At 49.7% G+C, this 144,179-nt stretch overlaps 1 protein-coding gene across 1 annotated transcript; it reads left to right on the top strand.

The window, feature by feature from the left end:
• Window positions 1–10,124: 10,124 nt before the first annotated feature.
• On the top strand, window positions 10,125–83,793 carry LOC141164419 (uncharacterized). The gene is made up of 7 exons (XM_073649619.1): window positions 10,125–10,205; window positions 11,551–11,700; window positions 11,800–11,979; window positions 12,063–12,186; window positions 12,270–12,367; window positions 12,565–12,655; window positions 79,486–83,793. Exons 2-7 carry the CDS (start codon window positions 11,623–11,625, stop codon window positions 80,937–80,939), a joined length of 2,025 nt encoding a protein of 674 aa, XP_073505720.1. The 5' UTR covers window positions 10,125–10,205; window positions 11,551–11,622; the 3' UTR covers window positions 80,940–83,793.
• The last annotated feature ends 60,386 nt before the right edge of the window (window positions 83,794–144,179 follow it).

The following is a 144,179-nucleotide window of genomic DNA, read 5'->3' on the forward strand; positions in this document are numbered from 1 at the left end:
AGAAAGGACTCAGTTCAGACACGGGAGCTGATACCGCAAGGCAGGAGACATACAGGACTCAGTTCAGACACGGAAACTGATACAAAAAGCAGGAGACAAGAGACGGGACCTGGCACCTTCAGAGTGCAAGCACACACTGAAGGAAACACTATGCTCAGGCAGGGATAGAAGGGAGCTGCTGAGCTATATACCAAGTGACAGACAGCAATAGGCTGAGGACGCACAAGGGGTGTGACCCACAGCAGGTACAAAAGGCAGGAAGTGATCGGGCGCCGCCCTTAAGCAGCAGAAACAGACACAAACAGGCAGCATGGAGGGAAGCCAGAGAGACATTCTGGACAGGAGATCAAGTGCGCCCTCTTGCACAGTGGGAGATGGACCACCATGCAAGGACGCCGCCAGGTATGTTACAGTATGCAATAGCAATTGAAGCTCTTGCGGCAGTAATTAGTAAAATGTCTGAGATTTAATGGATTTACTCTTATACCTAGGGGATGCTCGGGGGTCTCTGGAGAGCACGATGGCGACTACCTCTAGCAGACTTATCCTTCCAAAGAAGGACTAGTGAGCACTCATTACGGGTGGCAGAATGATCATTCTGGAAAACAGGAAAGGATTTTTGCAATTAGAGCAGTCAGATTGTGGAACACCTTACCACAAGACATACAGGTGCTTCTCACTAAAATAGAATATCATCAAAAAGTTAATTTATTTCAGTTCTTTAATACAAAAAGTGAAACTCATATATTATATAGAGTCATTACAAACAGAGTGATCTATTTCAAGTGTTTATTTCTGTTAATCTTGATTATTATGGCTTACAGCCAATGAAAACACAAAAGTCATTATCTCAGTAAATTTGAATAATTAACAAAAAACACCTGCAAAGGCTTCCTAAGCTTTTTAAAAAAAGGTCCCTTAGTCTGTTTCAGTAGGCTCCACAATCATGGGGAAGACTGCTGACTTGACAGATGTCCAGAAGGCAGTCATTGACACACACTGTTACGGATCCGGGTGGTGGAACCTCTGTGCTGCGGTGCAAGGAGGGACCAGAGGGGCGTAACTAGCTATCAACTTGGACCGACCAAGGCCGTACGGTGGCTCAATTGACTCCGTGACCAGGGAGGGACCGAGCAGAGGGACCAGGTGCTACTCTGGGGACCGACCTTGTATGAGAGCAGGTGACTCCCACGGGTCAGAAGGCAGGAACTGACCGGTACAGCAGATGAGCACGGCAGGCAGACGGACTGGCAGGCACGGCAGGTAACAGGCAGGAGCCTCCAGGTAGGCTGGCTGGCAGGCATGGCAGGTAACAGGCAGGAGCCTCCAGGTAGGCAGGCTGGTAGGCACGGCAGGTAACAGGCAGGTGCTTCTAGGTAAGCGGGCTGACAGGCACGGCAGTTAACAGGCAGGAGCCTCCAGGTAGGCTGGCTGGCAGGCACGGCAGGTGCTTCCAGGTAAGCAGGCGGGCAGAGCCCATAGACAGACTGGCAGTAGGCAGACTGTCGGGCTGGAGACTGGCGGACTGGACTAGTAGTCCGGATGGCGGACTGGACTTGTAGTCCGGATGGCGGGCTGGACTAGTAGTCCGGATGGCAGGCTGGACTTGTAGTCCGGATGGCGGGCTGGACTTGTAGTCCGGATAGCGGACTGGACTTGTAGTCTGGCTGGCGGGCTGGACTTGTAGTCTGGCTGGCGGGCTGGACTTGTAGTCTGGCTGGCGGGCTGGACTTGTAGTCTGGCTGGCGGGCTGGACTGGTAGTCAGGCTAGCAGAGGGACCTGAGGGATGAAGCAGAGTATCACACACAAAGCTACAACCTTGCACGGGCACCTCCATATTGGAGGAGGTGCCTTCTATAGGGGAAGTCCTCCGGCCATTTATCAGGGGACTTTTTAGGACGGCGCGTGCGGCCCCTTTAAGAGGGAGGGAGCGCGCGTGCCCTAAGCACAAGGTCAGGGAAGCTGCGTGCACCAGCAGCAGCTGCAGGGAGGCCAGAAGACGCCGGAGCAGGACCGTGGTGGAAAGGGGGACGGCGTCTCTGCCGCGCAGGAGGCAGAGACGCCGCTGCTACACACTCCACAAGGAGGGTAGGCCACAAAAGGTCATTGCTAAAGAAGCAAGTGCTGTATCCAAGCATATTAATGGAAGGTTGAGTGGAAGGAAAAAGTGTGGTAGGAAAAGGTGCACAAGCACCTGGGATAACCGCAGCCTTGAAAGGATTGTTGATAAAAGGCCATTCAAAAATTTGGGGGAGATTCCCAAGGAGTGGACTGCTGCTGGAGTCATTGCTTCAAGACTCACCACACACAGACGTATCAAGGACATGGGCTACAAGTGTCGCATTCCATGTGTCAAGCCACTCATGACCAATAGACAACGCCAGAAGCATCTTACCTGGGCCAAGAAGAAAAAGACCTGGACTGTTGCTCAGTGGTCCAAGGTGTTGTTTTCAGATGAAAGTAAATCTTGCATTTAATTTGGAAATCAAGGTCCCAGAGTCTGGAGGAAGAGTGGAGAGGCACACAATCCAAGCTGCTTGAGGTCTAGTGTGAAGTTTCCACAATCAGTGATGGTTTGGGGAGCCATGTCATCTGCTTGTGTAGGTCCACTGTGTTTTATCAAGACCAAAGTCAGCACAACCATCTACCAGGAAATTTTAGAGCACTTTATGCTTCCCTCTGACGACAAGCTTTTTTTGAGATGGGAATTTCATTCTCCAGCAGGACTTGGCACCTGTCCACACTGCCAAAAGTACCAATATCTGGTTTAAAAGCAACAGTATCCCTGTGCTTGATTGGCATCAAACTCGCCTGACCTTAACCCCATAGAGAATTTATGGGGTATTGTCAAGAGGAAGATGAGAGACACCAGACCCAACAATGCAGACGAGCTGAAGGCTGCTATCAAAGCCACCTGGGCTTCCATAACACCTCGGCAGTGCCACAGGCTGATCGCCTCCGTGCCACGCCGCATTGATGCAGTAAATGATGCAAAAGGAGCCCCGACCAAGTATTGAGTGAATTTACTGAACATACATTTCAGTAGGCATTTCGGATTTTAAAAACATTTTTCAAGCTGGTGTTATAAAGTATTCTAATTTACTGAGATAATGACTTTTGTGTTTTCATTGGCGGTAAGCCATAATCATCAACATTAACAGAAATAAACACTTGAAATAGGGATCGCTCCTGCCAAACAAACCTGATCGCCTTCTATGAGGAGGTGAGCTCACAGCTGGACCGGGGAGAGTCAGTGGATGTTGTATACCTTGACTTCTCCAAAGTGTTTGATACCGTGCCACACAAAAGGTTGGTATATAAAATGAGAATGCTTGGTCTGGGGGATAATGTGTGCAAGTGGGTAAATAGCTGGCTGAGTGATAGAAAGCAGAGGGTGGTTATCAATGGAGTAAGCTCAGGGTGTGTCAGGGTTACTAGCGGGGTGCGTCAAGGGTCTGCCTTGGGCCCTATACTATTTAATATATTTATTAATGATCTAGTGGAAGGGTTGCATAGCAAAATAGCAATATTTGTGACGCGCCCCCTGGGCCGCGTGGGTAACCCGGAACCGGGCCTTTTGTGGATGCTGGGGGTTGTAGTCACCGTGGCGGCGACCCGGTCCTGTGGCTCAGGGTGGTCAAACCAGTGGCAGTCTATTTATGTGGTTTTTATGGTTTAATGTCTGACTACGCCACCCGTGGATTGTGGTCAGGATGAACCGCCGCTGCAGGGCAGACCGCTGAGGCTGGTGTTGTGGGTGCAGCAGAGTGTAGTACAACTCCCCACGGGAGGAGTATAGCCTCAGGGCAGTTTTGGGGTGATGATGGTGGTTGTGGTGCGGGGCGTCCCAGTACTAGTAGTGCTGACGCGGTGAGAAAGCACAGAGACAAGGTGTTGCAGTTCAGGTTCTTTACTCACAGTTCTCATCCAGGTCACTTGTGCACAGGTAGGACCGCCTGAGCCGTGCTACGTCCGCCAGGCTGGGGGCTTGATCAACCCCCAGGCAATTCCGGAGTGTTGCACAGGACTCCCTTCTATCCTTTCGTCAGCCGTGCCCCACCAGTGACACTACTTCTGTCCAGCTGCCTCGGGTCTTCTCCTGGGAGGACTGGGTGTCCACTTCCCTGACCCTATGTGGTGTGCCTTCCTAGTAGGTGTAGTGAGGGGTCGCACCAGTAAATGATCACGACCACCGGTTCTTGGTTAAGGATTAGTCACCTCCACCAACTTGGGATCCGGTACCCTGTTCTGCCAACCCGTCACCCGTAATCTCCTGGGTCCTTAGGGTTCCTTCTGCCTTCATGTTTCTGGGCCCTTCTACACTTTGGGTACTTCTCTTTCTTTGCTGTTCCTTTCCGTTTCTGTTCTTTTCTGTTTCTGTTCCTTCCTTCTGGCCCCGGCCTTCACCCTAGGCCTGCCTCGTGGAGCTGGGCCCAGACTGAGCCACAGCTCCCTGTCAGCCCTCTCTGGCTGAACTTCTCCTCTCTCTGCACTGTACTCAACTCAACCCAGAACTAAGATGGTGCCCACCTTATATACCTTCCCCTAGTGTATGAGCCCAGGTGACTTGCAACCAATGGGCTCCTACCCATGCCCAGAAACCGTCCCCTCCTGCTCCTACATCACTGGGTTTTCCTCCCCCCTCCCCACTCCAGCCAGGGACATGATCTGTCGTGCCTGCATTACTGTACTAATGGGAGCACCGTTGAGTTGTCCCCCGGAGGTGGGGTGTGTGTGATGCATGCAGCTAACTGAGTCCCGGTCCACACTCTATCCTTACCCGGGAGTGGAATATCACACCTCTGGTTGAGGTGCAATACCTCTGGAGCGACTGAACCCTCGGGGCGCTACATTTGCAGATGATACTAAACTTTGTAAAGTAGTTAATACAGATGAGGATAGGGCACAGCTACAGGAGGATTTAGATAAATTGGGGAGTTGGGCCAAAAAATGGCAAATGGGGTTCAATGCCGATAAATGTAAGGTCATGCACATGGGAAAGAAAAACAGCAGTCACCCATACATATTAAATGGGAAACCGTTGGGGAAATCTGACATGGAGAAGGACCTGGGCGTCTTGGTTAATAGCAAATTAAATTGGAGTGCCCAGTGTCAGGCAGCAGCTGCGAAGGCAAATAGAGTCATGGCATGCATCAGAAGAGGAATAGGGACATATGATGAGAACATTGTTCTTCCTCTGTATAAAGTGCTGGTAAGGCCGCACTTAGAATATTGTGCACAGTTCTGGGCTCCGGTGCTCAGGAAAGACATATTGGAGCTAGAGAGGGTACAAAGGAGGGCGACTAAGGTAATAAAGGGAATGGAGGGACTAGTATACCCAGAGAGGTTGTCAAAATTAGGCCTATTTACGTTGGAAAAGAGAAGGCTTAGGGGAGACCTCATAAACATGTATAAATACATCAGGGGGCAGTACAGAGATCTCTCCCATGACCTGTTTATACCAAGGATGGTGACAAAGACGAGGGGGCACACTATGCGTCTGGAGGAAAGGAGGTTCCTGCACCAGCATAGAAGGGGATTCTTTATGGTCAGAGCCGTGAGACTCTGGAACTCTCTGGGAGAGGAAGTGGTGATGTCCAACTCACTTAATGAGTTCAAGAGAGGGCTGGACGCCTTTCTTGAGAAAAATAAAATTACATCTTATTCTTAGTGATAGTTAATTAATCCAGGGATTTAATCTGACTGCCAGATTGGAGTCGGGAAGTGAATTTTTCCTCAATGATGGCCTATACCGCATGGGGTTTTTTTGCATTCCCCTGGATCAACGCTGTGGAATAGCTGCAGTGCACAAGAAATAGGCTGAACTGCATGGACGCTTGTCTTTTTTCGGCCTTATAAACTATGTAACTATGTTTGTAATGACTCTATATAATATGAGTTTCACTTTTCGTATTGAAGAACTGAAATAAATTAACTTTTTGATGATATTCTAATTTAGTGAGAAGCACCTGTAGTAATAGCAGACACACTAATAACAACTGTCAAAAAAGAGCTGGATGACAAGTAAACAACCTGGAGAGTGTCTCAGCATTAGGTAACCCTGACAAAGGAACAAAATGAGCCTGTTTACTAAATCGGTCAACCACCACTCAAGTAACAGTCTTCCCAACAGACAGAGGCAAATTTGTGATGAAATCCATGGACAGATGAGTCCACTGTCTTTCTGGAATTGGCAATGGAGCCAATTACAGGCCGGCCAGTTATGACAGACTTTAGTGTGTGCACAAACTTAACAAGCGGATACAAAATCTTTAATAGCATTATTCATAGACGGCCACCAAAAAAGTCTAGTAATAACTTTGCGCATAGCTGTGATGCCAGCAGGGCCGGAGCCACCACCCGGCGCACCCGGGCAAGTGTCGGTGCCCTGAACAAAGAGGGGGGCCTACTGGCCGTCTGGGACAACACTGCTTCCTGGTATCAGCTCTGCGTAGCATTTATAATAGAGTTGCTCCTGTTAGGGGATGATGTCACTCGAAGGGTCGGGGCCTACTCCAGTTCAGTGTGGAAGCAAAACCAGAAAGCAGCGTGTTGCTGCTGGAGATAAGGTGATGCTTCGCTACACAAGATCCTAAGAGGACTGAGGAGCTGTATAATGGGTCAGTGTGGAGACAGCAATTATGTATTTCAGCTTTGTATATATAGGTCTAAGTGTAAATGGTCTGACACTGTGATTTGGGGGCATAAAAACTGGATCAAGTTACTACATGGGGGGTTGCATGTCGTTTGTCTTGCACAGGGAATGGGCAGAAGCACTGTTCTGCAGGTTGTGGGAGCTTGCATAAGTAAAGGGGTGATGTTGGGGGTCTTGCACAGGGAAGGGGTGAAGAATGCATGTGCAGCATGTTGCGGGGGCTTGGACAGGGAATGGGGTGATGCATGCATGGTGCTGCATGTTCTGGGGCCTTTCACAAGGAAGGGGTTGTCCATTACTAGGACTGGCGCCGTTCTCGCAGTATCGGCACTCGCGGTCCTGGGGGTCCCATGCGGTTGTTGTGACACGTGACCCCGGTGCCCAATCACCGTCCCCACCTTCGAATGAATCGAACATGAAGGGGAAATCAGAGATCAGCAGCAGCCCGGTCTTCCTTTTCATCTTCGGTTTGTCCGAAGGTCGGGACAGTGACGGTGATTGGGCACCGGGGTCATGTGTCACAACAACTGCACAAGAACCCCGACACCGCGAGTGCCGATACTGCAGGAACGGAGCCAGCACAGGAGGTGAGTATAAGCTTTATTATTTTATCAGGGCCAAGCGTGGGGTATGAGAAGGGGTTGTACTAGTAGTGGACATCCCTTTAATGTAGCAAGTTGTGGGTCTTGCACAGGGAAGAGGGGTGATGTTGTATGTCATTGGTCTTGCACATGGAATGTGCTGATGCTTCATGCACAGGACTGTATGTTGTGGGGGCTTGCACAGTGAAGGAGGTGATGCATGCATGGCACAGCATGTTGTGGGGGAGTGATGTTGCGTGTTGGGGGTTTGCATATGTATGTGGGTGATGTTGAGGGTCTAGCACAGGTAAGGGGGTGATGCATGCATGTGCTGCATGTTCTGGGGGCTTGCACAGGGAATGGGTTAATGTTGCATGTTGGGGCCGTGCATATGTAAGAGCGTGATGTTGCATTTTATTCCTCTTGCACATGGAATTTGACTGATGCTGCGTGCATATGGCTGAATGTTAGGGGGCTTACACAGTGAAGGGGTGCATCTTGAATAGTGGTATGAGTTAAAGGGGCCCACAAAGACTCTTTCGCCCAGGACCCACAAAAACCTGGAGCTTGCCCTGGACCCCATGAAATTCCTGCACCAGACGCAATATTAGGTACATAACTACAAATAATTTGGACCCAGAAGTGATGGAAGGAGCCAACAACTGGACTTTAGGGATTTTAGCTTCCAACTCCAAGGATTCCACAGAATCCACAATGCCTATAGGTAGAATGGAGGATGTAGGTTCTAGAGGAGAAACACGGACAAGTTCCTGGTGAGAATCCAAATCATGAGAAAAAATTATATATCGTCAAGGTAAATCACAAAAAATATCCCAATGTAATCAGAGAAAATATATTCATAAAGTTATGAAATCCAGTTGGTGCGTTGGAGAATCCAAATGGCAGGATGAGATTATCGAATAAACCCTCAGATGATAAAAACGCTGTTTTCCACTTATCACCTTTCTTGGTGAAAATCAAATTGTAAAAAGACCCTCTAAGGCCAAGGTTAGAAAACCATTTATCCCCCAAAGGCTGATTATAGTCACGGCTCCGCTCCGTACACACGTGGCTCCGCTCCATACACCTTGTACACACACGGCTCCATACACACGTGGCTCCTCTCTTTAGACCTTGTACACACACGGCTCCGCTCCATAAGTCTTGTACTCAAACACGGCTCCATACACACGTGGCTCCGCTCTTTAGACCTTGTACACGCCCGGCTCCCCTCTGTACACCTTGTACACACATGGACGTGCTCTGTAAATGGCTTATACACAAGGCTCCGCTCCATACAACTCGTATACATACGCTCCGCTCCGTACACCTCGTACACATACGGCTCCGCTCTGTACACCTCGTACACGCACAGCTCTGCTCTTTACACCTCGTACACGCACGGCTCCGCTCCGTACACTTTGTACACACATGGATCCACTCTGTAAATGGCTTATACACACGGCTCCGCTTCGTACACGCACGGCTCTGCTCTTTACACCTCGTACACGCATGGATCCGCTCTGTAAATGGCTTATACACACGGCTCCGTTCTGTACACATCGTACACACGCAGCTCCGCTCCGTACACCTCGTACACACACGGCTCCGCTCCGTACACCTCGTACACACACGGCTCCGCTCCGTACACCTCGTACACACACGGCTCCGCTCCGTACACCTCGTACACACTCGGCTCCGCTCCGTACACCTCGTACACACTCGGCTCCGCTCCGTACACCTCGTACACACTCGGCTCCGCTCCGTACACCTCGTACACACTCGGCTCCGCTCCGTACACCTCGTACACACTCGGCTCCGCTCCGTACACCTCGTACACACTCGGCTCCGCTCCGTACACCTCGTACACACTCGGCTCTGCTCCGTACACCTCGTACACACTCGGCTCTGCTCCGTACACCTCGTACACACTCGGCTCTGCTCCGTACACACTCGGCTCTGCTCCGTACACCTCGTACACACGCGGCTCGGCTCCGTACACCTCGTACACACGCGGCTCTGCTCCGTACACACTCGACTCTGCTCCGTACACCTCGTACACACGCGGCTTCGCTCCGTACACCTCGTACACATGCGGCTCTGCTCTGTACACACTCGGCTCTGCTCCGTACACCTCGTACACACGCGGCTCGGCTCCGTACACCTCGTACACACGCGGCTCTGCTCCGTACACACTTGGCTCTGCTCCGTACACCTCGTACACACGCGGCTCGGCTCCGTACACACGCGGCTCTGCTCCGTACACCTCGTACACACGCGGCTCGGCTCCGTACACACTTGGCTCTGCTCCGTACACCTCGTACACACGCGGCTCGGCTCCGTACACACGCGGCTCTGCTCCGTACACCTCGTACACATGCGGCTCTGCTCCGTACACACTTGGCTCTGCTCCGTACACCTCGTACACACGCGGCTCTGCTCCGTACACCTCGTACACACGCGGCTCTGCTCCGTACACACTTGGCTCTGCTCCGTACACCTCGTACACACGCGGCTCTGCTCCGTACACCTCGTACACACGCGGCTCGGCTCCGTACACACGCGGCTCTGCTCCGTACACCTCGTACACACGCGGCTCGGCTCCGTACACACGCGGCTCTGCTCCGTACACCTCGTACACACGCGGCTCGGCTCCGTACACCTCGTACACACGCGGCTCGGCTCCGTACACACGCGGCTCTGCTCCGTACACCTCGTACACACGCGGCTCGGCTCCGTACACCTCGTACACACGCGGCTCGGCTACATCCACACTGTAAACCCCTCCTGACCCCACACATAAACTTCAGCTCATCCAGCACCATGACAACCAGCACAGCAGAGTCCTGCATCCACTGAGGCCCCTGATCATGTGACCCCTGACTCCTCCCCTCCTGTGACCTCATCACAGGTCCTGTGCGCACAGAGCAGCCATATACTGTATGTGGTGGCGGCTCTGCAGGTGGAGGTATGTGGAGACCCCATTACTGGCGCATTAACACTAGATATATATTGCACAGGGGATATCGCAGCCGATTCCCACACAAATAATACTGGAAACGCAGAATTAGAAATGATTATTTCTCGGTAGTTTCTATAGGACTTAATACATTCCTGATTCTGGAGAGTAATATAAATACTGCAGAAAACAGAGGAATAAAGTTCAGAGAAGAAGCTTCATAGAAATACATTGACGTTACAGACGTCATTTAACCCTTTGGGAGAAAGTGATTCCAGGGAGTAAATCCAGAACTCGTCTCTGTAGAAGTTTACTGCGTTGTGAATCCGCTGCGGTCGCCTCTAACACCAACCATCGGAGATCAGAGCTTTTATCACCAGCTCCGAGGAATGTCTGGCCGCGGTGATCTCACCAAACCTCTGCTCTTCTTCATTCTTTTTCTTGCGGTGGCCGCAGGGGATTTGATCCTAGATCCATAGAGCCGAATAGAGGAGCCATATTCCTTAAGTCTGATTGTAATTAATCGTGACGTTGTACAATGTCCACTTTACCACAGAAGCACTTTACCGAGTAAATCACACCAGAACTGTACAGGTAAAAAAAACACCAATATCCAAAGGTGTCCCTTTTAATTGGTGGGAAAACTATCACCTTTAATAATCCTCAAACAGTTCTGACATGACAAACATGGAAAAGTGCCCCTGTATGGATATGAAAGAAAGTCTGTTTAGACACTTTAGCTTCATAGCATCAGCTCTAATCACATGGTTAGATAGTGATTTACCCTTAAGATACACAAATTGTGGAGTTGTTATGTTTAGGGTTTTTTTGTGAAGGAATCATGTATTCCTCTCATAGTACAGTGCCCCTTTCTTAGCCCCCACGCACAGTATAATGTTCCCCCAGTACCGCCATCCACCAATTTTATTTTTTTTTGGGTGTTTTTCATGTAATACATGGAAACCTATACGAAAATGCTAAAAAAATCTGATATCCAGAGAAAAAAAATATACTGTATATAGAGAATTTGGCATTAAATATCTCTTGTCTTTGAGTTCTTATAAACAAACTTTTCTAAATGCCTCAAACTTCTGTGTATGAATCAGACTTGAGATCCAGTATGATAGAAGATTACAGTCCAGTGAAGACTGGAAACATTCATATAGACAGACGGTGGTGATGTAGTCAGTGACAGATTCTGGCCAAATATGTTTCTAGAGCCGTAGTAGAAGATGAAGATGTTATCCTCATCATGAAGTAGTTAATCTACTGATACGTTTCCCTTATTATCTCCAGTAATTGTATTATTACACAGGATTTATATAATGTTACATCGGCTCATCTTCTCATTCAGGTCTCTACAATATTGGATCCTCTCAGTGAACATCTTCTATATAAGCATTTTTTTCTGATTTACCCATCAAGGATGGATATGGACAGGGATAAGATGGCAGAGAAAATATTACACCTTACCTTAGAGATCCTTTTCCGGCTTACTGGAGAGGTAAGAGAAGACGTTACATTACATCATTCTTATCTATGAGAATAACAGATGGACAGAACCGGAGAGGTGAGATTTATTAATGAGTCTCTCCATAACTAGGATTACACAGTAGTGAAGAAGACCTCTAGTGAGCGCTGTCAGGCCCCTGTGTCTGAGGAATGGGGAAGACCCCTGAACCCAATCACGAGGCCCCCACCTCACCCCCTGATACATGAGGACATCAATAACCAGAAGATCATAGAACTCACCTACAAGATGATTGAGCTGCTGACTGGAGAGGTGACACTGCTGGGAATGCTGGGACATTATACAGTAACGCTATGAAGGGATCGGGAGAATAACGGTATCATTGTATGTGTCAGGTTCCTATAAGGTGTCAGGGTGTCGCTGTCTATTTTTCCATGGAGGAGTGGGAGTATTTAGAAGGACACAAAGATCTGTACAAGGACGTCATGATTGAGGTTCCGCAGCCCCTCACATCACCAGGTAATAGACAGGACTAAATACGCATGGCCTATAATTATCTGTATGTAAAGAATGAATTTAGTCCCTGTATGTGTTTCCTCCAGATCTATCCAGTAAGAAGACAACACCAGAGAGATGTCCACGTTCTCTTCTTCCACAGGATTGTAAACAAGAAAATCCCAGTGTTCCTCAGGATCATCAGGTAGATGGAGAGAAGATATCATGAGATCTCCCTATAATGTGTAAACGGCTGTGAAGGTCTTGTGTTCAGTCTTGTTTTATCCACCAGTATTATATGTTTCATACTTCTGTAATCAGAACGGTGGAGATGGCGGGATTAGAGCTCATCACAGATGTGATTTCTCCATCTGTCTGTGACTTTTACAATATTTGTTTCAGGGTGAATATCTGACCCATATTGATACTACAGAGACATATGTGATGGGTGATGAGCGGTGTAAAGAGGAGATTCTTACATATGACTACCTAGGTGAGTAGTAACTTTCTCAGTCACCAGCTGTGGCTTCTTTATCGGTGGTGTAGTGGGGCCGTATCACAATCATGTGATCACCATTTTGCTGCTAGACCACAACATTCTTCTTGACCCAAAATTGTTCAAATTACTTAGGGAGTTGAAAGCCCTTTTCTAGAGAACTTACAACCTGGAAGATCCACCTACCCCTTGGTATTAGAAGATGCTGACCATTATCTGCCCAGGTCCATTTGATCATTTCAATAGATATGTTATTGTCTATACACAGTTTTTGACTACAGTAGTTGGTGCCCAAAATACTCTGATTTAACCACTTCCTGCAGCCAGTTTTGTGTTTCTAATCTGGGCCCATTTTTCAAATCTGGTGTGTGTCACTTTATGTGGTGATAAATTTGGAATTCTTCACAAAGGATAATAGGACAAATCTGACAATACCCTATATACGGTTGTACACGATGTCTGGCACATGACAGGTTAAGAAGGAAAGCTATCTGAATGCAGATCTTGCTGGAATAGTTTGCAGAGACAATGTATTGGGGCACTGTTTGTAGAAGCTCAAAAGATGGCTATTACGAACAGGCTTGGTGCTATCTACTCTGTTTTCCAGATCCCAGGGATTGACTTGCTCATCACCCTTTAACACCTTCATGACCTTGGACATATCCATACGTCCAGGTTGGTAAATACTTACCGACATTGGACGTTTGGATATGTCCAGGTGATCTGACAGCTGACACCCAACACTCAGGGCACCGCTCCCGGGACTTCAAACCCTGAAATGCTGCGATTGACACCATTACACCATTTAGAAGACAGGCAGAAGGAGGGAACACCCTCTGCCCTCTGATCGACGCCCCCGCAACAACGCCATGATGAATCTATGTCGTCATAGCAACATCCGGGTCACCAAAATTAGCAAACTTCTTACATCATGCTCAGAGCAAGTTTGTCTGTGAGTGCAGGCTGACAGTTTGTAAAGCATAGTAATGCTCCTTCATTCCTATGCATTTTAAGCGATCAGACTGCAAATAGTGGAAGTCCCATAGTGCGATGAAGTAAAAAAGGTAAAAACAATTGTTAAAAAAAGAAAATCACATACTAAATCACATGAACTAAAACCATTAAGATTCTTCCAGTATGTTATTTGTTGAGAGGAGTTAAGTCCATAGTAAAAGGGAGTGGTTAGAGACATTCAGATATATCACCACCTGGACCTAACGAAAGGGCAGATTATCTTGACCCCAAGTGCCAAGGAGAAGATGTCCTTCTCTACTCCTGATGGGTGCTTTCAGTACACCAGGATGCCGTTTGGTCTGCAGGGAGCCCCAGCTACCTTCTAGAAGGCCATGGACCGGATCCTAGTCTCTCATAAGAAGTACGCCGCAGCTTACCTGGATGACATCGTAATATTCAGCATAGATTGGGGAAGTCATTTATAGAAGATCCAGGCGGTACTGGATGTGCTAGGGAAAGCAGGGTTTACGATAAACCCAAAGAAGTGCGCCATCGGAAAGGAAGAGGCAAAATACTTGTGGTACATTTTTGGAAGGGGCGAAATAAAGCCGCAAGTAAAGAAGGTGGAGGCTATCCAAAACTGCCCGCAACCGAACTCCAAGAAGCAAGTTTGTTTGTTTCTGGGAATTGTGGGGTAATATTGGCGATTTATCCCACATTTTGCTATGATAGCCACCCCCCTGACTGATCTTCTTAAGGGCACAAAGACATTGATGGCCAAGTGGTCCCCTGAAGCTTAGATGGCATTCCAGGAGTTGAAGCTCGCCCTATGTAAGCAGCCAGTCTTAGCACCTGACTTCACTAAGGAGTTCGTGGTTCAGACTGATGCCTCTGAGATTGGTTTGGGGGCTGTGTTGTCCCAGGAAATAGATGGGGGGAACATCCAGTCCTATTCCTAAGTAGGAAACTCTCCTCCTGTGAAAATAACTATGCCATCGTAGAGAAGGAGTGCTTGGCCATCAAATGGGCAATTTAGACGCTAAGATACAATCTGTTAGGCCGAAAATTCATGCTAGTGTCAGTCCATGCACCCCTGAGATGGATGAGGGAAAAGAAGGGGAACAATGCCCGGGTAACTAGGTGATTTCTAGCGCTCCAAGACTTTAATTTTCATGTAGAGCACAGGCCCTGGAAACTACATGGAAATGCAAATGCTCTGTCCAGACTTCCCTGTTTAGCTAGTGAAGGTGCCAAAAACCCCAGCTTTGGGCATGGGAGGGAGATATGTGACCAAGTCACTGGTAAAGTGCTGGAGGGGAGATATATTTCCGTGAGGCTGTTAGCCTCATTGAACTAAAACCATTAAGTTTCCTCCAGCGTATTATTTGTTGAGAGGGGTTAAGCCCATAGTAAAAGGGAGTGTTTTTTTGTGAATGGGCATTGTGAAGGGTGGGAGGCCATTCACCATATTTCCGCCTCAGTTTATGGTCTGGGGGTGTTTAAATACTTTGCCAGCTGAGGCATTCAGAGTTCAATGTCTGGGAAAGCTAGCTCCAGAAGGTAGCTTGAGTTTGTTTGTTTCTGAACCATATAGAGTTGCTGAACTCTCAGCAGGTGTTTCCATTTTTGCTTTGTTCTTCCTGTTTTGCCCAGCGGGCTGTGTTTATTTTCATGGACTAACTGTTGTTTTTTGCAACACTATAATAAACCAACAAAAGTTTTAAAGAGACAGCGTGCCCGAGTCTATCTCTGTGCTCTGTGAGTGAGAGATCGACCACAATATATATATATATATATATATATATATATATATATATATATATATATATATATACAGTACAGACCAAAAGTTTGGACACACCTTCTCATTTAAAGATTTTTCTGTATTTTCATGACTATGAAAATTGTACATTCACACTGAAGGCATCAAAACTATGAATTAACACATGTGGAATTATATACTTAGCAAAAAAGTGTGAAACAACTGAAAATATGTCTATTCTAGGTTCTTCAAAGTAGCCACCTTTTGTTTTGATGACTGTTTTGTACACTTTTGGCATTCTCTTGATGAGCTTCAAGAGGTAGTCACCAGAAATGGTCTTCCAACAATCTTGAAGGAGTTCCCAGAGATGCTTAGCTCTTGTTGGCCCTTTTGCCTTCACTCTGCGGTCCAGCACACCCCAAACCATCTCGATTGGGTTCAGGTCTGGTGACTGTGGAGGCTAGGTCATCTGGCGTAGCACCCCATCACTCTCCCTCTTTGTCAAATAGCCCTTACACAGCCTGGAGGTGTGTTTGGGGGTCACTGTCCTGTTGAAAAATAAATGATGGTCCAACTAAACGCAAACCGGATGGAATAGCATGCCGCTGCAAGATGCTGTGGTAGCCATGCTGGTTCAGTATGCCTTCAATTTTGAATAAATCCCCAACAGTATCACCAGCAAAGCACCCCCACACCATCACACCTCCTCCTCCATGCTTCACTGTGGGAACCAGGCATGTAGAGTCCATCCGTTCACCTTTTCTGCGTCGCACAAAGACACGGTGGTTGGAACCAAAGATCTCAAATTTGGACTCATCAGACCAAAGCACAGATTTCCACTGGTCTAATGTCCATTCCTTGTGTTCTTTAGCCCAAACAAGTCTCTTCTGCTTGTTGCCTGTCCTTAGCAGTGGTTTCCTAGCAGCTATTTTACCATGAAGGCCTGCTGCACAAAGTCTCCTCTTAACAGTTGTTGGAGAAATGTGTCTGCTGCTAGAACTCTGTGTGGCATTGACCTGGTCTCTAATCTGAGCTGCTGTTAACCTGCGATTTCTGAGGCTGGTGACTCGGATAAACTTATCCTCAGAAGCAGAGGTGACTCTTGGTCTTCCTTTTCTGGGGCGGTCCTCATGTGAGCCAGTTTCTTTGTAGCGCTTGATGGTTTTTGCAACTGCACTTGGGGACACTTTGAAAGTTTTCCCAATTTTTCGGACTGACTGACCTTCATTTCTTAAAGTAATGATGGCCACTCTTTTTTCTTTACTTAGTTGCTTTTTTCTTGCCATAATACCAATTCTAACAGTCTATTCAGTAGGACTATCATCTGTGTATCCACCTGACTTCTGCACAACACAACTGATGGTCCCAACGCCATTTAAAAGGCAAGAAATCCCACTTATTAAACCTGACAGGGCACACCTGTGAAGTGAAAAACATTTCCGGTGACTACCTCTTGAAGCTCATCAAGAGAATGCCAAGAGTGTGCAAAGCAGTCATCAAAGCAAAAGGTGGCTACTTTGAAGAACCTAGAATATAAGACATATTTTCAGTTGTGTCACACTTTTTTGTTAAGTATATAATTCCACATGTGTTAATTCATAGTTTAGATGCCTTCAGTGTGAATGTACAATTTTCATAGTCATGAAAATACAGAAAAATCTTTAAATGAGAAGGTGTGTCCAAACTTTTGGTCTGTACTGTGTATATATATATATATATATATATATATATATATATATATATATATATACATACATGTGCTTCTCACAAAATTAGAATATCATCAAAAATTTAATTTATTTCAGTTCTTCAATACAAAAAGTTACAATATTATATAGAGTCATTGCAAACAGAGTGATCTATTTCAAGTGTTTATTTCTGTTAATGTTGATGAATATGGCTTACAGCCAATGAAAACACAAAAGTCATTATCTCAGTAAATTAGAATAATTAACAAAAAAAACACGTGCAAAGGCTTCCTACGCATTTAAAAACGTCACTTAGTCTGTTTCAGTAGGCTCCACAATCATGGGAAAGATTGCTGACTTGACAGATGTCCAGAAGGCCGTCATTGGCACACTCCACAAGGAGGGTAAGCCCCAAAAGGTCTGGCTGTTCACAGGGTGCTGTATCCAAGCATATTAATGAAAAGTTGAGTGGAAGGAAAAAGTGTAGTAGAAAAAGGTACACAAGCAACCGGGATAACCGCAGCCTTTAAGAAAAGGCCATTCAAATATTTGGGGGAGATTCACAAGGAGTGGACTGCTGCTCGAGTCATTGCTTCAAGAGCCACCACACACAGACGTATCAAGGACATGGGCTACAAGTGTCGCATTCCTTGTGTCAAGCCACTCATGACCAATAGACAACGCCAGAAGCATCTTACCTGGGCCAAGAAGAAAAAGACATGGACTGTTGCTCAGTGGTCCAAGGTGTTGTTTCCAGATGAAAGTAAATTTTGCATTTAATTTGGAAATCAAGGTCCCAGAGTCTGGAGGAAGAGTGGAGAGGCCACAATCCAATCTGCTGGAGGTCTAGTGTGAAGCTTCCACAATCACTGATAGTGTGGGGAGCCATGTCATCTGCTGGTGTAGGTCCACTGTGTTTTATCAAGACCAAAGTCAGCGCAGCCGTCTACCAGGAAATTTTAGAGCACTTCATGCTTCCCTCTGCCGACAAGCTTTGTGGAGATGGAAATTTCATTCTCCAGCAGGACTTGGCACCTGCCCAAACTGGTTACTAATTGAGGACCTAATAAGCTCAAAATAATAATGTTCACTAATTACTCGGGTTTACTGACTGTGGTGAACAACAATATTAAAATTTAGCTTTTATTCTGACATTAAAAATGTATCTTTTAATCGTCCACAGTGCTTATAATCAGTCTATCCACTCTACTCCCTATAACAGGAACGGAGCAGATACTAATATTATTAAAAATCTATACAGCGCAGACCCTAATGTGAGATTTCATATGTATGATTGCACTTTGCCCACACACTACAAGAAAGCTATCTATGGAGTGTTCAGTTCAATTTTTTTTTTTTTTACACCAGTAGGTTTTAATATCACAGTGCATCAGAGACCACGAGACTCCTACAGAGAACATACACTATCCTGTTTCCAGTGACCAATCTCATTGCACTCATTCAAAGGCAGTTCATAGATTGATATGATCATATATTCAGCCTGACTGCCTTATTTATTTCACCTCGACGCGTTTCACTTATCGCTTTTCATAAGCACATCAGGAGGTTTTTAATAATAGCTACTGCGAGCTGTACTGCTTTGTTTAGAACGCAGCACAGAAGCTAATCCTTCCGGCTATGATGCGAGCCGCAGCCGGCGGCACGAACGCCGAGCTTAAAAAAACTGACTCCGCCTACCTCCCTGACGCACCCGCACCGCGGCCAACCACTCGCGTTCTCTCTTCAGACCAATATGATGTGGCCATGTCAGCCATGCGTGTCTCCACATCAGCGGCATCACGGCAGTCTCCTAGATACAAAACGCTACACAGACCCTAACATCACTGGGTAAGCTCTCTCCCCGCAATACAGGAAGCCTTTTCTCTACCACGTTCCCTAAAATCAATGATACAGGTTCAAAAATACTATTCCCATTACTCATACCCCTGCAAATGCATTCAAATATCTATTTTATGTCGCTCCAAGCAAAATTAATTGTATATATCCCTTATCATGTTTCATATCAAATTTTATTCCATATACTACAGAACAAAAATAGTTCACAAGAGCTATAACAATATAAAAATAATAAATACAAGGATTATTCCATATGTTTAGATTGATTAGGGCGGAAGTAAATCCAGTCTATTCCAACTACTACAGAATAAACAATATTCCAAATTTTTAGATGCTTTCCTTACAATAGATAGAGTCAATAAATGATAAATCAAGTCAAATAAATGGAGTAAAAGAGATTTTTTTCATTTAAGCCCAAAGGGGCCACTGTTCTTAGCCTGAACATCCATTGAGCCGCTTTCCTGAGTAACTTACTATCCAAATCTCCACCTCTCTGAGATGGTCTTATTTTCTCGATTCCTTGAAATTTAATAGCCTTGACATCACCATTATGCCCTTCACATACATGTCTGGAGATAGGTGTATCTTCTTTCCTTCTAACATCACCCACATGCTCTAAAATGTGTCTTCTAAATTGTCTCCCGGTCTTACCTACATAGCTTTTTGCACATTTACATTTAGCCAAATACACAATTCCTCCCGTTAGGCAGTTAATAAACTCCCTATTCGTATATGTTATTCCTGTTGTATCACTTGTAAACGAACTGCTCCTTTCCACAAAATCACATGCCTTACAAGATCCACATCTGTATGTACCAACCACCCTTGAACGATTCAGCCATGTTGAGTCAGTCTTCAGGTTGTAGATGACTATGCACCAGTCGATCTTTGATATTACGCCCTCTTCTGTACATGACTGATGCTTTATTTGTTACTAAATCTCTTATATCTGGATCCATCTTAAGGATGTTCCAATATGTGTTTAGATTATCCATTACCTCTTTTGACCCATGGTCATTCATCCCTATTAAACGTATATTTTCCTCACTCTCCGTCTTCGATCATGGTGTTAGGTGATGATACACAGATGTTACTATATTCTTCGGGTAACGACGTCATCTAAATCTTTCTCCCAAATCATTGGCTCCCCTCACAAAATCATGAAATGACGAGCAATTTCTCCTTAATCTTAAGAATTGCCCTTTCAGGATCCCACGTTTCAAAGATAAAGGATGGTGGCTGTTCCATTCCAAAAAGTTGTTGGTCGCTGTGGTCTTTCTAAAAAGGTCAGTTATCAAGTAACTGTGATGAACCTGTAGCCGCCATCTTGGTAATGATAAATCATATCCAGGGATGGCCACACTTCAGCAGCCCCCACCCTTGGGACCTTCTGTTAAAACGTCAACTAGATAGTTTCCCCCCATCCAGGCTCCTGTAAGATAAGAAGCCTACTTAACACTTGAATGCTAGGAGCTTCAAAGACTTCGAGAGGAAACACAGCCAGCAGGGGGGGGTGCTTCGTCTATCTGTACCTGACCATTTGTCCCATAGGACTAGTTTCTTTGTCTGTCACAAGCATGGAGGCATAAGATATAGAAACATGAATAGTACACGCATGTTGCGTGGGATGGGCCAATAAAAAAATATCACGGCGTCCCGGAGCCATTGCGCACACAAGCCTCCGCGGTAGACGTTTGTACGTGCTCTGGAAGCCAAGATATAGCGCGGAGCCATTCCTGAGGACCGTATGGTATCATAATTGATATCAAAAGGTCGGTTACGGCGGCCCGAATCCATGGGAACCCCTGGGGGTATCATGAGACCATCCCAGAAGAAGTTATTGGGTTCCATAGAATTTGGGCTTCTGATCGAAGTTAGACCTGAGGGTGGAGACTGAGCCAGCTGACCTCACCAGCAGTGGGCGGGACGGGGCAGGTAAGATAGCAGGACAGACAAGAGACAAGTCAGTTTTTGACCCAAGAGTGGTGTGCTGAACATCTGAGCACCAGCTGAGGCCACCAAGGGGAGGAGCAGTTTGACCATGCGGTGGTAGGCCTCAGCCTGTAACAAAGAACCGTGCCTGCGACCGCAGAATCCTCTCCCTGCGTCACAAGAAAATCAAGAAACCGGTAACTGATATGCTGTGGTGATTCTGTGTGTTGTATTCCATTGTTGTATAGTTTAGCCTGACCTTATACCTGTGTATATTTAGTTGTATATCGTGTATCTAGTGTATTATTATAATCAATTACCTCAAGTAATTGTGGGCCTGCCTTTTATTCTGCATAACGAACGCACGTCCGTGTGAGCTCGGCTCAAGCCAAAACGCTACCCAGGGTTGGTTCCTGACCCGATATAGGCCCATTCACGGACTGGGCGTATATCTAAAATAGGGACTGGTGGCAGCATACCAACTGGGAATTGGGGAAGGCTGGTAGTGACGGTCGGAGGTTCAGATATATATATTCCTGGCGCGGCCAAGGAAGATATATATACCGCCCTCACTACAGAGGGCCCCGATACCCAGTAGGTTACAGGACAGTCTCCCTGGCGACCGCTTATCCTAGGTGCAGTTCCTTGACTGACCTGAGGCTAAGAGGGCGCTAGCGAGTTGTGCTGTGTAGTGACGTTACGGTTTAGTGACGTTGAAGGGATAACACACTACCGTGTTCCCTGCGCTGGTTGCAGCTTCCTGGCACTACTTTCTCTAGGTGCAGTACCTTGACTGACCTGAGAGGTAAGGGGGCGCCAGAGAGCTGCACCCACCGGCCGGCTTTCATCACATTGGTGGCAGAGCGGTGGGATTGCAGAATAATAGTGTTGTGGGACCCCTACTCCCAGGCACTAAAGACTGCCAGTGGTAACTTCCACTGCTGGAGTCTTAAGGTCAGCCCAACGTTAGACGGTCAGGCTAAAAGTATAACAAGGTGTGTGCAAACTCAGGGTTGCAGCGGTGTCGGTTACCAAGATGGCAGACGGCACCAGGAGCAAGACCCTGCAGGAGGCTAATGCTACGGTCCGTGTGGCAGGAGGGGAGGACATTGTTACTCATGGCGAGGAGGAGTCCAGCCCGGGCACCTCAGGGAGCCAGTCCCCAGTATACGGTCCCGCAGTGGGCTGCCCACCACCTACCCAGCCCAGCCTGTCCAGATCACAAGCCCTTTTACAAGCGGCTATGGCAAGTCTCCAGTCTCATGGCGATGCCGTCTACAAAACCCTCCTGGCAGCATCAGAGAAGGCAGCGGAGGAGGAGCGCGAAGCTGCGGAGCGCCGGGAGGCTGCGGAGCGTGCAGAGCGGGCTGCAGAGCGCCGGGAGGCTGCGGAGCGTGCAGAGCGGGCTGCAGAGCGCCGGGAGGCTGCGGAGCGTGCAGAGCGAGCTGCGGAGCGCCAGCACCAACTGGACCTGGCCCAGCGGGGGCTTCCGCTAGAGCAACCAACCCATCAGGAGACCAAGTCGTCCAAAGTCCGAGCTGAGGACTTCCCTCTACTGGAGAAGGATGGGGACCTGGACTCCTTTCTGGTGGCATTTGAACGGACCTGTCTTCAGCACCATCTGGCCCGGGATCAGTGGGCCAGATACCTGACCCCCCGTTTGAGGGGTAAGTCCCTGGATGCCTTGGGGGACTTACCTGCCGGGGAGGTACAGAACTACGACTGCATCAAGCGGGCCCTGATCCGGCAGTACAACCTCACTCCCGAGTCGTACCGCCAGAAGTTCCGGAGCCTGCTGCGTGGCCCCAAGGACACCTGGACCGATCATATGCGGGCGCTGTTGAGAGCCGCAGAGCACTGGACCTCGGGTCTAGCGCTTACTACCCGCCAGGAGGTCCAGGAACTGTTCGTCACGGAGCAGTTCTTGTGGAACTGCCCAGAGGACCTCCGACAGTTCCTCCGTGACCGAAAACCAACAGGGGCTTCTGCTACAGCCGCCCTGGCAGACGAGTATGCCAATAACAGGGCGCCTGAGCTGAAGAAGTCTGCCAGCAGCACCTGGAGAGGGGGTAAGCCCAGTCATGCCCCTGTTTCCCCGGCCCCTAGAACACAAGGGGTGTATCCCCCTGTTGCCCTCTCCAGGCAAGGACCAGACGTAAGACGTTGTCATCTATGCAACAAACCAGGACACTTTAGGGCTGAGTGTCCCCAGCGCCAAAAGACCCCATCCCAGTCCCAGAGAGCGCCCAATGTTTTGTGTGTGGGAGGGGGTGGTGGTAGGTCCCTGGACAACATCCAACCCGTCACCATAGGCCGTTCTGCGGTCATGGGACTGCGGGACACGGGCGCTGAACGAACACTGGTACGGCCTGAGGTGGTGTCCCCCCAGGACTTGGTACCAGGAAAGACTCTTTCCGTCTCCGGGGTTGGAGGCGTGGAGCCGGCACTTCCCGTTGCCATGGTGTATTTGGACTGGGGTGCCGGAAGGGGGATGCGGGAGGTGGGAGTAACGCCAAATATTCCCGCAAATGTTTTATTAGGGACCGACTTGGGGCGTCTAGTATCGCAGTATGTACCCTCTGAACCCCCAAGTTCGGCCCCCCAAGAGTGTATTGATTTGTCTGCTGCTAATGCCAACCATGTTGTATGTAGTGTGTGTCCTGCTGAGGAGGAGGGAGTGAAACCTGAGGGTAACACCTGCACAGACACAACACAAACAGGGTTAGTGAAAGCAGGTGGGGAGTGTGGGGATGCCCGCAGAGGTGCTCAGCCGGCGTGCCGTGACCTCTTGTCCTCCGGTGAGGGAGGGGGCGGGCAGGATTCTGTAGAGGGAAGCTCAGGGATGGAGAGGGGGGCAGCTACCGGCAGTGTAGGGCTCCCAGGGGTATCCAGGCTGCTGAGTATAGGCCCACTGCAGGGGGAGGAACAGGCCATGGGAGGTGGGGGTGTCCCAAGAGAGGAGCCGCCAGGTAAGACCCCAGGGCAGGAGTTCCCCACATCCGAGATGTCCAAAGGCCTAGGAAGCCTGCCTGATCGGGCGGCTTGGTCAGAAACAGAGGGGAAGCAGGCACTACCCACGGTCACAGCGGTCATAGCCGCTGTCACCAGGAGTGGGAGCGCCGGAGCCCAAGGAGCCTTGCAGAGGTCCGACGGCTTCCCCACTTCTGACCAAGTGTCTGCCGGGTCAGACAGCGGCCAGGTGACATGCCCGGAGGGGCTGACGGAGGATGTGGCAGTTTCGTCGATTCTGGCCACATCAAGTCAGGAATTTCAGGCTGCGTTGGAAGCAGACGACAGCCTGAAAGCTCTCAAGGAACAGGCGGCACAGCCTCCCATGGAGTCAGACTGCGAGCGGGTGGTCTGGGACCAGGGACGGCTGTACCGGGTAACGGTCCAGCAGGGTTCACCGGAGGCGTGGCCCAGGGACCGACAGTTAGTGGTACCCTATCCGTTCAGGGCGGAATTGTTGCGGATCGCACACGAGATTCCGATGGCCGGACACCTAGGGATCGCTAAAACCAAGGCCAGGATAGCTCAGCATTTCTACTGGCCTGGGATGGGAGCCGCGGTGGGTGCCTACTGCCGTTCGTGTGACACCTGTCAGAGGGTGGGGAAGGCGGGGCCGCGCCCCAAAGCCCCACTGGTAACTCTGCCAATCATCGAAGAGCCTTTCTCGAGGGTCGCTGTGGATCTTATTGGACCTCTGTCCACTCCCAGCCACTCCGGGAAATGCTTCATACTCACGGTAGTGGACTATGCCACCCGGTACCCGGAAGCGGTAGCTTTGTCGTCCATTCGGGCCGACAAGGTGGCTACCGCCTTACTGGAGATCTTCTCCAGAGTGGGTTTCCCCCAAGAAATGCTCACCGACCGAGGGACCCAGTTCATGTCGCGGCTGATGGAGTCCCTCTGTAAGCAAATGCAGGTGCAACATCTGGTGGCCAGCCCGTATCACCCACAGACTAATGGCCTGTGTGAGCGGTTCAATGGCACCTTAAAGCAGATGCTTAAGATGTTGGTCGACTCCCACGGGAGAGACTGGGAGCGTTACCTCCCACACCTCCTATTTGCTTACCGGGAGGTTCCGCAGGCCTCAACGGGGTTCTCCCCCTTTGAGCTCCTGTACGGGCGACGGGTACGGGGCCCCCTGGCTCTGGTGAAGGAAGCATGGGAAGGGGATTTGGCCACCCCCGAGGTGTCGGTCATCGAGTATGTCGTGCGCCACCGGGACAGGATGATGGCCTTGGCAAAGCTGGTGCAGGACAATATGGCCCAGGCCCAGGCCGACCAGAAGCGGTGGTACGACCAGAATGCTTGTGAGAGGACCTACCAGGTGGGTCAAAAGGTGTGGGTACTGGTCCCCGTACCACAGAACAAGCTTCAGGCAGCCTGGGAAGGTCCCTACTTCGTGCACCAGAAACTCAATGCCGTCACCTATCTGGTCACCCTGGATCACGCCCGTGGAAGGAGGAAGGCCTTCCACGTGAACATGATGAAGGCTCATCATGAGCGGGAAGCGACTGCCCACCCAGTGTGCAACCTTCCCGAGGAAGGAGAGGTAGAAACCCTCCTGGATCTGCTCACCCAAGCCAAGGCGGGTGGGTCCATCGAGGATGTGGGGGTTGGCCACCAGCTCACGGAGGACCAACGGTCCCAGCTGGGGACCACCCTGCACCCCTTCCGGGGGCTGTTCAGCAGCCTGCCCGGAAGGACTGAGATGGCTGTCCACGACGTGGACACTGGCGATCACCCGCCGATCCGGCGTTCAGCATATCGGGTCTCTTTCGAGGTGCAGGGAAACATGCGCCAAGAGATAGACGAGATGCTGAAGCTGGGGGTGATCCAGGCATCCAGCAGCGCGTGGGCCTCGCCTGTAGTCCTCGTACCAAAGAAGGACCGAACTACACGGTTCTGCGTGGACTACCGGGGGCTCAACGCTGTAACGGCCACCGATGCGTTCCCCATACCACGCATCGATGACCTGCTCGATCGGATGGCCGGGGCTAAGTACCTGACCATCATGGATCTGAGCCGGGGGTACTGGCAGATTCCTCTGACCCCCGCGGCAAGGGAACGCTCTGCCTTTATCACCCCTTTTGGACTGTACGAGTCCACAGTGATGCCATTCGGCATGAAGAATGCCCCTGCCACTTTTCAGCGGATGGTCAATACGCTGCTTGAGGGACTTGAAGGGTACGCGGCTGCGTACTTGGACGATATTGCAGTCTTCAGTCCCACTTGGGAGGATCACCTAGAGCACCTGCGGCAGGTGCTCGGTCGGATCCACCGGGCAGGCTTGACCATCAAGCCGGAAAAGTGCCAGCTGGGCATGAGTGAGGTCCTCTACCTGGGTCACCGGGTAGGCGGGGGGGTTCTGAAGCCAGAACCGGGGAAAGTGGATGCCATCGCATCCTGGCCCACTCCTAGGACCAAAAAGCAGGTGATGTCCTTCTTGGGGACCGCCGGGTACTATAGGAGGTTCGTCCCACACTATAGCACCCTGGCCAAGCCCCTGACGGACCTCACCAAGAAGAAGCTGCCCGTCGCAGTCGACTGGACAGTCGCCTGCGAGACAGCTTTCGGGGCACTCAAGGCCGCCCTAAGTAGCTCCCCTGTACTGCAAGCTGCCGACTTCGACCGGCCGTTTGTGGTACAGACCGACGCCAGTGACTTTGGCCTCGGTGCTGTGCTAAGTCAGGTCAACACGACAGGCCAGGAACATCCTGTCTTGTACCTGAGCAGGAAGCTACTGCCCCGGGAGGTGGCTTACTCCACGGTGGAAAAAGAATGCCTGGCAATTGTATGGGCCCTGCAGCGTCTGCAGCCCTACTTGTACGGGAGCCATTTCACCGTGGAGACGGACCACAACCCCCTCAGCTGGTTACACACGGTCTCTGGGTCGAATGGCAGGTTGCTACGCTGGAGCCTCGCTCTCCAGCAGTACCACTTCTCCATTCGCCACAGAAGAGGCCGTGACCACGGTAACGCTGACGGGTTATCCCGGCAAGGGGAGGGTGCAGAAGGACGCACGGGGGAACACAGGAATGTGCTACCCCCTCGCGCCCTCGTATAGGGGGAGGTGTGATGAACCTGTAGCCGCCATCTTGGTAATGATAAATCATATCCAGGGATGGCCACACTTCAGCAGCCCCCACCCTTGGGACCTTCTGTTAAAACGTCAACTAGATAGTTTCCCCCCATCCAGGCTCCTGTAAGATAAGAAGCCTACTTAACACTTGAATGCTAGGAGCTTCAAAGACTTCGAGAGGAAACACAGCCAGCAGGGGGGGGTGCTTCGTCTATCTGTACCTGACCATTTGTCCCATAGGACTAGTTTCTTTGTCTGTCACAAGCATGGAGGCATAAGATATAGAAACATGAATAGTACACGCATGTTGCGTGGGATGGGCCAATAAAAAAATATCACGGCGTCCCGGAGCCATTGCGCACACAAGCCTCCGCGGTAGACGTTTGTACGTGCTCTGGAAGCCAAGATATAGCGCGGAGCCATTCCTGAGGACCGTATGGTATCATAATTGATATCAAAAGGTCGGTTACGGCGGCCCGAATCCATGGGAACCCCTGGGGGTATCATGAGACCATCCCAGAAGAAGTTATTGGGTTCCATAGAATTTGGGCTTCTGATCGAAGTTAGACCTGAGGGTGGAGACTGAGCCAGCTGACCTCACCAGCAGTGGGCGGGACGGGGCAGGTAAGATAGCAGGACAGACAAGAGACAAGTCAGTTTTTGACCCAAGAGTGGTGTGCTGAACATCTGAGCACCAGCTGAGGCCACCAAGGGGAGGAGCAGTTTGACCATGCGGTGGTAGGCCTCAGCCTGTAACAAAGAACCGTGCCTGCGACCGCAGAATCCTCTCCCTGCGTCACAAGAAAATCAAGAAACCGGTAACTGATATGCTGTGGTGATTCTGTGTGTTGTATTCCATTGTTGTATAGTTTAGCCTGACCTTATACCTGTGTATATTTAGTTGTATATCGTGTATCTAGTGTATTATTATAATCAATTACCTCAAGTAATTGTGGGCCTGCCTTTTATTCTGCATAACGAACGCACGTCCGTGTGAGCTCGGCTCAAGCCAAAACGCTACCCAGGGTTGGTTCCTGACCCGATATAGGCCCATTCACGGACTGGGCGTATATCTAAAATAGGGACTGGTGGCAGCATACCAACTGGGGATTGGGGAAGGCTGGTAGTGACGGTCGGAGGTTCAGATATATATATTCCTGGCGCGGCCAAGGAAGATATATATACCGCCCTCACTACAGAGGGCCCCGATACCCAGTAGGTTACAGGACAGTCTCCCTGGCGACCGCTTATCCTAGGTGCAGTTCCTTGACTGACCTGAGGCTAAGAGGGCGCTAGCGAGTTGTGCTGTGTAGTGACGTTACGGTTTAGTGACGTTGAAGGGATAACACACTACCGTGTTCCCTGCGCTGGTTGCAGCTTCCTGGCACTACTTTCTCTAGGTGCAGTACCTTGACTGACCTGAGAGGTAAGGGGGCGCCAGAGAGCTGCACCCACCGGCCGGCTTTCATCACAGTAACCTTCTGCATCCTTCATGATAACAATATCCAGAAAGGATATACGGTGTTCATGTATAGAGGATGTTAGTCTAAGCCCCACCTCATTATTATTCAAGGCCGAGACAAATTTTTCAAACTGTCCCATTGTTCCAGTCCACAGAATGAGGATATCGTCTATAAACCTTACCCAAAGGGATATTTTAGACGTCCATTCTTTCTGACATTCTGTGAAGACTAGAACCTTCTCCCACCATCCCAGGAATAAATTTGCATATGTGGGAGCACAAGGGCTCCCCATAGCTGTACCCCTGAGCTGGTGGAAGTAACGCCCATAAAACAGGAAGTAGTTTCTCATTCATACAAATTTGATCAAGTCCATCACCAGTGCATTATGACGCCTAAGATGTACCCCCCTTGTGTTTAGAAAGTACTCCACAGCCCTACAGCCCGCCTCATGCGGGATAGAGCTATAAAGCGCCTCAACATCTAAACTCGCAAGATATACCCCTTTATCCACTTGTATGTCCTCTAGTTTCCTTAGGACGTCCATCGTGTCACGGACATAGAAAGGGAACGCGGTAACAAAAAGTCTCAGAACCACATCAACATAGGTACTGATTCACTGCGTCAAATTTCCTATGCCCGACACAATAGGACGTCCTTTTAGGGGGCTGCACCCTTTATGCACCTTTGGTAGGCTATAAAATGTCGCGACTTGGGGGGGGGGGGCATTTTGGTCTCAGAGAGGAAAACTCATTTTTATCAATTAGGTTCTCATCCAGGGCTTTTAATAATATCATCTCTAATTCTCTAAGATACTGTTTAGTTGGGTCTTGTTTTAATACCTCATAACCTTCATGATCCAATAGTAGATTTTGACACATATGGTTATATTGCAATCTATCCAAGATTACAATATTTCCTCCTTTATCAGAAGGTTTTATTACTATCGTGTCATCACATTCCAGGCTCAGAAGGGCTTATAATTCCTGAGTCGTCAAATTATTTCTTATTTTGTCTATTTTGATATCTCTAAGGGCCTCCGTGACCAGCCCCTCAAATATATCTATGTGGCTACACTCAAAAACTGGTGGAGTCTTTGTGCTTTTACTCTTTAAATTTGTAAAGGTCTCTGGAATTGCTCCACTATTATTAGTATTATTTCCTCCAATTGCAATTAACTTAATCCCATCCTCTCTCAAAGCTCTCCTATCTAGCCCCTCCTTCACTTCATGTAGAAGACACAATTCCACAATTTAAAAGACGCATTTTAGAGCATGTGGGGGATGTTAGAAGGAAAGAAGATACACCTATCTCCAAACATGTATGGGAAAGGCATAATGTTGATGTCAAGGCTATTAAATTTCAAGGAATTGAGAAAATAAGACCATCTCAGAGAGGTGGAGATTTGGATAGTAAGTTACTCAGGAAAGAGGCTCAATGGATGTTCAGGCTAAGAACAGTGGCCCCTTTGGGCTTAAATGAAAAAATCTCTTTTACTCCATTTATTTGACTTGATTTATTTATTGACTCTATCTATTATAAGGAAAGCATCTAAAAATTTGGAATATTGTTTATTCTGTAGTAGTTGGAATAGACTGGATTTACTTCCACCCTAAACAATCTAAATATATGGAATAATCCTTGTATTTATTATTTTTATATTGTTATAGCTCTTGTGAACTATTTTTGATCTGTAGTATATGGAATAAAATTTGATATGAAACATAAGGGATATATACAATTAATTTTGCTTGGAGCGACATAAAATAGATATTTGAATGTATTTGCAGGGGTATGAGTAATGGGAATAGTATTTTTGAACCTGTATCATTGATTTTAGGGAACGTAGTAGAGAAAAGGTTTCCTGTATTGCGGGGAGAGAGTGTGGCGCCCCTGAGGGTTCAGTCGCCACAGGGGTACTGCACCTCAGCTTGAAGTGTGGTATCTCCTCTTCCAGGTAAGGATGGAGCACTTCTCGGGACCCTACTTCACCATTCAACATTACACCACTCCAGTCCTGAAGGGGGCCTAAATGCACCAGGGTGCTGCCCCGGCCGGGATATAGGAGATGGGGGGGGACCAAAGTTAGGGGGAACCATGTAGTGGGTGAGGGTGGAGAACACACTTTTAGGTTACACTTGCTAATTCATATTTAATCTACGGCCATCTTAGGTTCAAGGTCTTTGATTGTGATCTTCATCGCAGATTGTGGCCTTCTGCTAGAACCTGCAGCCTATTGAAGATACACGGTCCTCGTTCTCTGGCCTTGAGACGAGGAGCGGGTCAGAGTTAACCACTGCCTCTACCCGGTCAAGGTCCCTACCTAAGAAGGCCTGGAGGGGAGTAGAGGAGACAAGCTCCACAGGCAAAAGGATCCCAGGGGGATGCGGACGGAGCGGCACACGCCACCTGTATTTCTTACTCTGGCCTAGTCAGAGGGATTCCTGCTGCAAGACGGGTGCCGATATCTGACTTTGTTACTTCACGTTTCAGTCAGAAAAGCCCGGAGGCTTAGTGGATCCCAGGAGGGATACGGACAGAGCGGCATATGCCACCTGTACCTCTCTACCTGTGTTTATCCAGTGGGAGCCGGCCTTACACCTAGTTCTAACCACACATACAGTCAGGAGAAGACTTAGTGGGAGAACTCACCAAGGAGAGGAACACACACCAGAGGGGTCTCGTCAGGTGCTCCTGATCTACCTGGAAAGTGCTGGACCCCCTTCCTAGTGGCCGCAGTAAGCCGCAAGGAGCAGAGGGAAGCTTTGCGGCTAAAGTACATCTGAATGTGAGTAAAAACCCTGGATGACTTCACACCCCTCTTCAGCCTGTTATTTCCTGCTCGGCACTGCACCCAACATTCCTTTATCACCCTGCCCTGAGGCCTGCTCCGCCTGCGGGGAGCCGTCCCATCTAAGCTGCCCCTTTAACACCGGCCTCAGTGGACTGAAGCAGCGCTGGTGTCCATCACTGGAAACCGTAGGTGGCGTAGTCGGAAAATACCACTCAACCCTGAAAGCCCGTTAAAAATCTTTTATGTGACCGCCCTGGGCACGGGCTGGGTCCGGGCCACGACTGCAACCCCCGAGACACCTACACTGATCCGGCTCCGAGTAACCCCATTTCTCAGGGAGGGCCTCACAAGAGCTTACCCAGTGATGTTAGGGTTAAAACCTCGAGCACTTCTCTGTCGCGTTTTGTATCTAGGAGACTGCCGTGATGCCGCTGACGTGGAGACACGCATGGCTGACGTGGCCACATCGTATTGGTCTGAAGAGAGACCGCGAGTGGTTGGCCGCTGTGCGGGTGCGTCAGGGAGGTAGGCGGAGTCAGTTTTTTTAAGCTCGCAATCGTGCCGCCGGCTGCGGCTCGCATCATAGCCGGAAGGATTAGCTTCTGTGCTGCGTTCTAAACAAAGCAGTACAGCTCGCAGTAGCTATTATTAAAAACCTCCTGATGTGCTTATGAAAAGCGATAAGTGAAACGCGTCGAGGTGAAATAAATAAGGCAGTCAGGCTGAATATATGATCATATCAATCTATGAACTGCCTTTGAATGAGTGCAATGAGATTGGTCACTGGAAACAGGATAGTGTATGTTCTCTGTAGGAGTGTCGTGGTCTCTGATGCACTGTGATATTAAAACCTACTGGTGTATATGTGCTAAATGGTATAGTGCAGTGACTTTGAGCCTTAGTGATGATTGAATAGTAAAATCCCCATACTCTGAATAAAAGGAGGGGTATTGAGGGACATGCTATAGAGAATAGTTAATTGAGGAATATAGTAAAAAATTGAACTGAACACTCCATAGATAGCTTTCTTGTAGTGTGTGGGCAAAGTGCAATGATACATATGAAATCTCACACTAGGGTCTGCGCTGTGTATAGTTTTAAATAATATTAGTATCTGCTCCGTTCCTGTTATAGGGAATAGAGTGGATAGACTGATTATAAGCACGGTGGACGATTTAAAAGATACATTTTTAATGTCAGAATAAAAGTTAAATTTTAATATTGTTGTTCAGCACAGTCTGTACACCTGACCACACTGTCAAAAGTACCAATACCTGGTTTAAAAAAACAATATCACTGTACTCGCCTGGCCTTAACCCCATTCTCTATGGGGTATTGTCAAGTGGAAGATGAGAGACACCGGACCCAACAATGCTGACGAGCTGAAGGCTGCTATCAAAGCAACCTGGGCTTCCATAACACCTCAGCAGTGCCACAGGCTGATCGCCGCCATGCCACAGCAAATTGATGCAGTAATTGATGCAAAAGGAGCCCGACCAAGTATTGAGTGCATTTACTGAACATACATTTCAGTAGGACAACATTTCGGATTTTAAAATAATTTTTCAAGCTGTTATAAAGTATTCTAATTTACTGAGATAATGACTTTTGTGTTTTCATTGGCTGTGAGCCATAATCATCAACATTAACAGAAATAAACACTTGAAATAGATCACTCTGTTTGCAATAACTCTATATAATATATGAGTTTCATTTTTTTGTATTGAAGAACTGAAATAAATTAACTTTTTGATTATCTAATTTTGTGAGAAGCACCTGCGTGTGTGTATATGTGTGTGTGTGTGTATATACATTAGTGAAGGAAATAATTATTTGATCCCTTGCTGTTTTTGAAAGTTACCCACTGACGAAGACATGAACAGTCTATAATTTTTAGGGTAGGTTAATTTTAACATTGAGAGATAGAATATCCCCCCCAAAAAATCAAGAAAATCACATTGTATAAATTAGATAATTTTTTTGCATTTTGCAGTGAGAAATAAGTATTTGATTCCTCTGGCAAACAACACTTAATACTTGGTGGCAAAAGCCTTGTTGGCAAGCACAGCAGTCAGACGTTTTTTGTAGTTGATGGTGAGGGTTGCGCACATGTCAGGAGGAATTTTGGTCCACTCCTCTTTGCAGATCATCTCTAAATCATATTTTGAGGCTGTCGCTTGGTAACTCGGAGCTCAACTCCCTCCATAAGTTTTCTATGGGATTAAGGTCTGGAGACTGGGTAGGCCACTCCATGACCTTATTGTGCTTATTTTTCAGCCACGCCTTCTAATGCTTATAATGCAAAATTTGGGGCTAAAAAACATTTTTGTGGGGAAAAATGTGATTTTTCTGTGAAGACCTTGGGGGTTCAAGGTGTTCACCATACTTATAGATAAGTTCCCTGAGGGGTCTAAGTTCCAGAATGGTGTCGCTTGTGGGGGGTTTCCACTGTTAAGGCACATCAGGGGCCGTTCAAACGCGACATGGCATTTGCTAATTATTCCAGCAAATTTTACATTCAAAAAGTCAAATGGTGCTCCTTCTCTTTCGAGCCCTGCCGTGTGCCCAAACAGTGGTTTTCTTCCACATATTGGGTATGGGCGTTGTGAGGGCACAGCTTCTAATCTTAATTAACCAGACGTCTAAATTTGTTAGCCCAGGAGAACTACACTATTATGTTTGTGTTGACTTTGAATTTACGTGTTTTTCTTTCTTCGGGTGGAACAAGAAACATGGACTTTTGTCATAAGTCTGAATGTTGACTTCTCTTGGTCTTTGAACAATGAATGTTTGTTAAATATGTTGATTAACCATTGTGTGGACCCTGTGGCTTGTTGACTCGCAGAGGAGTATAAATTATGCAAATTGATTAAATGCTCAAACAATGAGACATGAGCCCTGCACCTTTCCCCCCTGACCTGTGAATGATGATCTGAGCCACATATGTATATACAGTATAAAAAGGGATTTCTATCATGCTGCTGGCAATATCAGAGAGACTCTTCAGGACAGCAGCTTGATAGCATGGCTCCATCCAGAGGGACACCGATTTGGATTCTACAGGATGCCAGCCTAAGGGAACACTGCCCTGGCTGGAAGGATACAGATCTGCTCCATTGACCATCACTGACCCTATGGAGACGTTTGAGGAAACCAGGATTGTGACCATCCGGTCACCGGGTCCCATTTATATGTTCTGAGATGCCAGGTTGGGACCAGGGCTGTGGAATTGGAGTCGGAGCCCGTTTTGATGGAGTCAGAGTCTGTATAAATTGGACCGACTCCTAAAATATATCATAAATTGGGTACAGTAGTTCAGTGCAGTTTGTGAGGAATATTTTTTCATAAGAATTTGGGAAAGTTATGAATTGTCCTATAAATGTCTGTCCTATTCCTGATATAAGGGTCTAGACTTTTAGCTGAGATAAATCTGTGCTACAGTAAATTTATCACTTAAACATGAGCCATGTATGAGGAGTCGGAGTTGGGGTCGGTGTCATGGAAATTGAGGAGTCGGAGGTTTGGCTTACCGACTCCACAGCCCAGGTTGGGACCATCCGATCACCTGGATCCATGGTTACACCGGGAAAAATCCAGGTTGGGACCATCCAGTCACTTGGATTCATGGATATGTTCGGACAAAGCCAGTGTGAGGTCTTCGGGTCTCCTGGCCACGTACCTCAATGGACTGTCAGCTTCCTTTTTGTGGGTGCCCGCCAAAAGCGGGGGTCCACTGGTTGAGGTATTTGGCCCTGGAAGTCCCAAAGTCGCAATTGCTCTATTCCCAGCAGGCCAGCAAAAGGGTGAGACTGCGTAATTTTGCACCATCTTGGGTATTTGCTGGGACTGTTCTATATGTTATTGTCTGTTTTGTGGTTCAATAAAGTATTGCCACACTGTTTAACCCTTTCCCTGTGTTGTCTGAGTAGTATTATGCCCACGGAAGACCCCGTGTCTCCACAGGCGTGCTCAGGAGAAAATGCACAACAAATTTTGGGGTCCATTTTCTCCTGTTACCCTTGTGAAAATAAAAAACTTGGTCTAAATATACATTTTTGTGGAAAAAAAGGTAAATGTGCATTTTTTCATTCCACATTCCTTTAATTCCTGTGAAGTTAATAAACTTCTTGAATGTAATTTTGAGCACTTTGAGGGTTGCAGTTTTTAGAATGTTGTCACTTCTGGGTATTTTCTGTCATATAGACCCTTCAAAGTCACTTCAAATGTGATGTGGTCCCTAAAAAAAATGGTTTTGTAAGTTTTGCTGGAAAGATGAGAAATCGCTGGTTAACTTTTAACCCTTTTAACTTCCTAACAAAAAAAAATTGTGCTAATGTAAAATAGACATATGGGAAATTCTGTTTATTAACTATAACTGTGATTTAAGGGCATAAAAATTAAAAGTTTGATAATTGCAAAATTTTCAGAATTGACGCCAAATTTCCATTTTTTTTAACAAATAAACACAAGTCATATTGAAGAAATTTTACCACTATCATGGAGTACAAGCTACATAAAAAAATCTCAGAATCAGTGCGATCCGTTGAAGCGTTTCAGAGTTATTACCTCATAAAGTGACACTTGTTAGAATTGCAAAATTTGGCCTGGTAATAAAGGTGAAAACAGGTTTGGGGGTGAAGGGGTTAACCCCTATACGTGTATCTGGATACAGAAACCCATAGGCTTGGGCCTCGGTGTTACCTGTGATCTGTGGAATGACATAGCAAGAAGAATAGTCAGGTAGCCGGGTCAGAACCAGGAGGGCCTAGAAAATACAAAATCAGAAGACACAAGAGTAGTCCTTAAACAGGCCAGGATCACAACAGGAAACAAATACACAAGCCGGGAGCTGAGCACAGAAGACTGAACCAGAGGAGAACAAGGCTGCATCTGCCAGCTTCCTGCAATATGCTTCAAGCTTTAGTGGGGTGTGGTGCTTTCCAATTGGCTGAAGCAGGGAGCAGATTACTTCAGCTGGACAGCACACACCCCCATACTGCCAGACTGGATGGTATTACAGGTCTCAGGCACCCTAATCGTAGTGGCTGAACAGAGACTGTGCCGCCCAGAGCTTCTGGTTCCGACGTCTTCTTCATCACCAGCATCACCTGTAGAATGAATAAGGCGGCTCCTGGTGACAGAATCAGATGTCGCAGGAGCAGGTTCCAGAGGAGATGGGACACACAATTTGCACAAGCCCTAATATAACAAAATGGCAGAAAACCAGAGCAGTAGAAATCCCCATAAAGTGACTCAATTTTAGAAATTATAACCACCAGTGAATTAATCTATATTAGTAGTGACTATTTTGACTCCACAGACGCTTTCTATAATTAGCACGCAGTGGATGTTGGAGAGTGAAAATTGCACATTTGGCGTTTTATTACCCAACACACAGTGCCCAGATTGTGCTGCAGGAGACACACGCACTTCAAATTAAGTGGGTTCTTCTCACTACAGTAATGCCTGTTACGGGTCCGGGTGGTGGAACCTCTGTGCCGTGGTGCAAGGAGGGACCCAGAGGGGCGTGACTGAGTATCAACCCGGACCGACCCTGGTCGTACGGCGGCTAACGACTCCGTGACCAGGGAGGGACCGAGCAGAGGGACCAGGTGCTACTCTGGGGATGACCTTGTAAGAGAGCAGGTGGCTCCCACGGGTCAGCAGACTTTGACTGACCGGTATAACGGATGAACACAACAGGCAGGCAGAAGTGTCTGGATAGTTGACGGGTGGTCACGGCACGTGACGGCAGAGCAGGTTGTAGTCTCTAGGTAACAGACAGGTGGTCACGGCAAGTAACAGCAGGAGCCTCCAGGTAGGCTATCAGGTAACAGGCAGGAAACAGGCGAGTGCTCCCAGGTGAGCGGGCTAGCAGGCACGGCAGGTAACGGGCAGGTAACAGGCGAGTGCTCCCAGGTGAGCGGGCTAGCAGGCATGGCAGGTAGCAGGCAGGTAACTGGCAGGTGCTTCCTGGTAAGCACGCGGACTTGCCCATAGACAGACTGGCGGGTAGAACGGAAGGCAGACTGTCGGGCTGGAGAGTAGTCAGACTGGCGGACTGGAAAAGTAGTCAGGCTGGCAACAGGACCTGAGGGCTGAAGCAGAGGTAAGTATACTGTGCATCAACTTTGCTCGGGCACCTCCATTTTGGAGGAGGTGCCTTATATATGGGAGTACCCTCGGCTATTGGCCGGGGACTCCTTAGGACGGCGCGCGCGGCCCCTTTAAGAGAGAGGGAGCACGCACGCACGCCCTAAGCACAGTGCCCAGGAAGCTGCGCACGCCGGCCGCAGCAGGAAGTGGAGCGCAGGAGGATGCCGCGTGGGGAGCGGGGAGGTGAGAGGGACGGCGTCTCTGCCTGGCAGGAGGCAGAGACGCCGATGCTACAGTACCGCCCCTTTACGCCCCCTCTTTTTCAGGCCAGAAGGAAATTTTTCAAGGAGAAGCGGGGCATGGATGTTCTCCCTGGGTTCCCAAGTTCTCTCCTCTGGGCCAAACCCCTTCCAATCCACCAGAAAAAAGGTTTTTCCTCTTACCCTTTTGGTAGCCAGAATATTCTCTACCTCAAAAACGTCCTCAGCAGAAACCGGAGCAGGGGAAGAACCTGGATTGTTGGAAAAATAGTTAAAGACAACTGGTTTGAGGAGAGATACGTGGAAGGAGTTGGGAATCCGTAAGGTGGCTGGGAGTTTTAACTTGTAGGCCACTGGATTGATTTGCTTAAGGACTTCAAATGGACCGATGAACCGAGGGCCCAACTTGTAAGAGGGTATTTTGAGCCGAACATGTTTGGAGGAGAGCCAAACCTTGTCTCACGGACGGAATTGAGGCGGATCCAGACGTCTCTTGTCAGCATGTCTCTTCATCCGCTCGGAGGACTGAAGAAGTGCAGACCTAGTACTCTCCCAAATGGTGGAAAATTCGCTGACCAGAGACTCCGCGGCAGGGTTGTCCACAGAAGCGGAGACGGGAAACGGAATCCGGGGATGTTGACCATAGACTATGAAGAACAGAGACTTGGAAGATGATTCGCTCTCATGGTTGTTGTAGGAGAATTCGGCCCATGGCAGGAGATCCACCCAATCAGAATGGTGAGCGTTAACAAAGTGCCGGAGGTAGCTGGTAAGGATCTGGTTGATCCGCTCCACTTGACCATTGGACTGTGGATGATAAGCGGAGGAGAAATCCAGGGTGACATCCAGCAGCTTACACGTAGCTCTCCAGAAACGTGAGGTGAACTGAACCCCTCGATCCGACACGATGTGGAGGGGTAGGCCATGGAGACGGAAGATGTGAAGGAAGAAGTCCTTAGCTAGCACTGATGCAGACGGGAGACCAGGCAGAGGGATGAAGTGAGCCATTTTAGAAAAGCAGTCTGCGACCACCCAAATGACTGTACAACCGGCCGAGACAGGGAGATCTGTAATAAAGTCCATAGCAATGTGTTGCCACGGGGCATCAGGTACGGGAAGAGGCAGAAGATGACCGGCTGGTAGATGTCTGGGAACTTTGTTGCAGGCACAAAATGAACAGGCTGAGACGAAGTCTACCACATCCTTGCACAGGGTAGGCCACCAGTAATGCCGGGTGATGAGCAGGAAGGTTTTCTTTTGGCCGGCATGGCCGGCTAGTTTAGAAGAATGACCCCAGCGAAGAACCTTCTCACGATCTGGTACTGCTACAAACGTCTTACCGGCTGGAAGACGAGTCAGATCCAAGGGGGCTACATTCATCACTTTGGAGGGGTCGATGATGTGCATTCGCTCCTCCTCTTGATCGGAGGACAGGAAGGATCGGGACAAGGCGTCGGCTTTGACATTCTTGTCCGCCGGGCGGAAATGTATCATGAAGTCGAAGCGGGCGAAGAACAAAGACCACCTGGCCTGGCGCGGGTTGAGTCTTTGGGCATTCTGGAGATATGCCAGGTTTTTGTGATCCGTATAGATGATCACTGGGTATAGAGCCACTTCAAGCAGGTAACGCCACTCCTCCAGTGCCAATTAAACGGCTAACAGTTCTCGGTCTCCTATAGAGTAGTTGCGCTCAGAGGAGGAGAAGAGTTTGGAGAAGAAGTCTCAGGTTACCATTCTCCCGGAAGAAGAGTTTTGGGTGAGCACCGCTCCGGCTCCGGAGGAGGAAGCATCAACCTCCAGGTAGAACTGTTTGTTGCTATCCGGACGGTGCAGCACTGGGGCAGAGGAGAAGGCTTGCTTTAAGGAAAGGAAGGCCTCCTCAGCTTCGGGCGACCATTCCTTGGTATTTGCTCCCTTACGGGTGAGCGCAGATATGGGAGCAGTCCGAGAAGAGAAGTGTGGGATGAAGAGACGATAGTAGTTGGCGAAGCCCAGGAATCGCTGAATCGCCTTCAACCCCTCCGGACGGGGCCACTTTAGGACAGCAGAGAGCTTCTCAGGATCCATTCGTAGGCCTGTGTGGGAGATAACATAGCCCAGGAATGGAAGAGAGGTCTGCTCGAAGAGGCACTTCTCCTATTTTGCATAGAGTTGGTTCTGCCTGAGCCTAAGCAGGACCTGACGAACATCCCTCCGGTGTGTGGGAAGATCCGGAGAGAAGACCAAGATATCGTCCAGGTATACCACCACGCAGGAGTAAAGAAGATCACAGAAGATGTCGTTGGAAGACAGCGGGAGCACTGCAGAGACCGAAGGGCATCACACGGTACTCATAGTGACCGTCCCGGGTATTGAATGCCGTCTTCCACTCATCTTCTTGACGGATTCGGACCAGGTTATACGCTCCACGAAGATCCAGCTTGGAAAAGATCCTGGCGCCCTTAAGGCGATCAAACAACTCGGAGATGAGCGGCAGGGGATATTTGTTTTTTACCGTGATTTGATTGAGTCATCTATAATCAATACAGGGGCGTAGCGAACCATCCTTCTTCTTGACAAAGAAGAACCCGGCTCCAGCCGGGGAGGTAGATTTTCAGATGAATCCCCTAGCCAGATTCTCCTCAATGTACTCAGACATGGCTCGGGTTTCGGCCGCCGACAACGGGTAAATACGCCCATGGGGTGGAGTGGCGCCAGGTACCAGGTACATCGGGCAATCATATGGCCTATGAGGTGGCAGTGTCTCTGCTTCCTTTTTACTGAAGACATCCGCGTAGGACCAGTAAGGAGCCGGTAGACCGGGTAAATTAGCTGGGGTAGGTGGTGAACGAGTCGGGCGAACCGGAATCAGGCAGGTCCTATGGCAGTCCTGCCCCCACCGGAGTACTTCACCGGATTGCCAGTTCAGCACGGGTTCATGTGTCTGGAGCCAGGGTAGACCTAGCAATAGGGAGTCAGAGAGTCCGGACAGCACATGGAAGGAAATTTTCTCTGAGTGCAGCATTCCCACCTGCAGGTTTAGGGGCTCAGTGACGAGCAGGATTCACCGGAAGGAGTCTTCCATCCACGGAAGCGACGGACAATGGTTCAGCCAGAGGTTTGGTGGGAATACGGTATCTCTCTACCAGGGACTGGGAAATGAGGTTTCCAGCAGCTCCAGAATCCAGATGAGCAATTTCTAGGAGACGGTTCTCTCCCCAGGAGATAGAGACAGACAAAGTCAGGGATGGAGAGGGCTTACTTTTGCCTAGGACGACCTCTCCGAGCGGTCCTAGACACTGAAGTTTCCCGGCCTCTCCGGGCAGGAACGGATCAGGTGCTCTTTACTGCCACAATAGAAACAGCTCCCCTCGGCTCGACGTGACTCTTGGCGAGATTTGACCATCTTAGTCTGGTCTATCTGCATGGGTTCGGGCGAGTACGCCCGGGGAGTGACTGGTTGAGAGGCAGGTCTCTGGAAAGTAGGAGCAAGGCGAGGGAACTTTCTCTCCCGAGTGGTGTCTTTGGTGCTTTCTTGGAACCGGATGTCAATCCGGGTAGCGAGTGACACCAGGTCATCCAGGGTGGTAGGAATGTCCCGACCGGAAAGACCCTCCCAGAAGACGGACACCAGAGCCTCGTTATCCCAGGCAAGCTCAGAAGCGAGGGTACGGAACCGTATGGCATATTGGCCCACAGTGAGACTCCCTTGGCGGAGACGTAGCAGAGAGGAGGCAGAAGAGGATTTTCGCCCTGGTTCATCGAAGACTTTCCGGAAAGCAGCGAGGAAAGAAGACAGGTCGGACACCAGGGGATCCCCTCTCTCCCACAGGGGATTTAGCCATGCCAGTGCTTCCCCAGTGAGATGGGACATGATGAATGCCACTTTGGCCCGGTAGGAGATGAACTGATGTACCAAAAGTTCAAAGTGCATGGTGCACTGGTTTATGAAACCTCGAGCTAAGGCGGGGTCGCCACCAAAACGAGGAGGTGCAGAAAGCCGGGGACCGGGGCTGGATGCCATGGTATTGGTGGGCAGCGGCGCTGCCGGAGCGGGAGTCGTACGACTCGAGGTGGACGCAGGAGGAACAGGCAGTGTGTCCAGGCGGGAGTTGACACTCCGCAGGAAGTTCAGGATGGTTTCCTGTTGGGATCTCTGACGGGACATCTCCTGGTATAGGTCAGAGAGCGAGGGAGCTTGGGTGCCACCGGGTTCCATGGCCCGAGCAAACTGTTACGGGTCCGGGTGGTGGAACCTCTGTGCCGTGGTGCAAGGAGGGACCCAGAGGGGCGTGACTAAGTATCAACCCGGACCGACCCTGGTCGTACGGCTTCTAACGACTCCATGACCAGGGAGGGACCAAGCAGAGTGACCAGGTGCTACTCTGGGGACGACCTTGTAAGAGAGCAGGTGGCTCCCACGGGTCAGCAGACTGGGACTGACCGGTATAGCGCATGGACACAACAGGCAGGCAGAAGTGTCTGGATAGTTGACGGGTGGTCACGGCACGTGACGGCAGAGCAGGTTGTAGTCTCTAAGTAACAGACAGGTGGTCACGGCAAGTGACAGCAAGAGCCTCCAGGTAGGCTATCAGGTAACAGGCAGGAAACAGGCGAGTGCTCCCAGGTGAGCGGGCTACCAGGCATGGCAGGTAGCTGGCAGGTAACGGGCAGGAACAGGCAGGTAACAGGCGAGTGCTCCCAGGTGAGCGGGCTAGCAGGCACGGCAGGTAGCAGGCAGGTAACTGGCAGGTGCTTCCTGGTAAGCAGGCGGACTTGCCCATAGACAGACTGGCGGGTAGAACGGAAGGCAGACTGTCGGGCTGGAGAGTAGTCAGACTGGCGGACTGGAAAAGTAGTCAGGCTGGCAACAGGACCTGAGGGCTGAAGCAGAGGTAAGTATACTGTGCATCAACTTTGCTCGGACACCTCCATTTTGGAGGAGGTGCCTTATATATGGGAGGACCCTCGGCTATTGGCCGGGGACTCCTTAGGACGGTGCGCGCGTCCCCTTTAAGATAGAGGGAGCGCCCGCGTGCGCGCCCTAAGCACAGTGCCCGGGAAGCTGTGCGCGCCGGCCGCAGCAGGAAGAGGAGCGCAGGAGGACGCCGCGCGGGGAGGTGAGAGGGACGGCGTCTCTGCCTGACAGGAGGCAGAGACGCCGATGCTACAATGCCAAATACATGGATGCTAAATGTGGTTTGGGCACACTGCAAGGCTCAGACGCGAGGGGGAGATTAGACTTTGGGAGAGCGGATATTGCTGGATTGGTTTTTGGAAGCCATGTTGCTTTTCATGAGCCTTTGAGCCACTAATAATGTGTAAACCTGTTTTTCCATTGACAGATGATGGACCTGAGTGGTAGAGATGACCAAATGTTTCAATATTCTATTCAAATTACGATCGCCAAATTTGCAATATTCCCCAATTTATTCGTCGAATATTCGTCAAACGTTACCAAACACCATAGGATTCAATAGGGGGGGCAAAAAAAATGCATACACAACACCTGAAAATGGGCACAAAAGCTCCCAAAACACATCAAATTAGGGGTAGACACCTGGAAAGTGCCATCAATTGACCCAGAGTACAAGTACTATAATTATTATTACTATTACAGCGACATTTATTCCGTGGCGCTTTACATGTGAAAAGGAGTCACCGACTGGTACAAGAGGAGATAGGACCCTGCCTGCGAGGGCGCACAAACAATCTACAAGGGATGGGTGAGGATACAGTAGGTCAGGGTACAGATAGTCGCGCAGCGGTATGCTGGAGCGAGGGTTACCGCAGATTGTACGCTTGTCACAAGAAGTTGGTCTCCAGCTCACTTTTCAAGGTTTGCACAGTAGGCGACAGTCTGATGTGTTGGGGTACAGAGTTACACAGTAGCGGAGATACACAGGACATTTTGTATGCGATCGTGACAAGAAGAGATAAGAGGGAAGTAGAGAAGGAGATCTTGGAATCATGGGAAGTTGCGTGCAGGTAACTAGTACAGGGAGACTAGGTCACACATGTATGCATGTATGAAGGAGACAGGTTTTCGATGGCTTGGTATACCAAAGATAGGCATTTCAACTGGAGTCTCTGGGCAACAGGGTGCCAGCGCAGGGATTGACAGAGGGGAGAAGCCTCGGAATAGCGGGGTGACAGGTGGATTAATCAGCCAGCACAGTTTAGGATAGATTGGAGGAGTGCAAGAGTGGTAGAAGGGAGGCCACAGAGCAGGAGCTTGTAGTAGTCGAGGCGGCAGATGATGATGGCATGCACTGGTGTTTTTCTACATTCATGGTTGAGGAATGTGCGTGAATGAGATGGTGGACAGATGATGCATTCTGTTTTATCCATGTTAATTTTTACAAATCTAGCGGAGAAGAAATATGAAATACAGGACACACATTGTGGGATTCTGGTTAGTAAGGAGGTGATATCAGGTCCAGAGAGGTAAATCTGTGTGTCATCAGCAGCCAGGTGGTACTGAAAGCCGTGAGACCATGAGCTGTCCCAGGCCGAAGATGTAGATGGAGAAGAGCCTGGGTCCTACAACTGAACCTTAGGGGACACCGACACATAAGGGGTGAGATGAGGAGGAGGTGGTGTGTGAGTGGGAGACACTGAATGTCCTGTCGATTAGGTATGAAAAAATCCAAGACAGGGCCAAGTCTGTGATGCCGAGAGATGAGAATCTGTACTAAGAGGGCATGGTCTACTGTGTCGAAGGCAGATGACAGGTCTAGGAGGAGGAAGACAGTAGTCTGGCTTGGATTTGGCAGTTAGCAGGTCGTTGGTGACTTTAGTCAGGGCAGTTTCAGTGGAATGGTGAGGTCGGAAGCCTGATTGTAAGCGGTCAAAGAGAGAGCAGGTGGAGATGTGGGAGGACAGTTCAAAATAGATGTGTTGATCCAGTAGTTTGGAGGCATAGGATGGGTCAAGAGAGGGCTATTTGAGGATGGGTGTGATCGAGGTATGTTTGATTCATGAGGGGAAGATGCCAGTTGTTAGTGACAGGTAGAAGAGGAGGGTTAGGCTTGGGATGAAGACTGTGGTACTGTTTGGAATGAGGTGGGATGGTATTAGGTCAAGTTCATAGGTGGTGAGATGTGATTTGGAGAGTAAACATGATCTTCCGTGATGGCGGAGAAGCTGGTTTTGGAGGAGGAGAGTTGAGTCGTTATGAGAGAGAAGGGGCTGTTGGGACTTTAAGCAAAAGCGTTGCCCTATGTTGTCAATCTTCTGCTTGAAGAATGAGGCTAAGGTTGCGTGCCCACTATGCATTTTTTAAGCGTTTCTGCAGCGGCAATTCCGCCGTGGAAACGCTTAAAAAACACTTGGTAGAAGGTCTGCAATGGTCCCCAATGATAATCCGCATGTGCTGTGCACATGCTGCGGAAATTTCCTCTGCGGATTATCATTCTGGAAAACTCCGCAGCACGTCCATTAATTTTGCGGAAACGCGGCGTAATTGCCTCCATTGACTTGCATTGAATGGCATAATATCCGCATGAGTACATGTACACATGCGGATATTAGGCGATTCAATGCGCGGATGGTACCCGGGTCTGGTCTAGAGGAGACTCTCCTCCAGACCCGGGTACCATAGTACCTGTAGTTAAAAAGGAATTAAAATTAAAAAAAACATTATACTCACCTTTTGATGGCCCTCGGTCTCCTGTACGGTGCATCCGGTGTCTTCAGCGGCTCGCGGTGGTGTAAAAGGATCTTCCATGACGTTATTTTGTCATGTGACAGGTCACGCGACCGCCGAAGTCAGCGGTTTTGTGACCTGTCACATGACTAAATTACGTCATGGAAGGTCCTTTTACACCACTGCGAGCCGTCGAAGACACTGGAGAAGGAGACCGGGGGCCATTGAAAGGTGAGTATAATGTTTTTGTTTATTTTTCACCATTTTATTCTTTTTTTTACTATTGATGCTGCAATTGCAGCATCGTAACTTGGCCACACTATATAAATCCATGCCGGTTGCATGGATTTATATAGTGTGACCAGATTGTCAAACACTTTTCCAAGTGATGCTAACTAAAATCACTTGGAAAAGCACTTTGCAACCCGCATGCGGAAATGCATGCAAAAACGCTTCTTAAACACTTCTACCTGGCAGGAAAAACGCATGTAAAATCTGCATGTGTTTTTCCTGCCAGGGAGATGCAGAAAAAATCCAGAGCATTTCTGCTTCGTGGCCAGTTAGCCTAAGTCTTCAGCTGAGATGAGAGGGAGGGGGAGCTGGTGGCCAGAAGAGGGACTTGAAAGCAGCTGTTGAAGGTTGTGAGATACGTATGATATGAGAGATGAGAAGTAGGTATGTTTTGCTGCAGTGAGCAATTGTGCAGCATTTTGAAAACTTCTGTTATTGGACTCCACTCCCTTTCTTGGCAGTCGCAAAGCGGTATGCCTTGTAGATGAGGGGCAGGAAGAACATGTGCTCCAGCAGATGACAAGTGCTGCATCAAGTGACCTCTGCTCCTCTTCCTCCACCTTAACATCACACACAGTACAGTCCTCAGAGGTGCCCCCCCCATTACCCTTGTTTTCACCCACGTCACAACTGTCCAACCGGTCAACTGACTGTGGGGAAGCACAGATGGGCGAGACAGTAGAGCTGTTCACACATTCTATTCCAGAGCATCAGAGGTCTGATCCAAAGCTTCACAGACTCAAGAGGGAGAAAGCATGTGTAGCGATGTCCAAATTTTTTTTCAGTTGATCCGGGCCCGTACGAAGTAGGGTCTGAGAAGAATTCAAACCCTTGTCACCAGACGTTAACCCCTGAGGGTGGGCATGGACAATAAGACAAAAGGGGTTGGAGAGCTAAACTACTAAACAGCTAGGGTTGGAGAACTAAACCACTACACACCAGGGGGTGGAGAACTAAACTACTAAACATTAAGGTGTCACTAGACAGAAAGTGTTGGAGTCCCCTAGGCTTGCGGTACAAACCTCTGTATTTAACACTTCCTCCAGTGCTTCTGCATCCTCCACCTCCTCTAGGACCTCCACCTGCGCCCTCAACCTCTGCCTTTATGAGACATACGTTCCAACAGTGCAGAGAGAATCCCCCCCACCTCCATACTGCGCAGCCAGGTCTCCGTTCAATCAGGCCGTGTTAAAATTGATATGCTTTGGAGGTCGCAGTCATACTGCTGAAGAGTTGTGGACAGCTCTCCATGCCGAGTCTGAGCAATGGCTGTCTCCACAGAACCTGAAGCAAGGGAAGGTCGTGTACGATAACTGTGCAAACCCGGTGGCGGCCCTACGCTGGGGCAACCTCAGACACGTGCCTTGCATGACTCGCATCCTCAACCAGATGGTACAGCAATTTCTCCGTCACTATCCTGACCTGGATTCGCTACTGCAGAAACCATGGTCTCTGCGCGCTCACTTAAAACTATAAAAATGGGCAGTATCTTTAGTATAAAAGCAAGACTACTAGACAACGAGCAAACTTCTTCATGATGATAGAGGCCACCATCTCCTTAGCTTGCTGGTATTTTTCTGTGGGAGTGAGCTTGTGTCCAACCTGCCAGAAATATCCAGTGAATGGCATGCCACGGTTTGGTTTAAGCACCAAGTACCAGAAGCAAAGCCATCCACAATTTCTGTACCTCAGGAATTTTATTTGGTAGATTGGCTGAGCAAACATTAGTTTCTCACAAAGGAGCTGAAGACACTGAGTGGCAGTAGGTGCAAGTTTCTCCAGCATGACCTGTTTGTTATTGTTAGATGTCAGTGAGAGAACATAACTGGGCTTTGCCAAGGTGCCATATTGCATCTTAAGTCTTATAGACCCTGCACTTGCGGCCTTACATTCTACAGGATGGTGAGGAAGGAGACAGTAGGTTTTGGAGTTGCATTAGCTCCGGTGGTGTTGAGGTGAGGTGGCAGTGAGGCAATGGCAGGCTGTAGGCTATCTTGAAGAGATGGATTTTCAGGTTGTGTCTGAAGGATCCGAATGTGGTGGCTAATCGGACGTGTTGAGGCACAGAATTCCAGAGGATGGGGATATTTGGTAGAAGTATTGGAGGTGATTGGGTGAGGAACAAATAAGTGTGGAGAGAAGGAGGTCTTGGGAGGACCGAATATTACGTAAGGGAATATATCGGGAGATTAGTTCAGAGATGTACGGAGAAGAAAGGTTATGGATGGCTTTGTACGTCAGTGTTAGTAGTTTGAACTGGATACTCTGGCCAATTGGGAGCCAGTGAAGGGTTCTTATAGATTGCAATCTTATGGATTGCTGGAGCCAGTCCACAGTTAAAAAGCAGCCATAGAGTGTCCGGGAACCTTCCCACACACTTTTCTTAGCCAGGGATGCTTCTCGGCAGGGTTGGATGGGCCCACCAGAGAATCCACCGGTGGGCCCTGGCTTCTCCATGAGGAGAGTTCATAGCGCAAACCTTTCAGGTTGTGATGATGATGAGGCCATCCATTTCCTTAGTTTTCTGTTACTTGGAATGCAAGCGCAAGTATGCAGCTAGCCAGCCACCCACAGGCCGCAATACTAAACTGCCACATTTCTGGACAGCTGCTTGCACTTGAAATGTGGAGGCAGAAGCTTTTCACAACCTCATGGCGGAGGCCGGGTCTCCATACTCGTTCCCCAGCTGCAACTATTTCTCACGGTGTCGTCCCCACCTCCCACAAGCACGAGTCCCAGAACATTACCCGTGCCCTCCCCAGTGCACTTAGTGGGAAGGACCGCCTAACCACAAACACGTGAACAAGTGAATGTGGCCAGTGATGGTATGGAGCCAGTCCACAGTAAAAAAAAACAGTCATAGAGTGTCCGGGAACCTTCCCACACATTTTTCTTAGCCAGGGATGCTTCTCGGCAGGGAAGAGTTAATAGCGCAAACCTTGCAGCTGCTATTGGGCTCTTCAGCGGGGGAGAAAGGTGGTCCCTCAGAATCAAATCCTCTGGTGGGCCCAATGTTCTTCAGACTGACACTGCTTCTCGGTGAGAGTTGTATTTTACCACAGCAATATTCTTGAGCTCGGTGAAAGGATTGGCATAGAGGGAAACCGTATCTACTCCGGCTGTCATTTCTCCCAGGAAGCAATGGCAGCCCGTCCAACATCAGCTCACACTTCTCGGTGATACTTAGTCACAGACAAAGATCTTTCTTTACGCCTTGAATTTAATCTCTACAGAGTAGGACAATGGCCTGATCTGCAATTCATTTTGAGAAATAACGTGCATAAGTAAAGCCACCGTTTAGGCCACTGAAGGTTATTAACCCCTTTCTAGCCTATGACGTACTAATATGTATCTGCGCCCTGGGACTTAAGAGCCTGATACGTATTAGTACGTCTCAGCGATCTCGCCCACACACAGGCTGTGCGGGCGCGATCACTGCCGAGTGTCAGCTGATTGTCAAAGCTGACACCCAGTAGTATGTACAAGGAGTGGTCCCGCACCGTTCCCTGCACATTAACCCTCGAAATTGATCGCAGCATTGCGGGAGGAAGGGGGGAGGTAAGCGCGATACTTACCTCCTCTCCGGCGTCCAGCGGCGACTGAGTCCGGTCCCGGATGTTGTCATGGTGATCTGATGTCATCATGACAACATACGGGTCACCAGGATGCAGGAAGTTACTTTGGTCATGCGTAGTGCACGACCAAAGTAACTACTCCTTGTGCAGTGCTGACAGGCTACATAGCACAGGGATGGTGCTGCATTCCTGTGCTATACAACCGATCAGGCTATCTGCAAAAAGTGAAAGTCTCATAGTGGGACAATGTGTAAAAGTAATAAAAATGTCAGAAAGTAAAAAAAAAAAAAAAAAAATTGTAAAAATTAAAATAATCAAAGAAAATGAAAATATATTGTAACCATAAATAAATAAAACAATAAAAGTACACATATTTGGCATCGCTGCGTCCGGAACGACCTGACCTATAAAACTGTCTTACTAGTTAATTCCTTTAGTGAACACGGTAAAAAAAATAAAATAAAAAACAAAGCAAAAAACGATACTTTATCATCATACCGCCAAACAAAAAATGGAATAAAACGCAAACAAAAAAACGAATGTAAATAGAAATGGTACCGCTGAAAACGTCATCTTGACCCGCAAAAAACAAGCTGCCATACAGCTCCAACGGCCGATAAATAAAAAAGTTATTGCTCTCAGAATAAAGCGATGCAAAAACAATTCTTTTTTCTATAAAATAGTTTTTATTGTGTAAAAGCGCCAAACCATAAACAAAATATATAAATGTGGTACCGCTATAAACGTACTGACCCAAAGAATAAAGCTGCTGCTGCTGGGCTAGGTTTAGGGTTGGGCTAGGGTTAGGGTTGGGCTAGGGTTAGGGTAGGGTTAGGGTTGGGCTAGGGTTAGGGTTGGGCTAGGGATAGGGTTGGGCTAGGATTAGGGTTGAGCTAGGGTTAGTGTTGGGCTAAGGTTAGGGTTGGGGTTGTATTAGGGTTGGGGTTAGGGTTGTGTTGGGGTTGGGATTTTTTCAGAACTAAAGAAAAAAAATGACGACCATATGGCGACTAGTGTTAAGCGCAAGTGCTCGCTACTTGAGTTTGCATTGGGTGCTCGGGTATGCACCGAGTATAGCGGGTGCTCGAGTGACATGCTCGAGTCTCCGCCCCATATGTTTTGCAGCTGTTATACAGCCAAAAAAACCTCACAGGGTTTGCCTGCCATGCATGAGCGATCCCCGCATGTATTTTTTTGGGTGTCTAATAACCGTGAAACATGCAGGCGGGACTCGAGCATGTCACTTGAGCACTCGTGATACTTGGTGCATACCCGAGTACCCGATGCAAACTCAAGTAGCGAGCACTTGCACTCAAGACTAATGACAACTTATTCAATATGATGACCTAATGTTATCAAATTCTGTGTCGTACCTCTGGGTTCAAAATGTTCACTATACACCTTGATAAAATCCTTGAGGGGTGTAGTTTCCAAAATAGAGTCACTTGTGGGGGGTTTCCACTGTTTAGGCACATCAGGGGCTCCCCAAACGCAACATGGCCTCAGCTAATTATTCAAGCAAATTTTAAATTCAACAGTGGTTTTCCCCCACATATGGGGTATCTGCGTGCTCAGGAGGAATTGCACAACAAATTTTGGGGTCCATTTTTTAATGATACCCTTGCGAAAATAAAAAAATTTGAGTCTAAAGTAACATTTTTGTGAAAAAAAATGTTAATTTTTTTCTTCCACATTCCAAAAATGCCTGTGAAGCACCTGAAGGGTTAATAAACTTCTTGAATGTGGTTTTGAGCACCTTGAGGGGTGCAGTTTTTAGAATGGTGTCACTATTGGCTATTTTCTGTCATAAAGGCCCCTCAAAGTCACTTCAAATGTGATGTGGTCCCTAAAAAAATGGTTTTGTAAATTTTGTTGTAAAAATTAGAAATCGCTGGTCAACTTTTAACCCTTATAGCTCCTAACCAAAAATAATTTGGGTTCCAAAATTGTGTTGATGTAAAGTAGACATGTGGGAAATGTTATTTATTGACTGTTTAGTGTGACATACAGTACAGACCAAAAGTTTGGACACACCTTCTCATTTAAAGATTTTTCTGTATTTTCATGACTTTGAAAATTGTACATTCACACTGAAGGCATCAAAACTATGAATTAACACATGTGGAATTATATACTTAACAAAAAAGTGTGAAACAACTGAAGGAATGTTGTGAAGAATGGGCACTCGTTTTTCTTTACTTAGCTGCCTTTTTCTTGCCATAATACAAATTCTAGTCTATTCAGTAGGACTATCAGCTGTGTTTCCACCAGACTTCTTCACAACACAACTGATGGTCCCAACCCCATTTATAAGGCAAGAAATCCACTTATTAAACCTGACAGGGCACACCTGTGAAGTGAAAACCATTTCCGGTAACTACCTCTTGAAGCTCATCAAGAGAATGCCAAGAGTGTGCAAAGCAGTCATCAAAGCAAAAGGTGGCTACTTTGAAGAACCTAGAATATAAGACATATTTTCAGTTGTTTCACACTTTTTTGTTAAGTATATAATTCCACATGTGTTAATTCATAGTTTTGATGCCTTCAGTGTGAATGTACAATTTTCAAAGTCATGAAAATACAGAAAAATCTTTAAATGAGAAGGTGTGTCCAAACTTTTGGTCTGTACTGTATCTCTCTGATTTAAGGGCTTTAAAATTCAAAGTTTGAAATTTGCCAAATTTTTAACATTTTCGCCAAATTTCCGTTTTTTTCACAAATAAACGCAAGTGATTTTACCATTATCATGAAGTACAATATGTCACGAAAAAATCTCAGAATCATTGGGATCCATTGAAGGGTTCCAGAGTTCTTGCCTCATAAAGTTACAGAGGTCAGAATTCTAAAAATTGGCCTGGTCATTAACGTGCAAACCACCTTTGGGGGTAAAGGGGTTAAGCGAAACTCATACTGCTTTCCCACAGACTGAAAGAGAGGTATCAAGACTTCCAAGACAGCCAAGAGTTCCCTGTCCTCCACAAGAGGATGACTGTCCATGTTCTCATCCTCATCCTCCTCTTCATTATCATCCAATTCGCATTGAGATGAGGCTGGGCTGCATAGTTCCTTGCTCCGCCTTCAATGCCTCCTCTTTAACTGTGAGCACCGAGCGCTTCAGTAGACAGAGAAGTGGGATGGTGATGCTAATTATGGCGTTACCGCCACTCACCATCTTGGTGGAGTCCTCAAAGTTTTTGAGGACGGCACAGACGTCAGATATCCATGCCCACTCATCAGTTCTTATGTGCGGAGGCTGACCTGAATGTCCATGGGCGTGTTGAAGCTGGTACTCAACAACTGCTGTCTGCTGCTCACAAATCCTTCCCAACATCTGCAACGTTGATTTCCAACATGTGGTGACATCACACAACAGTCAGTGAGCTGGAAACTGCATATGCTGCTGAAGCACTGCCAGGGTGGCAGAAGCTATAGCTGACTTTTTGAAATGGGCACACATGCGTTGTACTTTCACAAGCTGCTCTGGCGGATCTGGGTAGGTTTTGAGAAACCGCTGAACCACTAAGTTGAGCACATTTAGTGGAGAACAATGTCAGCACTGAAAATTAAAAGATGAAATATAGCCTGCTTTATATACCATGGTACTAAGAAAACCAATTTTGATTATATCTTGTGTACCCCTGTGACAAAAATATCTGCACCAATTAATTAATTTCACTAGAGTAGAACTAGTATAATGGTGACCGAAAACTCTTCCACTACAGGCAAACCCAATAGACGGAGATCCAATCAGGATTTCTCACATTTCCAAAAATTTGTGACAGACACTAGTAAAGTGGCATCAACTTCAGTACAGTAGAAATTGTAGAATTAGGAACGACACGTCTTCTCCTAAAGCCTAACCAGTAGATGGAGACTCAATCAGAAGTGTTTACATTTCCCTATATTAGGGCCTAACACCACCAAAGTGTCATCAATTTCACCAGAGTAGAAGTAGTTTAATGGAGACAGAAACCTGTTCCACTACAGCCAAGCCCAATAGATGGAGGACCAATCAGGATTCTCCACATTTCCAAAAATTAGTGGCAGACACCAGCAAAGTGTCATTAATTTCACTAGAGTTTAACTAGTGTAATGGGGATCGACACCGCTTCCACTACAGCCAACCCAGCAAATGGAGACACAATCAGAACTGTTCACATTTAAAAAAAATTAGGGCCTATTCCACCATTTACTACAGATTGGAGATGGTGGCGTTCAACCTCTTAGCTTTGTCATGAGCATGAGTAAACAATCTTTTACATGACCACAACTGCGGGACCGATGGCTGGCTGCAGTGCTGAGAGAGGGCAGAGTACAGTGAAACAGACAAACTGCTAGACCGTGACTGAGTTGCAGGCAAAGATGTTACGATGGATTGAGAAACATATGGTGTGCTCAGTGAAACAAACACAGCAGGCATGTCAGCTTCTGTTACAGCTGACGGGCTCTCACTCAGCCTGACTGTAGTGAGTATACAACCATAGGTTCTGCGGTCAGAGACCTGCTGACTATGCTTGGCACTGTAATAGAGGAGGAGGAAGAAGAAGCAGATGCGTTTGATGGGGCGGCTGATGGTTGTTTATTGAAAACCAATTTTGAGTTAATCATGTTTGTGTACCCCTTTGTGGAGAACAAGATCTGCACCAAATAATTAATTTTACTTCAGTATAACTATACAAATAGATAGAGACCAAAACCTCTTCCACTACGACCAACCCAGGAGATGGAGACCTAACCAGGAGTGTTCACATTTCCCTAAATTAGGGCTTAACACCAACAAAGTGGCATCAATTTAACTAGAGTAGAAGTAGTTTAATGGAAACAAAAACCTGTTCCACTACAGCCAAATCCAATAGATGGAGACCCAATCAGGATTCTCCACATTTCCAAAAATTATTGGCAGACACCAGCAAAGTGGCATTAATTTCACTACAGTACAAATTGTAGAATTAGGAACCAAAACCTCTTCCACTACAGCCAACCTAGCAGATGGAGACTCAATCAGGAGTGCACCATCCTCTCCAGTCGTTCACCACGTGTCAGACTTGTACTCTGTTGTGCAGTCCAGAAGCTGGTGAAAGGACTCACAGAAATTGCTTCTTCCACATACACTTCTGCTGCTGTTAATATTTTGGCGTTTACAAATTGACGTGCCGGAGGTTGGAAATGTAGTGCTCCGATGAACTCTGTGTGCCTTACTGCTGTCTTGGGAAAAACCTATCTTAAGGTTGTGTAAAAGCGATACTACAGCATTCGCGGGTCCCTTTCAATGGCGACAAGCATCTGGCAAAATTTACTCTTATAACGAGGATCTAACAGAGTGGCAACCCAGTCGTCAGCACTATTTTGAATCTTAACTATATGGGGATCATGTTGCAAATAGTGCAGCAAGAAAGCACTCATATGTCGGCCTCTTTCGTGAGGTTCAAGCCCATGCTGTGTTGGTGGCTGGGTAATTCTGATGCTTGTTTCCTCTGTCCCCTCCCGCCAAACAAGAACAGAGAGGGGATGACCATCCTTTTCACGTTCTAACTGTTGCTCACTAGTGTTGAGCGAACATGCTCGACACTGCTCGGTACTCGCCCGAGCATCACGCTACTCGGGATGTTCGGCGAGCACCGAGCATTTCCGGGTTACTCGGGTGGGAGCTCGGGTCTCCGCCCTGCATGTTTGGCGCTCTTTACAGAGCCAATGAACATGCAGGGATTGCCAGCCAGTCACTGTAATGCCGCAGCCATGTTGTTTGTGGGCATTACAGTGATTGGCTGGCCGCACAGCGTCACCTCGAGTATTTAAAACCAGGCGCCGCCATCTTGGACACAGTCGCTCCGGATCAGACAGTGTAGGGACAGCGCTGCTGATTTAGGGAGAGATATATCCTGCAAAATAGTTAGTGTAGGGTCTGTAAAGGCTGCCAGATCAAACAAACAGTCCTTCTCAGGACTAATATCCATCCCAGGTATATCAGGCAGGCAGGCAGGCTGTATAGGAGACGCAGTGGTTATACCAGCAAACGCTGCATTACAGTCCTGTGTGCTGCTCCTGTTGCTGAAATTGCTGGACTTAGCTCCAGGTCCCGGGGGCCAGGAAAAATCCTTTTTTTTTTATCTAAATCCTCTTTTTTTATCTAAATCCTCTTTTTTTTTTTTTCCTCCTTCACAATGTACAAATACCCATCTTATTAACCTTTTGGTGTCCCCCCCCCCCCCAAAAAAAAAGTGTGCCTCTGATTTTTCAGACACAAATATATCTGTTGAAAATAGTCTGGTGTAGGCCAGAGAGACAGAAGTGTGCTTTTGCTGTTCCACGGTAAAAAATCTCTATTATCCTGCTTTTTGCATTTTTGCTGTAAAAAAAAAAATAATAATAGTGTCTCCCTGATTTTTCAGACACAAATATATCTGTTGAAAATAGTCTGGTGTAGGCCCGAGAAATACAAGTGTGGTTTTGCAGTTCCACGGTACAAACCTCTGTATTATCCACATTTGGGCCATTTGTATCTAAAAAAAACAGTTTGAGTGTGTCGCTCACTGTTCAGCCGCAAATATATATATATATTCAAAAAAGTCTGGTATACACCAGTAAATTATAACTGTGGTTTTGCTGTTCCACGGTAAAACATCTCTATTATCCTGCTTTTGGCATTTTTTGCCGTAAAAAATAAATAGTGTCTCCTGATTGTTCAGACACAAATATATCTGTTGAAAATAGTCTGGTGTAGGCCCGAGAAATACAAGTGTGGCTTTGCAGTTTCACGGTTCAAACCTCTGTATTATCCACTTTTGGGCCATTTGTATCTAAAAAATACAGTTTGAGTGTGTCGCTCACTGTTCAGCCGCAAATATATATATATTCAAAAAAGTCTGGTATACACCAGTAAATTATAACTGTGGTTTTGCTGTTCCACAGTAAAACATCTCTATTATCCTGCTTTTGGCATTTTTTGCCGTAAAAAATAAATAGTGTCTCCTGATTGTTCAGACACAAATATATCTGTTGAAAATAGTCTGGTGTAGGCCTGAGAAATACAAGTGTGGCTTTGCAGTTTCACGGTTCAAACCTCTGTATTATCCACTTTTGGGCCATTTGTATCTAAAAAAACAGTTTGAGTGTGTCGCTCACTGTTAAGCCGCAAATATCTCTATTTAAAAAAGTGTGGTATACCCCAGTAAACAATAACTGTGGTTTTCCTCTTCCACGGTTCTAATCTACTCTTTATTACCCTTTTTCCATTGATAGTGCAAGTGTAAGCTATTTTACTTCATTTACAATGGGCAAGGCGCGTGGCAAGGGACGTGGAAGTGGACGTTCTGGTGATGGTTCGTGCAGAGGACGGGGCCGTGGCCAAGGTGAAAATGTGCCACAACCAGCAGCCACATCTTCTCGCTCCCACTTCTTGACCGAATTACTAGGGAAGCTCAGAACAACACCAGTATTGAGAACTGATCAGTGTGAACAGGTTATTAATTGGATAGCAGACAATACTTCCAGTTACCTGGGCACCACCACCTCGGGTCTGTCTTCCACACGGTCAACTCTTAGTAGCCGTGAGTCTCGACCGCATACTCCTCCTCACCCTGATGCTCCTTCCTCCCACCATGCCGAGTGTCGTCAGACAGCAAGTGATCCCACACTTGGACACTCTGAAGAGCTGTTCACTGGTCCATTTCCATATTTGGGCCCCTCGCCTGATACGCTTGAAGTGGTGCAAGAAGAGATCCCATGTTGCGATGCCCAAATATTTGAACAGCCACGGCCACAGGAAGTCGACGTTGGCAATCTGTCACAAGAGGTGGACGATGACGAGACACAATTGCCAGGAAGTGAGGAGGAGGATCGTGGTGCGCAAGTGGAAGAGGAGGAGGTGGTGGATGATCTAGTAACTGACCCAACGTGGAAGGAGGACATGCAGAGTGAGGCCAGCAGCACAAAGGGGGAGGGAGGCAGAGTACCCCAACAGGCAGGAAGAAGCAGTGTGGTGGCCGCAGACAGAAGGCAGGCAACCGTTCCCTGTAATACCAACACGAGGGACGTTGCCAGTACAAGCGGTAGGTCTTCCAGAGTCTGGAATTTTTTTAAAGACTCTGCTGATAACCCCAAAAAGGCCATATGTTCCACCTGCCATGCCAGCATCAGCAGGGGTGACAAAACTACCAGCCTGACCACCACCAGCATGATCAGGCACATGGCAGCAAAGCACCCGACTTTGTGGGGCGAAACCCAGGGTCCACGACCAGTGTCAGCGGGTGTCACCACTGCTTCTTCCACTGTTGTAAGTGCAATAGAACCCCCTGTTGTGTGTGCAAGGCAATCCCCTGTCCATACTGCATGTAAATATGCCCCCTCCTCTCAGTCTTCACTTGTTATGGCAGTTTCTCAAGAAACAGCATCAACGTCCACGTCCCACCGCAGCATTCAATTGTCCATATCCCAGACCTTTGAACGAAAGCGGAAATTCGCAGCTAACGCCCCACAGGCCACAGTCCTAAATTCGCACATTTCATGACTGCTTGCATTGGAAATGCTGCCTTTTAGGCTGGTGGAGACGGAATCCTTCCGCAATCTTATGGCGGTGGCCGTCCCTCGGTACTCGGTCCCCAGCCGACACTATTTTGCCCGGTGTGCCATCCCCACACTACACAAGCACGTGTCCCAAAGCATCTGCCGTGCCCTCAACAACGCAGTTACTGGGAGAGTCCACCTGACAACGGACACGTGGACAAGTGCTTGTGGCCAGGGACGGTACATCTCTCTGACGGCACACTGGGTAAACATAGTGGAAGCCGGGACCCAGTCGGACCTTGGGACGGAACACATCCTCCCCACACCGAGGATTGCGGGCCCTATGTCAGTCAGAGTTGCCCCCACAGTGTACAGCTCCTGCGCATCCTCCTCCTCCTCCTCCTCATGTTCAGCCTCCATCTCAGATATCACCACATCAGTTACAAGCTGAAAGCATTGCAGTACTGCCTCCGCCAAGCAGCAACAGGCTGTGCTGAAACTCATAAGCTTAGGTGATAAACCTCACACTGCTTGTGAGTTGTGGACAGCTGTGAAAGAGCAGGCAGATCTGTGGCTGAGACCGCTGAACCTACATCCCGGCATGGTCGTGTGTGACAATGGCCGTAACCTGGTGGCGGCTCTCAGGCGAGGTGAGATCACACACGTACCATGCCTGGCTCATGTGCTTAACCTCGTGGTTCAGCAGTTTCTTAAATCGTTCCCCGAGTTGCCAGATCTGCTCGTGAAAGTACGCCGCCTGTCAGCTCATTTTCGCAAGTCGGCTACAGCTTCCGCCGCCCTTGCTGTGTTGCAGCAGCGTTTGCAGCTTCCGGCACACCGACTGGTGTGTGATGTCCCCACACGTTGGAACTCTACCCTCCACATGTTGCAAAGGATTTGTGAGCAGAAGAGAGCAGTTGTGGAGTACCAGCTGCAACAAGGCCGTCGATATTCAGGTCAGACTCCACACATAAGACCTCAGGAGTGGACCTGGATGTCTGACATATGTACCATCCTGACAAACTTTGAGGAGGCCACCAAGATGGTGAGTGGCGATGACGCCATCATTAGTGTCAGCATCCCACTTGTCTGTCTTTTGCAACGCTCTCTACAGAGAATTAAAGAGGAGGCATTGCAGCCAGACTATGATGAGATGGATCAAGAAGCCGTAGCGGGCGATTACACACAGCCCAGCCTCATCTCATCCCAACGTGCATTGGGGGACAATGAGGGAGAGGAGGAGGAGGAAGAACATGAGCTGCTATCATGCGTTGTAGACGGTAGTACCTGTACAAGTGTCATACCGTCGGTTCAGCGTGGGTGGCCTGAGGACAGGGGGGAGGAGGAGAGCATGGCCAGTCGTCATCTTGGTGAGGACACGGAAATCTTGCCCGTTACCAGTCTGGCACGCATGGCTGACTTTATGTTACGCTGCCTTAACCATAACCCTCGCGTTGTCAAAATGTTGGGTGACAGTCATTACTGGTTGGTGACACTTGTAGACCCCCGCTACAAGGAGAACTTTCACTCTCTTATTCCTGAGGTGGAGAGGTCTACAAAAATGGGGCAATACCAGAAGGCCCTTGCTGCAGAACTCTTAAAAAAATTCCCATCTGAACACGCTAGCGGCAGAGGTCACAGTTCGTTGCCCAACCATGGCGTACAGGCGAGAGAGATGCAACTCCAATCCAGCAGAGGCAGGGGAACACTGTCAACGTTCTGGGACAGTTTTCTGACACCCGCCCAGCTTACAGGCCCTGAGGCGCGGGGTACTCTCACAAGGAGTGGAAAGTTTCAAAAGATGGTGAGGGAGTACCTTGCCGATCGTACCAGCGTCCTCCGTGATTACTCTGTGCCTTTTAATTATTGGGTATCCAAGCTGGACACTTGGAATGAACTCGCTCTGTACGCCTTGGAGGTCCTGGCCTGCCCTGCTTCTAGCGTGTTATCGGAGCGTGTTTTTAGTGCCACTGGGGGAATTATAACTGATAAGCGCACTCGCCTGTCAACTGACAATGCTGACAAGCTGACACTTATCAAAATGAACAAGGGCTGTATTGGGCCTGACTTCTCATCACCACCAAATGACAGCAGAGTAACATAAAGTCAAATCCACTGTGTTATTTCGGGAGGTGTATTCACATGCACCGCTTCACACCCACACATGGGTATACGCTTCCTCGTTTCGGCTGTTTAATCTTCTTCTCCTTATCCTCAGCCTCCACCACCACTATACCACCAGGGTGCCAGCATTGCAAGTTCCTCCGTCCTAATTTTTGGCAGCTTTTGCTGGGAAAGCATAAGCAAATACTATGGGAGACCCACTCCCCAATAATGGGACTTATGTTTGTAATATGCTGTACTGCATGGCTCTTGTAAGGGGCATTGCAAGTTGCTCCGTCCTAATTTTTGGCAGCTTTTGCTGGGAAAGCATAAGCAAATACTATGGGAGACCCACTCCCCAATAATGGGACTTATGTTTGTAATATGCTGTACTGCATGGCTCTTGTAAGGGGCATTGCAAGTTGCTCCGTCCTAATTTTTGGCAGCTTTTGCTGGGAAAGCATAAGCAAATACTATGGGAGACCCACTCCCCAATAATGGGACTTATGTTTGTAATATGCTGTACTGCATGGCTCTTGTAAGGGGCATTGGAAGTTGCTTCGTCCTAATTTTTGGCAGCTTTTGCTTGCAAGGCATAAGCAAATACTATGGGAGACCCACTCCCCAATAATGGGACTTATGTTTGTAATATGCTGTACTGCATGGCTCTTGTAAGGGGCATTGCAAGTTGCTCCGTCCTAATTTTTGGCAGCTTTTGCTGGGAAAGCATAAGCAAATACTATGGGAGACCCACTCCCCAATAATGGGACTTATGTTTGTAATATGCTGTACTGCATGGCTCTTGTAAGGGGCATTGCAAGTTGCTCCGTCCTAATTTTTGGCAGCTTTTGCTGGGAAAGCATAAGCAAATACTATGGGAGACCCACTCCCCAATAATGGGACTTATGTTTGTAATATGCTGTACTGCATGGCTCTTGTAAGGGGCATTGGAAGTTGCTTCGTCCTAATTTTTGGCAGCTTTTGCTTGCAAGGCATAAGCAAATACTATGGGACACCCACTCCCCAATAATGGGACTTATGTTTGTAATATGCTGTACTGCATGGCTCTTGTAAGGGGCATTGCAAGTTGCTCCGTCCTAATTTTTGGCAGCTTTTGCTGGGAAAGCATAAGCAAATACTATGGGAGACCCACTCCCCAATAATGGGACTTATGTTTGTAATATGCTGTACTGCATGGCTCTTGTAAGGGGCATTGCAAGTTGCTCCGTCCTAATTTTTGGCAGCTTTTGCTTGCAAGGCATAAGCAAATACTATGGGACACCCACTCCCCAATAATGGGACTTATGTTTGTAATATGCTGTACTGCATGTGACGCGCCCCCTGGGCCGTGTGTACACGTGTGTGGGATACCCGGTGCCGGGTCTCTGGGGTCTCTAGTCTCCGTGGCGGTGACCCGGTCCCGTGGCTCAGGCTGGTCAAACCAGTGGCAGTCTTTCTTAGGTTTTGAGGTTAATTGTCCGACAGCGCCACCCGTGGATTGCGGTCAGGGAGTACCACCGCTGCGAGGCAGACCGCTGAGGCTGGTGTTGTGTGCGCAGCATAGAATGGGATAACTCCCCTCGGGAGGAGTATAGCCTCAGGGCAGTGAGTGTGGATGATGGGGGTGATGGTGCACGAGCGCAGCTGGAACTACTCAGAGTCTTTGCAGTGCAGTTCAGGGTCTTTACTGATGATTATAAGGTAGACCCTCCCGGGAGTACTGGCTAGCATAAGAGGCCTGGTCAGTCTGTGAGCAAGCAGGAGTTCCCCTGGCCAGGTGGAGTTGTAGGCCTCCCCGTCTGTCTGCACTCTTCCTGGCTACCTTGCTGTAAGCGGGTAGAAATAGCCCACGTCCCTGAGTGTACCGTGTAGTGCTCACCCGTATGGCTGGTGACTTGGGGCCTTCTGTTAGCCTCCGCTCCACGACGGCGGTGCTGGTCCCTTGCTTGTGAATGAGCCTCCGGGCTTCTATGGCCAGAGGACCTGAAATCCCCTGCCGGCTGGTTTCTGCTGCTGGATATATAAGTCCTCACAGCTTCGGACTCCTGTGTCCGGTTCCTATTGTCTTCTGCCAGGGCGAGCTCTGCTCAGCTTCCAGCCCCTGGTCTTTAGCTCCTAGCTCCTACAGAGCTCCTTGCTGTTACTTTCCCTTGCTCTCACTCTGACTCTGACTGTTCTCTGACTCACTCAACCCCGCCCCAGATCCAGTTTATAAGGGCAGAATTCTCCCCTCCCAGGACTGGGGCAGGAGGATGTTGCATGTTTAAGGGATCCTGACCAGGAAACCTCCCACTTGCTCTCCGACGTAATATCTCTATTACTGTGGTGACCAGACCCCTGGGGTGCCACACATGGCTCTTGTAAGGGGCATTGCAGTTCCTCATAATTTTTGGAAAGCCTTCCATTCACTGCTTAGGCCAACAGTGCACGGGAGACCCAGTTGCTATAAATCGAAAAAAAGGTTTAGTTAACGCCCTCTGACCTCCATGTCATTTCCAAGGGGCATTGGAGTGGCTCGAAATTTTTGGTAGGCACTGCACTCACTGCACTCACTGTATGCCCTATAACTGTGTAGCCGAACCGCTCCTTTTGTTACAGAAACATATCCTACAAGACATATCTGGTTGACTGGCCTGATATTGATGTGAATGGTCCCTGTTCCTCCTGCTCTTTCTCCTTTGCCACCACCTCATCCATCATTTATCACCTGAAGCTTTGTTTTAACGGGAGTCATAGAACTGGGATAGTAGCAGGAAAACATCCATCAATCATCGGAGGAGGTAGGATATGCGCCAAAACGCGGACCACCTCAGGCCTAGCCGCTACTACATACATGCGCTTGCATTCCAAGAAAACAAAGCAGATGCTAACTTCTATCATCATCATCATGCTCCTCACCTAGGCACTCTCAACTCCCCTGATGGAGAAGCCAGGGCCCTCCGGAGGAGTCTGGTTCTCTGGTGGGCTCGTCCAATGCTGCCCTAAAGCAGGCCAGGCTAAGAAAAGTGTGGGGGAAGGTGACAGGAGAAATCAGGGCGGCTGGGGACCGAGTATGGACACCTGGCCGCCACCTGGCGGCTGGGGACCGAGCGTGGACACCCGGCCGCCGGGCGGCTGGGGACCGAGTATGGATAACTCGCTGCCGAAGCGGCCATGAGGTAGTGGCCAGCTTCGGCCTCCTCCAAACTAAAAGGCCCCATTTCAAGTGAAAGCTAGCAGTATGGTATTGCAGCCTGCGGGTGGGTGGGTGGTTGGCTGCATATTTTCGCTTGCATTGCAAGGAATGGGGGAGGTACAATTGAACACTGCCCTGGGACAAGGACTTGCACGGGGATAGTTGCAAGTCTGCATTTTCTGATGCGGCAAGGATCACTTCTGATGGGCACACTTTTAGACAGTGACCTGGGGGTCAGAGATGCTTCCAGGGTTCTTTCCCATGCTGATCCCTTGTCTTTTCAGCACTGTATGCATGTGTCACACAGCACATGGCCAGATAAGGTTGTAAAATGTTAAAATGACATTTCCCGGTGAATGCATTTGTCACGGTTGAAAGCAATACAAACGTGCAAAAACGCATAAAAAATGCTACTTGTGAACATAGCCCAAGGTGTGGAGGAGTATTTTTGTTTTTGGTTATTTATTTTACCTTATACACAAGTCTTTACCCTGGAAAGGATGTTCCTTAACCCCTTTCCGACCTGGTCAGTAATAGTACGCACCAGGTCGGGAAGGCCGGTTCAGCGGGGGCTCCGGCGGTGAGCCCGCACTGAAGCGAGCACATGTCAGCTGATTATTGGAATCGCAATCCACCCGTGGCTGTTAACATGTTAAATCTCTGACAGTGGCATTTAACTCGCGCTTCCGGGAGTCCTAAGCCCCGCCCATCAGTGACCCCGTCACGTGATCGCGGGTCACCAATGGGTGGGCATGACAACTCAGGGTCTGCAGCAGACGCCTGTGGTTGTCATGTCTCAATTGCTATGAGCACCATCTATCAATATAATAGAAGAATTAATACAATCAGTAAACGGCGTAACGAGAAAAAAATTTTAAACGCCAGAATTAAGTTTTTTTGGTCGCTACAACTTTCCACAAAATGGTATCAATAAAAACGTCAGCCCGGCACGCAAAAAATAAGCCCTCACCTGGCCCCAGATCCCGAAAAATGGAGAAGCTAAAGGTCTCGGAAAATGGCGTCATTTTTTTTGTTTTATTTAGCAAGCTTTGGATTTTTTTTTCACCACTTAAATAAAAAAGAACCTATACATGTTTGGTGTCTATGAACTCGCAACGACCTGGAAAATAATGATGGCAGGTCAGTTTTAGCAATTTGTGAACGTGGTAAAAAAAGGACCCAAAAAAAAACGGTGGAATTGCATTTTTTTTTGCAGTTTCACTGCACTTGGAATTTTTTTCCCATTTTCCAGCACACGATATGGTAAAACCAGTGATGGTGTTTAAAAGTACAACTCGTCCCGCAAAAAATAAGCCCTCACATGGCCATATTAAACGAAAATTAAAAAAGTTCTGGCTCTGGGAAGAAGGGGAGCAAAAAAGGAAAACACAAAAACAGAAAGACCTATGGTCGTTAAGGGGTTAACATATTTCACAGGAAAGCACTTTCACTTTCGTTTTTGAACGTTTTATTGTGAGCCTGTAAAAGTGGCTTAATACCTCTGACCACGTTGTTGACAGCAGTGACCTGGGGGTCAGAAATGCTTCCTGGGGCGATCCCCATGCTGTCCCCATGTCATTTGAGCACTGTCACTATCGTTTTGGGCACTTTTTAGGCTTTCTACAGACTGCCGGGGGAGCCGCCGCAAAAATGTTCGGGTCTCCCATAGACTAACATTGGGCTCGTTGCTCGGGTCGAGCACCCGAGTATCACAGTGAGCTCGGCCCGAGCTTCGAGCACCCGAGCATTTTAGTGCTCGCTCAACACTATTGCTCACCCATCACCTCTTCCTCTTCCATTTGTTCCTCACCTTAACTAACACCTTCACTAACAGTTTTTCTGGTATCGCCAACCCCCCTCGTTCGCTGTGAATCACCCTCCCTTGGCACCCTGAGATGTCCCCTAGTGTATGACGTTAGTAACAGAAGAAAGTATTTTTTTAGTGTGGATGAGGCCTGTACAACATAAGAGATATTCTCCAAACAAATTCAAACTGAGATATCCCCTGCTGTATAACATTATTAATCGAAGAAAGTATTTTTTGACTGTGGAGGAGGCCTGTATAACATAGAATATATGCTCCAAGATATTTCAAACTCAGATCTAGCCTGCTGTATCATGTTAGTCACAGTAAAAAATAGATTTATTTACTCTGCATAAGCTCTGCATACAGTTGAATTTCACCGCCACTAAAGGACTAGGTTGCTTATAGCAGAGTGTAACACGTCTGCAACACAAAAAAATCTTTGGTGAACTGGCTAGCAACAGAAAAAAACAATTTTTTTTACTTTGAAAACAGCTGAATTTCACCGCCACTAAAAGCACTAGGTGGCTTATAGCAGGGTGTAACACGACTGCGACACAAAAAAATCTTTGGTGGACTGTGGCTAGCAACAGAAAAAATCTTTTTTTTTTTACTCTGAAAACAGCTGAATTTCACCCACCAAAAAAATGACAAACTGGGCTAACACAGCTTGCACTATCACATTAGCACATGAAAAAAAAAGTTTTTTGTGTTCAGCACTCAGAAGCTCTGCACTGACAAGCTCTGCAGATGAAATTCAAGCCCACAAAATCAAAAAGTGACCTACAAGGGCTTGCTTGCTTTATCAAATTAGCAAGTGCAAAGATAGATTAAAGGTCTGCATGGAACACAGACAGTACAACCGGTGCACAACACTGTTCTATGCCATAGGCCCTGGTCTTTCTGTCAGAATCTCAGTAATTGCACAAAAACCAAAAAAAAGGGCTGCGAGGTCAATTGAACAGGTACACAGCACAGGACTTTATCAACACTATCTGACTTCCACAGAAGTGCCCATCTATCTAGCTAATATCTCTCATTGCACAGGAGAGAGCACACTGAGTAGCGTCTATCACCATCAGTGACATGCATAAAATGGCGCTGAGGGAACATGGCCGGTTTTTATATGAAGAGGTCATGTGATTTCAGCAGCCAATTGCAGAAGCCCTTGTGTCTGGGACACTGTGGATGCTTCCTGCGCTCTGATTGGCTAGCCACGCTTTCCTGACTTAAACTTACCGATTACAGGAAAAAAAAATAGCTCGCCGCTGATCTGACCTGTTCTGCGCTATCACCAGCCCCCCACTCATCTGCCACGTCTGCCCTATCATCATACACAAGCACTATGCTAGCAAACTGTAAAAAACGCTGTAGTTGCCCCGCAATCACGTAACCACGGAAATTCGCCAAACTTCATTGATTTTCTCGAATTTAACAAATTTTGCTCGCCTTTCTGATCACGAATCCGAAAGTGCCACATTCGCATCGAACTTAAGTTTGCAGATTGGATTTCGAACATATTCGCTCATCACTACTGAGTGAGGATTGTTTTTTGCAAGACGAATACGAGTTTTTATTGGTATTATTTTCGCCTGCATAACATTGTTTGATAGCTTTTTATTCAATACTAGATGGTGGCCCGATTCTAATGCATCGGGTATTCTAGAATATGCATGTGTAGCACCCTGAGGATTCGGCTGCTACAGGGGTATTGCACCTCAACCCAGAGGTGTGATATTCCACTCCCGGGTAAGGATGGAGTGTGGACCTGAGCTCGGTAGGCTGCATGCACTACACACATCCCATTTCCGAGGAGCAGGCCGACGGTACTCCCACTTAGAAATGTGCAGGTACGACCGAGTCTGTTCCTGGCTGGAGTGGGAGGGGGGTGGTACATCCCAAGTAGTGTAGGGGCAGATAGGGGGAGCAGCCTGGGTAAAGATAGGAGCTCATTGGGTGCTGGTCACCTGAGCTCACACATAGAGGGAGTATATAAGGTGGGCACCATCTAAGATCAGGGTCAGTCTGTCAGAGTCAGTAAGAAGCAGAGGTCCAGATGAGCCTGCAGAGAGAGAGTGGAGCAGAGAAGGAAAGACCCAGAGAGGGAAAAAGAAAGGACTCTGAGAACCCAAATTCAATCACCGGGTGAAGAGTCAGCAATAGGGTACCGGATCCCAAACTGGTGGGGGCAAAAGCACACCCTAGCCAGAGACCGGAGGCCGTGGGCAGCGTCTGCCACGGCCACCCACCACATCCACCCCGAAGGCAAACCACGTGGAGGGTCAGGGAACCCAAGGCCAAGGGTCTCCCAACAGAAGGCCCGAGGGAGCTGGACCTAGGTGGATCACTAGTGGGGACGGCCAGAGGAAAGGACAGAAGGAGAGCTCAGGGTCACGCTCCGGACTTGTTTGGGGGTTGGCTGAATCCAGGACCTGGTGGACGCAGCACGGCTCGGGTGGTCACTGAAGGCCGGAGTGACCGGAACATCTGCAGTAAGTAAACACCCTGAACTGCACAACCCGACTCTGTCTTTAATTATATCTACGCTGCACCACCACAACCCCCATCCTCTGCACCTGACCCCCTGAGGCCATACCCCTCCCGTTGGGGGTTATACTATCTAAAGCTGCACCAACACCATCAGCCTCAGCGGACCCTGCTGCAGCGGCGGCCGTAGTGACCGCAATCCAACGGGTGGCGTAGTCGACATAACGAACTTTGTAACATCTGTAGGACTGCCACATACTCTGAGCTTGACACCCTGGGCACGGACCGGGTCACAGCCACTCGGAGACTACAACCCCCATCTGATCCGGCTCCGGGTATTCCCCTAAAGAATATGGCCCAGGGGGCGCGTCAACTTTGGCGTAGTCGGCAGGATTACGTGCCCGCAACACCCGGGTACTGCGTGCCTGAAGAAAAGTGCAAGTTTACCTCAAAAAGAAGTCTCCTGCCGGTTCCGGAGGGTCCCCGCCATCGGACTCCATCACAGATCGATTCCCGCCGGTTGTCCGCCATTAACAGCGTTTTCCCGCCATCTGCAGAGTTTCCCGCCACTGGGAGACGATTCCCGCCATTTCCAAAGGTTTCCCGCCTTGGAAGAGCGGACGCCATTATGGGCGTGCCAGAGGGTGGCAAGAGGCCACCTCCCATCGTGGGCCAGGACCGAAAATGGCGCCAAAAGTGGAAACCGCCCCCACCAACAGAGACTGTGATGCTAGAGGTGTCTGTCAGCGTGAAAGAACTGCCCCTGGAGCTGACAATCACCAAGTGGCCCCGGGACCGCCCTCGAAGTGGGAGGACTGAGGAGAAGAGAGCAAAGATGGGTGTCGCTTGGAGCAGTCTGGAGAGAGCGCACCCGGAGGCAAGAAGCCTGGAGAAGGGTATCGGAGGAGCTTACCCGGAGATGGCGAGAAAGCAGAGCAGCACCGGCCCGTTGGCCAGGAGCCTGCTGGAGACAACGGAAGGAGAGCAGAGCAGCACCGACCCGTTGGTCAGGAGCCTGCTAGAAGCAACGACCCCACTAGGCTTAGTGGAGGTCCTGGCACAGCTCCCCCGAGATCGGGAGTGTGCACAGACTGCGCTGGAGGGCCTCGCACGGAGGATGGCCCGGGTACAGCGAGAGACGTTGGCGGAGTGGAGCCGTGAGATGGCCCAGCAGACAAGAACCCGTCCGCGGAGCACGCCACCCGAGACGAGGAGACAGACCGCCTCTGAGGATGGCGCAGGAGGACTCAAGGCCGGAGACGGCGCCGAGAAGGGAGCCGAACGAAAGGAGGCAGGTAAAGGGGACGTCTCTACCCCAAACCGGGAAACCGCGTACCTGCCCCAGCTCCCCGTCGCAGAGCCCGAAGTACCCCCTGCCGTGCCCGTAACCGCAACGTCACCGCCACAGACTAGGCCTCAACCGGAAGCCGCAGCCGCGACCCCTGTGACGTCACACGCCTCGTCCCCGAGCGTGACCAAGCAGGAAGTACCACCAGCCTGGTCGCAAGGCCTAGTACCCCCGGGCGCCGCAATACCAACAGCGCCCCCTACCTCCGCGGAGCCACTGGCCTGGTCGCAGGGCCAAGTAGCCCAGGGCGCCGCCGTCCTTACGGTGCCCTTCACTTTCCAGGTGCCCCAGGCCTGGCCGCAAGGCCTGGGCAACCCGGGCGCCACCACCACCGCGCCCATAAAACCAAGAGTGCCGCATCTGGGAGAAGATCTGTTCGCCCAACATACGTGCCCGGATGGGCAGCCCTTTATATGGCCACCGGAGTTTCACCATCCCCGACTCCGGAAAGAGAGACCCCTAGATGAACCCCTGATCCCGGCTCCAAAGCCCGTAAAGAGGATCTCGCCCCCGCTAGCAGAAGCGCAGTTTGAGTGGGACCCCACCGGAGAAGACCTCATGGGCTTCACTCAGGAGACCCGGGCAGCTGCAGCGGAGTGTGCAGAGTGCTGCCGGCAACAGCTCGAGGTCTTTGAGAGGGAGCGGAGAGAGAGGCGGGTCCGGGAACAACAAGCCCAAATAAAGAGCGCGGAGCAGAAGAGCCGGGCCAGGAGGAGTCCCCGTGCAGCTCATGGTCCCCCTTCCACCGGGACTGTGATCAAGTTTAATATGCAGCACGGGTGGGGCTTCATCCGAGATCACCGCACCCCAGGCGACGTCTTCGTGACAAGAAGAGACGTTGAGTCCCACCTACCAGAGGGACACAGAGGTCGTGACCTTTACATCGGGGACGAGGTCACCTTCACCCGGCACAAGTGTGCCAAAGGACCCTACGCCCTCCATGTGCATCGCCTGACGGAGGAAGAGCTGCGGTGTGAGGAGGAAGAACAAGAGGACCCGGACGGGTCTGAAGCTAAAGGTAACCACAAAGAAAGAGCAGGAGGACGTCGTCGTTGAGTACGGCAGAGTAGAAGCTGTACATAGTTGCCCGTAGGGGTACCAAAGAAACTGTTACTTAGTTAAAATATAGTCCCCGTTGGGACCAGCAAGTGTGAACTGTTTACCCGTTTATCCCTTAAAGCCCACTGACCGAGGACTGAGAGCGGTCATTCCTCCCTTATACCTGGCCGAGGACTGAGAGCGGCCATATCCCCTGTATATAGTTGCGCGTCCTAAAGCGCCCCCTACTGGTTTTACAGGAAAGCCACGAGTTTTTCAAGAAAAGACTGTCGCACTTTACCCGGTCACACGTTGCACAGTGACCGGAGGAGGAGCAGAGGCGACGAGAATGTTATTTATATGAAAAGTTTTCTGATATATATATGATATTTTATATTGTTGTTTATATGAAAAAAATTGTATGTTTTGTGGTGTTTTGTTCTTACAGCCCGAGGACGTGCTGTGATTTACCAGGGGGGAATGTAGCACCCTGAGGATTCGGCTGCTACAGGGGTATTGCACCTCAACCCAGAGGTGTGATATTCCACTCCCGGGTAAGGATGGAGTGTGGACCTGAGCTCGGTAGGCTGCATGCACTACACACATCCCATTTCCGAGGAGCAGGCCGACGGTACTCCCACTTAGAAATGTGCAGGTACGACCGAGTCTGTTCCTGGCTGGAGTGGGAGGGGGGTGGTACATCCCAAGTAGTGTAGGGGCAGATAGGGGGAGCAGCCTGGGTAAAGATAGGAGCTCATTGGGTGCTGGTCACCTGAGCTCACACATAGAGGGAGTATATAAGGTGGGCACCATCTAAGATCAGGGTCAGTCTGTCAGAGTCAGTAAGAAGCAGAGGTCCAGATGAGCCTGCAGAGAGAGAGTGGAGCAGAGAAGGAAAGACCCAGAGAGGGAAAAAGAAAGGACTCTGAGAACCCAAATTCAATCACCGGGTGAAGAGTCGGCAATAGGGTACCGGATCCCAAACTGGTGGGGGCAAAAGCACACCCTAGCCAGAGACCGGAGGCCGTGGGCAGCGTCTGCCACGGCCACCCACCACATCCACCCCGAAGGCAAACCACGTGGAGGGTCAGGGAACCCAAGGCCAAGGGTCTCCCAACAGAAGGCCCGAGGGAGCTGGACCTAGGTGGATCACTAGTGGGGACGGCCAGAGGAAAGGACAGAAGGAGAGCTCAGGGTCACGCTCCGGACTTGTTTGGGGGTTGGCTGAATCCAGGACCTGGTGGACGCAGCACGGCTCGGGTGGTCACTGAAGGCCGGAGTGACCGGAACATCTGCAGTAAGTAAACACCCTGAACTGCACAACCCGACTCTGTCTTTAATTATATCTACGCTGCACCACCACAACCCCCATCCTCTGCACCTGACCCCCTGAGGCCATACCCCTCCCGTTGGGGGTTATACTATCTAAAGCTGCACCAACACCATCAGCCTCAGCGGACCCTGCTGCAGCGGCGGCCGTAGTGACCGCAATCCAACGGGTGGCGTAGTCGACATAACGAACTTTGTAACATCTGTAGGACTGCCACATACTCTGAGCTTGACACCCTGGGCACGGACCGGGTCACAGCCACTCGGAGACTACAACCCCCATCTGATCCGGCTCCGGGTATTCCCCTAAAGAATATGGCCCAGGGGGCGCGTCACATGCGGCCGACCGGGCGCGACTAAGCAGCGAAGCAGTGTTTAAATGGGTTGTGCACTACTTTAAATTAACTTCACAATGTATCCCCTAGGTGGCCCTAATGAATTTTGTCATTACGTCATGTTGTGAATACTGCTTGTGACAACATCGCTGACGACGCACAGCCAGCACGTAATTGTCCCGCCTGCAGCCGGATCTTGCTTCGGTTTACATCACGACTATTTGCGGCTGCAGCCAGGGGTCTGCTGTTTCGCGCACCACAGTGAATGACGGGCTCTGGGCGGGGTTATCCCTCATCGTGTCACATCCAGCATCCACAGCACGGTCTGTCAATGTGGTTTGTATGGCTCCGTCATTCCTCTAATCCTGGTTTGCATGGCTGACTTATTTTGGATTGTACGCCTTCCTCATCTTAGCTTGTATGGCCTGCTTATCCTGGTTTTGTATGACCTACTCATTCCACCATCTCCACAGCACAGTTAAAAAACTAAACCCTAATCCTCACCTTGTTTCCTTTCTCTGCTCCAGCGCTGTCTGTCCTGTGTTCAGCAGCTCCTCGCAGGATGTGAGGCACAGCACGCGCTCTCAGATACTGCCGTGATTAGCTGCTGTCTGTAGATTCGCTGCTTTCCACGCCGGGAGTAAGTGCGTGGAGAGGCACAAATCTGCATTCACTTTAGTAGCACATGCTGCAGATGTCGCTATGAAGATTTAACAATAATACAATAAATACACAAAATAATACTTTATTAACTATTATTGGTTATAGAACTTAATACAACTGAACAAAATTATTAAACAGATGATCGAAATATATAAACTATTCCATGAATATCTAACAATATTTTAAAATAAATCATCGGACAAAAGAAGTACGACTCTAGAATATATTTCTTAACAATATCAACCTAAAATATTTTTGTACACGACATTTTTGGTGAATACTTTTGGACTATCTCTAAGCAACTTTCCTTGTAAATGGGTATCCAAAACTTGCACCTTGACATTGGATCTCATTTTAACTCTTGAAAATGCAACATAGAGTTGTCCATGACCAAAAACGGGCTCCGGTAAATATATGCCAACACGGTGTAGAGTTTGACCTTGTGACTTGTTTATTGTCATGGCAAATGCTGGTTTTACTGGAAACTGTCGACGTCGAAGCCTAAATGGAAGACCGGTGTCTGAAGGACATAAATCAGTGCGTGGAATGAACACTTCGTCTCCTTTTGCAGATCCACTGATCACTCTTGATTGAATTATGTGGGAATGGAGTCCAGTGACAATAAGGCGAGTTCCATTACATAGACCATTTCTTGTATTTAGATTCCGCACCAACATTACGATTGATCCAACTTTAAGTTGTAGTCTGTGGGACGGCATTCCTGATGGCGTAACACTATTTAAAAATTCAACTGGATAATGCTCTCGTTCATCTTCATTGTCGACATCCACCGAATCATCACTTTTGTACAATTTATACTCTCCAGGCATTCTATCCATCACACGGGAATTTAGCAGAGCTACGTCATCGTTCTTGGGACAGAGAATTGCATAGGAAGAGGCCCTTTCAACACTGCTTTGGTCGTTCACATCAATTTCAACACGTCCAAAAACATCACTTACGATGCAGTCAGTGCACAGCATGTCTTCTGGTATTTCAATAATGTCTTCTCCAAGGTTATATTCATTGGTAAGTTCACCATTACCAAGTTTAAAAGCCAGTTGCTGTACTCTGGGTCAGAAGATCGCATGTTGTTAATTAGTTGGAGTTTATTAAACTCTTTCCAAAGGTCAGATATTTTTAAGGTGGACTCGATAATATTTGTTCTTGTTCCATTTGGTACAACTGGAAGGCATTGCCTAAAATCTCCGCCAAGGACAAAAACTTTACCTCCAAAAGGAATTTCATTTTTTTCTGCAATATTTGTAGTCATAACTTCACACAGAAGTCTGTCAATTAAGCTCAAAGCATATTTGGGCGCCATGGTGCACTCATCAAGTATCAAAAGATTTGCACTGTTTAACTGTTTTCCTGCAAATGTGTCTTGTTTGATTCTGGAAATGGAGATTTCATTGACTGGAACTGGTATCCCAAAGAGTGAATGCATAGTGCGACCTCCTCTTAAAAGGTTTGCTGCAATACCTGTTGTAGCCGATGGCAATACGACTTTTCCCAACCCTCTAACTTGATGCATTAAAACTTCATAGAGGTATGTTTTACCACTGCCTCTAGGACCGTCAATAAAGAAACATTTTGGCGTTGGATCAGCTTGGTTTTCTACAGCTCTCACAATAGTGTCATATGCAATCCGTTGTTGTTGATTTAAGGAGTTTTTCTTCTCTGTTGCCAACAATAATTCATAAGCTTCGTCATACTCTTGAATTTGTGCAACTTGACTTGCAGGCTGTGGCAAATTAAAGTCTGAAAACGTTTTTCCATGCAGTAGTAGGACATTTTGGACATCTTGCATGGCATAAGATTCGCAATTTTGACAATTTCCACTTTTGTTGTGAAGACGTAAGCAGTAATCTTCAATTATATGTTCTTTGAAATTTGTCCAAAGTTGAGCCGGATTTGTAGGCGGTCCAAAGACACAAATGTAGGCAAACAATTCACGAAGTTTCTTAGGCATATGTAGGGTAACTGCGTCTTCTAAAGTAAGTGTCCACATAGTATCATCCAATAAAGTCCTAAAGCCAAAGCTGCAGCTTTAAATGTATCGTGCAATACTCCATTAACTGTTTTCAAATCTTCGTAACTTCTAGCTCCTTTGACATGCAGTAGTAACAGCCGAAGGCAATATCTTTCTTGATACTTGACACTAACAGTATACATGCGGCCAATTATTCTGCTAAGTCCTCGTTGTCTTGGCTTCCAAGTTTTATTCCAAACGTAATGCTCTGGAATCTCTCAATACAAATACTGCCTTGTGTTTTCGTCACGTTGGTTCAGCAAAAACCATTCCATTAATGTTGACATTGTGCTTAAATTTTTTGAGACATCTTCGACTTGAGCATTTTCAAATAAATAAAGTTGCTGTTGATTTGGTAAATGAATAGCTAAACGTATAATGGCATGGGACTGTGAATGCATTGGAAACGCAAATATTCTCCAAGCAGCTTCTGGAGCACTGACATATCTTGATTAAACAAACCGTGATGATTCATCGTGATTGACTGTTTTCTGTTGTATTTCAACGTTAGCTTTGTCATGCCCCTTGTAGATGCACTTGAAAAGATATTTAACACTTTTTATTGAAGCGCAGATTTCAACGTTGATGTGACAGTTGTAGCGTTTTAATAAGTAGGGGTTGTATGGAACTATCCATGAGTTATTTATAATCTTTTTGTTGTGTACAATGTTATCAATCAGTTGTCACCGGTAGGATGGGTAGCCATCCAAATCTTTAACAGTGTGCTGTTTCAACTGCTTTGGAAACCCTTTTGTACACTTTCCGTTTTCCATGCATCAACTTTTTGGATTTGCTACACCGCATGGGCCATGAACCATATTACAGATTACAATATTATACAATTCAGGATACTTTTCTTGGTTAGGAATTTCAACCCACACTATGTTGTCAATTTCGTCCTCCGTTCAAAACTTGGAATCCGCGTCTAAAATAATTAGTATATGTGCATGTGGGAGACCTCGTTTCTGAAACTCTATGACGTGTACCATTGCTACGACTGTTCCAAAAAGCCCATTTTTGATGTCTTTAAAAGGTTGCTGAGTTTTAGTCGAAATACACGTGCAACTAAGTCCGGCCTGTGTTCAACTTGCTGCCAGGGTTGTAGATTTTCGGTAATTTCCGGCCATTTCGGATTACAGGTCATTGTTAAAAAAAAATGTCAGGTCTTCCATACTTTGTTACTATTGCCATTGCATCTTGATAACGCTGTTGCATGTTGCGGGGGCTACCTTCAAAGGACGACGGGAGAATTACTGTTTTTCCAATTGGAATTCCTTTTTGAATGGATTGTTTTTGCAAATGTTCTTAAAGAACGCAGTAGTCTTCAACTTTAAGTTGTTTTTGGTTCATTCGTATGAAATTGAGCCGATTAGCTTCAATTTTAACGTATGCGTCGACTAAGTACTGTTGTGTCAGTTTCCCACCGTTTAAAATAGGATTGAAGTAATTTCGGACAGACAAAAGAAAACTGTAGTACTGTAGTTGTGCAATTCTTCTTGAAGTTCTTTGCTGGTGTAAGTTTTAATGCCACCCTTGATCACCGCTTGGAAAGAATAGCGGATACAGAAGAGCATCAAGGTTGCTGTGCAAAATGCTAATACGTTGTGTTTTAGGAACGAAAGGGTTGTTTTTGTCTGGCTTAAGATGGACTAATATATCTCTTTGAAAAGGAGGCTCTCCATCATCGTTTTGAAAAACAACTGCGACCTCACTTACACGTGGTTTGTTGTAACATCGGGGATCTTGTTGACGTTCTTGTTTAATGGCCATGATAATAGAAGGCATTTCCGTCCCATTTTGTATAGCTCTCTGTTCCTCCTCAGCTTTGACGTCTTTTAGCATGCGATATGCAGCAGCAAATGGGCTGATTGTTTGTAAATGTACGGCAATTAGGTTCATCAGTTCTGCATTACACTTTTCATTTTCTTTTAGGTTCATCCTTTGTTCTATAGCCTCATTTGGATCAAAGATGTATAATTGTGCAAATTTTGGTGGTTGTCCTAGTTCTGGGTGAAGTGTTCCAGTGCGGTGGTAGATTTGGCCATGAATTTTAAAACAATACGGTCCGAATCCAGGGGGCGGTGCAATGTTGGCACCAAATTAAGCAAACGCATGAGAACTGTTGATACTTCTGATATTTTGCATAAAATTTCTACTGTGTTCATGCGTTCCTTTCATCAACTGCTCACACAGATCTGAGTAGTGACATCTTGGTAGCATCACTTTTCCTTTTTGGCAGCATTGAGTAAACTGATTGTCAGATGGTTTTTCCTCGATGAAATTCAGAGAGTCGCATTTAGAACAAACTACATTCATCTTCCCACAGTAGTGTTGAATAATTATAGTTTCATTGACTGTTACGTAACGTGCAAGTTGTTGAATGTTCTGCTGGGTTTGCCTTAGTTGGTAGAGCATTCGTTTTTGATAAATTTGTCGATCGTGTTGTTTTCGGTTTGCCCTGGATTCTGGAGATTCATTCAGCCGACATTGTCTATGGGATTCCGCATCGTGTTCCTGTCTAGCCGCAGTGTGTTGCGGTGTTTCCCGTTCCCGACTTTGTCTGTGAGATTCCGCATCGCATCCTGGGCTTGTCTGGCGGCAGTGTGTTGTGGTGTCTCCTGTTTCCGACGTCTGTGAGATTCCGCATCCTGGGCTTTTTCTGGCGGCAGTGTGTTGTGGTGTCTTCTGTTTCGACGTTGTCTGTGAGATTCCGCATCCTGGGCTTGTCTGGCGCCAGTGTGTTGTGGTGTCTCTTGTTCCCGACGTTGTCTGTGAGATTCCACATCCTGGGCTTGTCTGCCGGCAGTGTGTCGTGGTGTCTCCTGTTGCCGAATTTTTCTGTGAGCTTCCGCATCCTGGGCTTGTCTGGCGGCAGTGTGTCGTGGTGTCTCCTGCTTCCGAAGTTTTCTGTGAGCTTCCGCATCCTGGGCTTGTCTGCCGGCAGTGTGTTGTGGTGTCTCCTGTTCCCGGCGTTTTTGGTGAGATTCCGCATCCTGGGCTTGTCTGGCGGCAGTGTTGCGGTGTCTCCTGTTCCTGGCGTTTTTGGTGAGATTCCGCATCCTTGCCTTGTCTGGCGGCAGTGTGTTGCGGTGTCTCCTGTTCCCGACGTTTTTGTTGAGATTCCACATTGTGGGCTTGTCTGGCAGCAGTGTGTTGCGGTGTCTCCTTTTTCCGGCGTTTTTGTTGAGATTCCGCATCCTGGGCTTGTCTGGCGGCAGTGTGTTGCGGTGTCTCCTGTTCCCGGCATTTTTGGTGAGCTTCCGCATCCTGGGCTTGTCTGGCGGCAGTGTGTTGCGGTGTCTCCTGTTCCCGGCGTTTTTGTTGAGCTTCCGCATCCTGGGCTTGTCTGGCGGCAGTGTGTTGCGGTGTCTCCTGTTCCCGGCGTTTTTGGTGAGATTCCGCATCCTGGGCTTGTCTGGCGGCAGTGTGTTGCGGTGTCTCCTGTTCCCGGCGTTTTTGTTGAGCTTCCGCATCCTGGGCTTGTCTGGCGGCAGTGTGTTGCGGTGTCTCCTGTTCCCGGCGTTTTTGTTGAGATTCTGCATCCTGGGCTTGTCTGGCGGCAGTGTGTTGCGGTGTCTCCTGTTCCCGGCATTTTTGTTGAGATTCTGCATCCTGGGCTTGTCTGGCGGCAGTGTGTTGCGGTGTCTCCTGTTCCCAGCGTTTTTGGTGAGATTCCGCATCCAGGGCTTGTCTGGCGGCAGTGTGTTGTGGTGTCTGTTGCTCTCGACGTTGTCGTTTTCTTGCTGCTTCTGCTGCTTTTCTGTCTTCCTCCGTGGCGTATTTTCGCTTACGACCCATTATAAAACAGGAAGCGTAAAGAAGTATCTCTTCAGCGCACTGTCACTGGCAGAACGTGTTCAGTAAACCTGACTGAAGTCCCTCGCACCGTGTGACTGAGGTCCCTCGCACCGTGTGACTGAGGTCCCTCGCACCGTGTGACTGAGGTCCCTCGCACCGTGTGACTGAGGTCCCTCGCACCGTGTGACTGAGGTCCCTCGCACCGTGTGACTGAGGTCCCTCGCACCGTGTGACTGAGGTCCCTCGCACCGTGTGACTGAAGTCCCTCGCACCGTGTGACTGAAGTCCCTCGCACCGTGTGACTGAAGTCCCTCGCACCGTGTGACTGAAGTCCCTCGCACCGTGTGACTGAAGTCCCTCGCACCGTGTGACTGAAGTCCCTCGCACCGTGTGACTGAAGTCCCTCGCACCGTGTGACTGAAGTCCCTCGCACCGTGTGACTGAAGTCCCTCGCACCGTGTGACTGAAGTCCCTCGCACCGTGTGACTGAAGTCCCTCGCACCGTGTGACTGAAGTCCCTCGCACCGTGTGACTGAAGTCCCTCGCACCGTGTGACTGAAGTCCCTCGCACCGTGTGACTGAAGTCCCTCGCACCGTGTGACTGAAGTCCCTCGCACCGTGTGACTGAAGTCCCTCGCACCGTGTGACTGAAGTCCCTCGCACCGTGTGACAGAGAAAACCTGCTCAGTACGTTATGAGCAGTTGGTGAGTCACATGACCACATGGGCAGAGTTAGCCCTGCTATCTCCCAAAGGTGGCGTACTTATTTGAAATCCTGCGGTAATTGGCCGGAGATCGTGTTTAAATTTGGCGCGAAAATATGTGATTGCTCGCGGGCGGCGTCCGCGACCAATCATAGAAGCGGGTTTTAAATCTCGCGCAAATATCGCTGATTGGTCGCGGGCGGGCAGCTACCGCGACCAATCAGCACAGCAGTGTTTAAATGTGGCGCCAAGATCGGTGATTGGTCCCAGCCGCTGTTTAAATGTTGCGGTAAAATCGCTGATTGGTCGCAGGCAGCTTCCGCGACCAATCAGCACAGCAGTGTTTAAATGTGGCGCCCAAATAGGTGATTGGTCGCGGGCAGCGGCCGTGACCAATCAGCACATCGTATTGGTGAGGACCGGGGAGCGGAATCGTATTGGTGAGGACCGGGGAGCGCCGCTGCTTGAGCGGCTACTCACAGCAGAAGTATCCCAACCCGCAGCGCCGCTCCCCGGTCCTCCCTTGACACCCTAGCCGCATGGAGGTCAGCGCCGTTGCCTGTGCGGCTACTTCCGATGCGAGAAGCTGGGAGATGAGCGGCTGTCCGCAGCAAAAGTATCCCGACCCGCAGCGCCGCTCCCCAGTCCTCCCTTGACACCCTAGCCGCATGGAGGTCAGCGGCGCCGCCGGTCGGGGTCCTTCTGCTGCTAGCGGCCGGGAGATGAGCGCCTCGCGCCGGTCATCTCCCGGCTGCATCGCCGCTGAGCTCCGTCCCGCAGATGAGCCGCTAACGGCCGCCATCTTTTTCTGAAATCCCGCGTCGTTGATTGGCCGCGGCCGGACCAATCAGCGACGCGGGATTTCCTGGACAGACAGACAGACGGGATAAGACGATTATATATATAGATTTGGGAGGCAGAATGAACAGACAGTTGAACACCCTGCTCTACTAGTTCATGCTATGAGGCTTTCTATTAGACTGTGAACTGTCATCGTCTTGGTTAATAATTAATTTATTTTTACATAACTTGCCATTTTTATGGACAGTTTAGGTAGAAATGTTCAAAAATATAAAATTCAAGGATATTTTATTTAAAAATAATAATTTGTTTTCTTCTTGGCAGATGACTGTACCAGGAGATTAGAGGGACAGCTGACGTCTTCAATTTTCAAATCAGATGAGCTTGAGATCCCACAGGATACAATTGAAATGAATGCCATTACTCCAGATATACTATCATCCCTTCCCCGCAAAGATCTATTATCTGATCCTTTGAAACAGGTCCTGTCTTCTCATTCATTACAGACTACTAAGGAAAATCAAAGTCACAAAATAACCATTAAAAAGCGAATTGCTCCTAAAGCCAAAAAGCCATTTTCACATTCAGAATATAGAAATCGTTTACCCCTCGAAAAGTCTTTTCTTAAACATCAAAAAATTCACACAGCGAAGAATAGATTTTCTTGTTCTAAGTGTGGAAGATGTTTTAACCAGAAATCAGCTTTTATCAGACATCAGAGAACTCACTCAGAGGAGAAGCCATTTTCATGTTCAGAATGTGGGAAATGTTTTGTGAAGAATAGATCTCTTCTCAGTCACCAGAGAACCCACACAGGGGAGAAGCCTTTTTCATGTTCAGAATGTGGGAAATGTTTTAAGTGGAAAACAAATCTTGATAGCCACCAGAGAATCCACAGAAGAGAGAAGCCATTTTCGTGTTCAGAATGTGAGAAATCTTTTACAGAGAAAACAAATCTCATCACACATCAGAGAACTCACACAGGGGAGAAGCCATTTTCATGTTCAGAATGTGGGAAATGTTTTGCAAAGAAATCAACTCTTAATACACATCAGAGAACTCACACAGGGGAGAAGCCTTTTCCATGTTCAGAATGTGGAAAATGTTTTAACCAGAAATCAGATTTTTTTAAGCACCTGAGAACCCACACAGAGGAGAAACCTTTTTCATGTTCAGATTGTGGGAAATGTTTTGTACAGAAATCAACTCTTAATACACATCAGAGAACTCACACAGGGGAGAAGCCCTTTTCATGTTCAGAATGTGGGAAATGTTTTAACCAGAAATCAGATTTTGTTAAGCACCAGAGAATCCACACAGGGGAGAAGCCCTTTTCATGTTCAGAATGTGAGAAATGTTTTAACCAGAAATCAGATTTTGTTAAGCACCAAAGAACCCACACAGGGGAGAAGCCGTTTTCATGTTCAGATTGTGGGAAAGGTTTTGTACAGAAATCACATCTTAATACACATCAGAGAACTCACACAGGGGAGAAGCCTTTTTCATGTTCAGAATGTGGGAAATATTTTACACGCAAATCAACTCTTAATACACATCAGAAAAGTCACACAGGGGAGAAGGCTTTTTCATGTTTAGAATGTGGAAAATATTTTACAAGGAAATCATCTCTTAAGAAACATCAGAGAAGTCACACAGGAAATAAGCCTTTTGCATGTTCAAAATGTGGGAAATGTTTTAACCAGAAAGCGCATCTTGATAACCACCGGAGAACCCACACAGGGGAGAATGCCGCAATTACAGCCAACTGGTTACTATAGATTAGAAAGGCCTTAGCTGCACAACTAAAAACACCACCTCGGACCTAACTCCCTAATAGGCAGTTGAGGAGTTTCTCGTACCACCTGAGGAACCAGAGGGGAGGCCGCAACACACTGTCAACAACGGGAAAGACAAGTGTGAAGTAAGACATGAAAAACCCTGAGTGAGAAACTAAAATACATTCATATAAGGCAAAGAAGGCAAGCTAATGAGAACCAAAAATAAAAAAGGAGCAAATATAACTTCCCAGAAACTTAGCAGTGATAGAAAGAAAAGGTACTGGGAGAGAAAGCAAACAGACTAGGAGGATTGTTTCACCTTTGTGGTGAAACTTACAAAATTCATCCTCACCCACAATTATTTGAATTTGATAACAACATATATCTGCAGGAGACTTTTACAGCAATGGGATGTAAAATGGCTCCGCAGTACGCACATCTTTTCATGGCCAAGCTTGAAAGTGACTTCTTGTCCTCATGTCCCATCAGGCCTCTTGCCTACTACCGTTACATTGACGGAATCTGAGCAACAGCTTAAGATGTTCCATAAACACTTTAATCAATTTCATCCCACCATCAACTTAAAACTCAACTACTCACTCTTGTACTGAAATTAACTTTTTGGACACATTCATTAAGCTACATAATAATGAAATAGAGATGTCCCTGACCCGCTACATGGGTTAGTTTCCATCAAAAACACATAAAAAACTATTGTTTACAGCCAAGCCATCAGATACAATCGGATATGTTCCAACTCTATGGACAGAAACAAACACCTTGTGGCCTCAGAAAGACCTTTTTGAACGAGGGCTACCATAAAAGAACAATTGAAAACCAGATTGCAAGAGCAATCAGAATATCAAGGAATCCTCTCCTACATTTCAAAACTAAACAAGAAAGCAACCTGGTGCCTCTAGTAGTCACCTACAATCCAAATCTGGAGGTGCTAAGGGGAGCTGCATGGAAATTACAACCTTTATTACAAAAAGATGCCCAATTACAATCTATATTTCCAGATCCCCCACTCCTGTGATTTACGCAGCCACCAAATCTAAGAAGCATCATTGCCAGAAGCTCCCTGTCCTCTCCAACAGCTACAGGAACCTTTCCCTGCAATCAGAAAAAATGTAAAACCTGTTCATTTATAATGACCATGGACAAGATAAAGATTCCCAACTCACATCAGGGTCACAAGATCCCAGGTACTTTCAGCTGCATCACATCTAATGTAGTGTACGTAATTATATGTACCAAATGTCCAGGTAGGGGTCTGTATTTAGAGGAGACAGGGCAAAAACTTAAAACAAGGATGAATTCTTATCCCCACACAATAAAAGAAAAAAGAATAGATCTACCTGTGCCCAAACATTTTTTTTTATCCCTGATCATAGCATCATGGACATCAATTTACTTGTACTAAAAGGTAACTTCAAGTCTCAGAGAGACAGAAAAATGTGGAATTACAAACTTTTCACAATCTTTAACACACTCAGAGAACAGGAATTAATGTGTTGCATGGATTTATGTCTTTCTACATCAACTAAGGAATGTGCTCCTCAGACGGTTTGGGGGCATCACAATCATGGAACAGACCTCAATCACAGGACAATAAAACTTTCACACTCCTTATCTGTGAACTGTTCCAATATTCACGGCCACAAATGCTTCTCCCTCTCCCATACTAATAGTTCTGCTTCACTGCTTCACTTCACTTGTCTTATCTATTGTATTATTCCTGTGCCCTGTGACTCTTATATGTGACACTTTAGATTTTGTGTTATACTATGTCAGATGAAGAGACCTGAGTAGTCTCGAAAGCTTACAATTTGTTACCATCTTTTCCGTTAGACAAAGATATCAACCACTGAAGACTCTCAAATTTTAATATTTTTCTCCAAACAGCAATTTTAAGATCTCTCCACAGATGTTCTATGGGATTTAGATCCGGACTCCTTGCTGGTCACTTCAGAACTCTCCAGCACTTTTTGTTTACATCCATTTCTGGGTGCTTCTTGAAGTATGTTTGGGGTCATTGTCATGCTGGAAGACCCATAACCTAGAATGCAAACCAGCTTTCCGACACTAGGCACTACATTGATACCCAAAATGCTTTGGTAATCTTCAGATTTCATGATGCCTTGCACACAGTCAAGGCACCCAATGCCAGAAAGCAGCAAAACAACTCCAAAACATCTTTGAACCTCCACCATATTTTACTGTAGTTAATGTGTTATTTTATTTGTAGGCTTCATTCTGTTTAAACAGCAGAATGATGTGCTTTACCAAAAATCTCTATATTGGTCTCATCTGTCCACAAGATGCTTCCCCAGAAGGATTTTAGCTTACTCATGGTACATTTTGGCAAACTGTATCTTTTTTATGCCTCTGTATCAGCAGTGCGGTCTTCCTGGGTTTCCTTCCATAGCGTTTCATTTAATTCAAATGTTGACGGATAGTTCACGCTGGCACTGATACACCCTGAGCATTCAAGACAGCTTGAATTTCTTTGGAACTTTAGTGAGGCTGCTTATCCACCATCTGGACTATCCTGCGTTGCAACCTTTTGTCAGTTTTTCTCTTCTGTCAACATCCAAGGAGATTAGCTACAGTGCTATGGGTTGTAAATGTAATGATTATGTTGTGCACCACGGACAAAGGAACATCCAGATCGCTGGAGAGATGGACTTGTAACCTTGAAATTGTTGATATTTTTCAACACCCCAATTTTGACAAGGTGCCAACAATTTTGTCCGGCCCATTTTTGTGTGAAATTATGTTCACTTTGCCTTTTTTTCTGTTTTCTTGTGTTGTTCCAATACACATAAAGGAAATAAACATGTGTATAACAAAACATGTGCAATTGTAACCCTCTTTGTTTGTCACCCAGTCATGGCTTTCCAGCCAGGTTTCCGTAATGCCCAACACATCATAATCTGTGGCTGACATAAGAGTCTCTAATTCATTCATTTTCTTTGCAAGACTTTTTGCATTTGCCAGCAGATGTTTAATACTATTAGCACATTTATTCTCCTACTCGCCTCCTTACTTTCCTTGAATGTCCCAGCCCCCTGAATCTTCATTGACCCCTACTGTCTCGCTCTGTCTAGTCTATCCCCTTATTTGCACAACTAACCTCCATCCCCCCAGATCCTAGTTTAAAAGTTCTTCCATCTATTTTACCATTTTTCCCGCAGCACAGCTGCACCCTCCCAGTTGAGGTGCAGCCTGTACCTATCATAGAGCCTGTAGCCAACAGAGAAGTCGGCCCAGTTCTCCATAAACCCAAACCCTTTTTCCTGCCACTTATTTATCTCCTTAAGCTCCCGCTAACTTTCTAGTGATGCTACTGGAATTGGCAGTATTTCTGAAAACACTACCTTGGAGGTCATGTACTTCAGCTTCTCTCCTAATTCCCTGTGATCATTTTTAAAGACCTTCCACATTCCTCTAACTTTGTCATTAGTACCTATGTGTACCATGACTGCTGGGTTTTCCCCAGCCCCATCCAATAATCTGTCTATCTGATTATATGAAGATCCCCCGAATTAACTTGGGAGTTATTGTAAAGACCACAATTTTTCCACTTAACGATATTTTAGCCCTTTCACAGACTTTGCATTTCTAGACATACTCTTCAATATCCTTAAGAATATTCTGCTACCAAAAGGACCTAGAAAGAGATCTCCAAGTGGCAGACGAACCCACATGCCCAGCTAAAATATAATCATGTACTTCATTAAGAAAATCTACGTGTAAAGAGGGCGGTACATAAAGTTTGCTTATAGGTAAACCTTCTTGAGCACTGTCCTGAGCATCCTGAATGTGCTGCCTGAGATCTTCCCTCACCCCGCTGTGATTGGAGAGGTGGATGGCCATATATGACCCTTAGACTGACTCTTCTAAATATAGTTTTTCAAGGCCACCCTCCCTGGAAGAGGTTAAACAAACAATATTTCGGCATTTTAGCTCCTGGTATGAAGTTGATAGCACAATCATATGCCACCATATAGTAGATGTCCGGTAACTGGTAATAATTACCTCATGTGTGTGGTCTATTTGTTTCCAAGCAGAGAAAATCACACGTTACATTCCACATATAAAACTGTAGAAAAGGCGGCGCGGGGTAATTGTGCCAGTAGTGAGGAGTAAATAATGCTGGAAATGTCACTGACTAAGGAGAAATTTCCATGTAGTATCTTCACTCCAGATATCACTGTACAGGAGCCGCACAGTTCACACTGTGCATTCACTGAGGCCCCTGATCATGTGACCCCTGACTCCTCCTCTCCTGTGACCTCATCACAGGTCCGGTGCGCACAGAACAACCTTACAGTGGGTACAGAAAATATTCAGACCCCTTTAAATTTTTCACTCTTTGTTTCATTGCAGCCATTTAGTAAATTCTAAAAAGTTCATTTTTTTTCTCATTAATGTCCACTCTGCACCCCATCTTGACTGAAAAAAAACAGAAATGTAGAAATCTTTGCAAATTTATTAAAAAAGAAAAACTGAAATATCACATGGTCATAAGTATTCAGACCCTTTGCTCAGTATTGAGTAGAAGCCCCCTTTTGAGCTAGTACAGCCATGAGTCTTCTTGGGAATGATGCAACAAGTTTTTCACACCTGGATTTGGGGATCTTCTGCCATTCTTCATTGCAGATCCTCTCCAGTTCCGTCAGGTTGGATGGTAAACGTTGGTGGACAACCATTTTCAGGTCTCTCCAGAGATGGTCAATTGGATTTAGGTCAGGGCTCTGGCTGGGCCAGTCAAGAATGGTCACAGAGTCGTTCAGAAGCCACTCCTTTGTTATTTTAGCTGTGTGCTTAGGATCATTGTCTTGTTGGAAGGTGAACCTTCGGCCAATTCTGAGGTCCAGAGCACTCTGGAAGAGGTTTTCATCCAGGATATCTCTGTACTTGGCTGCATTCATGTTTCCTTCAATTGCAACCAGTCGTCCTGTCCTGCAGCTGAAAAACACCCCCATAGCATGATGCTGCCACCACCATGTTTCACTGTTGGGATTGTATTGGGCAGGCAATGAGCAGTACTTGGTTTTCTCCACACATGCCGCTTAGAATTATCACCAAAAAGTTCTGTCTTCGTCTCATCAGACCAGAGAATCTTATTTCTCATAGTCTGGGAGTCCTTCATGTGATTTTGAGCAAACTCCAAGCGGGCTTTCATATGTCTTGCACTGAGGAGAGGCTTCCGTCGGGCCACTCTGCAATAAAGGCCCAACTGGTGGAGGGCTGCAGTGATAGTTGACTTTGTGGAACTTTCTCCCACCTCCCTACTGCATCTCTGGAGCTCAGCCACGGTGATCTTGGGGTTCTTCTTTACCTCTCTCACCAAGGCTCTTCTCCCCCGATTCCTCAGTTTGGCTGGACGGTCAGGTCTATGAAGACTTCTGGTGGTCCCAAACTTCTTCCATTTAAGGATTATGGAGGCCACTGTGCTCTTAGGAACCTTGAGTACTGCAGAAATTCTTTTGTAACCTTGGCCAGATCTGTGCCTTGCCAAAATTCTGTCTCTGAGCACCTTGGGCATTTCCTTTGAGCTCATGATTCTCATTTGGTCTGACATGCACTGTGAGCTGTGAGGTCTTATACAGACAGGTGTGTGCCTTTCCAAATCAAGTCCTATCAGTTTAATTAAACACAGCTGGACTCCAATGAAGGAGTAGAATCATCTCAATGAGGATCACAAGGAAATGGACAGCATGTGACTTAAATATGAGTGTCTGAGCAAAGGGTCTGAATACTTATGACCATGTGATATTTCAGTTTTTCTTTTTTAATAAATTTGCAAAAATTTCTATATTTCTGTTTTTTTTCCAGTCAAGATGGGGTGCAGAGTGTACATTAATGAGAAAAAAATTAACTTTTTAGAATTTACCAAATGGCTGCAATGAAACAAAGAGTGAAAAATTTAAAGGGGTCTGAATACTTTCCATACCCACTGTATATGTGGTGTGTGACTCTGCAGGTGGAGGTATGTGGAGATCCCCCATTACTGAGCGCAGGGGACATTAACCCCTTCAGCACTGAGACTCTTTTGGGGTCTCTGTGTGGTGTGAACAGTGACGTAATAGTTGTGGACAGAATGCGGCTTAGCTGGTTCCCATCTACATTAGATTCATTCAAACAACTGCAGGATGAAAGGACAAAAGCCCAAAGAAGTTCTCACCTAATGCCATTACTTCTCCTCTAATTCCAGCACAATAATGGAGATATAATTGATGACATTCAGGGGATTTGCAGGAATATGTCGCTGATACTTGCTGGATCTATTGCTTTCTGGACTGGTTCCTCCTGTAAGTTCTATTAACCCTTTCTCCACAGAGCTTGTTTTTTCACCTTCCTGACCAGCATCACTTTATTTGGTATTAACTCTGGAGCTTCAGCTGATCCCAGTGATCCTGAGATTGATTTTTCTTGACAAATTGTTCTTCATGTTTTTTTTAAGACCCTGTGTCTGTGAATTCGCATATACTGTATCTTCAATAAAATGTCGCCCGATAGCATGGTATGGGCACGCACTGACTTCAGTGCCTTTTTATTGAAGTAATGTACTACAACGTCAACATAGCAGTGCGCACGCATTGGCCATAAGGATAGTGGTGTTGGGTTGTGGATGCGCACTGCTATTTTGTAGTACATTACGCGCATACTTTGCTATCCGGCGCCATTTTATTCAAGACACTATATATGCGAATTCGCAGACACATGGTCTTCAAAAAATGGCGCTGGATAGCGTAGTATGCACATACACATACCCCCATAGCCTCCCCTTGTCCAGCAGGAGACCCCCATCGCCTCCTAGTGTCCAGCAGGAGACCCCCACAGCCTCCCCGTGTCCTGCAGGAGACCCCTACAGCCTCCCCGTGTCCATCAGGAGACTCCCCCCATAGCTTCCCCACGTCCAGCAGGAAACCCCCATAGCCTCCTCACTTCCAGACGTAGACCCACATAGCCTCCCCACGTCCAGAAGTAGACCCCCATAGCCTTCCCACGTCCAGCAGGAGACCACCATAGCCTTCCCATGTCCAGCCAAACATCCCATACACATGAAAAAAAAGAACACAACATACTCACTTCAGTCCCATTCCCTCGGCGCTCTGCCTATGCTCCTGTCTCCAGTGCGCTGACTCTCCATGTACACAGCTGACCCGATGAAATGACGTCATCGTGTCAGCTGTTTCACATGCTGATTGGTGGAGGAAGAGGCCAGAGGCCCCTACTCCACCGATGGAGACAGCGGGTGTGGGACAATACGGTGCGGCTTGAGTTAAGTATTTTAAAAAAATGGCGCTGGAGTCAGCGTGTGCTCATACCGCACTATTTGGTGCCAGTTTGTTGAAGACACTTTGCAAATTTGTCTTCAACAAAATGGCGACGAAGATCGTGCTATGCATAGGCGCTGACTCCGGTGCCAAACTCCTCCTTCAGCCTCGTCCTACTCCTGGTCTGGATGTGTTCTTCTGTGTCCTGCCACACTGCACAGTGTGCATGCGAAGTCGATAGAGGCTTTGGACAGAAGGACACGACCCTAGTTATATTATAGATTAACTAAATCAAGAAATAATTGCCAAAGAAATATAGAAATATATTTTGTGTAGATAATACCTCATTATGTATCTTAATACTCTCATAATTAAACTTATTTGTATTATTTCACATAAAAACCGTTTTTTTTTCCTACCATACCATACTTCATGAGTTCTCACATTCAATCATCCATTACACATATCACATTATTGTTACATTATATTCTCTCTAAGCAGCTGCTCATACGCTCATCTGTCACAGATTTATGTTCAAACCATACATTCCACATACGAAGGTATGAATACATATATATTAACCCAAATTATTGTATCCTAATTATTAATGCGCATTGTAAACAATTACATTTAATAACTTAATATTCTTTTAAATATTCCCCAAATACAGATAACATAAGACTTTTACTTCATGAACCAGTCTATAGATACAGGACACATGAGATAAATGGCATGGGTTGTAACTATAATTGGTGCAACAGTTGCAACTGTATCCGAACCCTGTAACTTAGGAGGCCTAAAGAATTCCTTAGACTTGCAAAAGTTGAAGTCTCTTAGAAATTTTTCACTGGGGTCTACAAGCTTTCAGTTTCACAACTGCCTTGTTATTAGCCCAAAGTTCAAATGTCACATGCTGCGGTTGTCAAACATGTCATGCTGTAATGTTACCTTACTATGCAAAAAATAACTCCGCAAACAGACACAAACTTAATTTAGACGCAATAACACGAGATGCCGAATTTAAGAATCCAAATTTGTCTACAAAAGTTTTTATCATTTGTTGTGATTTGACATTTTCAATGAGCGTTCTGTACAACCGCTCAAATATGGACATGAATGTAAACGTACATTCTTTCTGACCAATCCTTAATTTTCAAAGAATATCAATGTCTGGACAACTGTCCTTGGTTGCACACTAGATCATATGTCTCAGTCTGTCCGTATCATTTACCAAATCATGTGACTCGTTATCACAAGACATTTTTAAAGTTTGGCGTCTGGAAAAAGTTACAGGAAGCCACATTTTAAACAACTGATTCTTCTCCTCATTGGTTAAATCAAGCTTATTAGCCAAGCTCTCGAATATCTTAGATTTTCTACACACTTGGATTTTGTTATTAAATGCAGGAATGATTTTGCAGAATTTTAACAAATTTTTCCTAACTTTTAATTTGGAGTTGGGCCTCTGTGGCTCCTAAGTTGCCTTCTATTTTTAGTGGCCTTTGTACGTCAGTTCCGTCTACGTCACCTTCGCATGTCTCCTTCCTGTCTTTTCCTATGTCACCGGTCACAAGGTCACTTTCAGACACGTGTCTCACATCTTGTTCACTTTCCACATTACAGTCAAAATCATTAACATCATTAGTATCATTTGACATTATTTTTACACAATCATTTTTGGATTTCTCTGACACAAACTTGTGAAATACGTCAACCAAATGTAAAAAAAAATTTCAATTTCTCTTTTTCTCTATTAGAGGACACCAGCTTAGAATCTAACTTTATGTTTTTAATTTCACATTCTGCAAGTAAGCTGAGGCATAAAACGTCTAAATTAGACTCGCATGAATCTTAGTCTACTTTGCTTTGAAAAAGAATTACCGTATTTATCAGACTATAAGACGCACCGGACCATAAGATGCACCCAGGTTTTAGATGTGGAAAATAGGGGGGAAAAACTTTTGCAGCAAAAAAATGTGGTAAAATATTTTAAAACATAAATAACATCCATTAACATTAACAGCAGCATTAACATCCATTATTATTAATGACTTTAAACTTTGTAATGTGGTTGCCTTGAGAACTATAACTCCTAGCATGTCCTGCTGCTCCTATGGTATGCTAGGAGTTTTAGTTCACCACACTTTTGGCATGTAGTTGCCCCGAGGAGAACTATAACTCCAGATCATGCGCTGCAATGACTTACAAAGAGGCAGGGCCGGAGCAATACAGAACAGCACAACGCGCAGTTGTCCCCCCGGCTTTGCCTCTTTGTAACGTCACTGCAGCGCGTGATCTAGATGGGAGACTGCTCATTTCCTCCTGTCTAGAGCGGCCTTATGAATTCATGGCGGCGCCGACAGTCCTGCTGCCGCCGCTCCCTGCTGTGTGACCCCGCTCCCTGCCGTGTGACGCCACTCTTCAGTGAGCATTCGGACTATAAGATGCATCCCCCCTTTTCCTCCCAAATTTGAGGGAAAAAAAGTGTGCCTTATTGTTAAAAAAAAAATGGTCATTTTTTCCATTTCTCTTACCTTGAAATATCTCAGCTTGTAGTTCCTTAGTTAGACTACTTTGGGCTCTGGTCATCAGCATGTCTGTGATGGTGTGATATGGTATGTGGGTACCATTTTGTGTATATTTATATTTTACTGATTTTCATCGTGTTCTCTTGTTGCTCTGTGTCCTTCTAATGTTGACTTCTCTTGTAGGATGAGTTGATATTTGTTAATTGATGAATAGCTGTTATTTATCATCTGATATCTGCTCCCACGCCTTATTACACTGTTATCAGTGCACAGGGTCAGTGAATAATGCTGCTTGCTAATATGCTAATGACATATTGAACCAACTTGTTGATTTTGTAAAGCAATGGAAGGACCAACAATGGGACCTTCCCCCCCTGACCTGTGAATGACTTTTAAATATCACAGCCAAGAGAGACAAGCGGGAGATTCTGTGTGGGACAATGACATGAGGACACCATGTCAGAGAGAATGGGAGAAACCTGGATGACTTTGAGAATGCTGCTGGAAGGAATATATATGGAGAAACATATGGACTATTTTATCCTCTGTCTGCTGGATTGTTGGACTCTCATCTCCTGGGACATTTATCCTGTTACCGGACTACATTTGTATTTCTGGACAATATTATCCTCTGTTTGGTGGATTGTATATGGACATTTCAGTTTTGCCTATAATAAAGGTCTTGGAATTGTTCAATCTTCTCTTGCTATGTTGATTGTGTGATGTTGGAGAAGGACCCCGTGACAACGTCGATCTTCAGCAGTTCTGGTACTTGTAGTACGTCTGCTACTTGTCAATCCATCTGGTACGTCTTAGTCCTCACTCGTCTGTAGATTTTATCTCATCCTTGTGACTTAAAGTAATTAATGTAGTAGAATTCCTGAGACTTGGACAAGAGGTGTTTAGTAAAGCTCTCCTCTCCCGTGTGCAAGGGAAAGTAAATCCACACAAAACAGCACAAAAATCAGGGTTGGCTGACTCACCATTGTTAAATATACTTATTTTGTATATTTATTTATACAGGACTTCTTACCAGGTGCGATACTCCAAAGAAAATATTATGATGTTTCTTATAAAAAAAAATTAAAAAAGGGTTTATTGGATTGTCCACCAAAAAGAATCATTGCAGCAAAACATAAAATAGGTGAAGTAGTTACAAAGATATTGCCCATTACTAGCTTACTAGATGGTGGCCCGATTCTAATGCATCGGGTATTCTAGAATATGTATGCGGCCGACCCGGCGCAATCAGCAGAGCGGTGTTTAAATTTGGCGCCAAAATCGCTGATTGGTCGAGGCTGGCAATCGTGACCAATCACCAAAGAAGTGTGAAAATTTGGCGGCTATATTGCAGATTGGTCACGGCCGGCGGTCGCGACTAATCAGCAGAGCGGGGTTTAAATTTGGCGCCAATAATGCTGATTGGTCACGGGCAGCGAACGCGACCAATCAGCAGAGCGGGGTTTAAATTTGGCGCCAATAATGGTGATTGGTCACGGCCGCGACCAATCAGCAGAGCGGTTTTTAAATTTGGCGCCAATAATGCTGATTATTTGCGACCGGTAACCGCGACCAATCAGCAGAGCGGTGTTTAAATTTGGCGCCAATAATGCTGATTGGTTGCGGCCGACAGTCGCAACCAATCAGCAGAGCGTTATTTAAATTTGGCGCCAATAATGATGATTGGTCATGGCCGCGACCAATCAGCAGAGCGGTTTTTAAATTTGGCGCCAATAATGCTGATTATTTGCGACCGGTAACCGCGACCAATCAGCAGAACGGTGTTTAAATTTGGCGCCAATATCGCTGCTTGGTCGCAGCCGGCTACCGCCACCAATCAGCGAAGCGGTGTTTAAATTTGGCGCCAATATCGCTGATTGGTCACGGCCGGTGGTTGGGACTAATCAGCAGAGCGGGGTTTAAATTTGGCGCCAAAATCGCTGATTGGTCGCGCTCGGCGGTCACGACCAATCAGCAGAGCGGGGTTTAAATTTGGCGCCAATACTGCTGATTTGTTGCGGTTGCTGGCCGCGACCAATCAGCAGAGCGTTGTTTAAATTTGGCGCCAAAATCGCTGATTGGTCGCGACCGCCGTGCACGACCAATTAGCAGAGCGGGGTTTAAATTTGGCGCCGAAATCGCTGATTGGTCGCGGCTGGCGTCCGCGCCCAATCAGCACAGAAGTGTTTAAATGTGTTGGCAAGATTGCTGATTGGTCGCGGACGCTGCCTGAGACCAATCAGCACAGCAGTGTTTAAATGTGGCGCCAAGATCGTTGATTGGTCGCGGCTGCTATTTAAATGTGGCACCCAAATCGGTGATTGGTCGGGGGAGATGAGCGACTGCTCGCAGCAGAAGTATCCCGACCCGCAGCGCCGCTCCCCGGTCCTCCCTTCTGCATGGAGGTCAGCGGCGTCGGCGGTCGAGGTCCTTCTGCTGCTACCGGCCGGGAGATGAGCGCCTCGCGCCGGTCATCTCCCGGCTGCATCTCCGTCCCGCAGATGAGCCGCTAACGGCCGCCATCTTTTTTCAGAAATCCCGCTGCGCTGATTGGTCGCTGCCGGACCAAAGAGCGACGCGGGAGTTCCAGGACAGACGGGATAACACGATTATAAATATAGATTAGTTGAAGTTCATCCATCTTTTCCTGGGATCCTGAATGGTAGCTGGCGTCTGTGTTGAGTGTAGCGCCGGCGTCCCTGCCCTCTGTTAGGCAGGGACGCTGTTCCCCTCACCTCTCTGCTCCGTGCCCGGCGTCCTCCTCCCGCTCTGCTGGCAGCGCGCGCTCCTTCCCGGCCACTGTGCTTAGGGCGCGCGCGCGCGCGCGCTCTCCCTCCCTCTTAAAGGGGCCGCGCGCGCCGTCCTAAGGAGTCCCCGGCCAATGGCCGGAGGACTTCACCATATATAAGGCACCTCCTCCAAAATGGAGGTGCCCGAGCAATGTTGTTGCACTGTTCACTACTCTGCTTCAGCCCTCAGGTCCCGTTGCCAGTTACCTGCCAGATACCTGCCAGATTCCTGCCAGCTTGCTGTCTTATTCCTGCCTGATTATCTGCTACCTGCCTGCTAGTCTGAGGTCCGACGGTCTGCCTTACTACTCCTGTCAGTCTGTCTAAGGACCAGCCTGTCCGCTCACCTGGGAGCGCACTTCAGCCACCTGCCTGCTTGCCTGAGGTCCGACGGTCTGCCTTCCAACTCCTGTCAGTCTGTCTATGGACCAGCTTGCCCGCTCACCTGGGAGCGCTCATCTGTTGCCTGTCTGCTAGCCTACCTGGAGGCTCTGCCGTCACGTGCTGTGACCACCCGCCTGTCCAGAGACTTCTGCCCGCTCACCTGGGAACGCTCATCTGCCGCCTGTCTGTTGGTCTTCCTGGAGGCTCCGCCGTCACATGCTGTGACCACCCGTTCATCCAGAGACTCTCGCCTGCTCACCTGGGAGCTCACGTCTATCATCAGCCGCCACAGGTCGTACCAACCCTTTACCCAGAGACTGCCCCGGTCACTTGCCGTGACCATCTGCCCGTTCATCCAGAGACTGCCCCGGTCACTTGCCGTGACCATCTGCCCGTTCATTCAGAGACTGCCCCGGTCACTTGCCGTGACCATCTGCCCATTCATTCAGAGACTGCCCCGGTCACTTGCCGTGACCATCCGCCCGTTCATCCAGAGACTGCCCCGGTCACTTGCCGTGACCTCCAGCCCGTTCACTCAGAGACTGTCCCGGTCACCTGCTGTGACTTCCTGCCCGTCTTCCCTGGTCGCCACCCGCTCCCTTACAAGGACCGCCCCCTTGTATAGTAGCTCAGAGGTTCCGCCTCCCAGACCCATTACAGTTTGCTCGGGCCATGGAACCCGGTGGCACCCAAGCTCCCTCGCTCTCGGACCTGTGTCATGAACTGTCCCGTCAAAGGTCCCAATAGGAGTCCATCCTGGGTCACCTGCGGAATGTCAATACTCGCCTGGACACTCTGACTGCTCCACCAGCAACCTCCGCCAGTGCCATGTCTCGCAATCCGGCAGCTCCGCTGCCCACTAATACCATGGTATCCTACCCGGACCCCGGCTTTCTGCACCTCCTCGCTTCGGAGGCGACTCCGCCCAGGCTCGGGGCTTCATAAATCAGTGCACCCTGCACTTTGAACTATTGTCCCACCAGTTTAACTCCGACCGAGCCAAAATTGCATTCATCATGTCCCATCTCACCGGGGAGGCCCTGGCCTGGCTAAATCCTCTATGGGAGAGAGGAGACCCCCTGGTGTCCAACTTGCCTGCTTTTCTCACGGCTTTCCGGAAAGTCTTCGACGAACCCGGACGGAAGACCTCATCCGCATCATCACTGCTACGCCTCCGTCAGGGAAGTCTCACCGTGGGCCAATATGCCATACGGTTCCGTACCCTTGCCTCGGAGCTGGCCTGGGATAACGACGCTCTGGTATCCGTCTTCTGGGAGGGTCTGTCCGGCCGTATTAAAGATGAACTTGCCGGTCGGGACATCCCTACCACTCTCGATGACCTAATAACTCTTGCCACCCGGATTGACCTACGGTTCCAGGAGCGTGCCAAAGAGGTCACCCGTGAGAGGAGGTTACCACGTCTAGCTCCTACTTTTCAGAAACCCGTCACTCCCTCCGTCTCTACCCAGGTACACTCTCCTGAGCCTATGCAGGTCGACCAGACCAAGATGGTCAAAACCCGTCAGGACTTACGCCGTGCCGAGGGGAGCTGCTTCTACTGTGGCAGTAAGGAGCACCGGATCCGTACCTGCCCGGAGAGGTCGGGAAACGCCTGTGTCTAGGTTCGCTCAGAGAGGTCGACCTAGACAAGAATAAATCCTCTCCATCTCTGCTGTTGTCAGTCTCAATCGTCTGCGGGGAGAACCGTTATTTCGAACTAGCCCAACTTGACTCTGGAGCAGCCGGGAATCTTATTTCACAGTCCCTGGTAGAGAAATACCGCATCCCCACCAAACCTCTGGCTGTACCCTTGTCTGTTGCTGCCGTGGATGGGGGTCTCTTACCACGCCCCATCCAACTCATCACCGAATCCATTACTCTGCAGGTGGGAATGCTGCATTCTGAGAGTATCTCCTTTCATGTTCTGCCTGGACTCTCCCACGCCCTCTTGCTAGGCCTACCTTGGCTCCAGAGACATGCACCCGTGCTTGACTGGCAGACCGGAGAAGTCCTTCGCTGGGGACAGGACTGCCATAAGACCTGTCTGGTTCCCGTCCATCCCGTCCGTCCTTCTCCTACCCCAGCTAATCTACCTGGACTTCCGATTCCTTATTGGTCTTATGCTGATGTCTTTAATAAAAAGGAAGCAGAGACACTACCCCCTCATAGACCATACGACTGCCCTATCGACCTGTTACCTGGTACTACTCCTCCCCGTGGGCGTATTTATCCATTATCCGCTGCTGAGACCCGGTCGATGTCCGAATATATTGAGGAGAATCTGGCCAGGGGATTCATCCGGAAATCTACCTCCCCGGCGGGAGCAGGCTTCTTTTTTGTCAAAAAGAAGGACGGCTCTCTCCGTCCCTGTATAGACTATAGAGGCCTTAACCAGATCACGGTGAAGAATAAGTACCCCCTTCCGCTCATTCCGGAGTTATTTGATCGTCTGAGGGGGGCTAGAATCTTCACCAAACTGGACCTCCGTGGGGCGTACAACCTGGTTCGTATCCGTCAGGGGGATGAATGGAAGACGGCATTCAACACCCGGGACGGCCACTATGAATATCTGGTAATGCCCTTTGGTCTCTGTAACGCTCCTGCCGTCTTTCAAGAGTTGGTCAGTGACATCTTCCGGGACCTTCTCTACTCCTGCGTAGTGGTGTACCTGGACGACATCTTGGTCTTCTCTCCGGATCTCCAGACTCACCGGAGGGACGTTCGTCAGGTCCTGCTCAGGCTCAGGCAGAATCACCTCTTCGCTAAATACGAGAAGTGCCTCTTTGAGCAGACCTCGCTTCCGTTTTTGGGCTACATTATTTCTCAGACCGGCCTACGAATGGATCCAGAGAAACTGTCTGCCATCAAGAAATGGCCTCGACCGGAGGGGTTGAAGGCCATTCAGCGATTCCTGGGCTTCGCTAACTACTACCGCCTCTTCATACCACACTTCTCTTCCCGGACTGCCCCAATTTCCGCGCTCACCAGTAAGGGTACTAATCCCAAAGAGTGGCCGCCCGAAGCAGAGGAGGCCTTTCTTTCCCTAAAACAGGCCTTCTCTTCCGCCCCGGTGCTGCATCGCCCGGACGGCAACAAGCAGTTCTTCCTGGAAGTTGACGCATCCTCCTCTGGAGCCGGAGCGGTACTTACTCAAAAATCAGCTTCCGGGAGAATGGTAACTTGTGGCTTCTTCTCCAAACTCTTCTCCTCTTCTGAGCGCAACTATTCCATAGGAGACCGAGAGTTATTGGCCATCAAGCTGGCGTTGGAGGAGTGGCGTTACCTACTCGAGGGGGCTCTTCACCCGGTAATAATTTACACTGACCACAAGAACTTGGCTTACCTCCAGCATGCCCAGAGACTTAACCCGCGCCAAGCCCGGTGGTCCTTGTTTTTTGCTCGCTTTGATTTTGTTCTTCATTTTCGCCCGGCTGACAAAAACGTCAAAGCAGACGCCTTGTCCCGATCCTTTCTGGTGTCCGATCTCGAGGAAGAACCTAAACATATCATCGATCCCGCCAGAGTAATGCAGGTGGCTCCCGTGAGTTTAAATCGTCTCCCTCCCGGTAAGACGTTTGTTTCAGTACCTGATCGGAAGAAGATCCTACACTGAGGCCATTCGTCTAAACTAGCTGGCCACTAGTGTTGAGCCACCCCCGTAGTGTTCGAGTTCGGTTCGGTTCGTCGAACACCCGTGTGTTCGCCGAACTGTTCGTCGAACTGTTCGTCGAACACCTTCGAACACCGTTAAAACCAATGGCAGGCAAACAAAAACACATAGAAACACATAGAAAACACCTTCAAAGGTGTCCAAAAGCTGACAAACTGCTCAGAAGACATAACTAACACATGGAAAAGTGACAAGTACATATAGTCATGCGAAAATAAAAGAGGTGGAGGAGTAAAAGGAGGGGGAGACACAGATATAGGCATGTCATGCCCTTCTAAAATCCAAAAAGTGAGAAGCCGACACGGCCAGTCCGCTCCTGCCCGTGCCACCTCCGTGTCGCCGGGTTTGTGCCAGAGCCGCGGTGAACCCTGACGGCCAGCCCCCCTCTCCCAATACTGCTGCCTGTCCGCTGGTGGGTCGAGCGAGCCCCCCTGTGGTGGAGGCAGCTCTAAGCTTTTTAATTTAAATTGTCTCTCTAATTTGAATGAATACACTTTAAATCCATTTACAAGGATCTATTGGAGGGCAAGTCTCATGCCAGCAGCCGCGGTAATTCCAGCTCCAGTAGCGTCCACTAAAGCTGCTGCAGTTAAAAAGCTTTTATAAGGATCGAGCTCGGCTGTCCACCGCAAGGCATCCTACTGCCAGTCCCAGCCCCTATGCCTTGGGGTGCCTCCTGATGCTCTTCACTAAGTATCCCATGGTCCCGAAGCATTTCCTTTGAAAAAATTAAGTGTCTAAACTACAGGTGGTGCAGCTTGCTTAACAGCCGGGATAATCCGCTCACTAGCAGACACTGCTACTAGGCACAAAGTATTTCCTGGGCTAGATGCAGTTAAAAATTTGTAATTAGATACTCTCGTTGGATGCTGAGAAAGCATTCCATAGAGTCTCCTGGCACGCCATATATGATTCTCTTAAAAAGCTTGGGGTAGGGGTCTAGGGGACCCTTTTATAGCCAAAATCACGGCCCTGTATCGCAATACGTCACCTAGGCTGAAGATAAATGGAACTGTAGCACCCTGAGGGCTCGGTTGCTACAGACGTATTGCACCTCACCCAGAGGTGTGATATCTCACTCTCAGGTAAGGATGGAGTGTGGATCAGGACCCGACACCTGCATGCATTACACCACATTGCCGTGGGGCAGGGCGACCAATATGCCCCTGAGATGGGCACGACAGTCCCTGTCCCTGGCTGGAGTGGGGGGAGGGAACACTGAGGAAGGGGAACCCTGTAGTGCAGGAGCAGGGAGGAAGCAGTTCCTGGGTGCATTGAGAAGGGAGTATAAAAGGTGGGCACCATCTTAGTTCAGTGCAGAGAAGTCTGAGCAGAAGTGGCAGGGAGCAGGGGCTCTGCATGAGCTCTGCTCCGGAGGCGGGCCTAGTAACAGAGGCCCAGGCCTGGAAGAGGGAGAAGGAAGGAAGAGGAGCGGAGAAGGCTCCAGGAACGAGGAATGAAGGGATCCCAGGGGTGCGGACGGGCGAGTCGCCACCGCACGCCCGAATCCACCTGCGTGGAGGGGTCAGGCCAAAGGGGGAGACCGGTCCCCGAACTAGTGGAGGCAGGAAATGACCCTCAGCTAGAAACCGGAGGCTCTGACATTTTATGTGGCGCAGCCCCTCGCTACACCCGCTAGGAAGGCACCACATAGGGTCAGGGAAACTGGCGCCAAGTTTACCAAGAGGAGGCCCGAGGCAGCCGGACAGAAGTGTTGGTAAGAAAGGCCAGACAAAGGACACACAAAGGGGGTCCTGTGAAGTGCTCCAAAGTTATCTGGGAGTTGTCTGAGCCCCTCACCTGGTGAGCACAGTACGACGTGGGCAGCCGTTACCTGCAGACGTGGTCTGGATAATAAAAACTGTGAGTAAAGGCCCTGAACTGCATCACTGACTCCGTGTCGTTACTGCTGCTGCCCTGCACCATCACCCCCATCCTCCGCATACACTGCCCTGAGGCTATACTCCTCCCGTGGGGAGTTATGCTACGCTCTGCTGCACCCACAACACCAGCCTCAGTGGTCTGCCCTGTAGCGGCGGTTCACTCTGACCGCAATCCACGGGTGGCGTAGTCGGACATTTAAACATGAAAACCACATAAATAGTTCCGCCACTGGTTTGACCGCCCTGAGCCACGGAACTGGGTCGCCGCCACGAAGACTACAACCACCAGCATCCACCAAAAAGAGTCCGGCTCCGGGTGTCCCAAGGCCCAGGGGGTGCGTCAGAACATTTTCATCACCTTTCACAATCACCAATGGGACAAGGCAGTGATGTCCTCTGTCCCCTCTCTTATACATCCTAGTGACGGAGCACCTGCTCTCATCAATTCGCCATAACCCCAATATTAGGTGGATTGAGGTGGGAGGCACCGAGTACAAGTGCTCTCTATTTGCTGATGATGTCCTAGTATATATCACTCAATCACATATATCCATCCATGCTGTTATGGCTGAAATAGATCACTTTGTTACATGGTAAAATTTTAAAATCAATGCAGCGAAGTCTGAGGCCCTCGATGTCTCCCTCCCCAAATCCATATAGGATTCCATCCAGTCCAACTTTCCCTTTGCCTGGCCCTCACAGGGTATCAAATACTTAGGAATTCCTATTCATAGAGACCTCTCCCATCTATGTTATCTTAATTTTGGGCCCTTTATTGAACAACTCCATACAGACCACGGTTGGCAAGTTAGAACTGTAAGATTCACTACGTGAACCACTGGTGTTTTGTGGAAAAGCACATGTACACTGCGTTCCAACTTATTATACAAAAAGTGTTTAGGAGTGATAAGGGAAGAATTTGTTTGTTTGTCAGTTAAACTCATTGATGGTGATGTGTGTCAGGGCTCTTTATATCACTGTAAGCAATTGCAGACACCTGTGCTAATTAGTTTGGCAGGTGTGTCCAATGAAAGGCAAGACTACTTAAGAAGGCTCTCTCACATTATTAAGCAGCCTACATTTTCTGCCAAAATGGGAAAGAAAAAGGATGTGTCGGCTGCTGAGAAGCAACAAATTGTGGAGTGTTTAGGTCAAGGCATGACTACAATCAACATTGTGCGATGATCAGGATGAAGTGTCTTGGCAATCAAGAAGTATGTAGCTGATTCACAGTACACACGTGTGCGTGCTGATAAGGGCAAATTGAGGACTCTTTCCTACAGGCAATTACGTCAGGTTGAAAGAGCAGCGGCAAAAAAGCCTTGTCATAGCAGCAGACAAGTTTTTGAAGCTGCTTGTGCCTCCAACGTCCCCCGAACAACAAGATGCAGGGTCCTTCAGAGGTTTGCAGCTGTGCATGCGCCATCCTGTCGACCTCCTCTATCCACTTCACACAAGCAGAAACGGCTCCAGTGGGCCAAACATTACATGAAGACTGATTTCAAAACTGTTTTGTTCACGGATGAGTGCCGTGCAGCGCTCGATGGTCCAGATGGATGGAGTGGAGGATGGCTGGTTGATGGACACCCCACGCAAACACGGCTACAGCGCCAACAAGGAGGAGGTGGAGTAATGTTTTGGGCTGGAATCATGGGGAGAGAGATTGTCGGCCCCTTTAGGATCCCTGAAGGCGCTAAAGATGAACTCCATAATGTATGTGGATTTTCTCAAACAGCACTTCCTGCCATGGTTCAAGAAGAAGAACCATGTATTTCACAGCAAGATCATTTTTCTGCATGATAATGCACCATCTCATGCTGCACATAAAACATCTGCATCTCTGGCTGATATGGGCATAAAAGGGGACAAACTTATGGTGTGACCCCCATGCTCCCCTGACCTCTACCCCATTCAGAACCTTTGGAGCATCATTAAAAGGAGTGTCTATGATGGCGGGAGGCAGTTCACATCTAAGCAACAGCTCTGGGAGGGTATTCTGTCCTCATGCAAAACAATTGAAGCAGAAACCATCCAAAACCTGACAAATTCAATGGACGAGAGAGTTCAGAAGCTCCTTTCGAACAAGGGGTCCTATGTGAAAATGTAACATCACCTAGAATAAAGTTTTGAGTTGAAAACTGTTTGATTTCAGTTTCTAACAACCTGCTAATGCTTATAATTTCAAAAATGACCATTTTTTTGGTCTTTATTAAAATGAAAAGGTGGATCGAAAAGTTTGGGGGATCTAAGAGTGTGGCAACCCAGTAGTCATGATTACTTCGAATTCTGACAATATGAGGGTCATGCTGCAGGTAGTGCAGCAAGAAGGCACTTATGTGCCTTGCGCATCTCGGAGCCCCAAAATTATTTTCCGGGCTAGATGCAGCTAAAAATTATTTTTAATTTTAAATCTGGTGAAGCTTTAGTATAGATGGCCTAATAGGATCAGTGCTGCACACTGCTACAAAGCCCAAATTATTTTCCAGTCAAGATACAGATAAATATGATTAGTAATTTGAAAGCTTAAAACGGTTGGTAGGGTGATTTTAACCAATCATCAAGCTTTTACTCTCCCCAGGATGACACAGGGGTAGAAAAGTCGTTTCGGATCCATGATTTGTTCATCTTTATGAACGTGAGTCTGTCTACATTATCAGTGGAGAGCCGCGTGCGCTTATCTGTCAGCACACCACCAGCAGCGCTGAACACACGTTCAGACAGAACGCTGGCTGCGGGGCATGACAAGATCTCCAAGGCGTAAGTGGCTAGCTCCGGCCATTTATCCAGATTGGAAGCCCAAAAAGAGCAAGGGTCCAGTGACACAGTCGTGGCTTCAATGTTTACTTGGAGATACTCCTGTACCATCGTCTCTAGGCGTTAACTATGTGTCAGACTTCTTGTCTCCTGTGGCCTTGCAAAGGATGGGCTAAAAAAGTGGTGAAATGATTCCGCAAAATTGATGTTACCAGCAGATACTGTGGTTCTGTTACGGTTTGAGTGCTGAACACTTGACGGTCCCACGGTTGGCAAGTTGGAACTGTGAGATTCACTACGTGCACCACTGGTATTTTGTGGAAAAGCACATGTAAGATTCTGCAACAGTCTCTGCTGATACTCCTGCATGCGTGCATCCCTTTCTATGGCAGGAATAATTTCTGCAAATTTACTTTTGTACCGGGGATCTAACAGTGTGGCAACCCAGTAGTCAGGATTATTTCTAATTCTCACAATTCGAGGGTCATGTTGCAGGTAGTGCAGCAAGAAGGCACTCGTGTGTTGCGCATCCAGGAGCACCAAGTCCCTGTTGTGTTGGTGGCGAGGTAACAATCATGCTTCCTTCCTCTGTCCTCTCCCCCCAACCTCGCACAACAGAAATGTGATCAAGGTCTCCCTCATCTGATGAGTCTTCCATCAGTTCGTCCTTCACTTCTTCCTGGGCTCCTGCACCTTCCTCACTAGTTTGGCTGCTACCATGCGCCCTGGTAAAACCATCTCCCCCACCCTCACATGCCTGCCGCCTTGGTGCTGCCGACCGTCTGGACCTTGCAGATGTTAGCCCTTCCGCATACAACTCCTCCTCCTCTACTTCCTCCACCTCCTCTTGTGCCACCACCTGACTCCGAATTCTGTTTAACATGTGCTCCAGCATGTAAATCACCGGAATAGTCATGCTGATAATGGCATCGTCAGCACTAAACATCTTCGTCGCCATTTCAAAACTGTGCAGAAGGGTGCATAGGTCCCTGATCTGAGACCACTCCTCCAGCGTGATTTGCCCCACCTCTGAATCTCGTTGGCCCAGGCTATACGTCAGAACGTATTGCACCAGGGCTTGTCGGTGCTGCCACAGTCGCTGCAACATGTGCAGAGTTGAATTCCACCGGGTAGGCACATCGCATTTTAGCCGGTGAAGTGGCAGGCCCAACGACTTCTGTAGAGATGTAAGTCGCTGAGCTGCGGGATGCGAACGGCGGAAGTGAGCACACAGCGACCGTGCCCTCTGCAGAAGGCCATCTAGTCTGGGATAGTGGGCTAAAAATTGCTGGACAACCAGGTTCAACACGTGAGCCATACAAGGCACGTGTGTGACATTGCCCCGGCGAAGGGCCGCACCCAGGTTTGCAGCATTGTCGCACACGGCCTTCCCTGGTTTCAGGTCCAGTGGAGACAACCATTCATGAAATTGGTTCTCCAGAGCTGACCACAACTCCTCAGCTGTGTGACTCACATTTCCCAGACATTTCAATGTAAAAACCGCCTGATGAGGTTGAGCCCTACTGCCAGCATAGTAAGGAGGTGTGCAGGATCCCTTCTGCGCAGTTAGAAAGCTTGTGGCATGACCAGACAGGCTTTGGGTGCAGGTGGAAGACCGAGAGGAGGTTGAGGAGGCAGAAGCAGTGGAGGAACTTTGACATAAAGAGGATTGACGCACAACTCGTGGGGACGGCAAGACTTGGACAGCAGCCCCTTGTCCTGCTGTCACCATAGTTACCCAGTGCCCAGTCAGCGACATGTAACGCCCCTGTCCATGCCTACTCGTCCAAGTGTCTGTGGTGAAATGCACCCTGTCACACACAGAGTTTCTCAAAGAAGCGGTGATGTTGTGTGCGACATGCTGGTGGAGCGCAGGCACACCTTTCTTTGAGAAGTAGTGCCGACTGGGCATCTGGTACTGGGGCACTGCGACGGACATAAGGTCTCGAAAATCCTCTGTGTCCACCAGGCGGAAAGGCAGCATTTCTGTAGCCAAGAGCTTGCAGATGGTGAAATTCAACCTCTTAGCTTTCTCATGGCTAGGAGGAAATGGTCTTTTACTTGTCCACATCTGAGGGACCGAGGGCTGGCTATTGTGCTTAGACGGGGTTGATAAGGGTGTCCCCGGCAAACTGCCGGTCTGTGAGGAAGATGCAGGCGGACATGTTAGGTTGCCTTGATCCAAAGGTGGTGCTATCGATGTCGGACAGCGCTCAACACCAGCTGGTGTTACCACCTCCAAAGAAAATGATGACCTGCCAATCAAGAGGTGGCAGGTCTGCGCCCCAAAACAGGTGTGACTGCTGTCCCCCCAGTCACAGAGGATGAAGAGGCCGCGGATGCACAAGATATGGCAGACGGTGATTGGCCCGGCCGGCTAGGCCGCATTGTAGCACACTGAGCTTCCCACTGCAACTTATGCTTCATGTCCATGTGCCGGTTCATGCATGAAGTACTCAAACTATGTATTTTTTGGCCTCTACTTAGCTTTTGCTGACAAATGTTACAGATAACACGAGTTGGGTCATCTTTATCGATCTGAAAAAATGCCCAGGCTATGCAAGGCTTAGCACCCATGCGACCTGAAGAGCCACCACGACTTGTGGTGAGAGGCAGAGTTGTGTTTGAGGATGCAGTTGTTGACGTGCTTCCAGTACTACGTCTCTGTCCAGGAAGGCGCAACCTGACCTCGTCGTCACTAGCATCTTCCTCCACCTCCTCTGCTGACCTCATCTCTTGGCTGACTGTGGGTTGACAGTAAGTGGGATCTCCGACCTCATCATCATCACCCTGTGCGTTATCACACCCGTCGTCCTCAGAGCCAACCTGTTCCTGCCCTGACAAAAAACTAAAGTTGTCGCTCCAATCAGGTATTTGAGTCTTATCATCGTCTTCCTCATTGTCTCCACCAACAGGAGTTACAGTTTGGGAATGAGGGTCTACATTATGGTCAGAACCTTCTGCGTCTGGTCCTGGATCCGACTCATAAAGATTCTGGGCATCAGTGCAGATCATTTCCTCGTCTGGATTCACAGAAGCGCTGGAGTCGACCTCTGATTCCCAGGCTATAGTATGAGTAAACAGCTCTGCAGACTCAACCATCTGTTCTACCTCATACTCAGACGGGCAGCTGGAGATTTGGGAGCTGTGAGGAAGCAAGTGCGATTTGGGTGACACCTTTGAGGACTGGAGTATTTGTGATGTTGAAGTTGATGTAGAGGAGAGCCCACTTAAAGGAGCACTTGATATCCGTTGAAGCACCTGCTGTTTTTGTGCCTCATCTGGAATTTGTAGCGATTGGCGTGGCCGTAAGAAAGGGATCTTATCACATTGTCCGCTAAAAGAAGTAGACATTTTAGTTTGGCTGGAAGATGGTCTTTCTTCTGCAGATGTTACTGTTGCTTTAACACCTACCCCACGGACACAACCTTTTTTCCCCTTCCCAACACGCCTATTCCCCTTTCCACCAGCAGCAGGCCTTTTTCCACTCATTTTGGTGGTTAACTAATTCACAACTCTGGAGTTGTTTGCACAAAAAAACAATGGATGGTAACCGAGCAGAGCTGAGTGGCCAAACTGTGGTATTAGGCCAAAACTATTGGCTGGGTTAGATGCAGAAAAAAATTATTTTTAATTTGCAACCTGATGGAGGTCAGTATAGATGGACTAATACAAATAGTCCCACACACTGCTAGAAGCCCAAATATTTTTTCAGAGGTACTGTAGATGCAGATAAAAATTATTTTTAATTTGCAACCTGATGGAGGTCAGTATAGATGGACTAATAGACCAAGTCCCACACACTGCTAGAAGCCCAAATATTTTTTCAGAGCTAGATGCAGAAAAAAATTATTTTTAATTTGCAACCTGATGGAGGTCAGTATAGATGGACTAATAGACCAAGTCCCACACACCGCTAGAAGTCCAACTATTTTTTCAGAGCTAGATGCAGAAAAAAATTATATTCAATTTGCAACCTGCTGGAGGTCAGTATAGAAGGACTAATAGAACAAGTCCCACACACTGCTAGAAGCCCAAATATTTTTTCAGAGCTAAATGAAGAAAAAAATTATTTTTAATTTGCAACCTGATGGAGGTCAGTATAGATGGACTAATAGACCAAGTCCCACACACTGCTAGAAGCCCAAATATTTTTTCAGAGCTAGATGCAGAAAAAAAATATTTTTAATTTGCAACCTGATGGAGGTCAGTATAGATGGACTAATAGACCAAGTCCCACACACCGCTAGAAGCCCAAATATTTTTTCAGAGCTAGATGCAGAAAAAAATTATTTTTAATTTGCAACCTGATGGAGGTCAGTATAGATGGACTAATAGACCAAGTCCCACACACTGCTAGAAGCCCAAATATTTTTTCAGAGCTAGATGCAGAAAAAAATTATTTTTAATTTGCAACCTGATAGAGGTCAGTATAGATGGACTAATAGACCAAGTCCCACACACCGCTAGAAGCCCAAATATTTTTTCAGAGCTAGATGCAGAAAAAAATAATTTTTAATTTGCAACCTGATGGAGGTCAGTATAGATGGATTAATAGACCAAGTCCCACACACCGCTAGAAGCCCAAATATTTTTTCAGAGCTAGATGCAGAAAAAAATTATTTTTAATTTGCAACCTGATGGAGGTCAGTATAGATGGACTAATAGACCAAGTCCCACACACTGCTAGAAGCCCAAATATTTTTTCAGAGCTAGATGCAGAAAAAAATTATTTTTAATTTGCAACCTGATGGAGGTCAGTATAGATGGACTAATAGACCAAGTCCCACACACCGCTAGAAGCCCAAATATTTTTTCAGAGCTAGATGCAGAAAAAAATTATATTCAGTTTGCAACCTGATGGAGGTCAGTATAGATGGACTAATAGAATGATGCTATGCCCAAAAGATTTTACTTCACTAGGTGCAGTAAAAAAATTGGTATTCTATACACAGGTGTTATATCTTGCAACACAGATAGGCTACTCCACTGACTAACACACTCTGCAATAGGCCAAAAAGGATTAGCTTTGCTAGATTCAGCCAAATGCTGTGAAAAAAACTTGCACAGCACTGGCACAGACCTGCCTGGCAAAAACTGATAGGAACTCATGTAACCTAGTCCTGAAAAGGACTCCAATTACAATTAGTCTTTACTCCCACAACCTATCTATTTAAGAGCACAGACCTCCCTGATAAAAGTCGTAGGAAATGCTGTAACCTAGTCCTTAAAAGGACTGCAATCACAACTATTCCCTACTCCCAAGCTATCTGTATATTTGTGCGAAAATTGGCTTGAAATTAACAAGGTATAGCGCACACAGCAACAGCGGTGCCGTCTAACACGCAGCTGCAGCAGTGAGAAAATGGTGGCGATGGGGAAAATGGCTTGGTCTTATAGGGCAAGGACATGTGACATACACTGCCAATGACACATGCCCTTGCTTGTGTGAAAAAAAGCACTTCGCTCCGTGTGTGCGCTGCTGATAGGCTGACAGATTGCACCTCCCCACTGCAAATGCGGGAAAGAGAAAAAAAAATGGAGATCTTCATTGTTCCTGCAGAGATCCATCCCCTGCCCCTCCCCCCACCCCGCTGTACACTCAAACTGCGTATTAACATTAATTTTCATCATTACTGAGGAAAAATCCAGTTATGATTTTGGTGCACGAACAGTTATCGAGCATAACCTCGAACAGCCGAATTTTTCTCAAATTGTTCGTGTTCGCCGAACGGCTCGAACACCGCCCAAAACAGCTCGAATTTGAGATTGGCGAACAGTTCGAGTAGAACAACGCTCATCTCTACTGGCCACGCCGGTCAGAAAAAGACCCTCCAGCTTATTGCCCGGCACTACTGGTGGCCTACCCTGCACAAGGACGTAATAGACTTTGTTTCTGCCTGTGTGTCCTGCGCCCGCAACAAAGTCCCGAGACACCTGCCAGCCGGTCGCCTCCTTCCGCTTCCTGTGCCTTCTGCCCCCTGGCAGCATATTGCTATGGACTTCATAACTGATCTCCCCGTCTCCGCCGGTTGTACGGTCATTTGGGTGGTCGCTGATCGCTTTTCCAAGATGGCTCACTTTATTCCCCTGCCAGCCCTCCCGTCTGCACCCGAGCTGGCTAAAGACTTTATCCGCCACATCTTCCGTCTTCATGGCCTGCCCCTCCACATCGTGTCGGATCGTGGGGTACAGTTCACCTCACGTTTCTGGAGAGCCACTTGTAAACTGCTAGACGTCACCCTGGACTTCTCTTCCGCTTACCACCCACAGTCCAATGGTCAAGTGGAGTGGATCAATCAGAACCTGACCAGTTACCTCCGGCACTTCGTTAATGCCCATCATTCTGACTGGGTGGATCTCCTACCATGGGCCGAGTTCTCTTATAACAATCACGAGAGCGAATCCTCCTCCAAATCCCCGTTTTTTGTAGTCTTCGGTCAGCATCCTCGGATTCCTTTTCCTGTCTCCACCTCTGTGGACAACCCGGCTGCGGAATCTCTCGTTAGCAAATTTTCCTCCATTTGGGAGAGTACCCGATCCGCACTCCTTCAGTCGTCCGAACGGATGAAAAGACACGCTGACAAAAAACGCCTGGATCCTCCACAATTTCGTCCCGGAGATAAAGTCTGGTTCTCATCTAAATATGTCCGACTCAAGATACCTTCTTACAAGTTAGGGCCTCGGTTCATCGGTACTCTGGAGGTCATCAGTCAGATCAACCCGGTGGCCTATAAATTGAAACTCCCGGCCAACTTACGGATCCCTAACTCCTTCCATGTATCTCTCCTCAAACCTGTGGTACTTAACTCTTTTTCCAAGTCTACAGGTACGCCTCCTGCTCCGGTTTCTGCTGAGGACGAGTTTGAGGTAGAGAACATTCTTGCCACCAAAAGGGTAAGAGGAAAGACCTTTTTTCTAGTAGATTGGAAGGGGTTTGGTCCTGAGGAGAGAACGTGGGAGCCCCGGGAGAACATCCATGCCCCTCTTATCCTAGCTAAATTTCTGTCTGGCCTAAAAAAGGGGGGGCCTAAAGGGGGGGGGGGTACTGTAGCGCCGGCGTCCCTGCCCTCTGCTAGGCAGGGACGCTGTTCCTCTCTGCTCCGTGCCCGGCGTCCTCCTCCCGCTCTGCTGGCAGCGCGCGCTCCTTCCCGGCCACTGTGCTTAGGGCGCGCGCGCTCTCCCTCCCTCTTAAAGGGGCCGCGCGCACCGTCCTAAGGAGTCCCCGGCCAATGGCCGGAGGACTTCACCATATATAAGGCACCTTCTCCAAAATGGAGGTGCCCGAGCAATGTTGTTGCACTGTTCACTACTCTGCTTCAGCCCTCAGGTCCCGTTGCCAGTTACCTGCCAGATTCCTGCCAGCTTGCTGTTTTATTCCTGCCTGATTATCTGCTCCCTGCCTGCTAGTCTGAGGTCCGACGGTCTGCCTTACTACTCCTGTCAGTCTGTCTAAGGACGAGCCTGTCCGCTCACCTGGGAGCGCACTTCAGCCACCTGCCTGCTTGCCTGAGGTCCGACGGTCTGCCTTCCAACTCCTGTCAGTCTGTCTATGGACCAGCTTGCCCGCTCACCTGGGAGCGCTCATCTGCTGCCCGTCTGCTAGCCTACCTGGAGGCTCTGCCGTCACGTGCTGTGACCACCCGCCTGTCCAGAGACTTCTGCCCGCTCACCTGGGAGCGCTCATCTGCCGCCTGTCTGTTGGTCTTCCTGGAGGCTCCGCCGTCACATGCTGTGACCACCCGTTCATCCAGAGACTCTCGCCTGCTCACCTGGGAGCTCACGTCTATCATCAGCCGCCACAGGTCGTACCAAACCTTTACCCAGAGACTGCCCCGGTCACTTGCCGTGACCATCTGCCCGTTCATCCAGAGACTGCCCCGGTCACTTGCCGTGACCATCTGCCCGTTCATTCAGAGACTGCCCCGGTCACTTGCCGTGACCATCTGCCCGTTCCTTTAGATACTGCCCCAGTCACTTGCCGTGACCATCTGCCCGTTCATCCAGAGACTGCCCCGGTCACTTGCCGTGACCTCCAGCCCGTTCACTCAGAGACTGTCCCGGTCACCTGCTGTGACTTCCTGCCCGTCTTCCCTGGTCGCCACCCGCTCCCTTACAAGGACCGCCCCCTTGTATAGTAGCTCAGAGGTTCCGCCTCCCAGACCCGTTACATCGAGCATGTGTGTCAGGGCCTACATGTCAGCTGCTCTCCACGTACAGGCCCTCCGTCTGGTGTCAATGTAATGTGAAAAGTGTCTCTCCCTCACCCCGTGTGTCATGTGATTACAAACAGGTGCATCTCACTAAATTAGAATATCATCAAAAAGTTTATTTCAGTTCTTCAATACGAAAAGTGAAACTCATATATTATATAGAATCATTACAAACAGAGCGATCTATTTCAAGTGTTTATTTCTGTTAATGTTGATTATGGCTTACTGCCAATGAAAACACAAAAGTCATTATCTCAGTAAATTAGAATACTTTATAACAACAGCTTGAAAAATTATTTTAAAATCAGAAATGTTGGCCTGCTGAAATGTATGTTCAGTAAATGCACTCAATACTTGGTCGGGCTCCTTTTCCATCAATTACTTCATCAATGTAGCGTGACATAAACAGTGAACCGAACAAAATGGTATAACTTTAATAGCATATTAAATGCTAGGGATACTCCCAACTAGACACATCTCCTACAAATAAATGGAGTATAAATCCCACAGGACAACAGAACTACTAAAATATAAATTTTATTAAATTCCAATATAAAAAAGACACACACAATTTGCTTAAGACAGTAAATAGGTCCCTTGGGGTAAGAATCACACAAAATCAGTTTGGCAAATAGATCTGGGTTCAGATGGTGTCATTCAGGAAATATGGAAAATATAAAGACAGGCACTAAAGAAATATATCGCGAGTCATCAGTCCACTGCAACAAAATCTATATGTATAGAATACCAAGATCCAAACATATAAGATAAAGGTAAGCCACAATGTGCTAATTCTATAGTCAAAGATATAGTATAAATATATATGGCTAGAAAAATCATCATCATCCTTCAGATGAGATAAAAGATAATGTAAGCTGTACATATTAGACTACCCCATCAAGTTATGTGCCATAAGGTTGGTACAGGTTATATGATGCAAGCTCCTGAATGACTCACCCATCTGTGCAGTAACCCCTATGCCGCACTGAAGCCCCGACGCGCGTTTCGCGTGTTGCTTCTATATGTTTGGATCTTGGTATTCTATACATATAGATTTTGTTGCAGTGGACTGATGACTCGCGATATATTTCTTTAGTGCCTGTCTTTATATTTTCCATATTTCCTGAATGACACCATCTGAACCCAGATCTATTTGCCAAACTGATTTTGTGTGATTCTTACCCCAAGGGACCTATTTACTGTCTTAAGCAAATTGTGTGTGTCTTTTTTATATTGGAATTTAATAAAATTTATATTTTAGTAGTTCTGTTGTCCTGTGGGATTTATACTCCATTTATTTGTAGGAGATGTATCAATGTAGCGTGGCACGGAGGCGATCAGCCTGTGGCACTGCTGAGGTGTTATGGAAGCCCAGGTTGCTTTGATAGCAGCCTTCAGCTCGTCTGCATTGTTGAGTCTGGTATCTCTCATCTTCCTCTTGACAAGCGGACATAGATTCTCTATGGGGTTAAGGTCAGGCGAGTTTGCTGGCAAATCAAGCACAGTGATACTGTTGTTTTTAAACCAGGTATTGGTACTTTTGGCAGTGTGGACAGGTGCCAAGTCCTGCTGGAGAATGACATTTCCATCTCCAAAAAGCTTGTCGGCAGAGGGAAGCATGAAGTGCTCTAAAATTTCCTGCTAGACGGCTGCGCTGACTTTGGTCTTGATAAAACACAGTCGACCTACACCAGCAGATGACATGGCTCCTCAAACCATCACTGATTGTGGAAACTTCTCACTAGACCTCCAGCAGCTCGGATTGTGCGCCTCTCCACTCTTCCTCCAGACTCTGGGACCTTGATTTTCAAATGAAAATTGCAACTCTGGGACCTTGTGGAGTGTGTCAATGACTGCCTTCTGGACATCTGTCAAGTCAGCAGTCTTCCCCATGATTGTGGAACCTACTGAAACAGACTAAAGGCCCTGTCACACTAAGCGATATCGCTAGCGAGATCGCTGCTGTGTCACGGTTTTGGTGACTCACCAGCGACCTCACCAGCGATGTCGCTATGTGTGACACTTTGCAACGATCAGGCCCCTGCTGTGAGGTCGCTGATCGTTGCAAAGTGTCCTGGACCATTTTTTGGTCGTTGGCCTCCCGCTGGCCAGCACACATCGCTGTGTGTGACCAGCGGGACCAACGATCTGGCTGGTAACCATGGTAAATATCGGGTTACTAGGGGCACGCGCGCACTTAGTAACCCGCTGTTTACCATAGATACCACTCTGCTACGGTGCGCGGAGGCTCCAGCGCACCGTAGCAGAGTGGTATCCATGGTAAACAGCGGGTTACTAGGGGCACACGCGCACTTAGTAACCCGATATTTACCATAGTTACCAGCCTGCTCCTCCTTAAGCAGCAGGCTGGGAACGGGAGCAGGACATCGTGGAACGATTCTTTCCACGATATCGCTGCTCCCCTGATCGCTGGTGAGCCTGCCTGTTTGACAGCTCACCAGCGATGTATTAGCGATGCAGCAACGACCCCTGACAGGTCGTATCGTTGTCGGGATCGCTGCTGCATCGCTTAGTGTGACGGGGCCTTTAGGGACCTTTTTAAACGCTTAGGAAGCCTTTACAGGTGTTTTTTGTTATTTTGTAATTATTCTAATTTACTGAGATAATGATTTGCGTTTTCCTTGGCTGTGAGCCATAATCACCATTAACAGAAATAAACACTTGAAATAGATCACACTGTTTGTAATGACTCTATATAATATATGAGTTTCACTTTTTGAATTGAACAATTGAAATAAATTAACTCTTTCATGATATTCTAATTTAGTGAGATGCACCTGTATGTCCCACATAGCACCTGTTTTCTATATATGGTCCTACCATCTACCGTGAGCTAAATGTACAGAAATACCACGCTATGTCAGCAAACCTTCCATGAGGGTGATGCAATGTACCCAGTACAGAATTAAGAGTAAAAATGAATAACCATAATTAATATTTAACAATTCCCCGTTCCCCAGAATAACCTGAATGTCATGACAGCTAATCCTTTCATGAGGATGATGATTTGTTTATTTAACAGCCATATTATATGACACTGCCGTGTTATGGGGCTCTGCAGTGCTATGGGGCTCTGCTGTGTTATGGGGCTCTGCCGTGTTATGGAGCTCTGCCGTGTTATGGGGCTCTGCCGTGTTATGGGGCTCTGCCGTGTTATGGGGCTCTGCCGTGTTATGGGGCTCTGCAGTGTTATGGGGCTCTGCCGTGTTATGGGACTCTGCAGTGTTATGGGGCTCTGCAGTGTTATGGGACTCTGCCGTGTTATGGGGCTCTGCCGTGTTATGGGGCTCTGCCGTGTTATGGAGCTCTGCCGTGTTATGGGGCTCTGCCGTGTTATGGGGCTCTGCCGTGTTATGGGACTCTGCAGTGTTATGGGGCTCTGCCGTGTTATGGGGCTCTGCCGTGTTATGGGGCTCTGCCGTGTTATGGGGCTCTGCCGTGTTATGGGACTCTGCCGTGTTATGGGACTCTGCCGTGTTATGGGGCTCTGCTGTGTTATGGGGCTCTGCCGTGTTATGGGGCTCTGCTGTGTTATGGGACTCTGCCGTGTTATGGGGCTCTGCCGTGTTATGGAGCTCTGCCGTGTTATGGGGCTCTGCCGTGTTATGGGGCTCTGCCGTGTTATGGGACTCTGCAGTGTTAGAGGACTCTGCCGTGTTATGGGACTCTGCCGTGTTATGGGGCTCTGCCGTGTTATGGGACTCTGCCGTGTTATGGGGCTCTGCCGTGTTATGGGACTCGGCCGTGTTATGGGGCTCTGCAGTGTTATGGGGCTCTGCAGTGTTATGGGGCTCTGCCGTGTTATGGGGCTCTGCAGTGTTATGGGGACTCTGCCGTGTTATGGGGCTCTGCAGTGTTATGGGACTCTGCCGTGTTATGGGACTCTGCCGTGTTATGGGGACTCTGCAGTGTTATGGGGACTCTGCCGTGTTATGGGGCTCTGCCGTGTTATGGGACTCTGCCGTGTTATGGAGCTCTGCCGTGTTATGGGACTCGGCCGTGTTATGGGGCTCTGCCGTGTTATGGGACTCTGCCGTGTTATGGGGCTCTGCAGTGTTATGGGGACTCTGCCGTTTTATGGGACTCTGCAATGTTATGGGACTCTGCCGTGTTATGGGGCTCTGCAGTGTTATGGGGCTCTGCCGTGTTATGGAGCTCTGCCGTGTTATGGGACTCTGCCGTGTTATGGGACTCTGCCGTGTTATGGGACTCGGCCGTGTTATGGGGCTCTGCCGTGTTATGGGACTCTGCCGTGTTATGGGACTCTGCCGTGTTATGGGGCTCTGCAGTGTTATGGGGACTCTGCCGTGTTATGGGGCTCTGCAGTGTTATGGGGACTCTGCCGTGTTATGGGACTCTGCCGTGTTATGGGGACTCTGCCGTGTTATGGGGCTCTGCCGTGTTATGGGACTCTGCCGTGTTATGGAGCTCTGCCGTGTTATGGGACTCGGCCGTGTTATGGGGCTCTGCCGTGTTATGGGACTCTGCCGTGTTATGGGGCTCTGCAGTGTTATGGGGACTCTGCCGTTTTATGGGACTCTGCAATGTTATGGGACTCTGCCGTGTTATGGGGCTCTGCAGTGTTATGGGGCTCTGCCGTGTTATGGAGCTCTGCCGTGTTATGGGACTCTGCCGTGTTATGGGACTCTGCCGTGTTATGGGACTCGGCCGTGTTATGGGGCTCTGCCGTGTTATGGGACTCTGCCGTGTTATGGGACTCTGCCGTGTTATGGGGCTCTGCAGTGTTATGGGGACTCTGCCGTGTTATGGGGCTCTGCAGTGTTATGGGGACTCTGCCGTGTTATGGGACTCTGCCGTGTTATGGGACTCTGCCGTGTTATGGGGCTCTGCAGTGTTATGGGGCTCTGCCGTGTTATGGGGCTCTGCCGTGTTATGGGACTCTGCCGTGTTATGGGACTCTGCCGTGTTATGGGGCTCTGCCGTGTTATGGGGCTCTGCAGTGTTAGAGGACTCTGCAGTGTTATGGGACTCTGCCGTGTTATGGGGCTCTGCAGTGTTATGGGACTCTGCCGTGTTATGGGGCTCTGCCGTGTTATGGGGCTCTGCAGTGTTATGGGACTCTGCCGTGTTATGGGGCTCTGCCGTGTTATGGGGCTCTGCAGTGTTATGGGACTCTGCCTTGTTATGGGGCTCTGCCGTGTTATGGGGCTCTGCAGTGTTATGGGACTCTGCCGTGTTATGGGGCTCTGCCGTGTTAGAGGACTCTGCCGTGTTATGGGGCTCTGCAGTGTTATGGGGCTCTGCAGTGTTATGGGGCTCTGCCGTGTTAGAGGACTCTGCCGTGTTAGAGGACTCTGCCGTGTTATGGGGCTCTGCCGTGTTAGAGGACTCTACCGTGTTATGGGACTCTGCCGTGTTATGGGGCTCTGCAGTGTTATGGGGCTCTGCCGTGTTAGAGGACTCTGCCGTGTTAGAGGACTCTGCAGTGTTATGGGGCTCTGCAGTGTTATGGGACTCTGCCGTGTTATGGAGCTCTGCCGTGTTATGGGACTCTGCCGTGTTATGGGGCTCTGCCGTGTTATGGGACTCTGCCGTGTTATGGGGACTCTGCCGTGTTATGGAGCTCTGCAGTGTTATGGGACTCTGCCGTGTTATGGGGCTCTGCAGTGTTATGGGGCTCTGCCGTGTTATGGGGCTCTGCCGTGTTATGGGGCTCTGCCGTGTTATGGGACTCTGCCGTGTTATGGGACTCTGCCGTGTTATGGGGCTCTGCCGTGTTATGGGGCTCTGCTGTGTTATGGGGCTCTGCAGTGTTATGGGACTCTGCCGTGTTATGGGGCTCTGCCGTGTTATGGGGCTCTGCAGTGTTATGGGGCTCTGCAGTGTTATGGGACTCTGCCGTGTTATGGGGATCTGCCGTGTTATGGGGCTCTGCAGTGTTGGAGGACTCTGACGTGTTATGGGGCTCTGCAGTGTTATGGGGCTCTGCAGTGTTATGGGGCTCTGCAGTGTTATGGGGCTCTGCCGTGTTAGAGGACTCTGCCGTGTTAGAGGACTCTGCCATGTTATGGGGCTCTGCCGTGTTATGGGGCTCTGCCGTGTTAGAGGACTCTGCCGTGTTATGGGGCTCTGCCGTGTTATGGGGCTCTGCAGTGTTAGAGGACTCTGCAGTGTTAGGGGACTCTGCCGTGTTAGAGGACTCTGCCGTGTTAGAGGACTCTGCAGTGTTATGGGGCTCTGCAGTGTTATGGGGCTCTGCAGTGTTAGAGGACTCTGCCGTGTTATGGGGCTCTGCCGTGTTATGGGACTCTGCCGTGTTATGGGGCTCTGCAGTGTTAGAGGAATCTGCCGTGTTATGGGGCTCTGCAGTGTTATGGGGCTCTGCCGTGTTATGGGACTCTGCCGTGTTATGGGGCTCTGCAGTGTTATGGGGATCTGCCGGGTTATGGGGCTCTGCAGTGTTAGAGGAATCTGCCGTGTTATGGGGCTCTGCAGTGTTATGGGGCTCTGCCGTGTTATGGGACTCTGCCGTGTTATGGGGCTCTGCAGTGTTATGGGGCTCTGCCGTGTTATGGGGCTCTGCCGTGTTATGGGGCTCTGCGGTGTTATGGGGCTCTGCAGTGTTAGGGGACTCTGCCGTGTTAGGGGACTCTGCCGTGTTATGGGGCTCTGCCGTGTTATAGGGCTCTGCCGTGTTATGGGGCTCTGCCGTGTTATGGGGCTCTGCCGTGTTGTGGGGCTCTGCCGTGTTAGAGGACTCTGCCGTGTTAGAGGACTCTGCCGTGTTATGGGGCTCTGCCGTGTTATGGGGCTCTGCAGTGTTATGGGGCTCTGCCGTGTTAGAGGACTCTGCCGTGTTAGAGGACTCTGCAGTGTTATGGGGCTCTGCAGTGTTATGGGACTCTGCCGTGTTATGGAGCTCTGCCGTGTTATGGGACTCTGCCGTGTTATGGGGCTCTGCCGTGTTATGGGACTCTGCCGTGTTATGGGGACTCTGCCGTGTTATGGGGCTCTGCAGTGTTATGGGACTCTGCCGTGTTATGGGGCTCTGCAGTGTTATGGGGCTCTGCCGTGTTATGGGGCTCTGCCGTGTTATGGGGCTCTGCCGTGTTATGGGACTCTGCCGTGTTATGGGACTCTGCCGTGTTATGGGGCTCTGCCGTGTTATGGGGCTCTGCTGTGTTATGGGGCTCTGCAGTGTTATGGGACTCTGCCGTGTTATGGGGCTCTGCCGTGTTATGGGGCTCTGCAGTGTTATGGGGCTCTGCAGTGTTATGGGACTCTGCCGTGTTATGGGGATCTGCCGTGTTATGGGGCTCTGCAGTGTTGGAGGACTCTGACGTGTTATGGGGCTCTGCAGTGTTATGGGGCTCTGCAGTGTTATGGGGCTCTGCAGTGTTATGGGGCTCTGCCGTGTTAGAGGACTCTGCCGTGTTAGAGGACTCTGCCATGTTATGGGGCTCTGCCGTGTTATGGGGCTCTGCCGTGTTAGAGGACTCTGCCGTGTTATGGGGCTCTGCCGTGTTATGGGGCTCTGCAGTGTTAGAGGACTCTGCAGTGTTAGGGGACTCTGCCGTGTTAGAGGACTCTGCCGTGTTAGAGGACTCTGCAGTGTTATGGGGCTCTGCAGTGTTATGGGGCTCTGCAGTGTTAGAGGACTCTGCCGTGTTATGGGGCTCTGCCGTGTTATGGGACTCTGCCGTGTTATGGGGCTCTGCAGTGTTAGAGGAATCTGCCGTGTTATGGGGCTCTGCAGTGTTATGGGGCTCTGCCGTGTTATGGGACTCTGTCGTGTTATGGGGCTCTGCAGTGTTATGGGGATCTGCCGGGTTATGGGGCTCTGCAGTGTTAGAGGAATCTGCCGTGTTATGGGGCTCTGCAGTGTTATGGGGCTCTGCCGTGTTATGGGACTCTGCCGTGTTATGGGGCTCTGCAGTGTTATGGGGCTCTGCCGTGTTATGGGGCTCTGCCGTGTTATGGGGCTCTGCGGTGTTATGGGGCTCTGCAGTGTTAGAGGACTCTGCCGTGTTAGGGGACTCTGCCGTGTTATGGGGCTCTGCCGTGTTATAGGGCTCTGCCGTGTTATGGGGCTCTGCCGTGTTATGGGGCTCTGCCGTGTTGTGGGGCTCTGCCGTGTTAGAGGACTCTGCCGTGTTAGAGGACTCTGCCGTGTTATGGGGCTCTGCCGTGTTATGGGGCTCTGCAGTGTTATGGGACTCTGCCGTGTTAGAGGACTCTGCCGTGTTAGAGGACTCTGCCGTGTTATGGGGCTCTGCCGTGTTATGGGGCTCTGCAGTGTTAGAGGACTCTGCCGTGTTATGGGGCTCTGCCATGTTATGGGACTCTGCCGTGTTATGGGACTCTGCCGTGTTATGGGGCTCTGCAGTGTTATGGGGCTCTGCAGTGTTATGGGGCTCTGCAGTGTTATGGGACTCTGCCGTGTTATGGGGCTCTGCCGTGTTATGGGGCTCTGCCGTGTTATGGGGCTCTGCAGTGTTATGGGGCTTTGCCGTGTTATGGGGCTCTGCAGTGTTATGGGACTCTGCCGTGTTATGGGGCTCTGCCGTGTTATGGGGCTCTGCCGTGTTATGGGGCTCTGCAGTGTTATGGGGCTCTGCAGTGTTAGAGGACTCTGACGTGTTATGGGGCTCTGCAGTGTTATGGGACTCTGCAGTGTTATGGGGCTCTGCCGTGTTATGGGGCTCTGCCGTGTTATGGGACTCTGCCGTGTTATGGGGCTCTGCCGTGTTATGGGGCTCTGCAGTGTTAGAGGACTCTGCCGTGTTATGGGGCTCTGCAGTGTTAGAGGGCACTGCCGTGTTATGGGGCTCTGCAGTGTTAGAGGACTCTGCCGTGTTATGGGGCTCTGCCGTGTTATGGGACTCTGCCGTGTTATGGGGCTCTGCAGTGTTAGAGGACTCTGCCGTGTTATGGGGCTCTGCAGTGTTATGGGGCTCTGCAGTGTTAGGGGGCTCTGCAGTGTTAGGGGACTCTGCCGTGTTATGGGGCTCTGCCGTGTTATGGGACTCTGCCGTGTTATGGGGCTCTGCAGTGTTAGAGGACTCTGCCGTGTTATGGGGCTCTGCAGTGTTAGAGGACTCTGCCGTGATATGGGACTCTGCCGTGTTATGGGACTCTGCCGTGATATGGGGCTCTGCCGTGTTATGGGGCTCTGCCGTGTTATGGGGCTCTGCCGTGTTATGGGGCTCTGCCGTGTTATGGGGCTCTGCAGTGTTAGAGGACTCTGCCGTTTTATGGGACTCTGCCGTGTTATGGGGCTCTGTCGTGTTTTGGGGCTCTGCAGTGTTATGGGGCTCTGCCGTATTATGGGGCTCTGCCGTGTTATGGGGCTCTGCCGTGTTATGGGGCTCTGCAGTGTTATGGGGCTCTGCCGTGTTATGGGGCTCTGCCGTGTTATGGGACTCTGCCGTGTTATGGGACTCTGCCGTGTTATGGGACTCTGCCGTGTTATGGGGCTCTGCCGTGTTATGGGGCTCTGCCGTGTTATGGGGCTCTGCCGTGTTATGGGGCTCTGCAGTGTTAGAGGACTCTGCCGTGTTAGAGGACTCTGCCGTGTTATGGGACTCTGCAGTGTTATGGGGCTCTGCCGTGTTATGGGGCTCTGCCGTGTTATGGGACTCTGCCGTGTTATGGGGCTCTGCCGTGTTATGGGACTCTGCTGTGTTATGGGGCTCTGCCGTGTTAGAGGACTCTGCCGTTTTAGAGGGCTCTGCCGTGTTATGGGGCTCTGCCGTGTTATGGGGTTCTGCAGTGTTATGGGGCTCTGCAGTGTTAGAGGGCTCTGCCGTGTTATGGGGCTCTGCAGTGTTAGAGGACTCTGCCGTTTTATGGGACTCTGCCGTGTTATGGGGCTCTGCCGTGTTTTGGGGCTCTGCAGTGTTATGGGGCTCTGCCGTATTATGGGGCTCTGCCGTGTTATGGGGCTCTGCCGTGTTATGGGGCTCTGCAGTGTTATGGGGCTCTGCCGTGTTATGGGGCTCTGCCGTGTTATGGGACTCTGCCGTGTTATGGGACTCTGCCGTGTTATGGGACTCTGCCGTGTTATGGGGCTCTGCCGTGTTATGGGGCTCTGCCGTGTTATGGGGCTCTGCCGTGTTATGGGGCTCTGCAGTGTTAGAGGACTCTGCCGTGTTAGAGGACTCTGCAGTGTTATGGGGCTCTGCCGTGTTAGGGGGCTCTGCCGTGTTAGGGGACTCTGCCGTGTTATGGGGCTCTGCCGTGTTAGAGGACTCTGCCGTGTTATGGGACTCTGCAGTGTTATGGGGCTCTGCCGTGTTAGGGGACTCTGCAGTGTTATGGGGCTCTGCAGTGTTAGAGGACTCTGCCGTGTTATGGGGCTCTGCAGTGTTATGGGGCTCTGCCGTGTTAGGGGACTCTGCCGTGTTATGGGGCTCTGCAGTGTTATGGGGCTCTGCCGTGTTATGGGGCTCTGCCGTGTTAGAGGACTCTGCCGTGTTAGAGGACTCTGCAGTGTTATGGGGCTCTGCAGTGTTATGGGGCTCTGCAGTGTTAGAGGACTCTGCCGTGTTATGGGGCTCTGCCGTGTTATGGGACTCTGCCGTGTTATGGGGCTCTGCAGTGTTAGAGGAATCTGCCGTGTTATGGGGCTCTGCAGTGTTATGGGGCTCTGCCGGGTTATGGGGCTCTGCAGTGTTAGAGGAATCTGCCGTGTTATGGGGCTCTGCAGTGTTATGGGGCTCTGCCGTGTTATGGGACTCTGCCGTGTTATGGGGCTCTGCAGTGTTATGGGGCTCTGCCGTGTTATGGGGCTCTGCCGTGTTATGGGGCTCTGCCGTGTTATGGGGCTCTGCGGTGTTATGGGGCTCTGCAGTGTTAGAGGACTCTGCCGTGTTAGGGGACTCTGCCGTGTTATGGGGCTCTGCCGTGTTATGGGGCTCTGCCGTGTTATGGGGCTCTGCAGTGTTATGGGGCTCTGCCGTGTTATGGGGCTCTGCAGTGTTATGGGACTCTGCCGTGTTATGGGGCTCTGCCGTGTTATGGGGCTCTGCCGTGTTATGGGGCTCTGCAGTGTTATGGGGCTCTGCAGTGTTAGAGGACTCTGACGTGTTATGGGGCTCTGCAGTGTTATGGGACTCTGCAGTGTTATGGGGCTCTGCCGTGTTATGGGGCTCTGCCGTGTTATGGGACTCTGCCGTGTTATGGGGCTCTGCCGTGTTATGGGGCTCTGCAGTGTTAGAGGACTCTGCCGTGTTATGGGGCTCTGCAGTGTTAGAGGGCACTGCCGTGTTATGGGGCTCTGCAGTGTTAGAGGACTCTGCCGTGTTATGGGGCTCTGCCGTGTTATGGGACTCTGCCGTGTTATGGGGCTCTGCAGTGTTAGAGGACTCTGCCGTGTTATGGGGCTCTGCAGTGTTAGGGGACTCTGCCGTGTTATGGGGCTCTGCCGTGTTATGGGACTCTGCCGTGTTATGGGGCTCTGCAGTGTTAGAGGACTCTGCCGTGTTATGGGGCTCTGCAGTGTTAGAGGACTCTGCCGTGTTATGGGACTCTGCCGTGATATGGGACTCTGCCGTGATATGGGACTCTGCCGTGTTATGGGACTCTGCCGTGATATGGGGCTCTGCAGTGTTATGGGGCTCTGCCGTGTTATGGGGCTCTGCAGTGTTAGAGGACTCTGCCGTGTTATGGGACTCTGCCGTGATATGGGACTCTGCCGTGATATGGGACTCTGCCGTGTTATGGGGCTCTGCAGTGTTATGGGGCTCTGCCGTGTTATGGGGCTCTGCAGTGTTATGGGGCTCTGCCGTATTATGGGGCTCTGCCGTGTTATGGGGCTCTGCCGTGTTATGGGGCTCTGCCGTGTTATGGGGCTCTGCAGTGTTATGGGGCTCTGCCGTGTTATGGGGCTCTGCAGTGTTATGGGGCTCTGCAGTGTTATGGGACTCTGCAGTGTTATGGGACTCTGCCGTGTTATGGGACTCTGCCGTGTTATGGGACTCTGCCGTGTTATGGGGCTCTGCCGTGTTATGGGGCTCTGCCGTGTTATGGGGCTCTGCCGTGTTATGGGGCTCTGCAGTGTTATTGGGCTCTGCCGTGTTATGGGACTCTGCCGTGTTATGGGACTCTGCTGTGTTATGGGGCTCTGCCATGTTATGGGACTCTGCTGTGTTATGGGGCTCTGCCATGTTATGGGACTCTGCTGTGTTATGGGGCTCTGCCGTGTTAGAGGACTCTGCCGTTTTAGAGGGCTCTGCCGTGTTATGGGGCTCTGCCGTGTTATGGGGTTCTGCAGTGTTATGGGGCTCTGCAGTGTTAGAGGACTCTGCCGTATTATGGGGCTCTGCCGTGTTATGGGGCTCTCCATTGTTAGAGGACTCTGCCGTGTTAGAGGACTCTGCCGTGTTATGGGACTCTGCAGTGTTATGGGGCTCTGCAGTGTTATGGGGCTCTGCAGTGTTAGAGGACTCTGCCGTATTATGGTACTCTGCCGTGTTATGGGGCTCTGCAGTGTTAGAGGACTCTGCCGTGTTATGGGGCTCTGTCGTGTTAGGGGACTCTGCCGTGTTATGGGGCTCTGCAGTGTTATGGGGCTCTGCCGTGTTATGGGGCTCTGCAGTGTTATGGGACTCTGCCGTGTTATGGGGCTCTGCAGTGTTATGGGGCTCTGCAGTGTTATGGGGCTCTGCAGTGTTATGGGGCTCTGCAGTGTTATGGGGCTCTGCCGTGTTATGGGGCTCTGCAGTGTTAGGGGACTCTGCCGTGTTATGGGGCTCTGCAGTGTTATGGGGCTCTGCAGTGTTATGGGGCTCTGCAGTGTTATGGGGCTCTGCCGTGTTATGGGGCTCTGCCGTGTTATGGGGCTCTGCAGTGTTAGATAACTCTGCCGTGTTATGGGGCTCTGCCGTGTTATGGGGCTCTGCCGTGTTATGGGGCTCTTCAGTGTTATGGGGCTCTGCAGTGTTAGAGGGCTCTGCCGTGTTATGGGGCTCTGCAGTGTTATGGGGCTCTGCCGTGTTAGGGGACTCTGCCGTGTTATGGGGCTCTGCAGTGTTATGGGGCTCTGCCGTGTTATGGGGCTCTGCAGTGTTATGGGACTCTGCCGTGTTATGGGGCTCTGCAGTGTTATGGGGCTCTGCCGTGTTATGGGGCTCTGCCGTGTTATGGGGCTCTGCAGTGTTAGAGAACTCTGCCGTGTTATGGGGCTCTGCAGTGTTATGGGGCTCTGCCATGTTAGAGGACTCTGCCGTGTTATGGGGCTCTGCCGTGTTATGGGACTCTGCAGTGTTAGGGGACTCTGCCATGTCAGAGGACTCTGCCGTGTTATGGGGCTCTGCAGTGTTATGGGGCTCTGCAGTGTTATGGTGCTCTGCAGTGTTATGGGGCTCTGCAGTGTTATGGGGCTCTGCCGTGTTATGGGGCTCTGCAATGTTAGAGGACTCTGCCGTTTTATGGGGCTCTGCCGTGTTATGGGGCTCTGCAGTGTTATGGGGCTCTGCCGTGTTATGGGGCTCTGCAGTGTTATGGGGCTCTGCCGTGTTATGGGGCTCTGCAGTGTTATGTGGCTCTGCCGTGTTATGGGGCTCTGCAGTGTTATGGGGCTCTGCCGTGTTATGGGGCTCTGCAGTGTTATGGGGCTCTGCAGTGTTATGGGGCTCTGCCGTGTTATGGGGCTCTGCAGTGTTATGGGGCTCTGCCGTGTTATGGGGCTCTGCCGTGTTATGGGACTCTGCAGTGTTAGAGGACTCTGCCATGTTATGGGGCTCTGCAGTGTTAGGGGACTCTGCCGTGTTATGGGGCTCTGCAGTGTTATGGGGCTCTGCAGTGTTATGGGGCTCTGCCGTGTTAGAGGACTCTGCCGTGTTATGGGGCTCTGCCGTGTTATGGGGCTCTGCAGTGTTATGGGGCTCTGCCGTGTTAGAGGACTGTGCCGTGTTATGGGGCTCTGCCGTGTTATGGGGCTCTGCAGTGTTAGGGGACTCTGCCATGTTAGAGGACTCTGCCGTGTTATGGGGCTCTGCAGTGTTAGAGGACTCTGCCGTGTTATGGGGCTCTGCCGTGTTATGGGGCTCTGCAGTGTTAGAGGACTCTGCCGTGTTATGGGGCTCTGCAGTGTTATGGGGCTCTGCAGTGTTATGGGGCTCTGCCGTGTTATGGGGCTCTGCAGTGTTAGAGGACTCTGCCGTGTTATGGGGCTCTGCAGTGTTAGGGGACTCTGCCGTGTTATGGGGCTCTGCAGTGTTATGGGGCTCTGCCGTGTTATGGGGCTCTGCCGTGTTATGGGGATCTGCCGTGTTATGGGGCTCTGCCGTGTTATGGGGCTCTGCCGTGTTAGAGGACTCTGCCGTGTTATGGGGCTCTGCAGTGTTAGAGGACTCTGCCATGTTATGGGGCTCTGCAGTGTTAGGGGACTCTGCCGTGTTATGGGGCTCTGCAGTGTTATGGGGCTCTGCCGTGTTATGGGGCTCTGCCGTGTTATGGGGATCTGCCGTGTTATGGGGCTCTGCCGTGTTATGGGGCTCTGCCGTGTTAGAGGACTCTGCCGTGTTATGGGGCTCTGCAGTGTTAGAGGACTCTGCCGTGTTATGGGGCTCTGCCGTGTTATGGGGCTCTGCCGTGTTATGGGGATCTGCCGTGTTATGGGGCTCTGCCGTGTTATGGGGCTCTGCCGTGTTATGGGGCTCTGCAGTGTTAGAGGACTCTGCCGTGTTATGGGGCTCTGCCGTGTTATGGGGCTCTGCAGTGTTAGAGGACTCTGCCGTGTTATGGGGCTCTGACGTGTTATGGGGCTCTGCCGTGTTATGGGGCTCTGCAGTGTTAGAGGACTCTGCAGTGTTATGGGGCTCTGCAGTGTTAGAGGACTCTGCAGTGTTATGGGGCTCTGCCGTGTTATGGGGCTCTGCAGTGTTAGAGGACTCTGCCATTTTATGGGGCTCTGCAGTGTTAGGGGACTCTGCCGTGTTATGGGGCTCTGCAGTGTTATGGGGCTCTGCCGTGTTATGGGGCTCTGCCGTGTTATGGGGATCTGCCGTGTTATGGGGCTCTGCCGTGTTATGGGGCTCTGCCGTGTTAGAGGACTCTGCCGTGTTATGGGGCTCTGCAGTGTTAGAGGACTCTGCCGTGTTATGGGGCTCTGCCGTGTTATGGGGCTCTGCCGTGTTATGGGGATCTGCCGTGTTATGGGGCTCTGCCGTGTTATGGGGCTCTGCCGTGTTATGGGGCTCTGCAGTGTTAGAGGACTCTGCCGTGTTATGGGGCTCTGCCGTGTTATGGGGCTCTGCAGTGTTAGAGGACTCTGCCGTGTTATGGGGCTCTGACGTGTTATGGGGCTCTGCCGTGTTATGGGGCTCTGCAGTGTTAGAGGACTCTGCAGTGTTATGGGGCTCTGCAGTGTTAGAGGACTCTGCAGTGTTATGGGGCTCTGCCGTGTTATGGGGCTCTGCAGTGTTATGGGGCTCTGCCGTGTTATGGGGCTCTGCAGTGTTAGAGGACTCTGCCGTGTTAGAGGACTCTGCCGTGTTATGGGGCTCTGCCGTGTTATGGGGCTCTGCAGTGTTATGGGGCTCTGCCGTGTTAGAGGACTGTGCCGTGTTATGGGGCTCTGCCGTGTTATGGGGCTCTGCAGTGTTAGGGGACTCTGCCATGTTAGAGGACTCTGCCGTGTTATGGGGCTCTGCAGTGTTAGAGGACTCTGCCGTGTTATGGGGCTCTGCAGTGTTAGAGGACTCTGCCGTGTTATGGGGCTCTGCCGTGTTATGGGGCTCTGCCGTGTTATGGGGCTCTGCAGTGTTAGAGGACTCTGCCGTGTTATGGGGCTCTGACGTGTTATGGGGCTCTGCCGTGTTATGGGGCTCTGCAGTGTTAGAGGACTCTGCAGTGTTATGGGGCTCTGCAGTGTTAGAGGACTCTGCAGTGTTATGGGGCTCTGCCGTGTTATGGGGCTCTGCAGTGTTATGGGGCTCTGCCGTGTTATGGGGCTCTGCAGTGTTAGGGGACTCTGCCATGTTAGAGGACTCTGCCGTGTTATGGGGCTCTGCAGTGTTAGAGGACTCTGCCGTGTTATGGGGCTCTGCAGTGTTAGAGGACTCTGCCGTGTTATGGGGCTCTGCCGTGTTATGGGGCTCTGCCGTGTTATGGGGCTCTGCAGTGTTAGAGGACTCTGCCGTGTTATGGGGCTCTGACGTGTTATGGGGCTCTGCCGTGTTATGGGGCTCTGCAGTGTTAGAGGACTCTGCAGTGTTATGGGGCTCTGCAGTGTTAGAGGACTCTGCAGTGTTATGGGGCTCTGCCGTGTTATGGGGCTCTGCAGTGTTATGGGGCTCTGCCGTGTTATGGGGCTCTGCAGTGTTAGAGGACTCTGCCGTGTTAGAGGACTCTGCCGTGTTATGGGGCTCTGCCGTGTTATGGGGCTCTGCAGTGTTATGGGGCTCTGCCGTGTTAGAGGACTGTGCCGTGTTATGGGGCTCTGCCGTGTTATGGGGCTCTGCAGTGTTAGGGGACTCTGCCATGTTAGAGGACTCTGCCGTGTTATGGGGCTCTGCAGTGTTAGAGGACTCTGCCGTGTTATGGGGCTCTGCCGTGTTATGGGGCTCTGCAGTGTTAGAGGACTCTGCCGTGTTATGGGGCTCTGCAGTGTTATGGGGCTCTGCAGTGTTATGGGGCTCTGCCGTGTTATGGGGCTCTGCAGTGTTAGAGGACTCTGCCGTGTTATGGGGCTCTGCAGTGTTAGAGGACTCTGCCGTTTTATGGGGCTCTGCCGTGTTATGGGGCTCTGCAGTGTTATGGGGCTCTGCCGTGTTATGGGGCTCTGCAGTGTTAGAGGACTCTGCCATGTTATGGGGCTCTGCAGTGTTAGGGGACTCTGCCGTGTTATGGGGCTCTGCAGTGTTATGGGGCTCTGCCGTGTTATGGGGCTCTGCCGTGTTATGGGGATCTGCCGTGTTATGGGGCTCTGCCGTGTTATGGGGCTCTGCCGTGTTAGAGGACTCTGCCGTGTTATGGGGCTCTGCAGTGTTAGAGGACTCTGCCGTGTTATGGGGCTCTGCCGTGTTATGGGGCTCTGCCGTGTTATGGGGATCTGCCGTGTTATGGGGCTCTGCCGTGTTATGGGGCTCTGCCGTGTTATGGGGCTCTGCAGTGTTAGAGGACTCTGCCGTGTTATGGGGCTCTGCCGTGTTATGGGGCTCTGCAGTGTTAGAGGACTCTGCCGTGTTATGGGGCTCTGACGTGTTATGGGGCTCTGCCGTGTTATGGGGCTCTGCAGTGTTAGAGGACTCTGCAGTGTTATGGGGCTCTGCAGTGTTAGAGGACTCTGCAGTGTTATGGGGCTCTGCCGTGTTATGGGGCTCTGCAGTGTTATGGGGCTCTGCCGTGTTATGGGACTCTGCCGTGTTATGGGGCTCTGCAGTGTTAGGGGACTTTGCCGTGTTATGGGGCTCTGCCGTGTTATGGGGCTCTGCAGTGTTAGGGGACTCTGCCGTTTTATGGGGCTCTGCAGTGTTATGGGGCTCTGCAGTGTTAGAGGACTCTGCCGTGTTATGGGGCTCTGCAGTGTTAGAGGACTCTGCCGTGTTATGGGGCTCTGCCATGTTATGGGGCTCTGCAGTGTTATGGGACTCTGCCGTGTTATGGGGCTCTGCAGTGTTATGGGGCTCTGCCGTTTTATGGGGCTCTGCAGTGTTATGGGGCTCTGCCGTGTTATGGGACTCTGCAGTGTTAGAGGACTCTGCCGTGTTATGGGGCTCTGCCGTGTTATGGGGCTCTGCAGTGTTATGGGGCTCTGCCGTGTTATGGGGCTCTGCAGTGTTATGAGGCTCTGCCGTGTTATGGGGCTCTGCCGTGTTATGGGGCTCTGCAGTGTTAGAGGACTCTGCCGTGTTATGGGGCTCTGCAGTGTTATGGGGCTCTGCAGTGTTAGAGGACTCTGCCGTGTTATGGGGCTCTGCAGTGTTAGAGGACTCTGCCGTGTTATGGGGCTCTGCAGTGTTAGAGGACTCTGCTGTGTTATGGGGCTCTGCAGTGTTAGAGGACTCTGCCGTGTTATGGGGCTCTGCAGTGTTAGAGGACTCTGCCGTGTTATGGGGCTCTGCCGTGTTATGGGGCTCTGCCGTGTTATGGGGCTCTGCAGTGTTAGAGGACTCTGCCGTGTTATGGGGCTCTGCCGTGTTATTGGGCTCTGCCGTGTTATGGGGCTCTGCAGTGTTATGGGGCTCTGCAGTGTTAGAGGACTCTGCCGTGTTATGGGGCTCTGCCGTGTTATGGGACTCTGCCGTGTTATGGGGCTCTGCCGTGTTAGAGGACTCTGCCATGTTATGGGGCTCTGCCGTGTTATGGGGCTCTGCCGTGTTATGGGGCTCTGCAGTGTTAGAGGACTCTGCCGTGTTATGGGGCTCTGCCGTGTTATGGGGCTCTGCAGTGTTATGGGGCTCTGCAGTGTTATGGGGCTCTGCCGTGTTATGGGGCTCTGCCGTGTTATGGGACTCTGCCGTGTTAGAGGACTCTGCCGTGTTATGGGGCTCTGCCGTGTTATGGGACTCTGCTGTGTTATGGGGCTCTGCCGTGTTAGAGGACACTGCTGTGTTATGGGGCTCTGCCGTGTTGTGGGGCTCTGCCGTGTTATGGGACTCTGCCGTGTTATGGGGCTCTGCCGTGTTAGAGGACTCTGCCATGTTATGGGGCTCTGCCGTGTTATGGGGCTCTGCCGTGTTATAGGGCTCTGCAGTGTTAGAGGACTCTGCCGTGTTATGGGGCTCTGCCGTGTTATGGGGCTCTGCAGTGTTATGGGGCTCTGCCGTGTTATGGGGCTCTGCCGTGTTATGGGGCTCTGCAGTGTTATGGGGCTCTGCCGTGTTATGGGACTCTGCTGTGTTATGGGGCTCTGCAGTGTTATGGGGCTCTGCCGTGTTATGGGACTCTGCTGTGTTATGGGGCTCTGCCGTGTTAGAGGACTCTGCCGTGTTATGGGGATCTGCCGTGTTATGGGACTCTGCCGTGTTATGGGGCTCTGCAGTGTTAGAGGACTCTGCCGTGTTATGGGGCTCTGCCGTGTTATGGGGCTCTGCAGTGTTATGGGTCTCTGCCGTGTTATGGGACTCTGCAGTTTTATGGGACTCTGCCGTGTTATGGGGCTGTGCCGTGTTATGGGGCTCTGCCTTGTTATGGGGCTCTGCAGTGTTATGGGACTCTGCCGTGTTATGGGGCTCTGCCGTGTTATGGGGCTCTGCAATGTTAGAGGACTCTGCCGTGTTATGGGGCTCTGCCGTGTTATGGGGCTCTGCCGTGTTATGGGGCTCAGCCGTGTTATGGGGCTCTGCAGTGTTATGGGGCTCTGCAGTGTTATGGGACTCTGCAGTGTTATGGGGCTCTGCAGTGTTAGAGGACTCTGCTGTGTTATGGGGCTCTGCAGTGTTATGGGACTCTGCCGTGTTATGGGGCTCTGCCGTGTTATGGGGCTCTGCAGTGTTATGGGGCTCTGCAGTGTTATGGGACTCTGCCGTGTTATGGGGCTCTGCCGTGTTATGGGGCTCTGCAGTGTTATGGGGCTCTGCCGTGTTATGGGACTCTGCAGTGTTATGGGACTCTGCCGTGTTTTGGGGCTCTGCCGTGTTATGGGGCTCTGCAGTGTTATGGGACTCTGCAGTGTTATGGGGCTCTGCAGTGTTATGGGGCTCTGCAGTGTTATGGGACTCTGCCGTTTTATGGGGCTCTGCCGTGTTATGGGGCTCTGCAGTGTTATGGGACTCTGCAGTGTTATGGGGCTCTGCAGTGTTATGGGACTCTGCCGTGTTATGTGGCTCTGCCGTGTCATGGGACTCTGCAGTGTTATGGGACTCTGCAGTGTTATGGGGCTCTGCCGTGTTATGGGGCTCTGCCGTGTTATGGGGCTCTGCCGTGTTATGGGGCTCTGCAGTGTTATGGGGCTCTGCCGTGTTATGGGACTCTGCAGTGTTATGGGGCTCTGCCGTGTTATGGGGCTCTGCCGTGTTATGGGACTCTGCAGTGTTATGGGGCTCTGCCGTGTTATGGGGCTCTACCGTGTTATGGGTCTCTGCCATGTTATGGGGCTCTGCCGTGTTATGGGGCTCTTCAGTGTTATGGGGCTCTGCCGTGTTATGGGGCTCTGCCGTGTTATGGGGCTCTGCCGTGTTATGGGGCTCTGCAGTGTTTGAGGACTCTGCCGTGTTATGGGGCTATGCCGTGTTATGGGGCTCTGCCGTGTTAGAGGACTCTGCCATGTTAGAGGACTCTGCCGTGTTAGAGGACTCTGCCGTGTTAGAGGACTCTGCCGTGTTTTGGGGCTCTGCCGTGTTATGGGGCTCTGCCGTGTTATGGGGCTCTGCAGTGTTATGGGGCTCTGCAGTGTTTGAGGACTCTGCCGTGTTATGGGGCTATGCCGTGTTATGGGGCTCTGCCGTGTTAGAGGACTCTGCCATGTTAGAGGACTCTGCCGTGTTATGGGGCTCTGCCGTGTTAGAGGACTCTGCAGTGTTATGGGGCTCTGCAGTGTTATGGGGCTCTGCAGTGTTAGAGGACTCTGCCGTGTTATGGGGCTCTGCCGTGTTATGGGGCTCTGCAGTGTTAGAGGACTCTGCCGTGTTATGGGGCTCTGCAGTGTTAGAGGACTCTGCAGTGTTATGGGGCTCTGCAGTGTTAGAGGACTCTGCAGTGTTATGGGGCTCTGCCGTGTTATGGGGCTCTGCAGTGTTAGAGGACTCTGCAGTGTTATGGGGCTCTGCAGTGTTATGGGGCTCTGCAGTGTTAGAGGACTCTGCCGTGTTATGGGGCTCTGCCGTGTTATGGGGCTCTGCAGTGTTAGAGGACTCTGCAGTGTTATGGGGCTCTGCCGTGTTATGGGGCTCTGCAGTGTTAGAGGACTCTGCAGTGTTATGGGGCTCTGCAGTGTTAGAGGACTCTGCCGTGTTATGGGGCTCTGCAGTGTTATGGGGCTCTGCAGTGTTAGAGGACTCTGCCGTGTTATGGGGGCTCTGCAGTGTTATGGGGCTCTGCAGTGTTATGTGGCTCTGCCGTGTTATGGGGCTCTGCAGTGTTAGAGGACTCTGCCGTGTTATGGGGCTCTGCCGTGTTATGGGGCTCTGCAGTGTTAGAGGACTCTGCCGTGTTATGGGGCTCTGCCGTGTTAGAGGACTCTGCAGTGTTATGGGGCTCTGCAGTGTTATGGGACTCTGCAGTGTTATGGGGCTCTGCAGTGTTATGGGGCTCTGCCGTGTTAGAGGACTCTGCCGTGTTATGGGGCTCTGCAGTGTTATGGGGCTCTGCAGTGTTAGGGGACTCTGCAGTGTTATGGGGCTCTGCAGTGTTATGGGACTCTGCAGTGTTATGGGGCTCTGCAGTGTTATGGGGCTCTGCCGTGTTAGAGGACTCTGCCGTGTTATGGGGCTCTGCAGTGTTATGGGGCTCTGCAGTGTTAGGGGACTCTGCAGTGTTATGGGGCTCTGCAGTGTTATGGGACTCTGCAGTGTTATGGGGCTCTGCAGTATTATGGGACTCTACAGTGTTATGGGGCTCTGCCGTGTTATGGGGCTCTGCAGTGTTAGAGGACTCTGCCGTGTTATGGGGCTCTGCAGTGTTAGAGGACTCTGCCGTGTTATGGGGCTCTGCCGTGTTATGGGACTCTGCCGTGTTATGGGGCTCTGCCGTGTTATGGGGCTCTGCAGTGTTATGGGGCTCTGCAGTGTTAGAGGACTCTGCTGTGTTATTGGGCTCTGCCGTGTTATGGGACTCTGCTGTGTTATGGGGCTCTGCCGTGTTATGGGGCTCTGCAGTGTTAGACGACTCTGCCGTGTTATGGGGCTCTGCCGTGTTATGGGACTCTGCCGTGTTATGGGGCTCTGCAGTGTTAGACGACTCTGCCGTGTTATGGGGCTCTGCCGTGTTATGGGACTCTGCCGTGTTATGGGGCTCTGCAGTGTTATGGGGCTCTGCCGTGTTATGGGGCTCTGCCGTGTTATGGGACTTTGCAGTGTTATGGGGCTCTGCCGTGTTATGGGGATCTGCCGTGTTATGGGACTCTGCCGTGTTATGGGGCTCTGCAGTGTTAGACGACTCTGCCGTGTTATGGGGCTCTGCCGTGTTATGGGACTCTGCAGTGTTATGGGGCTCTGCCGTGTTATGGGGCTCTGCCGTGTTATGGGGCTCTGCCGTGTTATGGGGCTCTGCCGTGTTATTGGACTTTGCAGTGTTATGGGGCTCTGCCGTGTTATGGGGCTCTGCCGTGTTATGGGGCTCTGCAGTGTTATGGGACTCTGCAGTGTTATGGGACTCTGCAGTGTTATGGGGCTCTGCCGTGTTATGGGACTCTGCCGGGTTATGGGGCTCTGCCGTGTTATGGGGCTCTGCCGTGTTATGGGACTCTGCAGTGTTATGGGGCTCTGCCGTGTTATGGGGCTCTGCAGTGTTATGGGGCTCTGCCGTGTTATGGGGCTCTGCAGTGTTAGAGGACTCTGCAGTGTTATGGGGCTCTGCCGTGTTATGGGGATCTGCAGTGTTATGGGGATCTGCCGTGTTATGGGACTCTGCAGTGTTATGGGACTCTGCCGTGTTATGGGGCTCTGCAGTGTTATGGGGCTCTGCAGTGTTATGGGGCTCTGCCGTGTTATGGGGCTCTGCCGTGTTATGGGGCTCTGCCGTGTTATGGGACTCTGCAGTGTTATGGGACTCTGCCGTGTTATGGGACTCTGCAGTGTTATGGGACTCTGCAGTGTTATGGGACTCTGCCGTGTTATGGGGCTCTGCCGTGTTATGGGGCTCTGCCGTGTTATGGGGCTCTGCAGTGTTATGGGGCTCTGCCGTGTTATGGGACTCTGCAGTGTTATGGGGCTCTGCCGTGTTATGGGGCTCTGCAGTGTTATGGGGCTCTGCCGTGTTATGGGGCTCTGCAGTGTTATGGGGCTCTGCCGTGTTATGGGGCTCTGCAGTGTTAGAGGACTCTGCAGTGTTATGGGGCTCTGCCGTGTTATGGGGATCTGCAGTGTTATGGGGATCTGCCGTGTTATGGGACTCTGCAGTGTTATGGGACTCTGCCGTGTTATGGGGCTCTGCAGTGTTATGGGGCTCTGCCGTGTTATGGGGCTCTGCCGTGTTATGGGACTCTGCAGTGTTATGGGGCTCTGCCGTGTTATGGGGCTCTGCAGTGTTATGGGGCTCTGCCGTGTTATGGGGCTCTGCAGTGTTAGAGGACTCTGCAGTGTTATGGGGCTCTGCCGTGTTATGGGGATCTGCAGTGTTATGGGACTCTGCAGTGTTATGGGACTCTGCCGTGTTATGGGGCTCTGCAGTGTTATGGGGCTCTGCAGTGTTATGGGGCTCTGCCGTGTTATGGGACTCTGCAGTGTTATGGGGCTCTGCCGTGTTATGGGGCTCTGCCGTGTTATGGGACTCTGCAGTGTTATGGGACTCTGCAGTGTTATGGGACTCTGCAGTGTTATGGGGCTCTGCCGTGTTATGGGACTCTGCAGTGTTATGGGACTCTGCCGTGTTATGGGACTCTGCAGTGTTATGGGGCTCTGCCGTGTTATGGGGCTCTGCCGTGTTATGGGGCTCTGCAGTGTTAGAGGACTCTGCCGTGTTATGGGGCTCTGCCGTGTTATGGCGCTCTGCCGTGTTATGTGACTCTGCCGTGTTATGGGGCTCTGCCGTGTTATGGGACTCTGCCGTGTTATGGGGCTCTGCCGTGTTATGGGACTCTGCCGTGTTATGGGGCTCTGCCGTGTTATGGGGCTCTGCAGTGTTATGGGGCTCTGCAGTGTTATGGGACTCTGCAGTGTTATGGGGCTCTGCCGTGTTATGGGGCTCTGCAGTGTTATGGGACTCTGCAGTGTTATGGGGCTCTGCCGTGTTATGGGACTCTGCAGTGTTATGGGGCTCTGCCGTGTTATGGGACTCTGCAGTGTTATGGGGCTCTGCAGTGTTAGAGGACTCTGCCGTGTTATGGGGCTCTGCAGTGTTAGAGGACTCTGCCGTGTTATGGGGCTCTGCCGTGTTATGGGACTCTGCAGTGTTATGGGGCTCTGCAGTGTTATGGGGCTCTGCCGTGTTATGGGGCTCTGCCGTGTTATGGGGCTCTGCAGTGTTATGGGGCTCTGCCGTGTTATGGGGCTCTGCAGTGTTAGAGGACTCTGCCGTGTTATGGGGCTCTGCCGTGTTATGGGGCTCTGCAGTGTTATGGGGCTCTGCAGTGTTATGGGACTCTGCCGTGTTATGGGACTCTGCCGTGTTAGAGGACTCTGCAGTGTTATGGGACTCTGCCGTGTTATGGGGCTCTGCCGTGTTATGGGGCTCTGCCGTGTCATGGGGCTCTGCAGTGTTATGGGGCTCTGCAGTGTTATGGGACTCTGCAGTGTTATGGGGCTCTGCCGTGTTATGGGGCTCTGCAGTGTTATGGGGCTCTGCAGTGTTATGGGACTCTGCAGTGTTATGGGGCTCTGCCGTGTTATGGGACTCTGCAGTGTTATGCGGCTCTGCCGTGTTATGGGGCTCTGCCGTGTTATGGGGCTCTGCCGTGTTATGGGACTCTGCAGTGTTATGGGGCTCTGCCGTGTTATGGGACTCTGCCGTGTTATGGGACTCTGCCGTGTTATGGGGCTCTGCAGTGTTATGGGACTCTGCCGTGTTATGGGACTCTGCAGTGTTATGGGACTCTGCCGTGTTATGGGGCTCTGCAGTGTTAGAGGACTCTGCCGTGTTATGGGGCTCTGCAGTGTTATGGGACTCTGCCATGTTATGGGGCTCTGCAGTGTTATGGGGCTCTGCAGTGTTATGGGACTCTGCCGTGTTATGGGGCTCTGCCGTGTTATGGGGCTCTGCAGTGTTATGGGGCTCTGCAGTGTTATGGGACTCTGCATTGTTATGGGGCTCTGCCGTGTTATGGGGCTCTGCCGTGTTATGGGGCTCTGCCATGTTATGGGACTCTGTGGCACCCCAGGGGTCTGGTTTCCACAGTAATAGCAATATTACGTCTGAGAGCAGGTGGGAGGTCTCCTGGTCAGGAATCCTATGCATGCCACACCTCCTGCCCAGTCCTGGGAGGGGAAGAACTTCCCCTATATAAAACTAGGTCTGAGGCAGGGTTAGAGGAGAAGGAGAAGAAGAGGAGTCCCAGACAGAGACACAGTCTGGTCTGGAGAGGAGCAGCTATAGGAAAGAAAGATCAGGAGCTCAGTGGGAGCAGTGCTAAAAGGAATCAGGGGCTGGAAGCTGTAGAGCTCGCCCTGATTGAAGAGTTCTTACCGGACCCGGAGTCCGAGGCTGTGGGGACTAATCCTTACCCAGCAGCAGAAACCGCCCGGCAGGGGATTTCAGGTCCTCTGGCCAAGAAACCCGAAGGCACGGTCACACGCAAGGGACCAGCACCGCCGTCGTGGAGCGGAAGCTACCAGAAGGCCCCGAGTCACCGGCCATACGGGTGAGCACCACACGGTACACTCAGGGACGTGGGCTACTTTTATCAGCCTCTAGCAAGGTAGCCAGAAGAGTACGATTAGTTGGGGAGGCCTACAACTCCACCTGGCCAGGGGAGATTCCATCTGCTCACGGACTGACCAGGCCCCGATCGCTAGCCAGTACTCCGGGAGGGTCTACCTTTGCCACCAGTAAAGACCCTGAACTACACCGCACCGTCTCTGAGTGTTTCATCATCCACGTCCGCTGCCCTGAGGCCATACCCCTCCCGTTGGGGGTTGTACCATCCCCGCTGCACAACCGTATCACCGGCCTCAGCGGTCTGCCCTGCAGCGGCGGTCTCATGACCGCATTCAACGGGTGGCGTAGTCGAACATTCTAACATCTACTGCTAAATACTGCCGCTCAGTTTGACTCCCTGGGCACGGACCGGGTCACCGCCACAAAACTACTACCCCTCTCAGATCCGGCTCCGGGTAGGCCCCCGCGTGCGCAACGCTACTCAGCACAGGCCCAGGGGCGCGTCAACTTTGGCGTAGTCGGCAGGATTACGTGCCCGCAACCACCGGGTACTGCGTGCCTGAAAAAGAGACTTTTAAACTTACCTGTGGTGAAGATTCCCGCCATCCGACGCCATCTTCTACCTTCTTCCCGCCATCCGTGGAGTTTTCCCGCCGTTGGACGCCATCTTCTGCCTTCTTCCCGCCATCCGTGGAGTTTTCCCGCCGTTGGACGCCATCTTGAAGACGCCGCGCGGGAAGAAGAGGGGCGTGGACTCCGAAAGCGCGCGAGAACTGGAGCTCCGCCTCACGTCCGGACGTTGCGTAAGGTCCTGGAAGGAGCCCAGCAGACGCCGACGTCACAGGAGCGCGACGGAAGGTCCTCGACCCTGACGATCCACTGCGGAGCCGCGGCCTACGGAAAAGGATCATAGCAAGGTAGGCCACGGTCCACTAGGGGGGAGGAGGATGTCGGATACGGAGGAGAGCTTCACTGCCACAGCCACCGCCAGCGCCACCGCTGCAGCGGTCATGCCTTTCACGATGCCCTATATCCCGGGGGCAGCCTGGCTACCCCAGTACTCAGGGGAGTCACATACCCTGGATGACTTTAGAGAAAAGCTGGATAGCCTCTTCCAGGTGTACCCCCTCACAGAAGAGCAAAAAGTGAGCATCCTGGTGGCCCAACTAACCGGGGCAGCCCAAAGGGAGGTAAAGTCCTGGCCACCTGGGAGGAGGACTGTAGCAGGGATATTAATCCGGCTGAAGGACACCTTTGATATCTGCACTTCAGCTGAGATTAAGCTTAGATTCTACGGGTGCAAACAGCGAGCACATGAGAATATAAGGGACTATGCACTAAACCTACAAGAGGCCCCGAGAGCCATTAAGCAGACCGACCCTGACGGCGTGGGAAACGAGGACAGGCTGTTGACCGAACAATTTATAGAGGGACTATATTGCAATGCCCACCGAACCCAGTTGCGGGCAATGGCCTTACAGGATCCTCATCTGGACTTTGCACAGTTCAAGGACAGAGCCATCCGGGTGCTCCGAGAACCGGCACCGGGTGGCGTTGTGACCCACAGGCGCCCTACTACCGCTTACCACCAGGAGGCGGCGCCCTTGTCGGCAGGGCCTGTGGGAGCTGACGCGCAGGCTTTGAACAATAACCCGGCTCCAGACCTGCACCATCAGGTCCAAGAGCTAGCTAAAAGCGTAGCTGCGCTAACCCGAACTGTGCAGTCTTTACAGGTTTCTACTCCAGGGAAGATCCAGCTGGCATCCGGACCGGAGGACATCCCGTGGCGTCGACCAAGGAGGACCCCACCGGCCAGAGGAAGACCCAGCGACCGATACAACGAGGACGGACAACCCATCTGCCGCCGCTGCAATCAACCCGGACATATGGCAAGGTACTGTCCTTTAAACTGGCACAATCTGGGGTAGAGGGCCAACCCCCAGGAATAAGATCACCAGGCCCATCGAACTGGCGTGACAAATACGTGGGAGGACGTCCAGTCTTGCCTGTAGTACTGGATGGCATTCCTATGAGTGCCCTACTTGACACCGGGTCACAGGTCACCACCATCCCGTACGTGCTCTTTAAGCAGTACTGGAATGACTCGGATATAACCCGCTACCCTGACGACGACTTGAGTATCATCGCCAGCAATGGTCAACCCGTGCCACAGATCGGATTCAAAGAGATGACCATTAAAGTCGGTAGAGTCGAACTGGCAGCACAGGGACTGATCATTGTAGACATTGACAAGCGCGAGAGTCACCCAAAGATAACTCTAGGAACTAATGTGATTGAAAATTGTCTTGCAGAGGTGATTTTCATTTTACAGCAGGTTGCCAAGAACGCCAGCTCCGGCCAACAGCGAGAGCTCCAAAAAGAGATCCGGGCACTGATGCGGCGGCAACAGGTGGAACTCTCCGGTGGTGAGATTGGAAGCGTGAGAATGTGTGACCCTTTCCCTATTGCCATGCCCCCAAAAAGTGAAATGATGATTTGGTGCCGGGCAGCTATTGGTCTAAGAGGTAGAGACTACCAAGCAATGGTAGAACCCGTCTACTCAGACAGTAGGCCCACCATTTTGACAGCACGGGGGGTGGTTGATGTACGCCATGGGAGGGTGCCCGTTCGCATAATAAACATCGGGAAAAGGGAAGTGTACCTGCCCCGGTATGCTACGCTAGCCAAATTGTATACCATCAATCAAAATTCTGTACAGGCCGTGGAACCCTTGCCTCCATCTCAACCAGAGGAAGGTAACGGCTCTAAGAAAACAATAGAGGACTGGTGTCAGCAACTACATTTGGGTACTGATTCCACTCCCTCACACCAGAAACAGGGAGTCTATCGGGTGGTTCAAGAGTACGAGAGAGTGTTTAGTAAACACCCGTTAGACTTTGGGCGAGTAAAGCGGGTAGAACACCACATCCCCACGGGAGACCATTCTCCCATAAAGGAGAGATACCGACCCGTACCCCCTGCACACTACCAACACGCCAAGGGGATGCTTAGAGACATGAAGGAGGCTGGGGTAATCAGGGATAGCTGTAGCCCCTGGGCAGCTCCACTAGTCTTGGTTAAAAAGAAAGACAACACCATGAGAATGTGTGTAGATTACCGGAAAATCAACCGTATCACACACAAAGATGCGTACCCCTTACCAAGGATAGAGGAGTCTTTGGCTGCTTTAAAATCTGCTAACTTCTTCTCTACTTTGGATCTCACTAGCGGGTACTGGCAGGTTCCTGTAGCAGAGGCGGACCGGGAGAAGACCGCATTCACCACCCCGATGGGACTTAGCGAGTTTACCTGCATGCCGTTCGGACTCTGCAACGCACCAGGAACCTTCCAACGGTTGATGGAATGCTGTCTGGGACACCGAAACTTCGAGACGGTCCTGTTATACCTGGACGATGTCATCGTCTACTCCAAGACCTACGAGGACCACCTGAAACACCTGGCAGAAGTGTTCGAAGCCCTGGCAAACTACGGCCTAAAGGTGAAACCCTCCAAGTGTCACCTCCTGAAACCAAGGGTGCAGTACCTGGGACACGTGGTGAGTGCTGACGGAGTGGCTCCCGACCCTGATAAGATCACCGCAATTAAGGAATGGCCAAGCCCCTCCAGCGTAAAGGAAGTGCGGCAGTTCCTCGGGTTGGTAGGCTACTACCGAAGATTCATTCCCGGTTTCACCAAAAAGGCAGCTCCTATGCAGGACCTCCTGATAGGCCAGTCCAGGAAGGCCAAGAACCAGAAGCCGCCCTTCAGATGGGAGAAGCTGGAAGAAGAGTCCTTCCGCCAGCTGAAGATGGCCCTCACGGGGGATGAAATCCTGGCGTACCCGGATTACAGCCAGCCCTTTATCCTCTACACCGACGCAAGTAACATCGGGCTAGGAGCCGTACTGTCCCAGATCCAGCAGGGGAAGGAACGGGTAATTGCTTACGCCAGCCGAAAACTGCGACCCACCAAAAGAAACCCTGAGAATTACAGCTCATTCAAGTTAGAATTCCTGGCAGTGGTGTGGGCAGTCACCGAACGCTTTAAGCACTACCTCGCCTCTTCCCGGTTCACCGTGTACACGGATAACAACCCGTTGACACACCTGGATACGGCAAGAGTCGGTGCCCTGGAGCAGAGATGGATGGCCCGCCTGTCCAACTATGAGTTCACGATCAAATACCGGGCAGGACGCTCCAATACCAACGCGGATGCCCTGTCCAGAATGCCAAACCTACCGGACGTAGGGGAAGATCCAGAGGAATTGGAAGAAGTTGAACTCCCCGCGTTCCACCGTCATGGGACTATCCAGTATTCCCACCGTGTAAGGAGTAAGCAATCCGCTACGTTCAATCCCTTACCTCATTACAACTGGGCGGAAACGCAAGACAGTGACCCCGCCGTCCGACTGGTGAAGGAGATGCTGACTCAGCCAGATGCCCGCCTTGACCCAGACGCTCCGGAGGAGGCCAAGCAACTGTGGATTGAGAAGAGTCGACTGTTCCTTTACAAGGGGAAGTTGTGCCGCAGAATGGTTAACTCCCGGACGCATGAACTGATCTGGCAAGTAGTGGTGCCAAGAAGAGACGCGGCTATGGTACTGGAGGCATACCACGACGGAGCTGGGCACTTCGGGTGGAAGAAGCTGGAGTTCCTGCTGTGCGGGCTGTTCCACTGGGTAGGCATGAGGGGAACCATCGAGAGGTGGTGCAGAGACTGTGGACCGTGCCACCTAAGAAGGAAGGACCGTGCCAGCCAGAAGACTCCCTTGCAGCCCATCATCACCCGACAGCCACTGGAACTGGTAGCCCTGGACCATGTGAAACTGGCTCCAAGCAGATCTGGGTATGTCTACGCCCTCACAATCGTAGATCATTACTCCCGGTTCCTGGTGGTGGTCCCGGTCAAGGACTTAACGGCTCAAACAGCAGCTAGAGCCTTCCAGCAGCACTTCTGCCATCCACACGGATACCCAGAGCAGGTGCTGACGGACCAAGGACCTGCCTTTGAAGCGGAAGTCTTCCAGGAGTTCTGCACTCTGTATGGCTGCCGGAAGATAAGAACAACACCCTATCATCCGCAAACCAATGGACTCTGTGAGAAAATGAACCAGGTGGTGATAGACCTTCTGAAAACATTGCCCCTGGAAGAACGCAATCTGTGGCCTGAGAAACTGCCTGATCTGGTGGACCTATACAACCACATCCCGGTAGGTTCTACCAACTGTACCCCGGCTTACCTAATGAGAGCAAGACCTGGTAAGCTCCCTGTTGATCTGGAGATGGGAGTCCTGACACCCGAGGACACTTCACCAGAAGCAGACTGGGACACAGAAAGGCAGCAGCAGTACCGGAAAGTACAGGAGAGCGTGGAGCGAAGTCTCTGTCAAGCTAGAGAGAGACAGGAGAAGACTTACAACCAATATGCTCCCGCTGTTCCCCTGGTACCTGGAGAGCAGGTCTTGAAGAGGAAGAGACGGCTCCACAAGTTGGACGACCAGTGGGAGAAGGACCCGTACACCGTACTACCCTCAAGCCATGAGAACCCGAAAGTCTGCACAATCAGTAAGGATGGAGGAGAAACCACAGCCATTGTATCCCGAGATCACCTGAAGAAGTGTCCCGAACAGCTACGGAACCCTGAAGAAGAACAAGAAGACCCTCGACCCGCAGAGGAAAGGGAAGATATGGTCAGTACTGTGCTCGGAGACTTCCCTCGGTCTTGGACTCAAGTCAATGGCGCTGTTGTGGTACCCGTCCTCACCTTCCTCCAACCAGCATCCCAAGTGCCTACGGAGAAACAGGTAGAGCTGGAAGAGCAGCCGGTCCAGGAGGCAGAAGACCCCACACAAGCAGACCAGGAGGATCAACCCTCTGCTTATAGTGAGCCTGCCGTGCCCCTAGTGAGCCAAAGAGCCCGTAGACAGCTGCCCAGTTTATCTTTGACAGCTCCTACACCCCGGAGCTCAGGACCAGTCAGTCAGCTCCGTAGGTCCACTAGAGCCACTAGAGGCCAGTTGCCCGTACGTTGGAGGATCTAAGTGTTTAGACTGCTTTATTTGTATTTACCTGTTTATTGTTGCCTGTAAATAATTGTGTATTTTTAGTTATTTTATAGGTGTCGTTTAGGGATTATCCGGAATCCTTTGTACATATGTTTGGAGCGTAACCCAGGAATGGACTAAAGACTGTTAAGGACTCGGGGCAGGACAGACCCCTACCTGGTTACGGCTCCCTGTTCCTTGGTGAAATGGACACCCTTGTTTTCTTCAAAAACTGCACCCGGTTGCGGACACGCCGTGACCATCCTAATGTGTTTTTCTTTATTATGCTGTTTCTGTTTATACTTGTTATATTTACAAAAATATGTTTAGTCCCGGAGTACTAAATTTTACTAGGGGGGAATGTGGCACCCCAGGGGTCTGGTTTCCACAGTAATAGCAATATTACGTCTGAGAGCAGGTGGGAGGTCTCCTGGTCAGGAATCCTATGCATGCCACACCTCCTGCCCAGTGCTGGGAGGGGAAGAACTTCCCCTATATAAAACTAGGGCTGAGGCAGGGTTAGAGGAGAAGGAGAAGAAGAGGAGTCCCAGACAGAGACACAGTCTGGTCTGGAGAGGAGCAGCTATAGGAAAGAAAGATCAGGAGCTCAGTGGGAGCAGTGCTAAAAGGAATCAGGGGCTGGAAGCTGTAGAGCTCGCCCTGATTGAAGAGTTCTTACCGGACCCGGAGTCCGAGGCTGTGGGGACTAATCCTTACCCAGCAGCAGAAACCGCCCGGCAGGGGATTTCAGGTCCTCTGGCCAAGAAACCCGAAGGCACGGTCACACGCAAGGGACCAGCACCGCCGTCGTGGAGCGGAAGCTACCAGAAGGCCCCGAGTCACCGGCCATACGGGTGAGCACCACACGGTACACTCAGGGACGTGGGCTACTTTTATCAGCCTCTAGCAAGGTAGCCAGAAGAGTACGATTAGTTGGGGAGGCCTACAACTCCACTTGGCCAGGGGAGATTCCATCTGCTCACGGACTGACCAGGCCCCGATCGCTAGCCAGTACTCCGGGAGGGTCTACCTTTGCCACCAGTAAAGACCCTGAACTACACCGCACCGTCTCTGAGTGTTTCATCATCCACGTCCGCTGCCCTGAGGCCATACCCCTCCCGTTGGGGGTTGTACCATCCCCGCTGCAAAACCGTATAACCGGCCTCAGCGGTCTGCCCTTTCCGCCCGGCGGTCTCATGACCGCATTCAACGGGTGGCGTAGTCGAACATTCTAACATCTACTGCTAAATACTGCCGCTCAGTTTGACTCCCTGGGCACGGACCGGGTCACCGCCACGAAACTACTACCCCTCTCAGATCCGGCTCCGGGTAGGCCCCCGCGTGCGCAACGCTACTCAGCACAGGCCCAGGGGCACGTCAACTCTGCCGTGTTATGGGGCTCTGCCGTGTTATGGGGCTCTGCCGTGTTATGGGGCTCTGTAGTGTTAGAGGACTCTGCCGTGTTATGGGGCTCTGCAGTGTTAGAGGGCACTGCCGTGTTATGGGGCTCTGCAGTGTTAGAGGACTCTGCCGTGTTATGGGGCTCTGCCGTGTTATGGGGCTCTGCCATGTTATGGGGCTCTGCCGTGTTATGGGGCTCTGCAGTGTTATGGGGCTCTGCCGTGTTATGGGGCTCTGCAGTGTTAGGGGGCTCTGCCGTGTTATGGGGCTCTGCCGTGTTATGGGACTCTGCAGTGTTATGGGGCTCTGCCGTGTTATGGGGCTCTGCAGTGTTATGGGGCTCTGCCGTGTTATGGGACTCTGCCGTGTTATGGGGCTCTGCCATGTTATGGGGCTCTGCAGTGTTAGAGGACTCTGCCGTGCTATGGGACTCTGCCGTGTTATGGGGCTCTGCAGTGTTAGAGGACTCTGCCGTGTTATGGGGCTCTGCCATGTTATGGGGCTCTGCCGTGTTATGGGGCTCTGCAGTGTTAGAGGACTCTGCCGTGTTATGGGGCTCTGCCGTGTTATGGGGCTCTGCCGTGTTATGGGGCTCTGCAGTGTTATGGGGCTCTGCAGTGTTAGAGGACTCTGCCGTGTTATGGGGCTCTGCCGTGTTATGGGACTCTGCCGTGTTATGGGGCTCTGCCGTGTTAGAGGACTCTGCCGTGTTAGAGGACTCTGCCGTGTTATGGGGCTCTGCCGTGTTATGGGGCTCTGCCATGTTATGGGGCTCTGCAGTGTTAGAGGACTCTGCCGTGTTATGGGGCTCTGCCGTGTTATGGGACTCTGCAGTGTTATGGGGCTCTGCAGTGTTAGAGGACTCTGCCGTGTTATGGGGCTCTGCCG

This window comes from Phyllobates terribilis, unplaced genomic scaffold (assembly GCF_046119375.1).
Source record: "Phyllobates terribilis strain yellow unplaced genomic scaffold, ASM4611937v1 Scaffold_10__3_contigs__length_209671492, whole genome shotgun sequence".
Lineage (NCBI taxonomy): Eukaryota > Metazoa > Chordata > Amphibia > Anura > Dendrobatidae > Phyllobates > Phyllobates terribilis.

Excerpts from the sequence above, each read along its gene's own strand:
- LOC141164419 (XM_073649619.1), top strand. The coding sequence starts at position 11,623 with ATGGATATGGACAGGGATAAGATGGCAGAGAAAATATTACACCTTACC. Across the intron at positions 11,980-12,062 it reads TTGAGCTGCTGACTGGAGAG|GTTCCTATAAGGTGTCAGGG; the intron begins GTGACACTGCTG and ends TGTATGTGTCAG. Across the intron at positions 12,656-79,485 it reads TCTTACATATGACTACCTAG|ATGACTGTACCAGGAGATTA; the intron begins GTGAGTAGTAAC and ends TCTTCTTGGCAG.